The sequence below is a fragment of the Manduca sexta genome, chromosome 27, assembly GCF_014839805.1.
Source record: "Manduca sexta isolate Smith_Timp_Sample1 chromosome 27, JHU_Msex_v1.0, whole genome shotgun sequence".
NCBI lineage: Eukaryota > Metazoa > Arthropoda > Insecta > Lepidoptera > Sphingidae > Manduca > Manduca sexta.
Genome location: NC_051141.1, coordinates 2,596,376 through 2,721,870, shown reverse-complemented (window position 1 = coordinate 2,721,870; position 125,495 = coordinate 2,596,376). Strand labels below are relative to the sequence as shown.

General features: G+C 35.3%; 6 protein-coding genes across 9 annotated transcripts in view; 2 read left to right on the top strand and 4 right to left on the bottom strand.

Annotated features, from left to right (window-relative positions):
• Positions 1-525: 525 nt before the first annotated feature.
• On the top strand, positions 526-22,100 carry LOC115455123 (protein grindelwald; the record flags this gene model as incomplete). The annotated part of the gene is given in 4 exon segments (XM_030183814.2): positions 526-731; positions 14,320-14,385; positions 15,671-15,804; positions 17,291-22,100. Coding segments are annotated over 4 exon segments (714 nt in total). The 3' UTR covers positions 17,606-22,100.
• Positions 22,101-28,347: 6,247 nt separating this feature from the next.
• Positions 28,348-30,205, bottom strand: LOC119190879. Its single transcript, XM_037444123.1, has 2 exons — positions 30,074-30,205; positions 28,348-28,704 (listed from the first exon to the last, which is right to left on the bottom strand). Exons 1-2 carry the CDS (start codon positions 30,077-30,079, stop codon positions 28,348-28,350), a joined length of 363 nt encoding a protein of 120 aa, XP_037300020.1. The 5' UTR covers positions 30,080-30,205.
• Positions 30,206-33,226: 3,021 nt separating this feature from the next.
• LOC115448531 lies at positions 33,227-41,542 on the bottom strand. Of its 2 annotated transcripts, XM_030175982.2 has the most exons (4): positions 41,299-41,542; positions 41,148-41,213; positions 37,343-37,508; positions 33,227-34,056 (listed from the first exon to the last, which is right to left on the bottom strand). In XM_030175982.2, exons 1-4 carry the CDS (start codon positions 41,320-41,322, stop codon positions 33,773-33,775), a joined length of 540 nt encoding a protein of 179 aa, XP_030031842.1. In that variant the 5' UTR covers positions 41,323-41,542; the 3' UTR covers positions 33,227-33,772. The 2 variants fall into 2 exon arrangements, with proteins under 2 accessions (XP_030031842.1, XP_030031844.1); XM_030175984.2 differs by lacking the exon at positions 41,148-41,213 and having other exon boundaries at positions 33,231-34,056; positions 41,299-41,540.
• A 3,516-nt stretch (positions 41,543-45,058) lies between these two features.
• LOC115448529 (flightin) lies at positions 45,059-46,212 on the bottom strand. Of its 2 annotated transcripts, XM_030175980.2 has the most exons (4): positions 46,053-46,207; positions 45,762-45,983; positions 45,296-45,562; positions 45,059-45,173 (listed from the first exon to the last, which is right to left on the bottom strand). In XM_030175980.2, the coding sequence occupies exons 2-4, from the start codon at positions 45,965-45,967 to the stop codon at positions 45,158-45,160; spliced, it is 489 nt and encodes a 162-aa protein (XP_030031840.1). In that variant the 5' UTR covers positions 45,968-45,983; positions 46,053-46,207; the 3' UTR covers positions 45,059-45,157. The 2 variants fall into 2 exon arrangements, with proteins under 2 accessions (XP_030031840.1, XP_030031839.1); XM_030175979.2 differs by lacking the exon at positions 45,059-45,173 and having other exon boundaries at positions 45,206-45,562; positions 46,053-46,212.
• Positions 46,213-71,369: 25,157 nt separating this feature from the next.
• On the bottom strand, positions 71,370-107,725 carry LOC115448523. Of its 2 annotated transcripts, none has more exons than XM_030175973.2 (3): positions 107,570-107,725; positions 93,010-93,298; positions 71,370-72,047 (listed from the first exon to the last, which is right to left on the bottom strand). In XM_030175973.2, exons 2-3 carry the CDS (start codon positions 93,289-93,291, stop codon positions 71,565-71,567), a joined length of 765 nt encoding a protein of 254 aa, XP_030031833.1. In that variant the 5' UTR covers positions 93,292-93,298; positions 107,570-107,725; the 3' UTR covers positions 71,370-71,564. The 2 variants fall into 2 exon arrangements, with proteins under 2 accessions (XP_030031833.1, XP_030031834.1); XM_030175974.2 differs by lacking the exon at positions 107,570-107,725 and adding an exon at positions 93,655-93,758.
• An 11,528-nt stretch (positions 107,726-119,253) lies between these two features.
• The window catches only part of LOC115448524 (V-type proton ATPase 116 kDa subunit a1), a gene marked incomplete in the record, with an annotated part of 15,405 nt that continues 9,163 nt past the window's right edge, over positions 119,254-125,495 (top strand). Inside the window, 6 exon segments of the mRNA XM_037444035.1 lie at positions 119,254-119,348; positions 120,100-120,222; positions 120,523-120,699; positions 120,965-121,125; positions 122,447-122,615; positions 123,130-123,306. Of these exon segments, the coding sequence (XP_037299932.1) occupies positions 119,265-119,348; positions 120,100-120,222; positions 120,523-120,699; positions 120,965-121,125; positions 122,447-122,615; positions 123,130-123,306 (891 nt within the window).

The window sequence follows — 125,495 nt, the reverse complement described above, 5'->3', positions numbered from 1 at the left end:
ACACTCGACTAAACGATATTAAACTATACTAATGTATGTGTAAAGCTGAAGATTGTTTAAACGAACTAATCTTAGGAACTTCTATACCGATGTTGAAAGTGTTTTTACTAATGTTAAGCCATATTACTCGTGAATGCTACAAGCTGCTTTTTATCCTGCAAAAATATATAGTGCGATTTTTATGCCGGAAAAACGATTCCAAGCGGAGACACGAGTAAAAGCTATTATAATGTTATATTTTGATTCCTAAATACTATAATTTTTTTTTTGTAGTGGCTCCGGTGCCCATAACACAAGTTAATTCTTACCATGGGCACGGGGGGATATTAAATGCTTTGTCCTGTACACAGTTATGTCAATATGGTCTTTATAGTGCATAATTTTACATTTATTTTGTTTTTGTGGAAATAAACTTATTATTATTATTAATGTAAAAAAATAAATATATTCTATATCATTTGCCAACTACGTAAGTTTCGTGAAAATTATAAATTAGCTTTGGTTAATCAATAATTCGTCTCGCAGGCCAGAGATGTCGCGACTAGCGTACCTGCTGGCGGTCGCCAGTGCGTCTGCCCAGTTGACCCTGGACGGCATCAGGTGCGGGCAGCTCACCTGCCAGCTGGACGAATACTGCTCCTCGGAGACGAACAGATGCGCCCCCTGCACCACTGTCTGCAACAAGACCCATCATAACTACGACGCTGGGCTCTGTGTCAAGGAGTGTCAAGGTATGTTTGATTATGTAGTAACGCGTATTGGGGTAAATATAAGGGGACAGCGTTCATTGAATTAATTATAGGTAAACTTACTTAAGTAATTGATAATGTTTTTAATAGTGAAGCTCTTTAACCGACGTTACGGTTTGAAGGGTTGCTTTTGCAATATAAAATACAGTACAACACCCACAGTAAGTATCTGACCTATTAAATTTAATTGAAGATGTAATACGATTCCTTTGACAAATCCTACATTTTCTGGTTTGTTTTGCAATGTTCTAATTTTAATAGTATTTATAGTGCCCATGTCAGTTTCAATTTCAAACAGCATTTAAAAAAATGGAACTCGCCCGGTCATTTCTACTCATATTTATAACATTCGTTTATGTATTAAAAATCAACAGCCCTTAATATTAAAGTGACACAATCTGATACACTTATCTTAAGGCTAATAACGGATCATCAACTTAAAAATATCTGTGCACATTCGGTTTTAATGTGGCCGGCATAATTTTGGCGACTAGCGAGGGATTAACACTGATGATATCTCGGCAATCGACACTTTCTGGATACTCTGCTTATCATCAGGTTCGGCAGGACCAGTGGATAAATAATATTTCCAACTCCTCCCTATCTTTCTATTTGATTAATTTCGTTGAGCGATAAAGACAAGTTAGTGTTCAGTGAGAGTCAGCGAGCTTCACCGCTCGGTGTCATAAAATGCGTGCCACTGCTGCTGGCTTACAGGCGTTGTAGTGGTGGGTGTGAGAGTGGGAAAGTCTCTAAACATCAAGTTCAGAAGGGTCACATTGCTATACATTTATATAAAAGAAAAGCAAAAAAAAAATATTTGAATTAATTATTTTAAAAGTATGAACAATGAACATAATCATGTTGAGTTCTTATACAATTGCTATAAAGTTTATAGCTAGTCTATTCTAGATTCAGACATCTGGGCTTAGAGCTCTAAATGAGATCGTAAAGCACAGGTGATTTTAATTAAGATTGTAAACGTCCGGAGCAAAGGACGCCGCTGTTACTGGCCCATACAATTATGGACACAAATGTACAGACAACACCGTGTGTAGGGTTAACACATGATATGTATGATGTCCCCTGTACATACATACGTATGCACTCACGACTTTATCCCACAGGGATAGGAAGGACTATTGAGTGCCACATGCTGCGAATTTAACATCTTGTTTGTCTGTCGTAGGGTCTAAAAAAACCACAAAATGTGTGCTTCAGTGTTTTTATTTTTTTCTTATACGGGCACGATAAACTATCTCAACTGGGCCCTTATTCTGTATGATAGTGTAAACGCGTAACGCGGCCGTGTCATGTTATCTTCGAGAAATGTGCGTGGAATGGTATTCTGTAAGCCAAATTTCTATAGTCCTAAACATGACGCGTTGTGTTACGTGCTTGTTACACACTGTCAAAATAACGTTCGGGATAGAGAATAAGGCCCTTGCACCTGACGGTAAGTGGAATGGAGTCCAATAGAATGTTAAATGACGAGAGATAATTACTCCTCGCCAGTCAATACAATTATGCCGGCCTGTTGGAACCGGTTATACACAGGCTGATGCCGGAACGCGACACACTCTGGGTCACTACGGCGGGTTTTAATATCTTGTGTACGATGGTCGTTATCCGGGCGGACATAAAGTATATCCTACCACCAACAGACCATATAAACACAGTGTGAACATAAAATTAATACGCAGAACTGTTAAGGCATGCGGGGGCCTTATTCTCTATCCCGCACGTTATTTTAACAGTGCGTAACAAGCACGTAACACAACGCATCATGTTTAGGACTATAGAAATTTGGCTTACAGAATACCATTCCACACACATTTCTCGAAGATAACATGAAACGGCCGCGTTACGCGTTTACACTATCATACAGAATAAGGGCCCTGGTCATCAAAGTGAGTGATATTTATTGAGAATGAATACACTGCTCCGTGGCTATACAATTCACTATTCGTAGTTTACATGCGCGCAATGTTCGTGCTGCCGTATTTTAGTTCCAAATACGCTCACAGGGCGCTGTTAAAATGTCCATACAAAACTTACATGACACATACTCGTGTTAGGGGTGCTTGCCCTACGACCTCCGTCTCTAGGACTGGAGTCTTAATCGAAATTATTTTTATATGCTTAAGTGTTGCATTGACGTCACAGTGCAATGGGACAAAGACAGCTGATAAAAGACGTTTAGACTTAATCGATCCTCACTTTCCAAATTCCTCCAAAACATTACGTCATACGTATCTACCAACAATATTGGAGTATTGGTTCACACGTCGCGACGCTTCTCGTGGGAAACCGACGTAGCCAAGCATTGAATATCACTAATACAGCAAAGAACCGTGCGAAACAAGCTGACCACTATTGTGTCTCACGGTAACGCGATACTTTAAGATAACGTCCTCTTCACGAAACAGAGTTAATACTAGAACATAGAACAATTACAATTGGTTTGAGATAATGTGTTGTGAAGCTCTATTTGACTTTATTATTATTTACTTAACTAGTTTTGATAAAGTATGGAGTGAGATCAGTGGCGTCAGGCGTGCCTACTGCTTTGGGTATGGGCAAGCCAAAGTAGCACAAAAAAAAGATCGCGTCTTCGGTTCATATAAAATGTGCGTTAGAAAATAAAATAGGTATCGAATATAATTTTGCCTGTCTCGGAGAGTGGTAGTCGAGCCGCGCACGCAATAAGTACAACTATGCCACCGAGATAACTTATAATATGTTAGGCACTTTAATCTAAAGATGGTTTTGACCCATCGTGACGTCTGAACGAAATTTCATGTGGTTTAATAACAAATAAACTGTATAAATTATCCACTACTCTCATAGAAACACTACCATTACTCTGGTGTCGATGCGCACGATTTGTTTAAACTACTGTACCTACTCAATTGACGAGGTAAACTAGTTCAAATTCGCTGTTTACCAAAATTATAAAATAAAATGCATTCAAAATAAAACTGAATGTGATTTAGAATACATTCTGTTGATAGCACCGATTAATTGAAGAATCATTATTTTCAATACAATTAAATGATTATTCGCGTATGGGAGCATCCAAAACGACAATAGATTATGCCGTTGTAAATACCTTATAGTTTCTTGAAGTCAGGCGTACATTTCGCGCCACTCGCCAGCTAATATGAAGTTGTTGTTGTCCACCATAACCTCACAAAATTACCTATTCTCGCCGATAAAACTTTTCACACACTTTAAACCATCACAAAAAATCATTTCACTAATTTACTTTGTATTTAAATGTTTAAAATAACAAAAGAAACGTAATAAACACAAATACTTAAAAATGTATCACCGGCTTAATCAAAACAAACAACTGATGTTGCCAGTTCCGCAAAAAAAATCTATAAAATTACTGCTCAAAATGTGACAAAAACTTTTTGATACGTAAAATTATAGTGCAAATACATTACAATTATTATAATAATGCAATTTTAATTAAAGTTATACTAAAATTATCAGAAAATCATAATAATTTAAAAGATTAATAATTTAAATAAGGAATATTACGCGGAACAAATGCTACTATAATAAAAGTAAGTTTAACTTGGCAACCTCGAATTTTATACAATATCTATGCAGGCAATAGCCTGGGTTATTTTTCAGTACTGATTGATATAGTAACCTACTACAGCTATACATATGTGGTAGAATTTTAGCCATATTCTATCCATGAGTGTGAGAGAGAAGGAAATATTGATGCAAAAAGCCTCGTAAAACCCAACGAGAGTGAAAGTGATGAATATATTTTGTGTGCGAGTTTGGTATTATGATCAAAATGTGTGTATATTGATACGGTGTGGGTGTGGTAGTGTGTGTTAGGTGCTGTTGTGTGTTTGTAGGTGCGCTCGAGGCGAACCGATGCAGTGCAGCGAGACATAGCGCGGGAATGTTTTATAAAATTATGATTATGATTATTATGATATCTTTTATCCCACTTATCTTCGTCGTTTTTCAATTTGAAGTGAGTACAACACATTTAAAGTATTGCAGGAACTTGGCTTAGTTTTTACAACCGGGTTTTTGTCTGAACTCACCTTTGGAGTATTAAAGGCAAATCATGATAGAAATACCCACACAAAATGTTGGCCATGGATTCGATCGATTTGGATTCGATCCTAAGTGTTGTTACAGAACCATTGATGTCGACAAAATCACCTAATGCCTATTCAAATATGCGTTCTTCATCAGGCATTTAGTTACAGAAATAACCATACCATAAAAACACTGTATATATAGAATAATTATTTTGAAACAAATAAGGAATAAAAGACGCTCTGGTAAAAAGTGCGAAATGTCTTCAATGTTCTTCCTAAAATTCTCGAAATATATTAGACCAGATATCAATACCGACTTATCCATACAGCTTTACAAGTCATATTAATGTCAGAATTTTTACTTGTATTTCTGACGTGGTTATACCTCGAATGCTATCTAGCAATCGAGTATGACGCATATCGAATCCCCAGTTCCGGTGAATAAAAAAGTAATTGATATTTGGAAATTTCAATACGCTGGGTTTATTGCTTCTGTAGTATATCCGCTGAGTTTTATCTAACTGTTGCAGAGTATTGTTGTCTTATCCTCGGTGAAGTTTTAGGTCTAGCACATAATTTTTGAAGTAGTATTATTTTGTTAATTAGAATTACAACATTTTTAGTTTTGAAAGGGGATATTAAATAAGGTATTTACTGGTCGTTAATATTTTATACGTGAGAATTCGTTTGGGTTGGTGTTTGAATATGTATAACAGCCGCAACGTACTTTTAGGCGGTGACTCGTGACGAGACGTCTAATATAGATCTGTCATTATATATACGTATCAAAATATGTACAGACCGCCACAAAATTAACTGAACAAATTCAAAATGGTTCCGCACATTAATCGAAATATATTTTTTTATGTAAAACGTAGTAATCCCTCTGAAATTCCATTTTAGTGAGGAAAAAACATTTGTTGATATGCAGAAAATGTGTAAAGGCGATTTGAAATTTTGAATTTGTTCAGCTACTTTTTTGCCTGGCCGTAAATATTGCACAACTTAAATGTTGCCAAATTAATTTGACTTGAAAAAATTAAAGACATTTTTAGAGTGCTTGTTACGTTCGAAGAGAGACCCAGAAATTTTCCTTACATTTTAAACAAAGTTGAGGAAATTTCGAAATATGATTGTTTAAGAAACCTTAAGGTCTCAATTGTCGTGTAAATAAAATGTTTTTCTTTACCCACTTATTGTGAAAATTTCTTTAACTGCTTCCACGAAACGCCATAAAGGGTTCTTTTCATTATACTGTGTAGTTTATTATATGTGGTTAGGTGGTATAACCTGAGAAAAATTTATACACTGTTTCTTTTTTATTGCTTTGCACTGGATATAATGTCCTTCAAACCGGAACACAACAGTGACTACACACTTTTGCTTAGCGGCAGAAATAGACATTGCGGTAGCACCTATCCAGGCGGACTCTCACATATAAGAACCTACCACCAGTATACTTGTCGAATTCAAAACCTCCTCCGTTTTTAGTCAGTTAAAAATATTTTAGCTAATTCACAATATTGATGAACATGTTATCTCCGTAACGTCAACCGCCATTTTCAATAAACAATCCCAATCGCTTTTTTGACATATCTCAAAAATGAACCAATCAGAACAAAGTATTTTGTGATATACGTCCAAATGAATTATTTTGATTGGTTGATTCTCGGAATCGGATTGAAGATTGAGATTAAGTTTGATTATTGATAACGGTTGTTAGCTGAAATCACGACATGTGTAGTGATTTTTTTATATTAATTTATTTGTGAGTGAAGTTGATTTGTACCTGGACACTCTGCATTAGGCATTATTGGCGGAATAAGTACTTAGTAATAAACAATTTTATTTATAATCTAAAGTTAAAGGCATACAGGGCGGATGATATTTTAAGAATCCTTTCTTTTATTTCCATCCTAAATTAATTACCGATCTGGATTGGTATCTATTTTACCGTGAAAATAAAGTAATGCAAGTAACATGCGAGTGTTGTGGTAAAACTTCATTTTGATTGATACGCCTTTGAAGCTATTTCGACCGCATGTATAAATAGGCTCGCCCCCTATCAAATATGGCGCAAAAGTAGATGCTCTGTTTGCACCTCTGCCTACCACTCCGGGGTAAAAGGCGTGTGTGCCAATGGATATCCTAACCAGTGTTTTCTTCTTTTATGGGGTTGCAGACCTAAAACTAAGGTAATTTAGTTAAGCAGCTCGTGTAGGTGCCATATTTTGTTCATATTTGTGTTATGTGTAGGCCACAAACTATACAAACTAACCTATATACTGTAATCACTTTGAAATAAAAGCTTTAGTATCTAAGTAAGGCTGAAACTACTTTGAACCTTCGCAACGAAAAACGTTAAAATGAGAAAATTTTTAAAAATCACTCGTTTCTTAAGAATTTTGAGCGGTTTTGTACGCGAGAGGTTATCGATCTCCGTAGGTGATATAGTGGGGGCATCCCTTGCTTTGATGAAGATGACTCAACATCATAAAAAATAACTTCAACATTGTAATATTTTAGTTTGGATTCGAACCCGTAACTATCACGAAGTGCTGCAAGTTTATCGATATTAAAACATTGTTTCGATATTAATTCGATGCGAGAAGGGACTGGTCTCTGGAACCGGTTCCTGCCGGTAACCGGGGTCTACGTTCAGCGAAGCTATGATAAACGCCCGGCACAAACGTTAATACATTACTGACCTCCAATGAACTTTTCCGTACAGACTCTTAGTCTAAGCTGCATTCATAATAATAACCATGTATGAGTCACATTATCTGTTTTGGCGAAATTGTTTACGGTCAACCTGCAATGGTTTTTTAATTTTAAATTTTCTGCATTCCTACTCTATTTTTATTGTGCCACATCTCAAAAGCCTCAAAATGAGTACTTAAAATGGGCATAAAGTGTTTTCTTCAAGTATTAATATGTAGATACGGTTTCAAAAATATAAGGAATTCTAACTAGAGTTTTATATGAAAATTAAACTTCATATCATTAGACAATATTATGTAGAAAAGCAAAAATTACGTTAGTAAAATACAGATGTCACTACTAGCATCATAAATGGGATTGTTTTGGTATTTACCCCAGAACTTAAAGGTCTATTAATTTGTCAGTTAAAGTAATCTATATAAGTTACGTAAATTAGACTCGACAATGAAGACAATTCGTATTTCCTCTCCGAAAAAAACACACGTTTTTGGTACTCCGTATAACTAACTAAACTAATTTTCAGTATATCGTTGTATAAGCAATCCGTTTTTATATGACGAGTCGCATCCTTTTTGCAGACGGTGGTAAGAATAAATATCCGTCGCTATATCACAGTAGATCCACAAATATAACTTGTTAGTTACCTTTTAACTCGCGCAATCAGAGCCGGCCTTGCAGTCGCGCGTTATGTGATAGAATTTTTATCCAGAATGCTCCCTCGGGATAAGTATCACGCACGTAAATTCGTGGGTAAGTAGCAAATGTAATAAAATATACGCCGTAGCTTATTGTCAGTTTTGCTCATTTTAAAGTCCTTTTTCGAAGTAAAAAGTTCTGTGATGTATTAGTCAAGAATAATGTTTTGTATTAGTGAGAAATAATTTCAGCCGCGGACTCACGTTTTTTGAGAATATACCAAAACAAACTATGTATTATTTATTATTGAAAATATATAAAACTTACTCTATTGCTTGTGATTACAAGCAATGCAAACATTTAAATTAATTTTTAGAGTTTGTAACGGAGAACTACTAAACTTGAGGCAAAGGGATAGTTGTATCTAATATGGTTGCTTGATTAAGTCCTTTTTTGTCGGATGAACTTGATTCTAATCTACCTTTTATAGGCATTGTAGAACAGGTCCCATGTGCAGTAAGGCTAAATGTTTTAACATGACCGAACGTTGTTGATAATCCTAATTAGTTTTGTTATGCAACCGTCATGGAAAAAAAATTATGAGAAACACAAAATGCTAATTAATCATAATACTACCATCAATTAAAATGTAACGGTATTGTATTAAATGATAATGCTGACTTAAATTAATACTGTATAACAGAAAATGGTGCTCTACCTTCGCTGTTTTCGGTGAATCGCGTAGTCCGTGCTAAGAGAGATTAACGAAGTCTCAAAGTGGCTCTTTTACTACGATTGGCAAAATAGAGCGTATACTGGACTGCTTTTCTTAAATACACCGGTTGTCCCTTTTGGTCCTTGTCACTCTGACGGATTTTTAGCTTTGAGTACAACTTTACATATCCGACCAGATAATAACATGGTTTTGAATTTCCCTGCCCTCTTCTAAAAAATATATGCTCTTTTCTTGGTGCTTTTAATTAGGAGACGAGCTTGCCGTTCGCTTGATGGTAAGCGATATGACTGCCTATAAGCAGTAGAAACACCATGCAACACTTGAATTATACAATATTGTTTGGTATTTCACTACACTCGCCATTCTGAGACATGAAATGTTAAGTATCATGTCCAGTTACACTAGCTATGTATATATTATTTTTCAAAAAACAATTTTCATGTGATGTCAATATAACTCCAAATCTATGACTGTGTACTCGTATTATAGTTACACTACGGAATTACAAAATACATATCCATATCGCTAATCTCAGGAACAACTGGTTCGAATTGAAAATTCTTTTAGTGTTGGATAGCCTATTTATTGAGGAAGTCTATAGTCTATAGTCACGCTTACACCCACAGAAGTAGATCTAAAAAGGATATTTTAAAACAAAATCCCCGTCGCATTTGTCAGCCTATCTGAACGCTATAAACTGAAAATTACTCAACACATTTCGATGAAATTTGGTGTGGTGATAGTATGAGACCCTGGAAATGACATAAGCTACTTTCTATCCCGGGACGATATATAACGGGACTTTTTTCCCGGAAAACGCTTTCATACGAGCGAAGTTGGAAGCAAACGCTAGTTATAGGATAGATACCAGTCAGTGTTTGATAAAATGAACTGACATTGCAGTTATTATTTAGTTTTCTTTGAGATCGCATTTTGAATTCTATTTTACCGTTTATTAGTCTTGCAAAGAAGCCTTTGTTCAATTTATTGTGTGTTATACAAAGTACGCTTTAAGTAGTAATTTAATTTAATAAGATTATGTCGATGGGAACAGTTTTTTGATTCATTCGAAGAATATTTTTATTTTATTTGAATAATAACTATGCTCTTTTCTTGTGTGGGAAAGCCCGGTTAAATACTACGTAGTTCATAGCTTAATGGTGATAGGTCTCTCATATCTGAGAGTCCGCCTGGTTAGGTACCACCGCAATGTCTATTTCTGCCGCCAAGCAGCAGTGTATAGTTACTGTTGTGTTCCGGTTTGAAGGACATTGTAGCCAGTGTAATAACTGACATAATAAGATTTAACATCTCATGTCTTAAGATGGCGAGCGCAGTGGACTACTAATTTGTAATTCATGGTGTTCGATGGTGTTTCTACTGTTTATGGGCGGTCGTATTGTTTACCACCAAGAGAACGGCAAGCTCGTCTCGTATTACAAAAAAATAAAAAAAATGTGTATTTCTGCCATCAAGTAACATAATGCACTGTTATGTTCCGAATTTTTGATTGTTACTAGACATTATGGAACTTAACATGTGATATTTTAGGCTGATATTCTAATGCAGTCACTCATTTCTTGAAATACAAAGCTCAAGCCATATTGTTACTTTGTATAATCGTGTCTCTTAGTCATATAAAATATATAAACACATAATTTAGTAAATATTTAATATAATAACAAAACTTTCACACAATTAATCACGAATTAACATATCCGTACTACAATGCAATATATTTGACGAGCCGAGCAACTGGCATCACATGTTGAAAGACGATCTTTAATGGCCGCAACAATAACGTTACGCTCTGTTGACGACGACAGGTACTCACACACACACACGCACGGACGCACACAGGAGTTAGTGTGTGTGTGTGTGTTTGTGTACAGGTGGGGTTTTGTTTATGAATTGCATAAGTGTCATGGCGCACGTTATGTTGCAATTAAACTATGGCGAATAACTTCTCGCTCGTCTATATTAGCTGAAACAATAGCGTTAATGGTTTATGTTCATGGTTTATATTGACAATTTATTAAAGGGAAATCATTAGGAAATTATTAGAAGTAGTTTGTTTAACCCTACAGGTCTACGCGCAAAACCACGTCTCAAAAGTCATCTCGGAAACTATTATTCCAATATAATTAATACAATATACAACGATCTATTGTTCAGCTATCGGTTACTGAGAATTTACCCGAAGCTCCAACTTAGAAATTCGAAACTATGTTTACAGTTTGTCCCGTGAAAATGATGTCCAAAGGAAAAGTTTAAAAGCAAAAGACAAACCTTCTGTATACGGTTTTAAGTTCGTGAAATTGATTATTACCGACCAAATTCTTTTAACAAAGGGAAACTTCTGTGCTGGTTTACGGATTTCGGTCCTTTTACAACGAACCCACTTCTCTGGTGCTGCATAGTCTGTCAGCAACAGGATAAGTTTAACAACAGGATTTTGGAAGTCTGAAAATCTTTTCTTTTTCTGAGTTTCATTCATCAGTTCCTCATCCTCACTTGAAGTAAGGGATGGTCACTATCAGCTCAAATAGTTGAAAACTTATTCCCTTATTTATGCTTATAGATCTGTGTCCAATACCATGTTGGCATTACGCTGGTTTCGATACCAACAAGTTTACTGCAATATACGTTGAAAATGGAATTGTTACATTCGTTTTAACGCTGCGTTCCTGCACATAGCGTGTGTGAAGCGTGTGTGGGCATCACGCACACACACAAGCGGAGGGCAAGCACCTGTCTTTTTAAACACGTTTACTCTATTCAATAAGAGTTTACTTAAGACGCATTTACTGAATAAACACAAGAGATATTTTTGCCTTCATTTTGATATTATGAAATTTAAAAAGGTTTTAATAGGAAATATAGTGTCGTAGCGGTGGTTTTTTTGAGAGGTGTTAAGGCCTAAGAAGGCGTTTAAGGTAGCATAAGGAAGCATAAATTGAAATAGTCTTTGTGCTCGGTTTGGTAGTATGCTCGGAAACGATTAACCTCTTCATCTTTTATTTCATTCATAGTAGACTACTAGCTGTGGAAGTATATTTAAAGATTTTTGTTAATTACTTTGAATGACGAGACGAGCTTGCCGTTAGCCTGATGGTAAGTAATACGACCGCCCATAAACAGTAGAAACACCATCAGATACCTTTAATTACAAAGTATTGTTTGGTATTCCACCGCGCTCGCCATCCTGAGACATAAGATGTTAAGTCTCATTATGTCCAGTAGTTACACTGGCTACAATGTCCTTTAAACCGGAACACAACAGTGACTACACACTGCCACTTGGTGGCAATAATAGATATTGCGGTGGTACCTACTCAGGTGGACTCTCACATATAAGAGACCTACCACCAGTGCATACAAGATATCCCTTATTGTACAATATATTATAACTATAACACATGAGCTCATTATGTGTTTAGTGGTGTTTGACAATATAATTTTAATAACTACGAGTAATAGTGCAAATACAATCAGCTAGACCGACTAGAAACCAATTCCAATAAACTATCTCAACTGGGCCCTTATTCTGTATCATAGTGTAAGCGCGTAACACGGCCGTGTCATGTTATCTTCGAGAAATGTGCGTGGAATGGTTGGTATTCTGTAAGCCAAATTTCTATAGTCCTAAACATGATGCGTTGTGTTACGTATGCTTGTTACACACTGTCAAAATAACGTGCGGGATAGAGAATAAGGCCCCTGTTAATGACAAGTTAATGGTAAAAATGAACCAATCAAACAACTTATCTGCAAATATATCTTACTTTATCCTACCATATGTTGCACGGTGCACCTACCTACCGTGTCGTTCTAAATACTACCCTAAAGCCGATTAATAGAAAATACCTTTGGAATCAAGTTCCCCCATATACTTATCTGTATAAATACATTAATTAATATATAATTTATTCAGATGAGTCCATTTTCGCTATAGATCCTACGGTAGTGGTTAAAAACGTTTATAGGTAACGAAAAACTAAGGTAACAGTCGAACAGGTTTGATTCTCAGATCGGAAAACATTGGAATTTGTTGCATTAAAATCCTTTAGGGAACTCACGCTGCATTTACTCAACATCATAGGGAAGGGATAGAGGTCGATAGATAAGAAAATACTGTGTAATATTGGATAATGAACTACCTTTTGTTTTTTATATACTATTATTATCTATTACCTTTCCTATTTGAATCCGTAACAAGGGAATAAATTCATGTGGAAATATGTGTAACGCAAACATCGTGTCAATAATATGTCGCATTCCTGATATGGAACTATAATTAATTGTTTCGCTTTGAATTGATTTAATAACAATCCAATTTAACGCAAATTCGTAACTGTAAGGCTTTTACATGAATCATTTACTAATTAACCCACTTATCCGGTGACTGCGTGGGTAGCGTAGTTGTACTGGATACGCAGTGCGGCAGAGCTTAGGGGTCCTGCGTTCGAACCCGGGATGGGCAAAGTTATATTTGGGTTTTTCTGCTCAGTATCAATCCGGAGTCTGGAATTTGTGCCCGATATGGCGATAGGCTCGCCCCTGTCACCTCATGGGACGGAACACACGGCGAAAAGTGGGTGCCATGGTTTCGCCTCTGCATAGCCCTTGTTTGTTTTTTTTTATACGAAGGGTCGACCAGGGTAGTATTCAGGTATTTCACGGGAACTTATTACAGTCCTACAGAAACCTGACGTGTTGACGTGCCAATTGATTTTGCGTGCCTCATCCTTAGAATTCCCCGATATATATCTAAGGCCCGTAGTGTATACCCCATTCTTAATGTATTTTGGTTGGTCACGGCCTATGGATTGGTTATCACCAAGTGACCCACTTGCTTTTTTACCCGTCTATTCTATAAAAAAGAACTGCAAAGCTTGTTTAGGCTTACAGACATATGTTTTGAAATTAAACTAATTTTCCGGATTCTATCGCGGTTTTTTGTTTTTTATTTTTCTCCCGACGTTTCGAAGACTTTGCAGCCTTCATAATCACGGGGGGGACTGAGGTGTTGTTCATCCGCAAAGACAAAGTTACAATATCTACCTACATTTTACAATTATACAACTTTTTTAAAATTTTAGCTGTTGGTGGTCCGATCTACGCAGAATGAGCATATGTTTTCTTGATATTAAATAACCCTCGACACAAATTACCTCTATAAAGTAAAAAAATATATTTGTCGTTTAAGTTTAAGAAATACGTAGTAATTAATATTTTGAACCGACGGTTTTCGCGTTAGGGAACTGCTTAAGAAGCATATTCTTTTTCCATGTCTAGTTTGTTTTTGAAAGCTTATGTCTATTGGATGTAAAACAAAAAATCGAGCTATTCGCCATAAAACAAGATAAACAATACTTATAATATTTTTTATATGTTTCAGGCTATCTACTAGATTTGAGATATCTACGCAGATCCGAAACATCCCCACCACAGAATGATATGAGCAGTAAGTAAATAATATACTAGTAAAGATTATACTAATTTAAGAACATAATATTAAGAAAATGATATTTTGTATTGCAACGCGAATTGCTCTGCGAATGTTTGGGTATCACTTTTTTATTGGAATGCAGTGCATTTTCACGAGAAAGCGACTCGGGTAATATTAAATTAATAATTATTTTATTTGGAAGAAGAACAAGTTACATTTGTAATTGACTAATTGCAATACACCTGATGGTAAAGAAAGGTTGTAAAGCCTAGTACAGCTATAAGAACAAGCCTCGTGTGTGGTCATCACCATTCATTATTAGCCAAAAGTACACTGCTGAACATACGCCTCCTCCAAAGATTTCCGGATGGCCCTATCGAAAGCGGCCTGCATCCAGCGTGTTCCTGCGATCTTTATCAAGTCGTCTGTCCATCTTGCAGATGGACGTCCTGGAGTGTTACTAATATTTAAATCCGCATATTTTTATTACAAAAACTTATGAAAACAATCAACATTTTTGACGCGCGAGTAATTTAGCAAATCTACACTCGAGTATTCGGTGTATTTGGATTTACACCGGCCTTATTTCAAATACTATTTTATTTTCTAAAAAGGATTGTGAGTTATGACTCAGACAATTACAATTAAGACTAACAGTTAGAGGTTACTTATCGGTTAAAACGAAACGCGCTAACGGGGGCACGCTGATAAGAGTTAATACATTTTTATCTGACGTACGTGTGAATGTAGTCATCAAGGTTATTATACTAGTACGGTGCATTAATGCTATGTATACACGAGAGGATTAGATGCTAGACAGGTGGAGACTCAGCCTTAAGTTGAGGCGTGGCACGTCTTAAAACTTTGACATTATACAAAATATTCGTAGTGTGATTTTTTTATATAATTCTGATTTTGTGTTTTGTAATGCGTAAGCGAATTTTAAATAATGAATAACAGATATGGCTTAGCACTTAGACGCGAAATACATCATATTGTATATTCTAGTAAATGTTTTGTATTTTAATGTTGCTCTTTATTTCTATTAGTGGCTGCTCTGCGACTTCGCATGCATGGAATTTTATTTCAATTACTTACGCGCTTCGTATATTTTTATTTGTTATTACTTTAGTGTATTCTTGTACTCAAAAGAATTTCACTTAGCGATATAATGATAATGTTATATATCATAAATAAATAAAATGTGCATCTAAATTTATTCGTTAAGGGAGAGAAGGTAACTATCGGAGCAGATTGTTTCTTTGCTATACTGTCTACATGATATTTGTTTTTCATAAAGGCGTGCAACGTCAAGCTCAGACTGCCCTGATAGTGAGTGGAGTCGCGCTGGCCGTTCTGGTGCTCGTGCTCATCATCCTGTGCCGCGGGAAGGTCTCCTGGCAGTATTTGAAGCAGAAGTGCCAGCCGAGCAAGGTAAGGCATCAGTGGCGAAAAGCCAAATTGTTGGACAAGGAACCCGAGCCAACATAATGTAGGTACTAATATGTATAAATGCGTTTTGAAAATCGTTCTAATGATAATAAGATTTTGCATAAATTACGAAAGGGAAGCCGGTAAAAATCGAGTTATATAACCTCTTCGTATCAATGACAATTAGACGGCAACGACGAATTGTGGGGGAAGGTAGAAAGACAATTGCATTCAGTGAAAAAACAGTCGAACAAAATTTAAGTTAATCGGCCGCAATTTATATTGAAAGAGGTTTTTATGAACAAAGTTTATAGAACATGTTTGTTTTCGCAGCTACCTAACGGAGACGTTTTCAGAATGACAGTTAAGTGGAGTTTGTTATTGGTTTCGACATCGTGTGTCGTTATTGAAAAATATTTTATTAAACATTTATTATTAGTGTTTTATACCTCACATGTCGCAGTCTATTCGAGTGTGAGATGCTGTTTAGTTTCTGTTATGTGTTGTCACTTTGCCCTCGGTTTATCGCCATCTGCATTTATTGAAAACCTTAACTATGTTATTTATTTTCCATATAGGACAGCATCTCATTGCCATTTTCAATAAACGATCCCAATCGCTTTGTTCAATCTATTTAAAAAATGGACCAATCAGAACAAAGTATTTTTTGACATGCGTACAAATGAGTCATTTTGATTGGTTCATTCTCGGAGTTGGATTGATAATTGAGATTGGGATAGTTTGTTGAAATGGGTGTAAGGCGGTAAAACTGGAAATATTTAAATAAGCAGTAACGCCATTCAGAAGTATTTATTACAAAGTATTGTAAGACAATGTATAGAATACGTTGATATTAGGCGAAGTTCATTATGTTTCGTAATTACACTGGTTTTTATTTGCACTGTAATTTTAGTACGTATTTGTGATTGTCCAAGCATTGACTTAGTTGTGGCAGTGTTGCTAATCAGTTAAATTTTTTTTAGTCTTAAGAATTTTGTCACGAAATCTTACCTAGATTTTGTTTGGTACAGTGAGATTGCTGCCAGTCCGGACTCGCTTGAGATGTTACATCTTAATCACACGCAAATATGACTCAAACATATCACGTGTAGAGATGAAGTCATGATATTTACGATAACTTACTTACGATTACCAGTAAAACTGCGGAAGTGAGACAGAATGAGACATCGAAGTCATAAACGAATGCAGGGCGAACAATATTATTATATATTTTGCTATTGCTCTTATAGTTTAATCCCGAATGGGGTGCTTTTAGAAAGAAATGACGGGACGAGCAAGGCCCCTTGGTTCTGACAGCTCATAAATTCTAACAACACCACACGTACTGAAATACAGGACGTGAATGAATGATAAGACGTCATTAAAGACTGATAGTTACTACACTGCTTGAGCTCCAAGCGAGTCCAAGACTGATATAAATAAACGTACTCAGCAATTCAAAGGTTAATAGTTTAATTTTTATTTATAGAATCGGGTGAAGCAGTACCCAGCAGAGCTAACACACCACAATCCCCATGCCGAATCGAACTCGAAACGAGAGTTCAAATTGCAAATCCGCGACCCTGCACCGTCCCGAAGGACCAGCCAACCGCTGAATGTAAAGGATTTGGAAACGAGATCGTCGCAGACGGAAAAGAGTCAGGGAGCCCTCACTCCGAAGACTATAAGCACCGCCATCAGCAACCGACATCCAGCGGAAGATACCACGTTGGATTTCTCGTACGATAACATGGGAATGAACGTTACTCCTCCGGAACAGCCGGCCGCCAGCCACAAGTTCTGAGGGTGCGCCAACTTGAACGAGGCGTTTGTGAGAATAGTCACTCTCAATTCTATCGATGTGTATGATGATATACTTACTAACAAATGACTTATTTATATTCTTGATGTAAGTTTTTGCCAATGTTTTCTTAAATAACCCTTACATATTTGAGGTAAAGTATGAGTTGCGATGTAAAATGTTACTTGCATATTAAGGGTTCTCAAAGTATAGGCAATAGTGGCCAAAACGGACATAGTAATTGTAGGTGCGTTCAGTATTTTATAATTGATATTCAAATCAGTACTTAATTGGTGTGTACTTCATTATTAATAAAACAGTATATACGTACTACTTAAAATTATAGCGCGAAATGCGTCGCGCAACGTGTCGGCCGTGTCGTGTTGATTGTATCTTACGGGTACATCTCATCATATAACTCGGCTTTGAGATACGTTGCGCGTCATGTTGCGCGCCTGTTGTCTAGTTTACGAGGTTGTATTATAATCCCGTACAATAGAGAGCACACCTGTGGCTTATGACCACTTATTTATAGTAGAATGCACTTACGTTAAGTAACTGTAAAGGACTGATGCTCAGTGAAGACAATGGACAACAAAGCAGTTTTTATATAATGTAAATCTTATATTAATAACCTTAGCTTTCATATTACATTGACACCATATTCTAAGATAGCGTTATTAAAATACGAACGTTAACTTTATAAAAATAAGGTTTTAAATAGTTTAACGTAAATAGCTTTGTTGTGCTACGTCCTGATTGGTCTACAGCGTTGGTTTTATAGAGATTATTGTTTAAAATGAGAAGATCTAGAATCTAGATACACCTAGTCCGCTGGGACTTAGTGCTCAATATCTGGAGCGAGGAAATCTTTGTAAAAAATTGGGATGGAATTGCGAACGAAAGATCTTGTAAAAGCGATTATAAAACGATATTAACAGTATTGAAATAAATAGTTTGTAATAAGGAATATATATAGTATTATCACAAATTTCATCACAAGTACTTAAGCAGTAGTTCCGATCATTGTATTTAGATCTGCAAATGTAAAAAAATATATAAGCAAAATATTTTTAAAATACTTACTATACCCAATTTAACCTGCCTTAACGGAATTGTGTATTTTACGCGCCTGCCCTTTGTTTATTAGATTTATCAATTATGTACCTTATTAAATCTAACATAAAAACCATGACCTAAATCCGTTTAAGAAAAGAACAAGATATAAGCTCTTGAAATACGGTGGACGGATAGATGTCAAAAAACCGAATAACCTAATGATATCTAGTGACGTCATCAGGCATTAAGATGCGTGAAACAAAAGAGATAGCGTGCTATCTTCATTTTGTCACATTGTAATTAGTGAAATATTAATTCCTGACCCATTTCTTAACCAACTTTATTGTTGATTTCAGAAAAGAGCTTCTTCTTTGATATTATACAGAATAATTGTCAGAACGCAAATTGTCATCATGATAGAATGTTTATATGATATGTACTGCCTCACACATTCTACTTGATTTCTGGAATAGATGCTTTTGCTTTTTAGGAATTTAGCCTTTATAAATAAATTTTATGATCCAGTTTCAATTTATATTCCCACATACTACATTAAAACAATTTGATAGCCAATACGCCGAAGAGATTAAGTACTGTTGAAAAATTTCTATGTATCGTAAATAATTAGTGAGTAGGTCCCCGATAGGTAATGTAGGTTGAATTGGGTATTACACTTAAAAAGGTATTTTATTAGACTTAAGACTACGTATAAGATGGAACGTGTATTCATATAGCAATAATTAATAGAAATTAACATATCATAATGAAGTTTTATATAAATAAGTTGTATAATGTATATACGACTTTATGTCGTTATGCTGAACTTCAAAATTTATTGGCAGCTTTAAGCTTAGTTGTGCACACCTAGCGAGATTCTAGATATGATCCCAAAGTCGGACATTACATTTTTAAATTTGTCCGGTAGATATGACGTTAGTTTCGCTTTATTCGACGTTATATTGTGGATATACTGTACTTACCTTTTAGCGGGAATAAGCATAAGGTCATATTTTGCATAATAAGCATCAATAAACACTCGGCATACCCGCAGTGTCGTATTTTGTGATTAAAAATTCATTCTAAGAAGTTCAGTTTGCTCATATTTTATAATGCGTTATATTTATGTAAGTCGAGTTTGACTCGTTTTAAAAATAAATATATTATCAGCTTGGCTGAGGTAGTTTCTTTTTTTGTCAATGTATGTTGAGTGTCACGGCTGCCAAATGAAAAGACATTGCTGAACGAAAAATAGAAAGTTCATTCGGTATTGTCGTACATGGCAATACGTGTTTGTATTGAGGTTACGTACGTATGAGAATGGATGCTGGGGATCATTTTGAGAACTGTTCGATCTTTGGTTTCTTCTAATATGGGTTTAAACAATGTTTACAGTTTTGAACCGACACTGCATTGCAATATAAATTATCTTAGAATTATTTCTCGTACGTACATAAAATTTCAATTCTGTGTAATAGTTTTTGTTGTCTATCAACTAGCATTAGTTATAAGTGTGCAATGTGTTGTCCTTCGACGCATCTATTAGATTTGCAATTTAATTAACAATGTATATTGTAATTTTGAGAACAATTAACTAACGTGCTAACTATGTGTCAGTAATTTTGTCTACTTTGTCTACCTATTACTCAAGTAGCCTTTTAACGCTTGTAATCACATAATAACACGTTATTGTCTCTATTGCTTGGGGATAAGTGCTCAAAAATCAGTGTTCATTTTGGTACCGTTTTACCCTGTGTGCGTGTAGCAGTTGCAAAACCAGCCTAATATTATTGAAATAAAATAATAGATTAATACAAATTCTTAAAAACAGTATGAAACTTCAAGAACTCGTCGAAATATAATTGCCGATATATTTTTTACCTACATCAGCCAATTTTTTGTGCCTTTGGTGCGCCATTGTATGAATAAATTTCTAGATCTGCCTCCGAAAATATCCGGTTAATAATAATCCTCAGTTCTAGTGAACACTCGAAGCGAATTCGGTTTGTTTTTTTTTCATTATTTTCCGTGTTTCCGATGAAGGGCGCTGTGATTAAGTCGTATACTGATAATTATTTTCGACGTGTTCGCGAGAGTGCGACTGCATCCAAATAACGGTTGAATTGATTCGATTGCTGCTGAAGTGCTATCCGGTTTTTTGACTGGAGTTCATACTTACCAATGATTTTTAACTGGTGTTTTACTCTTTGTTTTGTTTTAAATAATTTGAGACGATAAATGGTTTAATATTTTGGTCACTTCATAACATTTCTTAGGATTATTTTAGTTGTACGTTTAAGGCTTACAACGTGCGAGTAAGTAGGGTAAATATTTTTTAAGACAATCTACTGATAATTAACCACCGCTTTTGACTAATAAATCCATCTTCACAATCGATTTCGAAAGCCAGGAAAATTACAGAAGGCAGGCCGAAATTGATCTCTAACTTATGCTACACTAAAAATTTCCAGGCCGCTTTGATGAAAAACAAAGAGTAGATTCAATCTTTATAACAAGTGTATTTATATATTGGATTGGGCAAGTTTTTTCACGTCTGCATTTTTTAAGTTTTAGTTACGATTCCCTCCTTCTACAAGGCCGCTCGCACGTCAGACAGACGTCACTCGGTTTAGTAAAGTGGCCAGTGACATGTATTCTTTTGTTACCGCTGTTACTATATATAGCAGCTCGCCAGTAGGCGTGAGGCGGAGGCGAGCTACTACTATGCGAGTGAATGGAACTGACAGCAGCTCGCACGATGTAAGCAAGCGATTATGTTAAATTTACAAGCAGATATAAGTCATATATTATTCGATTTCGCGGTAATATTTTAGTTAGTTATGATAATGCTATTTTTTAGTAAATAGAGGATGACCCATAAGTGCCTTTTGTTAGTAGTTTTAGCTCTCAAAGAGATATTATTTTATAAGGATCCCAAAATGGAGGATAAGACCGGATTCCAATAAAGACATCTACGTGCAACTTTTTATAAGTTATATTTTTTAATTAAAGATTCACACATAGCGGGGATCGAATAATAACTATTCCAACATCAGAGCGTACAATTTAATGAAAATGATTTTATTCCTAGAATTTATACAAGCTCCATATTTCACCATAAGCTTTCGTAGTATATCAATAATGGTTACACCTTTGTGAATTTTCGTACTTTATATTAAAATTCCAGGTAAATTACGCTTTTAGTCTTAAAATTCTGTTAAAAACGTACAGAAACTGCAACAGGCTTTATAATAGGACTTGTTATTACATTGTTTCCGCGAATTTTGGTCAATGAAAGAACGTTGATCAAATTTTAAAAATAGCCGCATATTTTGACGTTTTTCGTGATGACAAGATACGGCGATAAAAACGCTTGCAGGTACCGAGTATTCATTTCAAAAAAAGAAAATTAGATTGTTTAGTTTTTGCCGAAAATGGAAAATGTAACTTTTAGGGCGGGCGGTTCCGTTAAAAACAATAAGAGCAGATATTAACTAGTAGAAATTTTGCAGTAAACTTTCGCGCGTGAAATTTAGGCTTTGATAGTTTTTTTTAAATCTGTAGCCATCGGGCTCTGGGCAACCTTGGATAAAGGCAAAAATGGTTCAAAAAAGTTTGATCAAAAAATCGCCGCGCAGAGCCGAACTATGTTAATTTTTTCCGCTATTAACTGAAATAGATTAGGTTATAGATTTTCCTATGTAAACGATTTATTTGATTAGTTTGAGGCAGTTTGTAGAATACTAGCGAACCCCTCCGCCTTCGCTCGGTTAACACGAAGTATCTATGCCGAGATGCCGGTGATGGCATAAAAGTGTCAACAAGCATTAAAAACTATTGATTCTGATCCTTACTAAACTTCACAGGATCACCCTCTGGTCTAATCCGAAGATTTCCTAAAAAAGTAATTAAAATTTCTCCAGCCATACATGTTTTATCCAACAGGAATATACATACACATTTATTTTTATATGTATATAGTTAGACTACAGTTTTCTACCATTGAGAGTACTAAACTGTTTGTAAGAAGTCAATTATAGTTCTTATCAGCAATCAGATTTTTATTGACTTCATAGGAATCTCAATACCATTATTGTATGTTTTAATAAATAATAAATTAGTTGCTATACCTATATTATGTTTTAAAGTTGTGTAGGATACAAAGAATTCCCATCTATACAGAAGTAGAAATATTGTTTGTTTCCATCTGCTTTGAAACTTTATGGTGATATATTGAGTGAAATTACTTTCCATAATTAAAAAATATCGACGCATCAAGTTTCTATTATTTCTATTCTGCGTCTCATATAGCGCAACAAAACCAAAATAGGAATACGTATCGGACCTGATTAAAACCCGAAATATTTTACTTCCATCATTGGCTTATAACGTTCATATTCTAATACCGGTTAAGTCAAGTAAACTTATCGTCATTTTCACCCGTATCTGTTGAAATACAAGAACGCATGGGTGACGTTTGGAATTCAACACTGACGCCTTTCTAACGTCTAAAGTTGCACGTCTGGTAACGTTACTAACTTATGTGTGAAGTAATTTAAAATATTTTTTCTTAGTTAGTTTAAAGCTGGCTTGCACAAGAACTTACTAAACATGTTTAGCGCTAAACACATTTGAACATCGCTCTGTCATTGTCATACATTAAGAGGTAACGAAGACAGCATTATTAAAAATATATTTAATCATATTTAGTGAGAGGTTGTGCAAGCCACCCCAAAATGTTTAAATTAATATTTATATGTAAATATAGTCTCCATCCATACGAAACATTCCATAAGTTTAGATTTAGTAATGTGCAATTAGCTCGTTTATATATTTAGTAATGAATTTATCTGATTTTAACTCTCTTTATTGTAGGACACCTTGGGTAAGTTGTGGTGAAGGCGGACCAATATAAATGAATCCTTTTGGATTTTGTCATACGCTACTAACTTTGTATATTTAACATAACTCTTTTGAAAGAGGTTGTATTTTTTCTTACAACAATTATTATATAAAATAAAAGATTTTTGAAAGGCCTATTACTTTGGATGTAGAATTTTTCTTCTATAGTCCATCTCGTTGAATAATTGGCGAGAAAAGTTATTCTAACGTATTGAAATCTTAGATTTTTGCGAGTATTTGACGTTGGAACTTATACAAGGTAGCTTTAAATAGAGATCTGGTTGATTTTTCTTTGGGTAGTTATTTGATACCCATCGACATTAATAAAATAATTTTAGCGTAGAAAATTATACTATAAAATTTTATTGAATATTTCAAATAACCTATCTATGTTTACAGGTGATTAAAGATGCACATATCTTCTTTTATTCTGCATTAATTAGGTGCTTAGTTTTAAATATAGTTGTACGATATCTCTAGCGGCAAATGTACTTACTGTATAGTGTTAATTTAGAATAGTTGTATGTATATGTGGCCCTCAGGCATTCCGTCCATAATTAAGAGAAATGTACTTCGATGAAGTGTAGTTAATAGTTTAGAATTAAAGTGAAACATGTGTCCGTTTTCACTAACCATAGTAGATCGACTATTCTGGAAGATTTCTGCCTAAATTAAAACATGACAATTATACAGACAAAGAAATTAATCCACAATCCACTCAATAATATTTTAGCGTATCACGGAGACCTTAAATATTAAACTTACCTAAGGTTATCGAGTATATGGTTGCAAAAATAGTTTTCTATTGTTTACTACCGCTTTGTGGCTGGTGAAAGCGGGCATGTGATTTTATTGTTTTATTTGTCATAGGATAGATGTATCTTGAACACCAGAATATTAAGTAGTAAAAATATTGAATCGCGTTTCACAAGCATTATCCGAGCATAAGACGTCTCTCTCAATATGACAATCCCTTTATTAGGTCGTATCGTTAGGGGATATGCCCATACAGTGTTGATGACTATTACTTCTCCTGTTTGTTGGTATTATTTTTACTGTACTCAACAACATCAGATGCAGTTGGTTTACAGGATAAAAGGTCCTTTGATGCTTGATCTATTTGATTCAGTGTGTTACAAGTTGTTCGAGCGCCGCGCTGTTCTCAAAGTCCTGGTTTATTGTAATATCTATCCTGCGACATGTTTGTAGTAGTTATTAACACATGAAGATTAGTGATAATGTTTAGCACTTTTTGACATAAATATTTACCTTAAATAACTTTTAGATTCTATAAGACAATTTAATGGATCTGTATTTTATTTATATGTTATAGATGTTTCAATATTAAACGTTCGCACTTTGTGCGTGTGTATTAATCCGCACAGATGATGTGACATTTTCTAAGAATCTTAATAATATACATTTAGTACGAAATTTGGGAGAAGGGGTGTTGCTATGAATTCAGACATACCAAATATTTTACGAAACTTATTAAGCCCTATCGTTTGATCTTTACTCTTAATGTACGACTGGTCGCATTTTTCAAAGATGGAGGGAATTTAAAAAAAATAATTGAAAATAGAATTCTCGGTGCGCGAATTCGACGACTTATATTTTTTTTCGAGCTAATTTTGTGGTCTTAGTTCGCAATGTTCGATGGTGTGTACACAGCTTAAATATTGATGATTTACTTTATTGTAATCTAACAACAACCTAACGTTATTTGTTATTAGAATAGAATAATTTGTTTCATATTAGTGTTTGTGAATGAGATTTTAATTTAAGAACGTTTAAGTCGGCTTGGTTTTAAATAAAACAACTTGTATTCAACAATAGTTTTTTATTTATAAAACGTACAAATACTATATCATTGAATTATTATAAATTTAAATGGACATCACGAAAGAATTTGCACCGCTCTTCCTTTACCGCGGCACCTTTCTTCGTCCCTAATTATAATTACCTTCGTATACATTAATGCCAAAATATATAATTTTTAAGTAATAAGATCCCTCATTGACAATAAATGGTAGAAGATACATCTTATACCATAAGTATTAAGTTACTAAACTGTCTTGGCCTAGTACTTACATATTGAAATGTTAATAGTTAAGTATCACCCAAATAGTTTGTAAGTTTTTAAATAAAGTCGTTTCCAACTTTTTATTTCTTACTTACGCATCACTGTAAGAGGTACCAGCGCTGTAGTATTCCTCAGATGGTTTTTAAATTTTTGCTTCTGCGGGATTTCGCTGAATGAGAGACATATTGTTCGTACAATAATTGCTTTGGTTAAATACTATAAAACCTTTGTTGCCATTGCATTGTTGTTTCAGCAATATATCTATCTTTCGAAGGGAAATGCGAGCGCAACCACGTGCAAAACTTAGTATTAGACACAAGTGTATGACGTACAACTTCCCGATGTCCAATCATAAATACATTTAATGCTTACATTAAAATACCGTTTATAAATCAACGACTCCTAAGTAAACAGATTTTTTTTATCGTTCCGTTATCTAAGTTCTGTTCAGTTCCAAACCCATTAAAAAGAAAGTTAATAAATGAACATTTTGTTTACGTTTTCTCCCAAACACATTAAAACTTAATAAATTATATTTTTTTTGTGGGTTTGATAGTACTTAAACAGTGATTAGATAACCAAACATTAACATTACTACATTAAAATCACTATTTCTTAGATACGATAGTTTACTTAGGAACCATCGAAATACTAATATTAGCCGATGGTATCACAATGAATGAAATCACCATCTACCTTCGTATTCGGCAAGAATGCGCCGAAGTTTCTTATTCAAAGTCTTCCTTTTGCGTTTTTCTATGACGTCTGCATATACATCGGAGAAAGGCAAAATATTAATTCCACCGTCCGAGGAAACGATCCCCGGAATTCCGGGGACCATGCCTGCTTGTCTGTAAAAGGAATAGGAGGGAAAGGGGAAACCGGCAACAGGAACCATGGGATTCGTTGGAGCTAAGGGAACACCGAAAGGTAAAGGCTGATTCGGGATCGGAATCGGAATCGGGTGTGGTACGGGGATGGGAAGGGGCAACGGTTTCCCTTTAGACAATTTTGATTTTACAGTAGTTGTACCGTAGCAGAAGTCTGGAAGGTGTCTTGGGTACCAGTATAGGGGGTTACAGGGATTTTCCACGAAGCTGGGCGGATGAGGTCTAAAGTTATACATATCCATGTAGCTTAACCCGCCGATTGTGCAGTCGGCTAACCTCATTGTCATTAATATTGTTATCTAAAATTAAAATTAAATGTTAGGGTACAAGAACAAATATCTATATGTAAATAATAGCGTTTCATTGAATAAAATGCTTATAAGGTCACATGTTTGAACCCAGTCTCCAGGATGAAATAATAATTAGAACTATTCAAATTTACTAATTATTTTACAAACGCAATGATATTAATAAGTCTGCTGATGCTTTAGGACAATAGTCATATTTTTGCTGTTACAAGAGTGTTTTTCATAAAAACAATTAAAAATTAATATTTATATTGCGAATAAATAATTGAATAGTGCTTTCACAACTAGTTTGTTAATATATAGAAGGACCATAGAATTGGTTGTGAAACGGACTGCTGAGACAAATGTCCGCAGGTTCAAAACCCAAAGGGACATATCTGGCTTTTAAAAAAAAAAAATGTGTGTATTCTTTGAAAATTATCGCTTGCTTTAACGGTGAAGGAAAACATCGTCAGGAAAGCTGCATACCTGAGAAATGCTCTATAGGAGTTTTGAGGGTGTGTGAAGTCTACCAATCCGCACTAGACCAGCGTGGTGGACTAAAGCCTAATCCCTCTCAGTAGTAGAGGAGGCCCATGCTCAGCAATGGGACAGTATATAATACAGGGCTGATATTATTATATATAAAATAAATATTTTTACCTTGAACATAACAGGAATTATTTAACTCAAATGAAAAATAATGTTCGTAAAGAAGTATTTCTAGTATGGACTGCTTTATTGAGTCGCGTATAAAACAATGAGAAATTTCAACAATCAAGCCTTTTACCTTCAAATTCATTACGTCGTAAATGAAACAAAAGAATCAACGTCATCGCTGGTTGGTACTTAATAATTAACAATGTATGAATAAAAAGTTTTTTTTTATACAATTGAATACGGAGGTCGGGAAGTTTTGTTAGCAACAGTACCTTCGTTAGAAATAAACATTGGTTCCATAATGCTTACTAATTATACTTTTAATAATGTTTTACAATACGTGATAATTTTGTTGTTTAGTGGTAGATATGTATAAAAAACGTGGTATCAATTCCGATGGATTCCACGTTGGAGATTTTGTTTTACCGTCAGCACAATGACTACGATAGAAATTGTGAGAAAAAAACAAAACATGGTATAATAGATTGAATACAAAGACAACATCGGGAATACATTACCGCACAGGCCCTGAAACCTAGACATTATACATTTTTTACAAACAGTTATTAATTAATCTTTTTATTGTAACAATGTGACCATTTTTCAATTTCTTCGTTATTTTCATTGGTTTGTTTCTATTAGAATTTGTTGTTATTTCGTGTATAGTATCACTATTTAATTTGTTACCAGATTTAACATCAATATGACCGTAAAATCCATCAGATTCTGGACCAGGCTGTACATCAGCGTACGCCTGTGCTATCTTTTTGATCATAACTTCACTTTTCTTCGATATCGGTTGCCTGTAAACCGCAACAGGACCAAAATTGGGCATGACTTCTATCGTAGGCGCTTTGGGATGCTTCGTTATATCCCTTTTAGATACGCAAACATCTTTTCATACGGTGTAAGTTCAGAATACGTCAGAGCAGAATATTCTGGTATTATTTCAGCATTTATGAACGGATAATTTAGATTGTACACAACATCTCTTTCCTTGACGATCCTGACAGGTGCTCGCGATGCTATTTTGGTTCTTATTAATTTCTCGTACATTTCGGCGCAGTGATCGGGTAGATGCAGTGGATGCCAGTAAAACGGATCGCATTCGTAGACGTCACGATATCTCTCCTCGAAATCGAAATGATCCATGTATGTCACGCCAGCAATTGATTGTGTGGTTATTTTTATGAGTACCACTTGTACTAAGGCCAGTTGCCATCCCTGGAATATTTTTATTGCTTTTATTATTATCTGACACGTTTATGTGTTTTGCATTTGCCGATTAGTAATGTTTATATTTAATGTTGACCTACGTTAGACTCCCGTCCTGCAAAGGTCGTAAGTCTACGAACTTTTTGCTTCCGTCTCTACCGGAGAAATTAGTAATTAAATCAAACCAACAATTTGTCGATCAAACAAACGACACGAACGAGAATTGCTGCAACTCAATTCGTAAACTGATCAACACTTGATTAATCTCAGTTGCTTCAATTAAATTGATTAATAATTTTCCGGAGTCTGGCGCAAAGTTGACGTCTGCGCGTCGCCTCACGCGCTTCGTCGCGAACTCAATCAATCTAATAAGCGAAATTGATATTGCCACACGTATAATCCTTTAAAATAAAGCGCGCATAGATTTTAATCTCAGCCATATTCAAAGCTAGTACTTTAACGGCAAAGTTGTTGATGGACCTTAGAAATAAATTGTGTGACTGTTTGCACATGCATTAAATGGCTTTCGTTTCAATGGATAAGTCGGGAATACCTTTGGATGGATTACCTGAATGAGGTGTTAGGCTTGGGACACACACGCCTCTATTTTCGGGGTGGGAGAGAATTTTGTATATATTTATACTAGTGTACTACTAAAGACAGTCATGATGAATCGTGGTCCATCAGCGTGAATCTTATAGGACAGGTCGCCACAAATCTGCAGGATGGTTGATATAGTTCAAGTACGTCTGTCGTTGGTCGAATTTATTTAAACAATAAGAGTTTAGTCAATATTGTTTCAAAAAACTACATTGTCTCCACCATAATGAATTCTTTAAAAGCAGGTATTTGTTTTGTCAGTGTTTGGCGCGCAGGGTTGTGTATCACTGGCTTTAGAAATGTTTTCCTCGGTTCCAGCCGCGTATATTCCATCGAAAGCCTTTGCTCTTTCAAAATTCAAAGGATAGGAGCTATTTAATCTAGTACATACCTTTAGAAACTTTTGGCATCTCTTTGAATGTGACAGATGCATAATTTCTCATATTAAAACTAATGGCTTTTCAATTTATCATTTCATTTACTCTGTTTTATTTAAGACGAGATTGCAATAGATTTTTTTTTAATACCTTTTATAAGTGAATACGTTTTAAGTCTTTAAAATTGCTTATAAAATGTAAAGGATGTACGACTTGCATAATAACGTCACTACGTTAACAATGCTAGCGTGTGAGGGAAACAGCATGTTGTTCCAAGCGTATCCTTTTGTTTTTATATGGAACATTAATGAATCATCTCCTCATTACGTTTACAAGGTATTTAGCCACTTTTTGCATTAAATAATGTACAAAAATCTTATTTTACTTCATTGGTAACTCACCGTCATATTGCTTCGCTTTACAATTTTTCAATGTCAACATCTTTCATTCGTCTATTATTGGCACCTAATTATCGCATTGTTTATTTTTTATTGTTTCTTGTGACAAGGTTGATTAGCCTTTGTTCGCCACCTGTTCAGTTATGCAATTGGATCGAGAATCGTTTGCGAAGTTCATAAAAAGTAAATATTTTTGTCGTTTGTATCCGTCCGGTTTTTTTTTGGTTTTACAGCTAGTTTTATAATGATATATATTATTTTAACGTTGTTTCTTGCTGAGTTTCTTGCATAATAGTCTAATTGAGAATGGAACGGACTGCTGAGACGAAGACCTGTTCAAATATGGTGATTTGGTACTATTAATTTCTGATACTTATTCCTTTATTATTTATTCTAGATAAGGAACTGTGTTGTTGTAAGTTTTGAATCTTTCACATTTTTTAATCAGACAGCAATGAGCTCGGCGAGCTGTGGTGCTTAGCTATTCGCAAAACCAAGCATGAGTTTACTCTAGTGTAAGCACATACTTCTGACTTTTCAAACACGTATTGTTTATTCATTATTGTTTGATGTATCAGTGGAGGAAAACATTGCGGGGAGACCTACGTATCTGAGAATTTTCCTAAGTATTTCGATGGTATGTGAAGTCTGCCAACCCACACTCGGCCAGCTTAATGGATTAAGGTCTAACACTGTCGCATTATGAAGAAAACGCGCGATCAGGAGTGGTGATCTAGTAAACATTTATTAAATCTACAACATGTTTCATATTTGGTAGATTATTTTATTTTAAATACAAACCATGTATTATTATTGTTTTGGTTACTGGTAGAATAATGTTACTGTCGCCAAACACAGCATTAGCCAGTTTCAAGGACATCGAAGCTAATTCCTATGTTACGACACTTAGGGCCGGTTTCATAAGTTCCAAATAAATTCATTCGACGGTTCTCGTAGGTAGTACTTATTTTATTACCATTTATTTTGCGAGTATAGATTAGAACGTAACTTTTGCATTTGGGTTGCTTATAAATTTATGTAACTAGAATAATTTAGTCAGAAGTTGTGAAGCAGATCCTTAATATCAAATTCTTCAAGGTCATGATCGCTGCAAACATGCACTTTGTAACTAATGCATGTTTAATGTTTATACTATGTTTTAGGGGGAACAAGACAGGTGAGGTCCGTCATACTATTAAACAAAAAAAATAGACCTTTGACTTATCGAAAATAAATATACAACACGCATTGCAATTTAAGATACAGACTGCCTTGTTTTTTCATCTGTTCAAAAACAAGGCAGTCTGTCCGAGTTGAAAGATAATTGTCTCATTTAAAAAGTTTTATTTTTGAGTATCATATTTACTATTGTAATTGAATAAAACAATGTTATAACTATTTAATATCATGCATTTCTATATTCTCTGTTGTGAGCTTCGGATATCTTAATAATTTTATGATGACAGGTAAGATGATGAGTGGGCCGCGTTCGGCGCTGTCTGAAACAAATATGTGAGCTAAACTTGCATCTGGAACGTTTCAGAAATTCAAGTGAATTGTTTAGTCTGTTGTGTTTGGATTTATGTGTTAGGATTGCATAGCAGGCAAACTTTATAGAGTTACGAAAAGCAGTCAGGTGATGCGGGTTTAAAGTTTTTGTTTACAACCGTGACTTGCATTACCGAGTTACCATTTAAATAAATGGCTCAATACAAAAAAAATATGTAATTCAGATTCTTTTAAAAGATTAAATTTTTTGTTTTAGGCGTAATCTCTAAATTATTATCTCTAATTATCATCATTTATTTGAATGGTGGTGTAATGCAAATAATAGGTTTGCTTTTGTTTTCCGTCATCTAATTGTCATATTAATGTATCGGCAGGTACTGTTGTATATAGGGCTCCCCATTTTAGTTGACTCAGGAGTAAAACCCAGATACTTCCAAATTACCTTTTATTGTATATATCATTTTGCACAAACAATCGCCGTAGATGTTTATGTTATCAGAATTTCAATGTAAATCTATAAATTTTGCATATAAAATGTTTTACTATCACTTATATTATTTCGTGGACGCAAATACTTACACGGAAGCATTCGTAAACGGATTTATAGAAGCATCCCGGTTATAAGTATTTGATGAATAATTCCTTTTAGTGGAACTTATACTTTTCAAACTTGGTTCTCGAAGTCTGGTTTTAGAATGCAGGCGACATAACTACACGAAGTATTTAGGAAGGACTTCTCGACCGTATCGAGCTGTGAAGTAAGTAATGCTCGTAGTTGTTAGCGTGGTGTCTCTATTTCTTGCATATAAATAGTCGATAGTGTCGATAAAAGAAATTTGTTCACCCGATGCACGTTAATAGTTGACTACCTAGATCGTTGAAGTGTTGGAAAAAGCTCTAAAATCATCTTCATCATCATCATCAGCCGGGAATCGTCCACTGCTGGACATAGGCCTCCGCCATTGAGCGCTACAGGGACCGGTTCTGGGGCGCCCTCTCACCCATCGGACTCCTTGCATTATTTACTCAGAAATGGTAACTATAACTAATCTTTCTGTATTATATTCCATAATTACTAAAATTTGCAGTAATTTCTGTACACACGATCGCCGGCAATTCGTGAGCATTCTATAAGAATTTACTGTTTTGTCCTCTTTTAAAAACTCTCGAAATAATACCGAGATACTGTCACTGACCATGCCAACTTTAAATCCAATGCGTCAATGCGCTAAAATACAGAATCGCGTCATTGCTACGTTTAAAGAAACATTAACGCATTACTATCGCATAAAATAGTTTTAATGAATGACAACATTTATAATCATATATTTCATCTCACACTTACATGTACAACTTCCATTGATATTTGCTGGATTATAATTTTCGCAAGAAAAATATTGAAAACTTGCCAAAACGAGCAGAAAAGACAAATACATTCTCTGTTACGCGCTATATTTATTACCTTACAGTGAAATGTAATAAAAAACCGCAATTCACTCATTTTATTGCCACTGTTAAGCTAGGTTCAAAAATACATTTTATTTTACTTTGGGTTTGGTGTTACATTCTATATATAACCTTATCTGGGTTTGGATTTGTAGTTCCGGTCATTTGTGTTCGAATGTGGCTCAAACGAGGTGAGGTCACGGTGTTACATTAAACCGACGTTAATAAGAATGATATGGGACCCAAGAACATATTATTGATGTTCGATTATCATTTTTTGCATTTAAAGTGATAGTTTGTTAATAAGATTGTACGGCTAACTCTTTGTCCGGTTTGATGTAATTCATTTCTGCATGTTTTATGCTTAAGGGTCTGCATAAATGCTGTTAACTTATTGCGAATTATACAGCAACTGTTAATTATAATGCACTTTAATCATTATCGGCATCAAAATTAGATCGTCTGCACCTTAGACACCGAATATTAACTACTTCGTGGTTCTCTTCAAATCATCCAAAATTTTCCACAAACACACACACACATATATAGAGGGCGAGCTTATCGCTATATCGGGCACAAGTCCAGATTCTAGGCTGATAGTGAAAAAACCAATATCAATTTTCCTGACCTGGGATTCGAACCCAAGACCTCACAGTGCTGGTTGTACGAACCACGATGCAACTACGCTACCAAGGGCAGCAAAATTATTCCCTCAGGTAGTAAAAATATTATACGAATAAAAAATATTTATTTATCCGAAAGCAGTTTTTTCTTCAGCCGATCTGTTACTTCGTCAAATTTCTTATTAGTAATAAACGTAGGCATCAACATGCTTCTGGGAGGACAACAGCACTCCTGGTCATCATTCTGCCTCCTACTTCTTATGTTTCCTATCTTTGGTGCTTCTGTTGTACTTCTTTGCGCATCCTTAATATACTTCTTTAGTTCTTCAAGTTTGTCATCGTTTAATACACCTTGAATTTTTAGAAAATCTGGCATGTCCTCGTTGATTTTATATTCAACGACGCATTCTGGAAATATTAGAAATATGAAAGTTTCTGCAAATGTTTAAAAGTTTGTTAGAATTAAATGCCAAAATTAAATATACAGACTGTGTCCAGGATTTGGATATTCACTACTTATTATTCTAGAAAAATGAGCACTTAGTAAGTGTTTCGAAAAAAAATCACTCAGGCAAAACGAGCACACACTAGTAAATAATGAAAACAGACAAATAAAAGAAAGTTCTGTCATCACCTTGCAGTGATTCATCAATCGACATCGTTTATGAAATACATTCGAGTGCCAACGGCGCGGTAATATGCTGTTGAAATCATAATGTACATCTAAACATCTTTGGCAAACATCATGGGAATAAACATTTCTAAACGTCGATTAAGTTAATCAATGTTTTGCATCTTCAATGGGGCAAATCATTTTAATATTACTGTATGTTTTTTGGAATACCAAGTGGACCAAAAAGTTTTGTTATCTGTAATTTAATTCACGTGTCACTATTATTTAAAATGGAATATTTAATATTTTATTATAATATATATCTGACTGATAAACGAGGTCATTAATAAAAACTTGTGTGAATTGTCGATTCACTCCATAATGACACAACACTTTTTTCGCGGAGAATAACAATATAGCTACCACCACTGGGGTGGATTAGAATGCTGAAACCGGTTGCACTGGTATTACAGTCCAAGCGGCAAAACAATGGTATATGTATCAAACTAAAAATAAATTGATAAGTAAGTCCAAAATAGTTAAAAACTGCAAAGCGAACTAGTATCACGTAAAAGCATGACTAACATTCAGCCAATGAGAAACTCGACGCATAAAATACAAATAAGTGGAAGCAGGAATATTAATACATACCGTTTTAATGTTTGGTGCAGTTTACACCATTTGAAGGGAAGGTAGAAGTTTAAACAAAGCCGAACCGTACGTCTAGAATGTAGAATTAGAACGTTTCTGAATGATTAAAAATAGTTCATAGTTTCTAATACATGTAGATATCATGTTAAAGTTTTAGTTTGTTACTTTGGTATGAAACAATTTATATTAAATATGTCATTTGTTTATGTTTTGATCTGAGTTGGCTGCTCTGGATTGGAATAATGCCCGAATTATCGAATATGATACACTAAGATTACAAACAAATGTGTAAGTTTGTTAGGAATTGGCGACGCAACAGGCATTAACAACTCTCATAAAATTCTAGAAATCTATTCTTCCCCCGAATGATGTGGGCAATACTTTATTTTAATTTGATTTAAGGGCGCACAACTGGCACCAAATTATATATTAAAAAAAATGTAGCATTTAAATATGACTGCCTTTTACGAGCAGATTTAGGCTAATATCGGTGTTAAGTCGACATTAAATCAATCACCGACAAAAAACAGCCGTCTGCGTTCGCCTTTATTCGGTACAAAGGCTTTCAATATGGATGAAGTCTGCGGTTAGCATGAGCTTCACATATGAAGTATTAAATACTTGCAGCGCAAACTTTTTTAATGTTTAACAAATGGATGGACATGTACATTTGTGTGGAGCTGGAATTTCGAATTTAAATTAATTTCTGTTGCATTTGCGTTTAATGTTTTAGTTGTAGTTTTATATAAATGAGTAAGTATATAGTATTTCTAGGAACACTACTGACTGTTACTTGGAGTGCTTATTTATTCGCTCTCATACTATATATGTAATTGGTATAATAAAATAGTCTACCAATTCGAATTTCAGTGGCGTAGAGTATGTGTTTACCGACCGGAGTTGGCCGAAAATATGGTGCCCTTAGTAGCCTAGGGAGCGAAAAAATACGTTTTCTACAAAACTAACAACACTTTGGTTTAGCTACCAGTGGCGAAGACCAAATAATCCGATTCCTACCGCCTTCCCATTCATAATTAATGTGAATTACCGACGCTTTATTAAGTCTTCAGTTACCGAACCTTATGGAAAAAGCTTAAAACATAACTTAAATTATACAAGCTACAAATGATTCCCTATGCATATTGACCTTACCTTGAATGATTCGTGAGTTTTGTGGCTATTGAAATTTAAAAACATCCAAGTTTCATTGAGATTTATATTTACATTTTCATGAGAGAACCTGCTCAAAAGCTTGTACAAGCTCGTTAAACAGTTAATTAGAACCCAAAAGACCAATTGCTATTCCCTAGGACACACAGAGCGTATTGATTTTAACAATAACTTCGAATTAAAAGTAATGTATAACGGAACGTGTTGGAATCCAACAAACAGCGTCTTACGGCGTCACATCTGTTATGACAATTTATTTAAGCAAACAGAATTATAATATATGTGTATATTATAAATCTGTTAAATTAACAAAAAGTAAACTGTTTAATTACGAAAACTATATGAATTTATCGAACAAAAATGGAAGTTGGTTTCATAAAAGCAGAATCCCGAACTCTAAGAAGTTAGTGTTGAAATGGTTGTATTTTTTTGTTCAGAACATTGGTGGCATTGTTAGGACTATTTGATGTTGATGTATTGTTTTAATTCAAAAAATATTTCAGAAATAAAACTTATGCATCTATGAAGGCCAGTGGCAAACAAATATGGACAGTGACATATATGATGTCACTGGGCATGTCCTACATCTCGGAACAATAACTAAAGCTTCTACATCCACTGGTGGTAGGTCTCTCATATGTGAGAGTCCGCCTGGGTAGGTACCACCGCAATTATTGTTTTTGCCGCCAGGCAGCAGTGTGTAGTCATTGTGTTCCGCTTTGAAGGACATTGTAGCCCGTGTAACTACTGGACATAATGAGACTTAACATCTCATGTCTCAGGATGGCGAGCGCAGTGGAATACCAAACAATACTTTGTAATTCAAGGTATTGGATGGTGTTTCTATTGTTTATGGGTGTTCGTGTCGCTCACCATCAGGCCAACGGCAAGCTAGTCTCGTCACTAAAAGAAATAAAAAATCCTCAGACTACACTCATTTTTGTATCAAAGTTTAGGCTGTCAGTTTTAAACCCTCTTTATTTTTTTATATAATTCCTTTTGACCAATGTTACATTAAATTTATTAAAAATAAAAGCAAACAATAAAAATATTGCAGCACTCTTTTTACAATAAAATATTTAAATTAGTTTTAATTAGAGTTTTAACATTTCAAAAAGACAAGAATTTGTTAGTACAGTTCAGTGTCGTACCAAAGAATACTATCAAATCTGCAATATGTTGATGATAATATTATAATGCTATGGCCTAATAGACCATGAGACCATCTCAAAAATACCCTACCAAGTCCAGATACTTTACCTTTGCTAGGCGGACATTGGCATTGCAGATCGGGCGACTTCACCAGCATGTCTTGATGTCTTCTGAAGAAGTACTCGATCGGCGCCTGAGGTACGGCCCAGGACCAACCGTCCCATGGCATGCTGGCCAGGACAGCCTGAAGGAGTGCCAACAATACCGAAAGCATCTGCCAAAAAGGTCTTCTATGTCATATTAATAATTTATTAGCGGGAAGTGCTCGCTTTGTTTCTAAGACAGCTATTGTTTGCGCGGCTTATTATTATAAATGTAACATATTGCGACGCCAAATGTTTCGGCATTGATTAATTTTGTTTTTCTTACTCCAAAGTCAAGGCGGAGGTTAGAGATGGGAGGGAAAATATAGAAAATAAAATGTATTGTAGTGCCCGACCTGTGAAGCGAATTTAGAAACGACTTATATCAGATATTATGTAACATTGGACCAGTTTGGGGATGAGGTGGGACTGTGGATAAGAAGCCCAGATCGTAAAGAAAAAAAAATGTTCCGCTCGATATCGCGAAACAGGGTCTTAACAACCTATATTTATATCTTCTGCTGGTGCTATATAACCGTTTAATGTCGTTAATTGTCGCATTAATCAGTACGTTGGACGTGTAGCCACAATTTAACGAAATAATTTGATTATTACATTAACTGTTTGGTATTAAAGTTAATATAACATAACATTAATGCTACTGGTGGTATGTCTCTCATATACGAAAGTCCGCCTGGGTAGGTACCACCACAATGTCTATTTCTGGCGCCGTGTGTAGTCACTGTTGTGTTCTGGTTTGAAGGAAATTGTAGCCAGTGTAACTTTACATACTGGACATAGCTTTAACATGTCATATTTCAGGATGGCGAGTGCAGTGGAATACAAAACAATACTTTGTAATTAAAGGTGTTGGATGGTGTTTCTATTGTTTATGGGCGTTCGTATCGCTTATCATCTGGTGTACGGCAAGCTCGTCTCATAATTCAAAGCAATAAAAAAATATATAACAGTGTTTTACACCTAAAATGTAGTTTAATTACTGACGTAACCTTAGTATCTCGACAACGTATATATTATATGTTATAATTTTATGTCATTTGAATTACTCATTCACTAATGACATATCATTTAGGGAGGTAACTGAGTTTAATTTGAAACAGGTGTACGACTCAGTAATATCTTTCTATATGACTATTAACATTGTAGTCATTATCAAATCAACAATACACATTAGGCCACGCAATGCTTTGTAATGCAAAGGGTATTCGTATTATAAATTGCCTTTTAGAATACGCTTAGAATCCTGTATAAAAAAAGCCGCGATAGCCTAGTTGGTTGGAACGGACTACCGAGACGAATGTCCGCAGGTTCAAATCCCAAGGGCACACACCTCTGACTTTTCTAAAAAAAATATGTGTATTCTTTGTGAATCATCGCTTGCTTTAACGGTAAAGGAAAACATCGTGAGGAAATCTGCATTCCTGAGAAATTCTCTGTTAAGATTCTTCGAGGGTGTGTGAAGTCTACCCACCCGCACTAGGCCAGTGTGGTGGACTAAGGTCTATTACCTCTCAGTAATCAGTAAGGCCCGTGCCCAACAGTGGGACAGTATGTAATACAGGGCTGATATTATTAGTATTCTGTGTATTCTGTGAGCCATCCTGATATTGGGACAGTAAACAAAACTAGTTACCGACCACAGTTAGCGTTATTAAATCCACGTAGGTAATATTTGGATATTTTCAATGTTTACTCTATCTGTCCCCATAGATTTCAGTTTAAGCCGGGAAATGCAATTAATATTTGCCTACGCGTCTACGTGCATCGATCTACACATCGGTGTGGTAGTCGGTTATAAACTATTCGTTGCAAAGCAGGATTTATTTTAATGAAACGAAAAATGAACGTAGCTTTTGGTTAAATGAATCTCTGGAACTGCTTCAATTTTGATTATTATTTCAATAAAAAGAAAATATTGAGTGTTACAGGCTTTTAATGAGATCAGAAGCATTTTAGATATAACATATTAAATGATTAAAATAATGGATTATGTTCAGGTTTTTATTGTAACATAAATATTAAGTTATATAAAATCACAATATAGATATTGTTAAAAAGCAATGACTAATATAGTTATGATTCCATTTTTCACGCCAGAATATAATATTTCTTTTATAAGGAAATATACCTTTGTATGACTTCGTTAAACTAAATCTAAAATTTTCTTAGTCTCGGGCCGGCGGTGTAACTTTCTTTCTACAGTTTCTAGGAACTACTTCAGGGCATCTAGTGCTTGTTGCATCTGTTTCTGACATAGATTTTTCTGTATCTTTGTTAGTCGCGCAAAGGGTGAAGGGATATTTCGTCGTCTTTCGTTTAAACGGTGCATTAGGTCTCATATAATGTACTTTGCTAAAGTCTCTAGGATACAAACTCTTGTAACTCTGCCTACCCTTCATGCCAATGTACAGAGGAAACGCCATAGCGAAGTTACTGTTATCTTTGCAACCACCTTCACATAATCTGTAAGGTGCCGTGAATATCAAGTACTTTGGCCTCGGGGTGACCTCTAAAACAAGTAATTGACCATTAAATTGTTTGGCTGTTGAGTTCCTCGTTCCTATAGGGTTGTCGAAGTGAAGAAGATGTTAGACAGGCCAGCATAATTATAGCTGCAGATTTAACGTTATTCTACAACTTTCTAGGGCTGCAATTTGGTAGAGCGATTGTTTCTGTCTGAGAAGTTCACCGAAAACTGATAAGCTATAATCAAATAGCTAAGGATCTGGACTTCCTTATCATTCTTCTCCCACCGTGTGTCACAGAACATTATTATTAATTTGTACATGACAGAGAAGTCACTTTGCTGTGGCAGGGTTGTTAGTAAGAAACTAGCAGCCCGCTCGATCGATGAAAAGTAATCCTTCAAAGCTCACACCACTCGAACTTTGCATTACGAAGTATCGCCTTGATCACACCAACAAACTTAAATGTTTTATGATTCTTACTGATAACTCTGTCAACAATATCCTTCCAATTAATAATTCCACAGCACTTGTGTGTTAAGAATAGATATTACGATGGTAGCTACCCAATCGTTATCTTATACACCGGAAACCGACCCACGACCATTTTCAATAAATGATCCCAATCTTAATCTTCCCATTGATTCTGAGAATGAACAAAATAAAATACTCATTTTAAAACGTTAAAAAACTTTGTTCTGATTGGTAAATTCTTACGATTTCTGGAAAAAGTAATTGGGATAATTTATTCAATATCGGTTAAAAAAATAAAATAAAGTTGATTGCCGCTAAACCACCTGCTTTTGAATAATTAATGTATTTAGGTTAAGATTGACAATAAAGTTTGTAAGAAGGGAGCGAGGGATAATTAATTATAAAGCATTAGATCGCGCGGTCTTCCATAGTTTATATTGATCAGATGTACTCGGTAAGGGTAAGCGCACACTACGTAATACGGCATTTGAAGACGGCAGAATCTTTTAGTAAAAAAAGTGTTTGCGTGAATAGTGGGTCACCTCCAAAAATTTTGTGTAATGAGCGTGAAGTCATAACTACAATAATGTATTTGGTAATGCCTGCGGTCGCTTCAATTTTAGTTCCCATATCTCCTCCTTAAAGGTTGGCAATGAACTCGCAGTTCTTCAGGAGTAACGCATGGAGTACCTGTCTAAAAAAATTTATTACCTTCCACTAAATATAATATTTATTTTTATTATTTATATATCGGAGCAAACGTCGATGTGCGCTGGCCCTTACAGACACGTTTGTTAATAATATACTCACTGTCTCCGCGAACGATTTTTTTAACAAATTCTTCTCCGTCGGTAAGTCCCAGATCGATATCCACAGCTGTTGAGTTATTTTGTTTAGTGTCCGCTAATATAAATGGAAATGAACTAAAAACAATGAATATATTTAAATGCACAAACTTTACCATTGTTCTGTGTTCCGTGAACATTTTTAATTCACTTTTAACATTAAACGAGGACTGGCTTGACCAAGTTTTTGATTTATACGTGCCGAGTAAATTTCACGCTTTGTTTACTTTATATGGTTTCGAAACAATTACTTTATGTGGAAAATGTGATAAAAAAGCCATTGGGAACTCGTTTTGATATGAGCGTGATATTCAATTCAATTCAATTTTTAGATTGTGGCTCCATCGATGGCATACGATGATTTTGCCAATGTCAAAGTTGAAAGTAGGAAAAGTTACGGTAAATTTTTATGGGTCTAATATTATCTATGACTGTTGAGCGGTAAATAAAGCAATGGCATTACAAAATAATCGAAAAACACATTATACATAAATTCAGTATAGAGCGTGATATAGATCCATCATGTCGGTGACGTTTGCCGTCAAATGCCTTGCGGACATCGTGGAATATTTATGCTCATCAATTTACAAAGGCCGAGACGAAACTATTTCCAATGAAAGAGTTCCGCAATTGTTTCACGATGTATAAATAGTGGTACTGGGCCCGAAGGTTAATAATATATCTTGGCTTGGGGCACTCGTGTTTTCTCCTTTGTACAAAAGATTGTGCAATTCCAAGAATCATTTCCTACTGTTTATTTGTACGAACTGGCAATGTTTCATACAGAATTCATCAGTTTATGTAATTAGTGTGTATTTTGATGTAGTGCAGATGCTGTTTAACAGATTATAGCTGGAGTCGTAACGCGCACTGTTTTTGGATGTTTTATAATGTGCTAAGAGCGTAATGGATTCAAGAATGCTTTTGTCGCCAATCTTCCTTTTTAACTATCGTAATGGAATAATTCATTATTGTATTTGGATTTAGGAAAAGTTGCTTTTCTGAACAATTACAGTTACTTCGACGCTGTTAAGTAAGAGATCATGATGGCTTTTCTTAACTAATGAGTTAATTTTTAAATATTTGATCGTGTTTGTTATTTATGTACAATTGGCTTTCTTTGGAGGACGAAATGAGAAGTCGTTATGATATTATATTTTACACACGCACAAACATATTCGCGCCTTTATTCACCGAAGGGGTAGGCAGAGCCGGTACTGGTGCACAACTTTCCTTCCGTCCTAAGTGTAATAGGGGGAAGCCTATCGCCATATCGAGGACAAATTCCAGAGTCCAATATCACTGCCCGACCGGGGGATCGAACGAGAGTCAGCACTGCAATCGTACCGTTATACAACTACGCTGCCCAGACAGTCATTATATTTTACTTTAAGGCATAATATTATATTTTAATCCTTCGCAATTTACAGAGCTTCTGTTAGATTTTGTAAAACTACACCTAGTTAGTTTGTGCGTGGTTTTGGCAAGTCGAACCGCGAGCAACAGCGTGTGATGAATGTCATGTACGTTTCAGAATTCTCTAATGCTATTAAATATTGACGAAATAAGCCGTATTAGTTGCATTACTCGGCTAATTATATAGGAATTCGCGACGATACTTTGTGGCAATATTAACGTTGATAATAATATTGTTTTTGAAATATCAATTAAGGATGGAGCGGAAAATAGTTTTAGAAATACCAATTAAGTGTTGACGGAAAAATATTTTGAATGATATTGATTTGCAATAGTTTTGTTGCCGTTTCCGCCCGAGTTTACTTTCGGAATCAAATCATACCCTGACGGAAGTTACTTGAGTGCGGAGGTTAGCGTGTACAAAAAAAAATAATTTTCATACTAAATCAAGTATACAATAAATTTCATTTCTGTTTTTTCTCATCGATTTTTCAAAATTATCCTGTGATACAAACCTTGTCCTGATAATTAGAGCGCAACATAGGAAATCATTCAGGCCGGTCGAGACATTCTCATGATGCTCTTGCATGGATCAGGTAACTCATTTTTATTCATAATATAAATTTACCTCAAAATCCACGTGCATTAAAACTGATACAATCCAAGCTCGCTGTGAAGTATGCTGTAAAATTGTTTACTTTCTATTAAAATTACCAGACATCCGCGAAGTTGAAGCCTTGATGTTTTGACGTGTATGCCAAAACTGAGACGTACCCAGATCAATCGAAGTGGGCAAATATTTCAATGGGGGATAGATTGAATATTTCAAATAGTCAGTCCCAAGAATGCAACACGAATATAAGCAAAATTATTTAATTGAATTTAGTGGGGGTCTGTTGCCCACCTCTACTCCCTCCTTAGGCGTTTTCCTGCTTTTTCGTGGTACGTCCCTGTTCACGCCTATCACACGTCACTCATGTCTACTGCGGGTTTGTGTAAAACTCTGAAATACCTGAGGCGTTGTTGTTAGTTAAGGACCATCCATGAAAGATGGCATACTTAGAGGTGGGTCTGGCATTCGTGTTACAATGCAGGGACATAAGTCAGAAGTCGTGATGAATATAAGTAATAAAACTGAATTTCGAAAGTAGTTAACATTAAAATTTTACCAAGTTTATCATTATTATAAGATGGTACTAAGTTGCAAAAATTTCCATAGTATATTTTAAAAAAGGTAAAAATATTTGCTTATCCAGGAAATTGTCTATATTTCTGTTCAATTTCATTCAAATTAGTTCAGAATTTTCAGTTCCATTTTATAAACATTTAAACGTGTTAACTTTCGCCTTCATTATATCCGTAAGATTAAATCTATCAATCTGACGTAATTTATGTACGGCCCCTTACGCATTCTGACCCGTTGCGACACCGGCACGGCGCACTCTATTCTTGTCAACGAATGCCTAATCGACGCTCGAGTTGTCTTGGTCATTGTAACATTTAATTATGTTCAATTTGGCCGATTGCCTGCCTTACCTGCTAGGTAGTCTAACGCTTGGCCACCGCCCAAGCGATTACATTCACTGAACTGTCAAAGATAAGTTATTTTAGATATCTCGACATTGAAACTTTGAGCCTCGACCACTGAGTGGATGTGTCATGCAAATGTGACATTGAGCGACTGATTTTTTGTCTTACATTGCATATTTAATTTTAACAGCTGTCAGAATGTAATATTTATCGGATCAAATTCTGCTATTTACTCCCAATTTGTCGTTTAAATTAATCTCCTTTTTCAATATCAGTTTGATAAAGTAACGAGCGATTAATCATTGTAGCTAATTGCCGCAATTTTCTATCAATTAGTCGGATAAACATTATTGTATAGAGTTATGAAGGACGACTGATAAATTTGAGCCGAATTGTTCGCCTTTTGAGTATTTATCGATAAAATGTACGTGTTTAATTATAGTCCAGTTTTAATTTCAGCAACGAAAACAAATTACACTCTAAGGTAAACGCTCTTAAAAGCTTTTTAATGTTTGTGTCACCGTGAATACTTTTAACGTCGTATTGTTTTCTCTTACACCAGAAGTAAATCTTTAAAATTTTTACGTTACTACATTTAGAGGCAAGGCCAATTTGTATAGTAAACTAATATTGGGAGTAATTTTAGTAAGTTATTCTAATTCTGACATTTTGATCTTGAAATTTAAAGCGATGTCATACATTTCCTCAGGTTATTATTAAATCTGTGTTCCTCTAATAGGATTATAGACATAATATTAATTCCTAGTTATTCGCATTGCTGTGTCTCTCGCATTGCATCAAATAGCATGCATCAAAGCTAATTTCTCGTTAGAGGAACGTCACATTCGATGTCTCACAGCCAAACCTACTTACACGAAGACTCCATTCAGACCGCATTAAGTCGCAAGAGCACAGAAATGAAACACATAGTAACTTAAATAGAATTTATTGTCTTACCCAAATAAGACATTAAAATAGGAATGCGGACGGCTTCCGATCTATGGTGAAATGTTCGAGCGGCGAGCACCATCACGCCAACGTAATCCTGTAACATTGACAAAAAGGTCACGCCCGAAGATCGGAGCGGGTTCCACAAAGCGATGGCAAGCGGTGGTGTTAGTGCGAAGCTATATGGAGACCGAGTTGAATCCTAAGCGGGAATACTTCCTCGAGATGCGAGACTTTGTGTGGTAGCGCTGGAACCTGGCGCCTATGGAGATGTGGCGGAGGAGGACTTTGTCCTTGTTGTTAGTCTTCGCGGTGTAGGTGGCGGGCGTGTTGGCGAGGTAGGTGCGCAGCGCACGCTCGGCCCAGGTCTGCGCGCGCGGAATCTCTACCGGCAAACCCTTGTTTCGCTTATCCAAGTAACTGATCTGGTCGTCATAGTAACTCTTCCGGTAGTCGTACAGATAGTTGTACTGCAGGAACTTTGGCCTGGAACGGGAACGCGATTCGTTGTTAATTTATGAACGCTAAAATAATGAGCTTGTTATTATTTGATATTGAAAGCGTGTCTGTTAACCTGTAATAGTTTGCAAACATTGTGCTTTTGTATTTTGATGCGTGCGCTAAAGTCACATATGTTTTGTATGATGTTTATGTTGAGGTGTGATTCATTGTGGCAATATTGTACCTGATCCAGTGTTTGAATACGAGCCTCCTTGGCTCGTTGGACGCGTTTTCTGGTGGTGGGGGCTCGGCTTCTTCTGGCTTGGCTTCTCCTTCAGCTGGCGCGCCTTCCGCGGGAGGAGCGGCCTCACCACCCTCAGCGGGCGCGGCGGCTTCCTCAGCCGGAGCCTGGGGCTGCTCGGGTGTTTCTTCCTCTACGTCATCCCACATCTCGCAAAGGGGTACTCTGCGATTAGAAACCACTGGTTACAAATGATCACTGAGCATGAGCACACGTTCACGTCACACCACAGACCTAACTAAGATTGGAGAAGCGTGCGGAGCGGATGATCGTTCGTCTGCGACTGGCAGGCAGGCACGTTCCCTGATCGCGGTAGCAGCCTCCCGATTTATCTCCCTTCGACCCCACCTGACACCAGACGCGTTGCCAATGATGTTCTGTCAATACGTTGACCGTGCATTGTATCGAAAAAATTCCTCGTCGTTTTTATTTGTGTGCCAAATTTTTCTTTTGATGTAAAACACTACGATGATTGAACCGACGTAAAGCGGATATAATCGTTTGTTGTTATGGTATTTGTGTAATCCAAGTATGTCCGGGGCGCGGCGTTGTGGATGTCATTGTGATTATGCACGCAATTCAATTCAAATCCATACGCACGCGTTTTTTACAGCTGTCAGATGTAAAGACAAAACAAATACATTTTCCTGCACACCGAGTGGAGACGAGCCAGATTGTCATTAACTCCCGTGAATTCTGTAATGCTGGTTTTGTTTTATTGATTTATTTTTGTGACATGTAATTGTGATTTACTGCGAACGTTTGTATTACATCAGAGGACGTTGTAAAATATTAACGTTGTTTTAAAATTGTGTACATTGTATACATTATTCATGGCCGCCCATCAGTTGAAACATCTGCAATCAACGATATTGTAAAGCAAGTAATGTAATATATAATGTATGATAATTAAAATTACATTCGTGCATCATAATTTCGCAGCAAGTCAATCAACTTAAATAACAGAATAAAATATGGAAATATGTTTCATAAACAAATGAGAATATTCTTTAATTGTTCGGTGATTGGTTTCAAATAAAGCACTTCTTTAAACTAATGTTTATCGCACGTCACCAAAATGTAACGTGAGATTTTCTTTGTCTATTTTTAATTCGAGCTTCAAATTAGCTGAAAGGATTTCCATTAACGGATTATACTTTAATTTATAAACAATTAATCAATAATTTAATTTTACTCTTTCAATCATAAATTTGTGATTACATTTGAAATATACTGTACATTTTGTTGCACGAAAGGAACGTTTTAGATTAAAGGGTCAATTAAAATGATGTTTATATGAACATGGGCTCTACCCAGGTTAGAAAACATATCCGGAACGACTATTGCACTATGTCTCTAATTATAAGCCCAAGGCATCCTTACATACAAGATTAATAGCCTAATAAATCGTATTATAATCATAATGCATGTGACTTCATCTCCTAGACGCGATATCAATGAAGTAGGAGTCGCCAAGTTTATCCGATGGGTGGTTATTCGGTATCACTAACGTAGATTCCCCGGGGTTATGAAATGAGAAATGTCTAAGCCTTGTGCACGATGTTTGTGAAGCTAAACGTAGTAACCTGCTTTTTCTACTTCTGTTTATATGTCCGAGTTTGAAGAAAAGTACTTTGAGTTTCATTGCCGAGACATTATTGATTTTATATCTTGTGTCTATGATAAGTATAATATAAAACATGGTACTAAAACTTTTATTGCTCCTTGTTTTTAGTAGTAGGCATTTGGTTTATTACAAACTGCAGAATTGCCTTTAAATTAAGATTTAGCTAAATATATTTGCGATTTCCGTTATGTCACACGTTATTTTGTAGGTTATGAAATTTCGCGAGAAATCTTCATGATATACAGAATAGAGACCCCGATATCGGTCACTACGATACGCGCCGTGTATAAATAAAACCAGCTCTTGGATGGCCACAAATTTACGCGCTAATTATAGTAAATGATATTGACAAGCAATTTAAAGACTTCTAATGTGACAGATCTATAAATAATCGTCATTTGTATGTATGAATCATTTGTTGCGATTGCTGGATTCACATTGAATATGGATCTTACATGCATTATTTAAATTAATAAAGAGGAAAGATTTGATTTGTATGTTTGTAATGCAATAACTCAAAAACTATTTGACCGATTTCGAAAATTCTTTCACTAGTAGAGAGCTTCGTTAACCTCTGTGCTAAAGGTTTCTTTTTATTCAGGGAATAGCGGTTAACACGAGCGGAGTCGCGAACAAAAGTGATAAAATATCAAACAATATTATAGGAAATTTGTACTAAAATAACTACAAGGTCTCTTTGTAAACGAGAATTTTAGTATATGTCTATATGTAAAATTATGAAACTATTCTATTAAATATTTTTTTACGAGTAAAGCATGACTTGTTAATTAAATGAATTACATTGATTTTTAATTATATAACTTAATTGAAATAAGTAATTGAGGTTTGTAGCCTGTGTAACTACTGGGCATTATAAGACTTAACATCTCATGTCTCAGGATGGCCAGCGCAGTGGAATACCAAACAATACTTTGTAATTCAAGGTGTTGGATGATGTTTCTACTGTTCCTGAGCGTTCGTATCGCTTACCATCAGACGAAAGGCAAGCTCGTCTCGTCATTCAGAGCAATAAAAAAAAGAAGGTTCTTTTATTATACTATCGGCACAGAGCCCTAAAACAGTTTAAAATACCAGCTAGGATAGTATGAGAAGTCCCTCATAAAGTGCAATAACTCCCTAAGTTTAATATAATGGTTTAACATCGTGATATTAGTTTTCGAATAACATTTTTATAACTAGATAAGGTTTATTGCTACTCTTAAAAACTTGAAGTATCTTGTGTGGGATTTTTAATATTCGTTTAAAATGTTTTATATTTACATTTAAGTTTCGAGGCGGGTCCCGCGACTCATGTTTTAAGGACCATTATTGCTTAAAACATCACCACGATGAATTCCTATGCGCTGCTTCGGTGGCGCATTATATTCGTTACGAGTGCAGTACTAAGGTCTCGGGTTCGATCCCCGAGTCTGGAAGAGATATATTAGATTTTTCGACTCAATATTAGCCCGGAGTGTGGAATTTCCGCCCGATATGGGAATAGGCTCCGAGTCTATTCCCATATCGGGCAGAAATTCCACACTAAGAGCCTAAGGGTCGCCCCTCTATCATATGGAACAGAATACGCACGACGGAAAGTGTGGACACCAGTTGCGCCTCTAACTACTCCTTCGATGATTTAAGGCGTGAGTGTGTGTGTGTGTATGTATCATTAAGCTATGCTCATAATCTTAAGGCATTTGGTCTCATTATTATATTTAAATTTCTTGTAACAGGATCGGAACAGTGCTTGTTAAGGTATTGTTTATTGTTGCTTGTTGGTGGAAATAGACTGCGATGAATTGTCAATTGAAGCTTTTATATACTTGCATAAATGTAGAGAATACATATCAACTTACGTACAGCAAAACGTATGGATTTGAATTTTTCAGATTAGATGGAATTGAAACGAGAGACTATATTGGGAAGGTACGGAATGCAATCCGAAACCGATTTTCCCATCCCAGGAAATTGTATCGTTAAACCGGTAAGTATTTTAAGACTATACTATTGAAACGAAAATTAAAATGTGGATTTGGTTTATTATAACATTTGATTTGAGTCTTGATTACAAATATATATATATATTTTTTTTTTGCTGTAAGTGTTTGAATGTTTCTACAAGAACACGCAGGGAGTCAAAGCATTTAGATAATGTTATACAGATAGACTTATTTTTATATTAATATTAAGTCTACTTTTATGCCGATAAAATTTACAATGCAATATATACCAGCAAGGAATTATCAAAACAAAAATTAGCATATAATATTAAGTATGACTTGCCAGTTCATTATTTTGGCTCCCGCATTGCTATGGAGGGAAGTGGACAATTAATATTTCCAACTCCTCCCTATCTTTCTATTTGATTAATTTCATTGCGGGATAATGACAAATTAGTTTTCCCGAGACTCGCCGTGCTTCACTGCTCGGTGTCATAAAATGCGTGCCACTGCTGATCCTGGCTTACAGGAGTTGTAGAGGTGGGTGTGACGGCGGGAAAGTCTCTTGTCAATTCCAGAAGCTTCTCCGAGATCCCGGTTCTTGTGGCCTCCGGGTGCGATGGTAATGCGACGGCAAGCGGATAGCAAATGTGCTAAAAGTTGAAAATGATAATCAAGTATAGTAAAATTATTTAGGGCCTTGCTATACTTCGAACTAGTGCCAGCGCTCGTTTCAACTCATTTCACTATTAGTTTACTGGTGGTAGGTCTAGATGTGAGAGTCCGCCTGGGTAGATACCACCGCAATGTTTATTTCTTCCGCCAAGCAGCAGTGTGTAGTTACTGTTGTGTTCCGGTTTGAAGGACATTGTAGACAGTATAACTACTGGATATAATAAAATTAAAATCTCATGTGTCGGAATAGCGAGCGCTGTGGAACACCAAACAATAATTAATAATTAAATAACGGCGTACAGCATACGTTCAAAGCAATAATAAAAAAAGTAGTCTAACTTTACATTTCCAGCTTAAGTGAATGGGGGTATTGAAAAGTTATGTTGTGTTGCTTAATACGCACCGTACATAATACCAATGTATTATAAAATACAAATCATATTGTAAATATATAAATTCCTATAATCGGCACACTACCTACAGTCCATTATAATGGACGGCTTACAATTTCGCAGAAATTTTGATTTTGAATTTCGCAACAATAACTATTTGGACAGGATGTATTGTTTGGGCTTCAAATATAGACCAATTTATTGATAAATTTCGAAACAGCGGTGTTCAACGCGCCGCTCAAACGCTGTCAATGGCTAATCAACAGTGTAGGTAATTAAAACAATTTAAAGTTATTTTGTATGAAAACAAAATAAGTATTTACCTATTGAAAACTTAACGCGCAGAAGCCACCAAACCATCGAGAACCATATTAAAAATCACAATTAAGCGACGCATAAAAAGCGCCTGAAACTCCACGTGAATTCAAAAGAAAATCGATACAGATTTCCATTGGAAACATACAAAAGATAACCGACTTTACAGTCTACTTACATTATTCCCCGCAACAATATTGTGATAGAATGCGCCGACATTCCATGTATTAGTACAGGATTGCGGGAACAAAGGGTCTTTTGAGCTATTTCCAGAGCATAACAATGGGTAAGATGCATCGGTTGTCGTGCGACGTCTATGATGTCTTAATATTAACTTGAGTTCTTTGTGATACCTGCTCGTTAAAATGTATGAAAATTCTTACCAGTTCGATAGGAAGATTATTATTTCGCCTTCGTAATTGCCTCTCCGCAACGTGCCACTTTATTGTTGAATTTGCGGAGGTTATTTGTAGCTCTTTCGACTGGGAGAGAAGCTGTTATGGGTATATTTTTCTTGGATTGTATTCTGTGAAAAAGAATTATGTATATATTACGTGAAGTAAAAACCTTTTTACCCCTTTTAAGGATATTGCGCGCACGATGGAGTTTGAGATTTGGCATGATTAAAATTCATGTTGAGAAGTACAAAAACAGTCGGATTTCGACCACTGGACAACGACTAGTAACAATTAAAATCCATATCAGGCTGCAGGCGTTGAATAAATTTAGGATCGGTTAAAATACTCAATAGTATAATTAAATCAAGCCCACATAATATAACTTTTGTAATATTAGTTTCGTTTAAAAGTTTAGTGGGAGCCAATATTGACCGTGTTTCGATGCGTGTCCACTAGGCCATAAGACCGATTAAACCAACAATCCACCACTATTCTACTCACTCAAATGGTGGTAGCAATAACATGAAAAATTGTTGTGATTTTTCTAACACGAATAGTCTGATATTATAATATCAGCCCTGTATTATATACTGTCCCACTGCTAGGCTCGGGCCTCCTTTACTACTAAACGGGGTTAGGCCTTAGTACACTACGCTGGCTTAGTGCGGATTGGTAGACTTCACACACCCTCAAAACTCCTATAGAGAACTTCTCAGGTATGCAGGTTTTCTCACGATATTTTCCTTCACCGTTAAATCAAGCTATACTTCACAAAGAATACACACATAACTTTAGAAAAGTCAGAGTGCCTTTGGAAATTGAACCTGCGGACATTTGTCTCGGCAGTCTGTTCCACAACTAACTAGGCTATCGCCGCTTTTTGTCTTATATTTATTTAGTCTGATATTGGTTTGATGTAATGGAGCTGCAAATAGGATACTGGAATTCCCCGATTTAGCCACTACAGGGTGAGTTCAGAAAGTTGGGAGGGGATATTCTGGGAAGAAGGTGTGGAATGTTCGGGAGTCCGCATAGGCCTTAAAAATTGCCTCTTGGGGTTAAATGGAGTTGACAGTTAATCTCAACCAAGCCACTAAGAATTCTGCAACTTTGAAGTGTGTAGCTGGAACCCTACTCTAGTAGGAGCGATGTGAAAGAAGAAATATGAAACTAAAAACTTGGTGTTGGAAGAGTTCTTACCCCTTTAGCAAATTTGAGAAATTCAAACTTCAATTAATTGTTTAAGTTTATTTGAAGCAATGCCTCTGTTAAGGCCTCTGAACAATGCGGTTTCACATTACAACTATCAAATGTAGAGAATATTTATATTAGTTTTGATCATTTCAACACAGTTTTAATAAATAACTAATTACCTCAAATTAAGGTTCATAATGTCCAGTAACATGGCTACAATACCCTTGAAAGCTGAATACATGAGCTTTCGTTGCTTGACGGCAAAAATCAACATTGTGGTGATACCTACCCAGACGGTACCTGATCTATCCAAAATGCCAGCCTTTTCACTATTAAGCCAAAAAGATATTCACAAATGTATTAATAAGGTCTAAAGTTGAGTGGAAGTTTTAATGTATTTGCATTCGCGGTTCACTCGCTTTGAGTCAAGTATTGACTGCACTTTAGGATTTTGGGGCTTTACGGCGGGCGTTCAGGAACTTTGAAATATTGTATGCCTTATTGTGGCTTGTATACAGGATTTATGGAGGCAAAGTACCGCAATTGCGAAACGGTGGATGTTTATCAAAATCTCTGTGTTTAAGAGATTTGGTAAAGGTAACTTGTTTCATTATTAATGATTTTGTATCGTATTACTCATACTTTGTGTTTGAATGGTTTTAAAGAGAATGTTTATTTTAATATTTGTATGACATAAAAGACTATCGTTCTGCGGTAGTTCAAAGATATTGTCGTCAGTCTCGATATTATAACCGTGCATATAGGTCTTCTCTGAGTTCCAGACTTGCCATTTTACAAACTTGTTGAAGTTCAAATAAATTATAATGGTGAAACACTTAAAATAAAAACTTTAAAGTTGTTTACTTATTCGAATCATTGTATAAAATATTTTAAAATAGACTACATTTTCTTCTAATAAAGTCGATGTTTCTTTGAACGCTTTTATTAATAGCACTACAGGTGTAACCAGCAAACGTACCCTTTACCTTATTCTGGTACTTCTGGAAAAAATCAAATGGGTCACGGTAATATTTCAGGAATCGAAAGCATGCGAGCAGAGCTATTAACAAAATGTCCATAATAAAAAATGCCATTTAAAATCGATATACTATAATATAATTACCTTTTTTACAATTTTATTATCCTATTAAACAGTTTGTAGACAGTACTCATTACCTTTTGGAAGTACACATTAGGTATAGTATAACTTTTATGTTTAGTCAATATATATGACGAGTAGATTGACTCAGTTGCAAAACAAGCACTAAGAATCTAACATCTTAAGTAAACATTAGTATTATAATTGAACTGGCTTAATTCTCAAACGCATTCTCATAATCAAGGAATGTTAATACTATGCACCATGACGTTTGAGCATTAATTAAATATTAACAATCAAAGCTAGCTACAACTGTCTAATAAGCTGAGGAAATACTACTGTTTGGGATGTATAGTTCAGTTTGGGGTAACCAGCTGTAGTTGGGTTTATGTGGAAATGTTTGTAGTCATTTTTATATTTGGTTATGAAAACAGCAACTCAGTTCCTTTGCGGAAATTGCTTTTGAACTTAGCAGACTAAAAGTATAATTTTGTTTTACTTGTAGATATAAACAGAATTAGGATTCAACGCGGGTTATGTGTGGACAATGTAAAAAAATGTTGGTATTCCGTATTATGTTTCATGCATTTTGTAGTTAGTACAAATAATTAAAATTGTTGCGTCAAAACTATCATTATAATTATCATACATTATCATCGTACATCTACTGATTATATTTACAATTAAATTTGTTATGTAAAACAATAGTTGATAAATAATAAGCATTCGAAATGCTAAATTTCGATTTTTTCCCATATTTTGATGACATTCTAGATAATACTAACGGTTTGTCAAGTTAATTTTGGCACAGTCAACCAATCAATGCAAAGTTACAAACAAATTTAACTGATAGGACAATGTTTGTAAACATAAATTTTTAATAACCTTAATCTAGGAGCTGCATACTTCGATTCTAAACTGTCAGATCCTGGATTCGATTCCCATGCATTAGGATGAAGACATTACTTAATTTCAGAATCATTACCATACATTGTTACAACGTGCCATGCAAATAATCCTCTATATCTTTCCTTAATCCCGGAATGCATAAGAAAGTACAAAAACTAAATAGCAGCATGTAATAGCTACTACTAGGTAAAGCTTACTGCCAGCTCGTATAAAAAGAGCTCCTTGCTAGCTACTGTAATATGATGCTCAAAGCATTTCAGATGAGCCAAAAACGACGCAGCGGTGGAATTGGGCCACCTCGTAATTAGTTCTATCTATCATTTAATGCTCATTAGAGACACTTGTCAAACACTACGACGCTTTGAATGTCGTTTTCTATGCAGCGCGGTTTTAAATTTAACATCAGCTCATCCAGAGGCGCAACTGGTGAGTCGTCGCCGACACGATTCCTTGATGAATAGCTTCGTGAAACACATACCCATGCTGTCGTTTTTGTAATCGAATAGCTCAGTTATATTGAACTTGTTCTAGGAATCGAATCTAGAATGGTCTAAAGCGCAAGTATGCTGACACTAGATCTTTGAAATTATAGATTTAAATTTAAGCTTTAGAAATAAAAGGACAAAGGGGTCGACTGATAACACTACAGTTTCAGCTCAAGTAACAAAATGTTCGTCCTTCGTTGATTTTAATTTTGTTATAAACCAATGTGAGTGAGGTGATCAGATTTTTCCGCATAAATATGAGGAATTGAATAGATCGGTTTTCATTAATTATGTTTTTAGAGTTCGTACCTCAAAAGGAACCCTTATAGGATCACTTTGTTTTCTGGCCATCTGTCTGTATATTTCGACACTTTCTGAGGTATAGTTATGTAGGTATGATATCAAGTTGAAATTTACCTAAACTACTCGGATCTAAGGTTACATTCAGCTGTGAAAAAAATAAAACTTGTAATTCAACGCGATGAAAAGATATGTCGCATATTTGAATATTATTTAGGATTTAACATGAATATTAAAATCTATAGCAAATAGCAATATATATATAGCACATGTAAAAAAAATTATACTTTATACTTAAAAATAATTTATAAACACAAATATAAAACATAAAATTTTTTTTTTTTTACTATTATAAACTTATTGTTGACTGTAATATGATGTATATAACCGTCTAGGAATCGAAAGGCAAAACAAAACTTGCCAAGTTTATACTTATATAGTTGGTTACTATACCTACGAATTTGTACGACCTATCGGTGCGCGAGTCCAATTGCACTTGTCCGGTTTTTTAATGACAGCGGAACTCCAGTCGAGAAGTTTATATAACTAAACAACGCCGTTCGTAGGAAACATCTCCGGTATTACCGTTTCTTCTTTAATTGGCTTAGACAATATATAAAGGACTTGGGTTGTATGATCTTTCTCTTTGTCAAACATATAAGTACTAGAATCTGCAACCAGTAAAATCAGTTTTTAAAAGTTTGTAAAGAATTAGACGTGTTCCATGACTCTTACTCGATCTTTAAACGCAAGATTTACGAATTACTTTCATAACCCTCACAATTACATGGTTTCTCTCACCTAATTTATTTTTTTGTTGTCCTAGAAGTAAATCTTTTCTTTTTTATATCGTATCTGTAGTTAAAAAAAATGTTCATTATTATTAATATTATGTTTACTTTCTTGAGGTCCCATAAAAATATGCTACTCGCTAAGTGTTGAGGCGAATGTTATGTACGCCGTACTTGTACATATCAGTCGACTATAATAATTGTTTAATACTAGTGAATATGAACTGTTATTATATGTACAATGTGGTAGTGCTAACAAATAAATAAAGATGAAATGATCATGCATATTGCATACGTTTAAAGAATCATATTAGTGTGCGTAAAACTGATATATTTATATGTGCAGTCTAGTAATAGTATAGATTTATATTTAGACGATATAAATCTATACTATTATATAAAGCTGAAGAGTTTGTTTGAACGCGCTTATTTCAGGAATTTCTGGTTTCAATTTAAAAATTCTTTAAGTGTTTGATAGCCCATTTATCGAGGAATCTTTCTAATATTATATAATTAACACACTCGTTCACACGCACACGCACTCGCACACACATACACTATTATAACAAATTCATATATTGTATGTGTGCGCTTCGTTTACAGAATTTCTAACCCTTTGTTAAAGTTCTTTTTTCTTATAATTCAGTAGAGTTAGCAATACTTACTAAATAAAATGATAGTCTAAGGCAACCTGTACAGAAGAGCGAAGTCTTCCTAATACAAGCTATTATTTTGCTTAAAACGAGACTTCATACCTTTATGTGAAATGTAACCTACACTTGCTAACGAATTTTTTTTATTATAATATCACGCTATTACCAAAAACATCGATGAAGAATGTTGAAAAAACGGAGAAAAATATTCCTTTTGAAAGCTATTGCGTGCGCTGCGTACATGGTTAAAATTACGTAATTATCACCTACGACGGAATTGTTCCTCTTGAAAAATTTTCAAGAGACTTTCATTTATAATATAAATAAAAGTCTCTCGTATCATCCCTACCTATCCTAACGCAATAAACTCAAAAACTACCGAACGTATTTAATTCTTTTTATTGCTTTGAATGACGAGACGAGCTTGCCGTTCGCCTGATGGTAAGCGAGACGACCGCCCATAAACAGTAGACACCACTTTGAATTACAAAATATTGTTTGGTATTCCATTGCGCTCGCCATCCTGAGATATAAGATTTAAGTCTTATTATGATTAAATTTAGTATGGAGATCATTTCAGATTCTGGTAGTGATAATTCAATTTGATTATGTGTATTATACTTTCAATATAATAGTGATACAAGAAGTTACATAATATTTAAACTTTTAACAGGTATAAGGCGCATCCTTTCTAGATAGTCTAAGATAGCCAGTTACAAGTATTACTTTTAATTGGCATCGAAGTGCATAAATCTGTTGAACCAATCAACTGTGAATTTTCCCTCGAAGTTTACAGTAACTAGTCTCTAAGAGATTTTGTTTACTTTACTTGCTTACATTTTGAAACGAAATGAACATAAATATGAAAATGAAAAAGTAAGTCATTTAATATTATGAAATTAATTGTTTGCAGATAAACATAAATCAGTATTAGTGTTTTATAACATTCTTATTTCGGTTACGGAGTAGATATAATTTGTCAACAAGGTTTTTATACCATCAAAAACTTTCATTCGTATTTTTTTTTATTTAAAATATTATATATATTATCTTTATCTATATATATAAAAATTAATCCCCATTTCCCTTGGTCACGCCATCACGCGTGAACGGCTGGACCGATTTCACGATTTTTTTTGTTATGTTTGTTATTATCAGGAGAAGGTTCTTATGAAAGAAAAAAAACAAAAAATTACGCGGAAAATTAGATAATTTAAGAAAACTTAACGAAAATATTAATTTTATACAACTGCCAATTGTTTGAAATAATTGTCAGCGATTGACAGAATGCGCTCTGCAAATTCATAGTTAAGACGGGACGATGTCTGTCGGGTCAGCTAGTGATTAAATAACAGTATTCAGTCTGTGAAAGCCCCTACGCCCAGATTCGTTCAAATCGTGAAATAAATTTGCATTTTTCAAAAAGTAATATTATTTTCACATTCAACTTCTAGTATCACATTATTGTCCTCTACATTCAAAAATATTTTTCTTCACTTAAAAATACTTAGTACTCTAGTAGACTGTCTCGGTGATGTAGTTGTGTTGCGCGAGCAATACAATATTACTCAGAGGTGTGGGTTCAAATCCGGTTCAGGTAACTGATATTGTTTTTTTGCCTGGAATCTGGAATTTTGGCCAGATACGGTAATAGGCTCCATATCACATTGTCGGACGGAGGCTAAAAACGGGTGCACCTCTGTCTACCCTTTTGGAGATAAAACGGTAAAATATTAACCATCTAAGATCACACGATCGATTCTCATATTATCTTCTCGTATCGGTAGTTAATACAAATAATCTGGCTTCAATCACTGAACTGTTTCGATACTTGCGATCATGCCAAACCACAGCATGTTCTATAAAGTAATGTTAATATTATTCATAAATTTCTTATGTTTACGCGAATGTTATTCATTGAAATTAAACTAATTTTCGGATTCTATCGCGGTTAGTATTTTATTTTTCTCCCGACGTTTCGGACAAAACATCCTAATTTCAATAGGGAAGGTGGTTGGAAGCTTGCACAAACCTGGGACCCAGTTCTACATTTAATAAAATCGGAACTAAAAGACCGGCTGTCAGAATTTAAGACACTGTGAGCTCATCCTGTGTAGATCGGACCACTAACAGCACATTTTTTTTAAAAAGTTGTATAATTGTAAAATGTAGGTAGATATTGTAACTTTGACTTTACGGATGAACAACACCTCAGTCCCCCCCGTGACCATGAAGGCTGCAAAGTCTTCGAAACGTCGGGAGAAAAATAAAATACTAACCGCGATAGAATCCGAAAATTAGTTTAATTTCAATTATTAATAAACTTAAAAATTTACATACACCGGTGGCGTATTTATATAGATTGGGTTCCACGTCTTAGGTGGTATGCGAGTGATGCTATGTGATGTTGCATCAGAAGTAACAGAAAAGACCTATGACCTATTTTCTATATGAGTTCTCGAACTGAAAAAAGTATGTCACTTTATCAGAAACATAAATATAATCGTATTTAGAATCTTGGTTTGTTTCCAATCAGACACTAATAGTGTTCATTTCGACAAAGTTTAGAATTGAAATTTGTACTCAAGATATAATATGGTGAAACGATAAATAATAAACTTTCAAACTCTCGAGAATAGCCTTCTGCTAGTATTTAGGGGTTGGACTTTCCATATATATTATAATTCTCTTTGGGTTGAACCTTTGAACACTACAACGACGCAGTCTTAGTTGTCATACATATAATTGTCATTCATATGACACATAAGTTAGAAATGTTTATATAATATTTCCTACTTTCAATTTTGACATTGGCATAATCATCGTCTGCCGACGATGGAGCCACAATCTAAAAATTGAATTGAATTATATAACATTATTTTATTTATGATTAACGCGAGTTATAAATGACAAAGAATACATACGTAACTTTAAAAAGTTAAAAATTTGTGCCTTGGTTTTTCAACCTACGGACCAAAAGATCCGGGACGTTCATCCATTCGGATATCCGTCCCGACAGTCTGCTATCGAACTATATGGTGTAAATTGTAATGTTCATCTTAAAACATCATCGGTAGGTGATTTGAAAATGTTCTTCTTCTCTGCCTACCCCCTAAATGCACTAAAACTTCCGTTCACATTTTCAAAATTCATTACTTTTTCCGTATATATATGTGTCGTTTGTTTTCCAATGGTATAACATTATCTATAATGTTTCTGATCGTTTGAAAAGATCTTATTTGCGATGTTTGTGTTTTCACTTCTTTATTTATAGTTACTTGCTTCTTAACAGAACTCTTCAGTTACAAAGCTAGCACAAAACTAATTGGATGGTTACAATTATAATCCATGTTTATGGAAATGCTACAATTTAAGGCCAGCAACATTCAGCCAGTGACTATCCGCTAGTAACTTTGATATACTGTGTACAAAGTGTTAATAAATAAATAAATATACAGAAACCATCAGCATCATAAAGATTATCAAATACGATAGTAACTTAATTCTATATAATATGTTAATGTTCGAGTATTTCTAAAGTCTATCCTGAATTTTGAAGGGGATCCATTAAAGGATTACCAGCTTTTACGCATCACTGCATAGCACTCACATTAATGTACTATTTGTAATATTCTGCTTTTAATTATGGTCAGACATAACAAAAGTCAGTTTATAACTAAATGAGTAATACATAAGCTTCTTTTGGGTACTAATTGGTGACACAAGGAGCATGTGTGGAGGTATGCATGTAGGTATGGAGGATGGATTCCACGTAGAGGAGTTAGCAGCGAGTGACGCTGCGTGACATCAAAGGGGAGCATTCAATCAGAATTCTCAACAAGTAGCAGTAAAGAGCTATAGCTTGTTTTCTATCTGAGTTATTGAACTGAAAAAAATGTTACGACCATCTCTGTCATATTAAATAAATGAAATTGCATAGAAGATAATGAATCAGGCGTAAACGTGTTGTGGCATCCAGTTTTAAAAAGTTTAGTAATCCACCATCATAATAACTCGTACTTTAGATTCTCAATAAGGCTGTCAAATTTTTTGGCAAATATAGCGATGTCAGTGTTAACCACATTGACATTTTCAATATTGAAGGGAATTTGTCCATATAATCAAATATCCACTCACTGAAGATAAACTTAATTATAGCAAATGCAAGTTACAAATTGTTTCTCAAGTAGACGATATTGATCTACCCAACGTACGAGTTCGTCTTTGCTTGAAGTTCTTGAGCTGTCCTTATTTATGTTACATGAATGTAACAGTTTCTATTTGAGTTATCGGTTTCTTAATTAGATGATTGACATAATTAAAGTGCTTTCTCACGTATTAAAAAAGGGGAGAATATTCTAGACCATCCTTCGTCGCACGACAATATAAAACTAATGGAACAAATTCTTTGCAAAAGTACAAATTAAAAAACTTTATTTCATTTACAAACTGGCCGTTCGTCCATCTTTAAATCAAATAAAAGGTTTGAAACACAAAAGAACATACCTTAAACTGCAAATGCATGTTTTTTTGAGGTCTTTTTGATACGAATAATTAAATGATGCATGGCATAAATAACTAAGCAATTAAAACTTTTGAGCAAAGCGTACAGAGTACAGATGGAGTGAATTAACGCACACTGAAAAACTAAAATCGTTTTCTCCGAAACTCACATAATTAAATGATAAGCTTCATACACGGAGTTGCAGACATCGTTTCGCAGAATATTTACTTTTGATGTTGCATTTTATTTCCATCTTATTTCTGTTGGATTAATTTTATTGCGAGTTAAGATTGATTAGTGCTCATAGACATTCGCTCAGCTTCACCGCTCAGTGTCATAAAATGGTACTGCCGATTCTGGTACAATGCGTGCCACTGCAGATACTGGCTTACAAGAGTTGCAGTGCTGGATGTGAGGGGAATATAGCCTTACGTTGGATTTACTAGCTTTAATGCTGTGTCCACGCTGATGTATATTATGACCACATCGAGACAATGGGTAGGTGTGGTTAAACGTTTTAAATCAGAATGTGGTCCGTAATAGCCTGACATACAGGTATAGTAACCGAGTTCATGAGGCTATACACTAACATTATATATTTATTTTATACGCGCTTTATTTTTAGCAGTATAAATTATGTAATAGTAGCGTCATGTGACATGATTTTTTGTGTGAATCTGAAATCAATCTAATCTATAAATGTAAGACTTTGTTGTTAAGTATGTAACGAGGTGATGATCTTTAAATACTTCGTAAGTTATAGCTAAGTACCATTTAATCACATCAACTTAAACAAATAATCCGCACGCAGTCCATTCGTATTTCCATCCATTTTGAATTCGCTTGCCACAGACAGAGAGGGAGACACCCCTATTTTTACGTCTGGGGTCTGAAATAAATGTTAAATTGTTTTGTAGCTGGCTCTCGAGCTAATATCGTGTTACTTCATTACGGATGCGATGCGCAACAATAATATTTTAATGGTGTAGTGATAGTTAAATTGACACTAGCTGTTGCCCGCCGCCGTGCCCGTGTGTATTTCCGATTAGAGGTATAATTTATAATGATAATTGAAGAAGTGTTTGAAAGACAGCATGAGGGACCTACTGAGATTTACACCCAAATTAATTAAATAAAATATATATTACTAAAATCGTAGATTTTCTGTGTCCGGTCATAAAATAACGCGATGAATGGTTAACGAAACGTAAAATAATAAGTGTTGAAATTTTTCTTTGTTTTTCTGTTTGTCTTCAATTGAGGAGGCCTATGTTCAGTAGTGAACGGCGCAGGCTGATTGATAGTCTATGTGCTGTTTGGCGAATCACATCAGTTGGCAGAGGCTTGTCTATGCACTGGTATTGCATGAGTCTATGGCGGCGTGTAGGTTGCCCCCACTGTAGAGGAGCAGATGGTTGCATTTCTTTATGGAGGCCACTTACATGTCTTTATAAGTCTATGGGCGGCAGTTGCCGCTTGCTCGTTTACCTAGTTATGCAATAAAAATAATTATAGATACAAAATCGAATAACTGAAAATATTAAATTTAATTTTGTGTACCATTTATTTAATAAATTGTTAAATGTCTGTCTAACATGCCTAAAATGATTTTCCAAATAAATGCTCGGCCAAGGTGCAAATTGAAAATGAATAGCAATATTAACAAGTACATATTTATTAATCACTAGCTGACCCGATAGACGTTGTCCCGTCTTAACTATGAATTTGCAGCGCGCATTCTGTCAATCGCTGAAATTAACTTTTCTTAAATTTTCTTACGTTCCGCTCAACTTCCTTAATTTTTTCTTTCATAAGATCTTTCTCCTGACAATAAAAAACCCAAAAAAAAAAATAGTGAAATCGGTCGAGCCGTTCACGCGTGATGGCGTGACCAAGGGAAATAGGGATTCATTTTTATATATATATTATATTTATTCAAGACGAAGACTGATAATATTTATTAATTTACATAATTTATAAATCTTTGTCTCAGAGTGATGTTGGCCACACACCTCTCTTATCTCAGCACAATAACAAGCATCTTATCCTTAAAATGCCTGTCAAATGCGGTAATCGGAAGCGCCACACGCTTCCACCACCACGTATTCCGGAGGCGTATAAGTTCACATAGACGACGTAGTGGGCACAGCAAATATAATAATTGTTAAAAAATCTTTTCCAAATCGGTTTTTTTACAAATAAATTATGTATTAAGGTTTTCATAATGTACTAATGAACGTGAGATTAGAAACAAAAACAAAGACGCGCTCTTATTCTCAGAGGTAGGCAGACGCACTACTACGGCACTCTGTTTTCGTCATATGTGTTCCGTCCCATGATGTGATGGGGGGCGACCCTATCGCTATATCACGTACAAATTCTAGACTTCGGGCTGATACTGAGTAGAAAAATGTAACATCAATTTGACCCGGGATTCGTACTCCGGACCTTAGTAGGGTATCATACCGCACTCGCAATACATGACGCCACCAATGCTGTCGTTCACGAAATATTTCACTAACGTGAATTCAGAGAGGTATTTTGAACTGACAGGTATATATTTTATTTGTGTGCGCAACATGGATAGAATACAAACGTCGCGGAATGTTATTCGATACATGCAGACACGGCATTTCAGTTAAAACAATGTTTGAATATTGTTTTACGCTCTAATTAAATTTTGTGTTCGGCATCAAAATAACATCAGGTTTATTACATGCTCTGGCTATGAAATAACTACCTTGCAATGTTGTTTAAATAAAGGTTTTTTTTATTGAAATCGATGAATATTATTATTATGATCGGTTATAAACGGGAGTAATTTATAGAAGATAGGTCTTTTATATGTGAAAGTTCGACTAGGTAAGGTACCACTGTAATGTCTATTTCTACCGCCAAGTAGTAATTTGTACTCACTGTTGTGTTCCGGTTTGAAGAACAGTGTAATTATTGGACATAATAATACGTAACATCTCATGTCTCAAGATGGCGAGTGAAGTGGAATTCCAAGCAATACTTAGTAATTAAATGCATTGGATGGTGTTTCTACTGTTTACGGGCGGTCGTATCGCTTACCATCAGGCGAACGGCAAGCTCGTCTCGTCATTCAAAGCAATATAAAATGTATATATATATATAACGGTGAAATTATTAAAGGGTGGATTTCTATTGGGCAGATACTTACTGTACATTTAAATTGTGCTATATTTTATTCTATGGATAAATTTTATTTGATATTGAAAAATCACATTAAATAATAACGATCATCCTGTGTATGTTTGCGCTCGTTTTCGTACCGGTTGCTCCATTTAGGTATGTTTCGACCTTGATGCGCCGACTCTAAATTGTTGCATGACTACGCAAGGAATTTTCATTATAATAAGCCGCAAATGCCAATTAACATTGAAATATGCTTGAAGGGTATTGCATTTACTGCCTGCGATTCAGGAATTAGCGATGCAGCGACAGCTATCGGTAAAGTTTGGTATTAGTGTGTTGATGTTATATTGTTTTAGTACCGTAGCGGCGGAGATGAATCGATTTTTGTTGTTCTTAATAATAGATGGCGCTTAATACAATATTAGGTAGTGTTATAATGTGTACTTGACAGTTTCTTCATGAATTAGGTAACAGTAATAGTCACTTTGTTACCTATTATCAAAGAGGAAACTACCGTAATTTATATTTGATAAACAGCAATTTTTATGGTTTTTGTATACTATCTATATGGACTGTCATATACTTATCTGTAAATGTATCAAAAAATACATTTTATACGTACACTTAGTTTTTGGCTCTACCAATGAATACAACGCGCAACTATACACTTAACATTAAAGAATAAAAATCACAAAGCATTTCCAAACATGCCAGTCGAAATAAAACATCAAGTTGACAATCCATAACGATTTCGCATACGAATACACAGACTGATGGACAGAATGAAAGGGGAGATCTCTTTACTAATTAGTATAATACGTACCTGTCCACAGCCTGCGGCGCCTTTGTCCGAGCTCCCTTCTGCCATTATTGATTTCGCGGACAGTCGCGAAGCAATATAGTTGTTGGGAATTTTATAGTTTTTAAATTTGATCACGCTACGTCCGTGGTTCTATCTATAATTTTGTTTGCTGATATTTTTATATACATTTTTTGGCGATCGGTTGAATTTTATAGAAGTTGTGATGCTATCTTTTTGTAGCTGAATTTTAGTCAAATTGATAGCGTAAAAAATAATTGTCATAAATAAAGCAATACTTATTAAAAAGTGCAGTCTAAACATTTTCGACCGCTTTAATTCTTTTACACTTTACCGTATTCACTTTAAAGCTATGAGGTCGTTTAATTTTTACAAAGAGTCCGCCTTAAGATGACACCTTAAAGATTCAATTTCCAATTCAATCGATCAAGCCATTAAGGACTTTATCCACTATAAATACATCAAAATGTCTATATAGATGAGAATATCAGATCAATTGAATTACCTATTACGCGGAAATTCTGCCAATGAACAATACAGATTTCGCGAAATAGGGGGAAGCTTGTGGGGATGGTTCTTAAACGTGACACTGGAGGGAGACAGTTCGATTACAATATTGGTCTGGATTGTGCATCATCTGCACGTTGTTTTCACCGAGAGGCTTCTATTATTTATATATACGCGTATGGTAAAGTGACTACTGTTGATGGTCAGTAAAGTGACTACTGTTGATGGTCAGTAAAGTGACTACTGTTGATGGTCAGTAAAGTGACTACTGTTGATGGTCAGTAAAGTGACTACTGTTGATGGTCAGTTAAGTGACTACTGTTGATGGTCAGTAAAGTGACTACTGTTGATGGTCAGTAAAGTGACTACTGTTGATGGTCAGTAAAGTTCCCCCATTAATAACACCCAGTTTTCCACACTAGACCCTTTCAGTATTAGTTTAGGTGACTAACCCTTTGTTAGTCACCTTTCAGTATAATCAAACACATATACATACACACACACACACACACACACACACACATCATAATCTCACAATAATAGATCTTTGTTCTTTTATTTATGTCTACTTTTGCAAACTAATTTATATAATAATGTGTACTTCGTAATTGGCGTACTGTATCATTTTTATATTTCATTATGTTTCAATTGTAAGCTGTGAAGGACCAAATAAATAAATAAATAAATAAATTAAAGTAAACAGAAATAATTATGCCGGCCTGTTTGAATTACCGCGTAGTGCTGAGATGGTTGGGAGTGGAGTGGATTGTCTAGAGATTGGTGGTCGGTTTGAAAGCCCCCAAGACACGCAATTGACTTTAAATTATGTGTATATTGTTCGTATAATTACTAATTGTTTTAACAGTGAAGGAAATCGTGAGAAATTCCGATTATGACTTTCGAACTTTTTGCCACTATCATGCTCAGTTATGAACGTAAGTCATGTCCATTATTAATATGCGAAATCTGGTGAGAATCAATCTTTTACTGACATGTTCAGGTAAAAATATATGAGTGCACTATAAATCAATGAATCCCTCTTAGCTGAATTTCGGCCAGGGTGGCCAATCTCAACGAATAAGCCAGATACGCAGGAGGATAGTGCACAAGTTTGCGCGCAATACACAAGAAAACTCTCAGTTCCTTCACCTTCTTCCTTCAGTCCGTAGAGACGACAATCTGACGTAACCGGAGAGAAATCAGGCGCAGTACCAAGGGCTAAACGTACTTACTGAAACACGAAGATATCTCACCGCCAACTTCCTGACTCCGAGCTGGGATCATATAATTTTTAGATGGTCTTGATTATTTTGGCCCGACCCGGGATTCGAACCATTCAGGGTTCGAATTCCGGTTCGGGAATCTCAGCGCGGTAGCCGCACTCGTACCGCGTACGAATTACAACTACGCCACCTATGCAGTCAAATAGTGCATACAGTACGTATGACTAAATGCCCACACGAATTTCGAATGTTGAACTATCGAATGTCATTCCTGATGAGGGTGAGTTAGGAAGAAACTAAGATTTCCCTCCTGCGGTCAGTACTCAGCTGTGTGCTAACCGAAAGTACCAAATAGAAAAGGGCAATGTTAATATAATGAGAGTTTGTGATTGGTTGTTAGCCACGTTTGATCTGTTGAATGAATGAGGAAAGGGACAGATCATATTTTAGTTTGTATCTTATATCCCTGATCCATAGGTAAGGGTTTTTGATAACTAACGTAATTGTTTTAAAATGGTTTATCAATTAATCGTTTTAATTTGAAACGACCTAAGCGTCAAATTATACCTCGATATCTGGAACACACTTGCACGGCTACGTTAGTGCACGTACGCGATTGTGTGAGAACGCTGTGTCACACCATGCCTCGATTGAAAAGCGATATATGTCTTTATTCAGTCCTGGCCTTAAAGGATGCGAGTCAAAAGAAAAAAAAGAGCGAGGCCCGGACTGGAGCAAAAATAAGTTCCCCGATTAACATTTTCGTCATTAAGATCGTAAAAATTGGTCCTCCAGGGCACCGCGCGAGGCCTCTGTAAGGCTCCGGGCGGTGTCCAGGTTCGCCTTCCCCTAAGGCTGCCTCTGCCTTTATTAGTTTCGCAGGTACGTTCACTTATTTGATACTTCTACTATCTAAAGTACGCAGCTGTTACATATCTAGACTAGTTGACCCGACAGATTATGAATTTGCAGCACGCATTCTGTCAATCGCTGACAGTTATTTCAAACAATTGACAGTTATATAAAATTAATATTGTCGTTAAGTTTTCTTCAATATTCTAATTTACCGCGCAATTTTTTGAATTTTTCTTTCATAAGAATCTTCTCCTGACAATAACAACAAAAATAATTGTGAAATCGGTCCAGCCGTTCACGCGTGATGGCGTGACCAAGGGAAATAGGGATTCATTTTTATATGTATAAGATAGATAGATAATAGATAGATCACATACTCGAGAACCTTCCAAATTCAAAATTTACAGTAATTTACGGAGTTTAATTTATATATTAAAAATTCTCGAGCTAGAATTCTGATTTCCAAAATAAGACAAAGACTAAACCTTCTTAATTACCTTTTGTAAATAAGAACGGACGAAACTACGAACAAAGGAGAGTTTTGATGAATAGGAATATGATATTTGATAATTGACGGCCGGCAGGTACGTTAGCGTTTGGTTACGAAGTTTGTGTATCTAGATTTATGGAATAGGTATTTGTTAGGTTTCGTATTCGCGTCCGTCTGGGCAGATACCAACCCAGTGAATCGCATTTAATATCGACCTTATGTGCTTTGTTATAACATTTTGTCGCAAGCTTGGTTCTGTAAAAATGTAATTGAATTCTCTCGTTATTCATTTTTGTCTCGTTAATGTATGCTCTAAATCTATACTATTATATAAACCTGAAGAGTTTGTTTGTTTGAACGCGCTAATCGCAGGAACTACCGGTCCAAACTGAAAAAATATTTTTGCGTTGGATAGCCCTTTGTTCGTGGAGTGCTATAGGCTATATATCATCACGCTATACCCAATAGGAGCGGAGCAGTAATGGCTAATCTCAGGAACTACCGGTCCAAACTGAAAAAATCTTTTTGTGTTGGATAGCCCTTTATTCGTGGAGTGTTATAGGCTATATATCATCACGCTATACTCAATAGGAGCGGAGTAGTAATGGATAATCTCAGGAACTACCGGTCCAAACTGAAAAATTCTTTTTGCGTTGGATAGCCCTTTATTCGTGGAGTGCTATAGGCTATATATCATCACGCTATACCTAATAGGAGCGGAGCAGTAATGGCTAATCTCAGGAACTATCAGTTTGAACTGAAAAATTATTTTTGTGTTGGATAGCCCTTTGTTTGTGGAGTGCTATAGGCTATGTATCATCACGCTATACCCAATTGGAGCGGAGCAGTAATTGCTAAACTCAGGAACTACCGATTCGAACTGAAAAAATATTTTTGTGTTGAATAGCCCTTTGTTTGTGGAGTGCTTTAAGTTATATATCATCACGCTATGACCAATAGGAGCGGAGCATTAATGGCTAATCTCAGGAACTATCAGTTTGAACTGAAAAATTCGTTTTGTGTTGGATAGCCATTTATTTGTGGAGTGCTATAGGCTATATATCATCACGCTATGACCAATAGGAGCGGAGCAGTAATGAAACATGTTGCAAAAACGGGGACAATTTATTAGTTTTGAGAGCTTCGGTTGCGTGCGCTGCGTAAACGGTTAAAGTTATGCAACAATGATGTACGACGGGATTGTTCCTCTTAGAAAGTTCTAAAAAATATATTATAAAACAAAGTCCCCCGCTGCATCTGTCTGCCTGAACGTGTTAAACTCAAAAACTACCCAACGTATTAAGATGAAATTTGTTATGGAGACAGTTTGAGACCCCGGGAAGAACATAGGCTCCCGGGAAACTACTACTTTTATAACGGAAAACTTTAGCCTGAAAATCTTTATAACGCGGGCGGAGCCGCGGGCAAAAGCTAGTAATTTTATAAAGGACATTTAATAGATTAAAGACTAGTATTTAATGACAGTAACAGTCAGTTTCTGTCATTTTAGTCTAAATAATGTGTTTTGATGTGACAGCTCTCCTGGTTTTTACTTTCACATTGTATGATAAAATTAGCTGCAAATAAAATTTTAGGCGCAAATAAATGTCTGACCTACAAAATAATAAAATTTGAATGAACGTCGATATCAAGACTAGACGAGCTTGCTGTTTATCTGATGGTAAGCGATACGACCGCCCATAAACAGTAGAAACACCATCCAACACCTTGAATCACAAAGTATTATTTGGCATTCCACTGGGCTCGCCATCCTGAGACATAAAATGTTTAGTTTTATTATGTCCAGTACTTACACTGGCTACAATGTTCTTCAAACCGGAACACAATAGTGACTATACACTATTGCTTGGCGGCAGAAATAGATATCGCGGTGGTACCGATCCAGGCGGGCTCTTACATACATAAACTCATCTTTAGATCTTAGGTGAATATTTTAGATATGGAATAATTTCATAAACAAACTGCATCTGTTATTTGAGCGCCTATTATAATCAGCTAAGACGGCGCCATTTAAATATATCAAACATAGCTCCCGATTTGACATGCCTCTATTGAGATCGATAACATTTGCGATATTGTTAATATGTGTTAATTAAACAGCTACGATTTAGGATGCTAATACTACAAAGTCTCGGCTGCTGTCGCATTTGAGATCAAAACTAAGCTGCATCTATTGATAATAGTATTACGTTGATTGAAATGGGGCGGTACAGTTAATGCATATACCACCATCTTGTCAACATCGCCGGAACTGCAAGAGGATCGATACAGTGACACGACTGTAGTGATATCACACAGCAATCACGATAGATGGCGACATCGATTCTGAATCACGCTTGCACAATTTGCGCGTCATGCAGCATATATACCATCTCCGAATAGGAATAGGGCCGCGGCCGGTCAGGCGCAACATCTGCCTGACTGGAAATACCCCCCTGCCATAGAGGAACGCAACCATCTGTTCCTCTACAGTGGCGTTAACCTTTACGCCGCTAAAGTGGCGGCAACCTATATGCCGCTAAAGAAATAATTAAATTTATTATAAATTTACCAGTTTGTTAAGTTTTGTTAAAGGGTAATACATGATATAATTGTTTTGTTTCTCAAAATGTTTTAACTAGAAGGAATTTATGTTATCTTTGAATGGTGTAAGCTCTTTCTTAAATCGGGTCGGGTACACAATAATCATACCTAGCTATAACACGTGGTATTTATCTTATACTAAGAAGACTTGTTCTCTAGTAGAGATCTATTATATTTGTATCTCAGATGTGAAAGGCGATCAGCCCTTAAGTATCTCAAAGATCAGTTATCTTAGTATAGGAATCGAAACCGCGGCCATTTGCGGACTACTTTTTACAATTCTGCATACGTAGCTCATTTTGTTTTATGTTATATGTACGTATGTGCGTACTTAGTATTCCATTTTAATACAATAGGAGACATCCTTTTGTGATAAATATAGGGGTCATCTCAGTGTAATTACTCTCACGGCAACTTACAACTTATAGTGCTGCGATATTAATAAAATATAATATATAACTTTGCCCCTAATTGTTCCAAAGAAAATAATCAATGTGCTACATAGCTTATTATTTTATGCAACTAATAATTTATTTAGAATAATATATGTAGAGAACGACAGTACTAATTATTTGTTATATTTTCATAACAAAAGAAATGAATACGAATTATTCGAAATAAACTATTTAATATTTTAATAAATAAAAACAGGGAAAGCGCTTTATTCTATACAAGTATAAAATAAATTCAACTCGATCATTGTACATTGGCAAATACAAGAGCACGCTGACGAGCAACTTTATCTATCGCAACAGAAACTCACTGTGCTCTTAAACGACTGAGAGCAGGGAGTGGGTACAGGCTTAGAAGGAGACTTGCTTCTTCTCCTTCTCGGACCGGATGGAGATTTTGGTGGAGGCGATGGTGGTGTCGGCGCTGTCGGCGTCGGCGACCAGTGCTCGGAGCCTGGCGGCGCGCTTCTCCCTCGCGGCGCTTCGTTCGTTCAGTTCAGTCATCTCGTCCTCAAGGTCGGACAGACGCGCCCTTGACGCCTTAGCTCGCTGGGCGGCCGCGCTCTCCTCCTCGCTCTTCAAAGCGGACCATTTAGTGAGCGAAGACTCTTCGTTGAGTCTGCGAGCGATGCGCTTCTCTGTGCGTTCCTCATTCTCCTGCAGAGCCCTCCTGGCGCCGCTGACCTCTGCCTGCCCGATACCGACGGTTTCTAAGATTTTGTCGGAGATCCTCATGCGGTTTTCCAGGTTAGCGACGCTGCTGTCGAAGTCAATATCTTCGGCGAAGCGGGAGGCCTTCTTGCTGGCGCGCAGGCGCTTTAGAGATTCTGCGATCTGGAATATTGAAAAAGAAAAAGTTAGTGTTTGTTTTTTTTATTTAAAAAAGTGGACTGCGATCTATGAGTAAAAGGACATACGATAATACGACACTCCAATAAATTGTTTTCCGTACTGATCCAATCTATCTGCTGCTGAATCGTTTGACTCAGTATCAATGTTTTTAATTTTCTCCGCACAAAGAGCTTTCATAATCTCTGTTTTCGCAAAACAGAAACTGAGCCGTGTATTGGAAATAAAAATTCTATTTGGTTTGGAGTAGTTCACGTCAGACGGATACTCGGACAGGGCCCTATCGTTTCTAGTGGTTTGCGGCTATTTCGGGCTGGATTCGTTCTGCTGACGCGTGGTTAGAGGTGTCTCGTGTTTCAGTTAATATAAATGGGATTTTCAAGAACCAGCGGCCGCTATTCTTTGTTTTCTTAATAATATTTCATTCTCATCGGCCGCTGGTGAATTTGATGGCGGTTTTCAATAGTTTTGCTTTGTAGGAAGGATTCTGTTACATTTATACTGTTAATCAAGTTTAGTACGAGGTTCTGTTCAGTGAAAATAATTTCGCAGAATAAAACTCTTATCGTGTACTTTCTTAAAAAATCAGTAAATCCATGACAAATTAAAAAAGTCTATGCGTTAAATACTAACAAAAACATGTGGACATGCATGAATATTAGTAGGTAGTATTTATTTCGAGTTAAGCTAGACTTTATTGTTACATTAGTTGCATTTGTCGAATTTATTTGAGTATAAATATTATAGACCAGAGATGATTATAATTTATTGCTCGATTCCCATAATTATTCTAGTAGGAGCATACATAACTGGAAACATGTCGCGAGTTTGGATTCCTGTCTATCTTTAAATAGTATAATAATATCAGCCTTGTATTAGGTACTGTCCCATTGCTGAGCACGGGCCACCTATACTAATTAGAGGGATTAGGTCTTAGTCCACCACGTTGTCTAGTGCGGATTGGTAGACTTCACACATCCCAAAAATTCCGATAGATCACTTCTCAAGTAACAAGCGGCGATAGCGATTATATGGCGATAGCGGCGATAGATAGTTATAATTTGTTAAACATAAGCACCAAAATACGCTTGTTCCGAATATACCACAACTGAACACTTGTAACTACCATTATTTTTATATAAAAGCATTGATTTTAAGTAATTATTTCACATACTATTTTTTTTCGAATAAAACAAGGAAAATAGCGACAGTAGCTTTAAAAAAACGACAATAGCCTAGTTGGGTGTGGAACGGACTGCCAAGACGAATGTTCGCAGGTTCAAATCCCATTTATTACTACTCAAGTATGTAGGTTTACATTCACGAAGAATATACACCCATCATTTTAGAAAATTCAGAAAGTTTGCCCTTGGGTTTGAACCTGCGGACTTCTTCGGGAGTCCGTTCCGCAACCAACTAGGCTATTGTCGTTTTTTTAAAGCTACTGTCGCTATTTTCCTTGTTTTATTCGAAAAAAAATAGTATGTGAAATAATTACTTAAAATCAATGCTTTTATATAAAAATAATGGTAGTTACAAGTGTTCAGTTGTGGTATATTCGGAACAAGCGTAATTTGGTGCTTATGTTTAACAAATTATAACTGAATGATGCGTACATATTAATTTGAAACAGTGCACTGAGTACAACGGTCGTGATGAAGTACACCGCAATTAAAATAACATTTTACACACACACACACACACACATCACGCTTTTATTCCCGAAGGGGTATGCGGAGGCGCAACCAGGACACCCACTTTTCGCTACGTGTGTTCCGTCCCATGATGTGATAGAGGGCGAGCCGAACCATATCGGGCACAAATAGATTCCGGATTGATACTGAGCAGTAAACCCAAGTATCGCTTTGAATAAATTAACATTTTCAATTGATAAAATATTTTTGACATTTGTACAACATTTAAACAAATTTTTTTTCGTGCATTTGTTAATCCCAATCTGGAAACCCTCCACAACTTCAAGTTAGTCAAAGTTGTTTCCGCCGCTAAATACACCATTCCTGTAGCCTTGTTAGTTACCAAGTAACTTCCATAATATTTGTTAATTAATTAATACTTAATGCAAATGGAATCTGGAAGCTGGAAATGTCAAAGTTGCTGGAGCTCGGAATAATATGTCTCGAGAAGTTTCTCTTAAGGTTTTAGAAATAGTTGTGTTGATAAAGACTGGTACGGTGGTATCGACATACTTTGAAAGGCTTTTCAGAGATCATAGACTAACTACAGTCAGTATCTATTGGCTATAATTACTTCAATAATATTATTTTTACTTGTAAGTACTTGCTATTACACACACGCCTTTATTATTTATTTATTTATGCCTTTGGGCAGAGGCGCAACTGGTGCAATCCCTTTCTGTCGTACGTATTCCGTCATATGTGATGGGGGCGAGGCTAGCACCATAGTAGGCAGAAATTACAGAATTTGGCCTGATACTCAGTAGAAAAACACACTTTGCCCGATCCGGCAATCGAACCCGGGACCTCAGTACTGCAGTCGTACCGTATTACAACTACGCTACTGAGACAGTCAATTTACATACATCGTGAGGAAACCTGCACATCTGAGAAGTTCTCTATAGGAATTTCGAAGGTGTGTGAAGTCTACCAATCCGCACTAGGCCAGCGTGGTAGACTAAGGCCTAATCCCTCTCAGTAGTAGAGGAGGCCCGTGCTCAGCAGTGGGCAAGTATATAATACAGGGCTGATATTATTATTATTATATTGTCTAAAATTAATATCCCTGATTTGAATAATCGGTAAATGGTCACAATCTCCTTATTACATTGGACGTGACATAACTTACTAATTGGGTACCTCTGTCTACCCCTTTTGAGAACAAGGCGTGATGCCATGTATAACCTAATGTGCATTATTTCGTTCCTAACATTTACGTCTCCAGACCCGGTGTTTGTGGCTAATCTGATATAATACATGAGGGAAAGGAAATTATTTCCGCTCACATATGAATAAGAAGCTTATGCGGCATGGTTAAAATAAGCAGATTATGAGTATTCTGGTATTATATTATGTTCCTGAATTCCTAGTTGTACTGATTTTTATATATTTTGAATTCCTGTTGTGGAATGCTTTACTATCTTTCCAATGTCTATCCTATTCCACAGCTGGACTATCATCTAGGACAGGAATATATTTGTCGCTCACAAATGTATTCTTTCCTATTCATACTGGTATATGCTGGTCTCTCATATGTAAGAGTCCGCCTGGGTAGGTACCACCGCAATGTCTATCTCTGCCGCCAAGATGCAGTGTGTAGTCACTGTTGTGTTCCGGTTCGGAGGACATTGTAGCCAGTGTAACTACTGGACATATTGAGCCTTAACATCACACGTCTCAGAATGGCGAGCGCAGTGGAAAACAAAAAATTGTACTTTGTAATTCAAGGTGTCGGATGGTGTTTCCACTTGTTATCCTCGTGTTATAGCTATTGCCGATGTCTGCATTTTTTGTACTTAACAGCTCTTGCCAGTTCCTATATCTAATATTTAATTGTAAGTTATAATTCTTTAATCTTTGGAATGAAACTAGTTTTCTGATTTTGTCGCGGTTTGTTATATTTTAATTTTCTCTTGACGTTTCGAAGACTTTTGTCTCCATGGCTGACCGAGGTGTGGTTCGCTCGAAATATCTACCTTCATTTACAATTATTATTTAATCTTCTATTGTGTTATCACCAGTTATGATTAAGTTTGATTATGTTTTTTAATTATAAATATTATCATTCTTTCGATGTTACTCAATATTGTACGATCATTTGTAACCCATAATTACCTTTTTTCACCTGCCATAAGTTATTTTACATGCTTTAATAAAATAACTTTATCAATCACGTGATAAGGTTCTTTTTCATTGACAGATTATATTTGTTGCGATGCCACTCCTTATGGTGCATCGGACATAGCATTATAAAGCAATATTCCATTTTAAAATTTTTGCTCGCAGATACGCGCCGTTCTGTGAGGAATGAACGGAATGAAGTGTATGAAATTATGCGAGCCATGTAGCGCGCCGCGCGATCATTCAAACGTATTTTATTTATAAGGGCGTTTTTTTATTGCTTTGAATGATGAAACGAGCTTGCCTGTCATCTGATGGGAAGCGATAGCGACCGCCCATAAATAATATTATATAAACACCATCCAACACCTTGAATTACAAAGTATTGTTTGGTATTCTACTTCTCTCGCCTGAGACATGAGATGGTCCAGTAGTTACACTGGCTACAATGTCCTTTAAACCAGAACGCAACAGTGACAACACACTTGGCGGTATAGAAATTGCGGCGGTACTTACCCAGGCGGACTTTTACATATGAGAGACCTACCTACTACTAGTAAATATATATTCTATACACGATTGTATGTAGCCTCTAGTGACCGGTGACATTCTTTAATACCTTGCGTTACTCATTAATAAATATAAATTGTGTTAAATGAAATATATACTCTGTAATATTATAATGTTTACCTGGTAGCCATAGGCTTCATTCAAGAGCGTCGCCAAGTGTGGGTGGAAGTTGATATGGATAATGAGAAAAGTATGAATTGTAGGTAAAGTCAAGAGCACATGTGCCCCTGCCTCTGCTCTTCTGGCGCTTTAACAATAACATAGAGCAGAGCGAAATTGAGTGTACGGAATATTAGGAATGTTATTGTTGAATTCATTCGAGTTTTAGAACCCCTAAGGGGAGGGAGGAGGCAGCTGCAATGGCGATGACCCTGGCTTCATTGACTGTTACGGCAATTTGAGCCTTATTCCACTGGTGCTGGTTCGATGAGTTTTTCGAAATTCAGATGGTAAATTCTCGGATATATAGGTTCCTTTGCTATTCTTCCTTCACCGTTAAATCAAGATACAAGTAACGTTCACTAATAAATACGTGTGAGGTACTTCATTGATTTTTTCGATGGTTTGTATTGCGTGCGCCGTACAATACCGCTCTGAGGTCTTGGGTGCAAATCCCGTGTCAGGCAGTGGTATTGGATTTCTTGCTTCGTATTAGCCCGGATTTTGGAATTTTTGTGTATCTGGAAGTATGTGTGATGAAGTTTAATTGAATTTAAGTATGGCCTTCTGTGAACCCCGTATTAATGTTAAATTATGACTACAATACCAAGCAACATCTGCCGGCAATATTTTGCCGTAAAAATGTGAACAACTTACCAAAGATTTAAGAAAATAAATCTACATATAGCACAAGATATCAATTTTATGTGTTTACCTACTTTAGTTTAAGAATAAGAAACAATCAGGTACAAAATCTGAATCGAATTCATGTCTTTTCGATTCATAGTTTACCTAGAGCACTAAGAGGCCCCGAAATATGTATTTTCATACATAGAAATATACATTATGTATACTATAGTATAATTAAGCATGTAAGAACTGCGTGAGTGGGTCAATTAGCAAACGTAATTCGCTCCCTAACGTACAGTTTTCACGAATGTTCTAGTTTCTCTAACTTCTTTATTGCTGATTTATGTTTCTCGCATTAATATAGTCTGCAAACTAGCTTAGAAATAAATCTATATATAAAAAGACTTATTGTGTACATCAAATACTTTTTAAAAAATCTACCTGGAAGAATATATGAAATATAAAAGAACTTATGAAATATTCGTGTTCGAACAAATGTGCGTTGTCGTATCACACAAGAACGTATAATTGAATTTCAAATTTATTAACTAAAGTATTAAGCTGTGTTTTGTATAACACAGGGTATGTCGGGGACAGATGGACACACGGGGGGAGATCGCCGCACATATCGCGCATGTTCTGTGTGACGTGGAGATGTTTCGGGAGGGGAATAACAGCCTGTAACAGGACAGAATAAGAGCTAGTATAAACTAAAATTTATTTTGCCGCATCCCTTTGACCGGCCTTGGGCTAGCAGCTATGTGAGCGTACAGTACGTCGTACAATGTAAACAAAGATTTGTTTTCAAGCCTCAGGGAGCCTGGACTGGACAAATTTAGGCAGATAAATACCTGTGTTTGTACGAAACGTTGGGGCTAAGGCACCTCTGTCTTACAATAATTTTACAAAAAGTAGCTCTTTATTAGGCAGCGCGACGGCTGCCTAGGGCTAAGTAGTTCAAGTTCTTATAAACTTTGCCTTATTCTTCGTCTTTAATCTCCAGTTGGACCTTAAATTAGTGCCGGACCCGTTTTCAAATTGAATAATGATTTGTGTAATTTTAAATTGAATTTTACTCTAACCCAAATGATACGAATGATTTTTTTCCATGAAACATGTAGAATTATAGCTTCGAATTACACGAGTTGGGCCTAATTCTTAATGATAAGTATTTGAGTTTAAGTCACACACATACAAATTCACGACTTTTATGCCCGAATGGGCTGGCAGAGGTGCAATTGGTGCACCAACTTTTCCGACGCGTGTATTTATTTATACAGAGAAGTATATAAGCGGTCTAAATACCAAAGGCATTTTCTACCAGTCGACCTATGTATTCTATACCATCATGTGATAGCGGGAAAGACTATCACCACATCAGGCACAAATAGACGTCGGGCTGATACTGAGTAGAAAAACCGAGTATCACTTTGCCCGGCCCAGGGATTGAACCCGAGACCGCAGTCGCATAGTAACGCAATTACACCACCGGCAGGCATCCTTTCAATTACATTTTATCCACAACTTTTTTTTATAAAAAATTTGTTTACCCTGCATACATACTCTAGGAATGATATAATATTTAATTTCCAATATGTAGGACGCTAATAATTCTGTGTTTATGCATATCGACAGACGTAATTATTTGTCTGCAAAGCTAAAAGACTCAAAGGGACTGAAAGTTTGCTTCTCATCTCATTGGCTTGTTAAAAACGCAGTTTCCAACTTTCATATAAAGAACGCCTTACATGTATTTCTATCGGATGGATTTTTAATCATGTTATTGGTTATTAGATGTTTTTAATTATTTGTAATGTTTGTGAGGACGGTTACTTCAACCCTCTTTTCATTTAATGTAGTTTGTGGTTGAATCAGTTTCGCTCGTAGGTATGTACCAAAGTCTGTGACGAAGGGTTTTTGGGTCAATATCTAAGGCTGATTATGTTTATATCTAATTAATAATATTTTAAAGGTTATATTCCAATTTTATTTTAGATTTTCTAGTGGACATTTAATCATAAATTAATTAAAATGAGCGTTCTTTTTTACTTATTACTGATTGTATGGTCTTCTGCACTAAGCCAGCGTGGTAGATTAAGGCCTAATCCCTCTCAGTAGTTAGAGGAGGCCCGTGCCCAGCAGTGGGACAGTATATAATACGGGGCTGATATTATTATTATATTATGGTCTTCTGCTACAATTTACGAATATTTTTTTAGCGCTGTAACCTATATAATCCTCCGTCTTATCATTTACGTCATGTTAAAAAATACTATATTCGCTTTAAGTGGTTTATTTTCACCTCACAATTATAGAGTAAGTAGAATCACGCACTTTATAAACATTCTGAATGCAAAGTACATCAAAAGCTCTCATAACAATCGGTGCAGCGTCCATGCTCAATAATAGCGCCCTCGCAGTGACGTCCCATGCCGTTTTCCCTTAAAATGGCCGCTCCACGTATTATAACGTTTTAATCCATGATTCAAGCAGATTGGTGTAAAGGCCAGAGTTAATTAAAAAGCAGCGCATTGTTTTTATCCGTAACGTCCTGTGACGTGCTCCGATTGTTTTCGCTAATTATTAACCGTCGGCCTCGTTGTTTGCACACTTGGCTCGGCTCTGTACGGTTTTTTTATATCCTTGGGGGTTAAATATTTACCGACGTGGTTTGGTTTGATTTTTATTTGTTTCCAGCATTTGCAATATTTTGTGAATTTGTGTAGCTTCTGTAATTTATTATTTTGACGGTAACATTATCTAGTGCCTCAGTGGTGGAGTTATATAGTGTTGGCGGTATGGCTACCGCTCTGAGGTCTTGGGTACAAATTCCGGGTCGAACAAAATTATATTAGTTTTTTTTTTAGTTTCATCCCGGATTCGTGAAATTTGTGACTGATTTGGACTTTGGTCTCTTTTGGTACCAGAATTACATGGAGCTTGATTTTATCAAATTATTATGATATCAACTAAAGTTTAAAGACAAATAATGCCCATGCTCATAACAAAGTGTTGCAACGTCAATACACGTCCAGTCCAATTCCAACACTATTAATATAAAAAAAATAATTAACCAGTTATTATTTTAGACTAATATGGAAATCTCATTGACGTATATTCTAACATATGCATCGATGGGAAATCTAGCCTAATTTGGTGGACTAAAAATTAACAACGTTTTAAAGCAACTGTTAGTACGATTTGGTATGTTCCTAAAATATATAATATCCGGCAGTCAGATGTAACGTAATGTAAGCAATTTAAAACCAGGTTATTGATAGCTGTTAAATAGCTTGCGATCGGCAAAGGGATGTTACCGATACTGCCTTTGTGAGCGAATGATGTAGACAATACGTCTGTCCAGGGCCTGATTACTTGTCTATGTTTGACGGGTCTAGGCTCGTTATTGTAACTTGTAATTACACAGGAGTATAGTGTTGAGCGGCACGCGAACAGGGTACTTTGAGCTGAAATAATTCTTGGTCTGATTTGTAAAACTATCGAAGTAAAGAAAATATTGTATCGCAAAAATATTTTCTATTCCTTTAACAGGTTGTTGGAAGAAGTAGCGGATGCGACAAGTCCGCAAATTGTACTATTGTATTAATTTTATTATTATCCCTACTTTATGTTTGTACTTACACCTTTGATGAGCAATAAAGTGTAATAAATAAAATAAAAAAATAATCAAAATGTTTTCTCGGTATTCATGTCATTTTAAGGTATTAATATATTTTTTAATGAAAACTTTACAAATATTGCGCAAAGCCGTATTAAATGATGCATTCACTCCAGTGTAGCGTTACGTACAAATATTATAAATACGGATGAACATTTGTCGTTCCATTCATATACGTCCTTAATTGAAAATTTTAATCAGTGTTTCGTGTATCAAAATTTTACACAAAGAAGAGACGAACTGTACATTAAATATTGATTAAAATAGGTATTTGATTCACATTAGGTACTTATTTGAAATAGGCGTTTATCATAATATCACATTGGGTTATTGTATTTGGATATTGTGTCCAAAACTTTGGACGCTATGTGCAAACGCTTTTGTTTTATGAAGGCCTTTATACTTGAACAATGTATATCAAAATGAAATTACCGAAAGCCTTGTGCATTTATTTTAGTTTATTGATATTGTATATACTAATTTCCAACGATTTTATGTAAAAGAGACATGAAAGGTATTAACTTTGATCTCGCGTTGTTCACGAAACAAATTATGATTTTACCGATTCATTTTGTGTACTTCAAACTTAACTCACTATGAAATTTGTAGTTCAATAACTGGGAATTTTTAAAATTAAGTAATGGGGCCCTTTTAAGAGAAACGTAATGTGTGGTACCTAATTCTAATACCACATATTATATAATAGGGTATTCATTATTTAAGATAAATTATTATATAATAGAATTTGTCATTGTTATTGTATTTGTTTATTTACGCACCATTTCTTTATTGTCATCATTTTATTTTAAGATTTGAATTTGGTACTTCAGATAGTTTATTGTATTTTATTCTAAATAGACTTATCATTAGTAATTTTGATATAAGATATTGTTAAATAGACTTATATGCATGTTGAGCATGTCTGTAACAAATATAAATACTAGCCAATAAGGGTATACAATTATTGTGTATTACAATGAAGTGTTTATATAATTGTTATATGCCTTACAGACAAATAAATACAAATACGTAGAAAGAGAGAGAGTCGTGAAAATTACCGTTATTTTCAATATCATGTTATTTTATACTGTATAGAGCCGAACTAGGAAAATTAGCTTAGAGCTCGTCACTTTTGCTTTGTCGTTTTAAAGTCAACGTTGTCAGTAGAGGAAATTAGTTCCATATTTCACCACAAGATGTCGATAGTTTTCATTTTCCTATTCAAGCTATATGTATTTCTAAAACAATGTATTAATGTTACCTTATATATAATCGGCCCTATCTGCCCCGACTGATACATATATCCGGCGCCTCCCGCACATGTTTGCTACAGTCACAGGTATTTGTAGAACAAACTTAGTCGTGATTCTCGGACTACGATTTGCGTAAGCTCAAGAGTTGGAGTCAGATTTGGTGTGTACACTAACTCTCCGGTTTCATAACTTGCTCAATATACGCGTAGTTAATATTACTTTGATAAAGTACAGTATTTTATATAGTACAGTACTATATGTTTATGTTTTCAAGTAATGCGCAGTGGTTTTGCGGTTACCGAAAGTGACCCCACCGTGTTTGGTAAGCGCAGTTGGGACTGATGGAGTGGCAACTGACCACAGAAAAATAACTCTCGCAAATTGCACATTTGCCTACCCTTTCAGGGATAGAGGCGTGATATTTGTTTATTTTATTTTTTGTAATAATCTCTGCCTCCTAATAATCGCAATTTTTTCAAACAACTCGGAATAACCGCTTTCGTACGCTGCCTTCAATGGCCCTCATTGACTCAATACTACTAAACACTGGTTCAGTTTTACATGAAAATATTGTGTAACAAAGAGCGGGTTAGTGAATGTGCCCTACCTTTGCAAAGACTGCACACTCGAGCCCCAAAATATCTCGTGTTTAGATATATAAACTAAACTCCGGACTGTATATAAATATAGCAATGTTAATGTTTTATAAGCATTTGTTTCGAATTGTAACGTTTTGTCGATGCACGAATTATATTATACCTATTTCGCAGGTGTGATGTTGATGTCTCATTATGTGTAAATGCTGTTCGATCGAGCTCATATTATTTGATGAAAGCAGTATTTATTTAATGAAAAAAAAAATGCTAATAAATTTAAGAATTTTATGTAAAAAATTTGCATTTACCGCTATGTTTTTGTTTAATACTACTTATGGAACAATTTTACCAATAATGTCTGTTTCGGTCATAATGTATTGCAAGGCAAATATTAAACTCGTGTGAAATGAATGGGGGAAACTTAAATAAACATTTCAGAGAGATCGCTTCGGTCCCTTTAACATTATTTTACACAATAGCGACAATTAAAAATGCCACACATTTCAATCACCGAACGCATTACACACTTACCGATACACAATGACCACTCAAATTAATATTTTCAACATACATTTACATTTGTAAAATAATTGACGAAACAATTTGCCGGCATGTTGCGGTTTTTGCTAATTAATATTAATTTAAAGGAACATGGTTCATTAGACCCATATTGTCCATTGAAACATGTTTGTAAACAAACAGTGCAAGGGTTGAAAACATGTGCTTTTATCATTTAATTGGACGCGATGTGAACGTGGTTACTTTATAAATTCATATGCCGTAAAATTTCAATTAACAATAGGTTGTACTGATCACGCGTGTTAAAAGCAAAACGAGCCAATCCATTTTGTGTTTGCTGCGCCTTTTTAAACGTGTCTAATGAAACAATTTCTTATAATAGATATTATCTTTTTAAAAACGACCGTTGATGATTCTTGAAATTATTAATTTTATTGTATTAAAGATATCATTGCGCACATCAAAATAGGTACTTAGACCAAATACTTTGTCTAGAAGACGGAATAAAATAAATAATAAATATACCTTACACGAGTTATTGTATATCTTCTTTATAAGAATTTATTTTTTCTTATTGCCTACGACATTACTATATCTATTGAACCTAACGTATTTACCCAAACAAACCTCTTTTAATAACAAAAAAATGAGTGGACGTGAGCACAAGCCACTCACAAAATATTACATTAATTACATTAAATATTGAAAAACAAGTAAAAACCATAATGTAACAGCCTTATTTAAGACTAAAATAGTTCAAAAATCCACTTTTACTATATAAGTTCAAGACTTGAATGAGTTAAAAATGATATTTTAGTTGAGCCGTCAAAATCGGTCGGCAGCTGCAAAACTGTATAAACTATCCATCAGATATGAGCTCACGAGAAAAAACGGCAAAGTGCGAACTTTGGTCCCTATTTGAGGGTTGCCTATTTTTTTAGAAATAATAATAATGCAAGGAACCAATATTTACCATTAAACGTAAATAATTGAATTAAATACTAAAGAAAAAATAATTAAATGCCAAGAAAATATAAATTGGAGGTGGTAGCATTATTCTAAAATCAGCCATTAGGTATATAATATGGTAGTATTTTCCTAAAATCAGCCTAAATAAAAATAATGTCAACATCAAAAATCAATACATAAAATTTTCAAATGTTTATGTAGGAAAAATGTATGTAGCTAGTACTCGTTCTTAGCGATATCTACTGCTTAAAATAAAATAAAAATTAATAAATAAATTATCAAAACTATTGTTGCTATATGGTTTGAGTGGTGGCTCAGTTACCGCCGAATTTAATCAAAGTTTCCATTTTTTCGATAGATCGCGAACACACCAATCAAAAGTTTTATTGTTATGCTCAAGTGACTTATTTTCATTGGTTTATTCTCGGTACCGGGTCGAAAATTAATGGCATCGTCTATTGAAATCAGCAGTTACTAGCACATGTAAGAATTTAAATATAGAATTGAAAATCGGACAGTCTGTTGATTTGGAGACCGTTGGGAACTTTGATATAGAGGCTTCAAAAGTGTCCATAAAACCGCAAACTTTTAACGAGCACGTATAGAATAAATAATACCTTTTTCTAACTAGATGACAAGGTCCAACGCCAGATAGTTTTATGCCTTCACAAATAGCATTATTTTAGAAAGTCCAGATAACGTTCCAGGCATCTATATATATGTACTACGTAGGAGATTTGGCGTTCCGAACTTTCACTGTGTTCAACTGAATTGAACTGCAATCCATTCAAACTGACTTTAGTATGATCAATAGTGACAACTTGTGGTTGTGTACGGAGTAGCGCTCATGATATAAGAACTCGATAAGTGTAATCCTATAAATTAAGTAAAATTATTATTAGTTCAGATTTTGAACAAATTGTTTATATTGACATTCGTGTTTATAGAGTATACGTCAATAGTTCCTGGCATTTGATTACGACGTGAAAGCATGAATGTTCGATTTCTATAAATGGTTTTAAAAAAAATGAAAATGAAAAATTGTTTATTACAGCAAAACACATAGAACATAACATATAAAAAGAGATTAAACTTAAAACAGTATAATAATGTTTTTGCTGATCACAATGTATCTGTGCCAATCATCCGATCCAGAGTGATAATGGACCAATCAGAACCAGGTTCGAGTTATATAATGAGTTATTTGGTTTCGTATCGCTCGGAACGATAGATCGTGATGTAAACATTTACTTGAATGGAAGCCATGGGTAAAAAAATCGCCCCCGAGGAAGACCACAAATGCGCTGGAAAGACGACGTGAAAAAAGTCACCGGATCGAACTGGATAAAGAGAGCTCAATGCCGCAGTGAATGGAAAATGTTAAAAGAAGCCTCCACCGATAAGGTTGAAAAAGGCTAACGAAGAAGAAGAAAGAAATTGGTTGGTTTGTTCCTACCATTAGCGCGTAGTAAGCGGTGTAATGCGCAAGAATTAAGAATGGAATCGTATAGGGCTTTATAAATACTAAAATGTTTTTAATTAGACATTACCAGTGTTTTTTTAATTTGATTCGCTTTGACTTGAACTTAGTACAGAGGTAAATCAACTTGAATTAATAACATAATTATACATAATATGTATGATATATTATATCAAGTCCAAGATAAATAGAGCAACTGATTACAGAAATACCATTTTAGATTTTTATATCGAAAAAAGAATTTTCGTGAACAGTAAATAAAACGACGTTAAAAGTAAATAAAATAAGATATTAATTATTTACTGAGTATATTATTATACTTGGATATCGTGCGAATACTTCTAAATATAGTACGGAGTTGGTGTAATAAAGGGATTAATAATGACTCAACGCGCTGGTATCGAATCTTCTAGAAATTACGTGACATTTATCATCACACCTACGATACGTAGGATGGAATTATACTGGATTAAAATTAGCTATATAAGAGCTATTCGATAGGATATTTCATAAAAAAAAATAACTGACATTGTAATAAAATAATTGATTTTCAAGACTCCACTTTAGAATTTACGAGGTAGTTTAATTGTAATGTGTTGAAGTACCTAATGATACGATATGGTCCATATTTTATTTTTACGTACATATAACACGTTACAGTACTAAAGTGATGTAAGATAATGAGTCCTAATTAGTAGGTGTTTTATAAAAAACGATAGGTAGAGAATGTCTGCCAGGTCTTAAACATGGCGTATTGTCTCAGAGCGAAGGTCGGCTTGGTCTGTCTAGAGCAATATGGAGAATCCAAATACTTGGGGTTGATATTAATGGGTACTGTATACCAATGATATTATATCTATAAAAATAAAAATTAGTTATCACTACTATGTTAGAGGATTACTTTAGAACGACTCAGTCATCTTTTGTCGTTTTCTTAATTATGAGAATGTTTGTATAAAGAATAATTTTGGAAAATCAAACGTTAGCAATTTAAGTGATATTTGTGTGAAAATATTTTGCCCTACCTCCCCTATCTCCGAAATCACCTATCCTTATTCAGTTAACATTTTTGTGAGAGTTTAATTAATTTCAGCTTGACTAACACGATAATGTTGGACAAGAGGTGGCGCTGTTGTCGAGACGTTGTTCTGTGGTAGGACACATGGTGTCGTGGCCTCCTTCTGTAAAACTATCATGATTACGAAGGAGGCCGCAGAGCGGGAACGGGAGAGGGCCGACCCCGTTCGAGGACGAAGACGCCAACGCGGTCGTATCCATCGCCCTGGTACATCTGCTTGACAGATTGCAGATAGATTGTATTTAGGGTGGAGGATGTTAGCACGAGCTCTCATTCCTCCACCGGGATAGTGCTTTCTGCGACGCACTGGTGGAGTTCTGGCGTGTTCATTTTGAGGTCCCAGAGCTTCACCAAGGTCCCGATGGAAACCAACATGGGATTTTTAGCCGGGAAAAGTCCGGCATACCATAGGTAGGTAGGTAAAAAAAAGGAGAAAATGTATGTCGGATCCACTAGTATTATTATAAATTATAATCAAAAGGTAAATTAGAATGCGCAATCTAAACACTTGAAATATTTCTTATTAGGACGATTGCATTTACTACGCGGCAATGGCATATACTAGAGATCTTATCGTTTATACTCGTTCAAATATGTCAACTCCTCTTGAGACGTAATGTCAATAAGTTGTATGTGTGCTTAGGTGCTGGTTATTCTTCTGAGTACTTGCGAAACACTATTTCTTTTGATTTGTTGGGGTATGTCTTTATTTTTTAATTAGTAATTGCGGTACAAGCCAATTTTCCTTACTATTGATGTGTTTTCATAGACGGTTTCGTAAAATTCATTCTATGTGGAGAGTCCAATGCAATGGATATTTATTTCAAAGGGCTGTCTTGTAAAGCTCATTTTATCAAAGCAAATCCTTTGAATTCTGTGTCTAAGAGCTATAAAAGTAAATTTTAATTACTTGCATAATATTTGACCGAATGTAATAAAGTATGAGACGGCATATCGTACAAGTTAATATTTACAATTATTTTCCAGACTGATGGCAATGAAATTGTCATCGTTCGGCTCGTTTCCAATATGTTAATGCTTACTATTATTAGTATGGTACAAATATGTATTCATTGACTATTTATAAAATTTGCGACACGTTTTGGCAGCGAAATTTTCATGGGTAGATGTGATTAACGGTTTTTGGACCCAGCTTTATCCTTGCTTTACAAAACATTGGTAGATTTATACATATCGATTTACGAGTATACATACGAATGGTGTGTTGTTAATTTTTCTTTGTAGGTTATTTGGCAAGATTTTCATTCTTTATAATATATTATTAGCATTTGATCAAGTTGTGGGAATCGGAATTACAAGTCTAAAACTCTACTATCATTTATAATTTCAAAAACGCAAAAATAAATATTGTTTCTATATCATTTTGTTAATTTGTTTTGGACAAAATAGTAATAGTGTATTGAACTGCCATGGTGGCGTAGTTATATGCGTACACGCTACGAGAATGAGTACCGCGCTAAGGTCCTGTGTTCGAATCCCGGGTCGAGCCAAAAATAATTGTGACTGCGTTTTTCCCCCCCGTACTTCGGAAAACACGTAAAGCCGTTGGTCCTGAGCTTGTTTATTCTCCGATTATTTTGCTGTCTCACTGCCGTCTCAACTATGAGAGTGAAGGAACAGAGAGTGCACCTGTGTACTGCGCACACACTTGTGCACTATAATATCTCCTGCGTGCCTGGGTGGTCTCAGCTCAGATTGGCGGATATTCCGCTAGGTGGATTCATTTCATTTTCAGTTAATGGTCATGTTTTGTCTTTTACAGCAATATAATAGACGGTTTAGACATTGAAATAAAAACTAAAAACTATTTAAACGGATTTTACTACTGACTAACATTCGCGTAAACATAAGAAATCATTAGACGGTTTAGAATTAAACCACAAGACTTCACTTTAAGTTTATAGTTTCTGTTAGTTGACCATATGTATTGTAATTGACCCGATTATAACGCACCGTTAAAACCTCTATCGAACATCCGAGAGCACTACAAAGAGTCTTTTTGCATTTTTTTTTGTATTGCCACAACGTAATATTGGTTTTACAATAGTTCCGCGGTTTATAAGCCTTTTTGACTAAAGGGGATTCGCCGTGAATGGAGTTTGTTAATTGATAGAACACAATTTTAAATAAATCGCCGCCACTTTTTTCGATTGGGTGTATCAGTTTGAAATTTTATTTTTAAAACTTTTATTCGTCGTTCTTTTATGTTCTTTTTGTTGACGGTCTATGATTCTGCATCAAATTATTGTTATCTGGTTAAGGTTTATCACACAATTTGCATGTAGACCGCTAACTGCGTGATTTTGTATATTTTTATTTTAATAAATCAATACATTTTTATTTAGTTTAGCAATTAAGTTATTTTTTCTTTGATTTCTGATTCTGTTTTGTGTATTCTTAACAATGTCGCATCTGCGCGGCGTCTAGTCTTTTGGTGTCCATTATTAAAATTGATTAACCAATTATTAAAGTATCCTAAATTCTTCTAACCGAAAATAACTTTCAAAAATACTAGATCGATTATGCTGTGTAATTTCTAGATTATTCGTCTTTATAGACGCAAAAGGACAATAGACAAAAACCACGATCACACCTTTATCCTGGAGGGGTAGGCAGAGGTGTCGTCTGGACACTAATTTTGCGTCAAGTTTTTTCCGTCCCGTGATGGGAGGCCAGCCTGTAGCTATATTGGGGACAAATTCCAGACTCTAAACTGATACTGAGTAGAAAAACCCAATAAAACTGTCCGACCCGTGATTCGAACCCAGGAACTAAGAGCGCTGTCGTACGCACGCAATGCAACTAAGCCAAGGAGGTAAACTATTAATATTTTATTGAATACAGATTTAGTTATTACCACCAACGCTGAGCTTTAGTGCTCTAATGCATGGCCTGGCTTAGAACGGCGCCAGGCTGAGGGCGGCTTAACTCTCACATTTATGATAGCTTTCACCACGGACTAACGCGTTTGATTCACATCGATGTACCTGTTAATAATGTAAGAGTTAGTTTGGGCTCTTGTGACTATAGATAGAAAATCAAAACATCATTCGAATTCGGTGAACGCAAAACACAGACGCCACGACACACTATGTTGCCATTACAAAATATTTTTAAATTTTTTACATAATTTTGTTATATTTATGAACTAGTTGTACGTAATAAAAATCTACATAATTTTACATTGCTAATAACAATGCTTAAACAATTAAGAACCACAAATGGGAACTAATGCTGTGGTCGTATCGTATGTATGGTGCTTCCTACGATGACAATGTCGAATTGCGAGTTTCACCGCGGATAAGAGGCGGCGCGGACTCGCAACGCGTTTGAACATCAGTAGATTGCTGTTAGCTATGTTAATTAGAAGATGTGGAAAACGTAGATTGTTAGAATTAAACGTAGAAATCGCTGAACGCATCGAGATATTGTTGGCAACACCGAAAAAAGGACACGGAACGGGTTGAAGTTAGCGCGATTGATGGCGTCTGACGGCCATAGAAGTTTATTATGAGAAAAATCGGACTTCTGTTTTTAAAAGGGGATACTTTCTACGCTAAGTTTCGCTTGAGAAATCTATGCCCTAATTATTGTAGTTACACGCGTAGCACCAACTCCTATCGTGTGTTTTGTTGATTTACAATATATGTACTAAGTACGAGATTTGGCGTTCTGAACATTCACTATGTTCAACTGAATTGAACTGCAATCCTTTCAAACAGACTTTAGTATGGTCAATATTGACAGCTTGTGGTTGTGTACGGAGTGGCGGGCGTGATATAAAAACTCGAGTCTAAGTGTACACTTGGATTTGAATTAAATATTAGTCAAATAAGTAAAATTATTTGTTATTTAAATGAAATAATAGGTTATAACAGAGATGTTTTGGTTTTCATTTTAGTTCAGATTTTGAACAAATAGTTTATATGGACGTTCGTATCTATCTTATGTCTATAGAATATAAGTCAATTGCTGAACGTATTTCAATGTTTGGCATATTGATATTTGTATACGAATTACCAAAAAAATTGATTACTCTTTATCCCGTTTGACTGCCTCGAGAAATTCATTGAGTGCTCCGGGATTCGAATCCCAAGTCCGGGAAAATTATATTGCATTTTTATGCTCAGTATCAGTCTGGAATCTGATTTTTGTGCGATTTGGCTAGTCTCGACCTATCATATCATGGGTCGGAACACTGATGGCGAAACTCTCCCCTCTATCGGGATGAAGTACTTTATTTTTAAATCCCGGAAAAATATAAAATAGCTCTTTTATATCACAAACCGGTTCGCACTAAGAGCAGCAAAATATCGCTTCACCAAAATCCATTTGCATTTCGTAGAGTGATAAATACGTTACTAATAATTACACGCAAGTATGTATGACTGCGATATTTGGTAAACTAATTAATTTATATTGGGAAAATAATTATACCAGGTTGTTATTAATTCCCATTACCGGCTTTGGGTTACAAGGACAGTTTTGTAATAATTTGTTATAATTGCATCATTAGGGAGAAATCATTAACACAAATATATTCATTGGCAGTTATTAAAGTTGTTAGCTCAATTGAAAGCTAATACTGAGGCGTCTTTTAATAATACGTTTTATTATTTTGTCGTAAAGGCACTAAGAAACTGATATTAAATATTTCTTTATTGTTCCGCTAAAATTATAATACTATTATAATTTTCAAAGTTATATTTATTGCACAAATTGAGTTATATATTGCATGATTTTAATTCCTTTTCAGTTACAATTTCCAATAATCCCGAAAGATGAGTTAGGAGAACAATTATTTATTGTCATTACGAATTTATATGAACATGTAATTATTTTATTACTTATAATAATGACCTTTACAGTCAGTACAACTAATTCGCTTTCTTAATAAAATGATGACCTATTGCAAAATTGATAATTTGTGGGAATGTGACTTAGCCATAGTTCAAACTCACTTTATGGTAATATTTTTACTTGCAAGTTGTTTTTGTTTATTTTGATGTAAACTATGCTCTGTTTGACTACACTCAGAGTAATACAAAGTTAAAATGAAGCCTCTGCTAGTCGAGTTTCACAAATTTTTTTTTAGGAATAAGTTTTTATTAAGTAATATTATAAGTTGGCTGTGTACCCATTTCTAGAGGTATACTCGACTAATAATAAAAAGGACGAGTGATTCCAAGAAACTATTATGATTTTCGGTTGATAAGCATACATACATACATACATAACATCACGCATTTTATCCCCGAAGGGGTATGCAGAGGCGCAACTAGGGCACCCACTTTTCGCCAAGTATGTTCCGTCCCATGATGTGATAGGGGGCGAGCCTATCGCCATATCGGGCACAAATTCCAGACTCCGGGCTAATACTGAGCAGAAAAACCCAAATATCACTTTGCCCGACCCGGGATTCGAACCCAGGACCTCAGAGCGCTATTGTACCGGACGTGCAATACAACTACGCCACCGAGGCAGTCATCGGTCATCGGTTGATAAGCACGTTGGAATTAAGTGTTCAAAGAGTTCGCGTTATGGCTAAAATTTGTGAAACGGACTTTTCGTCTTAGATAGATAAGATATATTCTGTTGTGACGATAATAAATTCTCAAAATCAAATAATAAAGGAATCGACAAATCTACGAATAAACGGTATAGATAAATAAAAAAACTTATAAACACACCTATTGAGAACCTCCTCTTTTGGAAGTCTGTTAATAAGTAGAATAGAACATACACACACGAACCTATACATTTAGGGAGTCTTGTCATCCAGTATTTTCATGTTTTGATTAAATTTTATGTCGAATAGAATATTATTATAATACAAATTTTACAGAATAAACTCAACACCAATAATAAGCGGATTGTACGCACCTACATTAAACAACTAAAAGTGACAGTGTCGTTAATTATCACGTCCCAGTGATTTTAGTTGAGCTAATTATTTAGTTAATTATATTATGTAATGCGTTTATATTCCAGGTTTAAATGTTGTTAATTGTACGAATAAAGTACTAGGTATAATTTTTAGACTGGCCTCAAAATTATTTCATTAGTTTGTTTGTATAATAGAGATGTAAAATATCCTTATTTTGCTAGCTTCAGACGGTACAATCATATTTCCGTACATTCCTTTGAATTTGTTAATACCTCCAACCTAAATACTCACGTCTTCAGAGAATTCATCGTTCTCCAAGGCGGAGGACAGCGGCCGGCCCCTCTGCGCGCGCGCACCTCTGAAGTCGAACAGGTCGTCGGCGGGCGCCTCGATCTCGTCGAGAGCACTCTTGATTCGGTTCTCGACGTCGCTGCGGATCCTCTCGCGCTCTGGTTCTACGGCGACGGGCACTTTACCGTCCAAACGGTCCAGCACGGGGCGATAGTAGCTCTCCCCTTTGTTGTAGTTGCAGTCGTAGACGCGCGTGCGCCGAGTTCGTCCTACGCGACTCATGATTGTCCTGTGAAGGAATAAATCGATTTGAAATTCGAACTGGTTTGGTCTTTATAAGTATTAGCATTAAAAATAGATTTTGGATAAATGCTGTCTGTAATTTTTTTTCAAAGTCCATATGTCCAAAAATTACGGAGTGCCTTAAAAAAATCTTATATATAGCGGTTAAGTTAGCTGCCCTTACTGCCCGGTCTCAAAAATCTGCTCTTTGTTTATTTCGTAGTGTCACGACACCTTTAACTTATAGGTAACATTTTATAAACTCAGCATTTAAAAAAATAAATACATAGAAAACAAAAAAGACAAATCACGGAGTTTCAATCAAAAACAAAAATTAATTCTAATTTCAAAAAAGTCTCTAACCTGTACTATAAAAATAAACACCACACGTAGAACACTTTCAACGTTGAAATTCTGTATTTGACTGCCAATTTTAGAACGCGAATGCCTTTATAAACCATCTGTTGTGATCACATTGTTTATTTATAATGCAATGCCTAACGCGGGGGTGACAATGACGTGTGCCGTAGATCATCCTACGGGATTCGAGAAAAATAATAAACAACGCTAAAAATATCTCCATTTCGACAGAGCAGTGATGCCCTACTGATGAAAATAGGACAAGAGTCACTGAATACGCGAATTACGTTAAGCTGTTTTGAGGTTGGAAAATGGTCCGTATTGTGCAGCCAACGCCGTCCTACTTCTTATTAAAAAAAAACAAACACACATCACGCCATTATCCTCGAAGAGGCAGGCAGACGTGCACAAAGATTTCGTCCAGAAATTCCGTTTCATAATGTGAAGAGGGGGTTTCTATAGCGACATCGGACATGAATTCTAGACTGCGAGTTGAAAAATCAATTTTTGTGACATAGGGAGAAAATATAAATATTTAAAACCGCGATAAAATCCGAAAACTAGTTTTATTTCGAAATCCAATGATATTTTGTCTGACTCGGAATATGAATCCCGGACTCCAAAGTAGTTTTGTACTGCAAACGTAATACAAGTACGTCAGCGCAATCTCAGACAACGCTTGGTCCTCTCAATTAAACAATTATATTTCTATACACATAAAAATAAAATATTTATATGTATTGATATGCTAATGTTATGTTATTTCTGATCTTTTCCATGAACTTCATTAGTGATCTACGATCCGTTCTGGAATAGATTTTCATGACAATGGCAATCACTTCAGAGTAATGCTGGCTCCTTTTTAGAACTAAGTACGATATTCCACGTACGTCGGGTATGGGCGAGGGAATATTGTAAATTTTAGGACGGAGTGATAAGCCTTGGATACACAAGCGTGCCGGATCCTGGCGGTGGCTGGACTGTGTTCTATGCATAGTCTATACATGAGTTACTCTGGTGGTCGTGTCATCACGTTCAGGCAATATGCAAACTTATTTGTTTCTCTAAATTTGTCTTTTAAGCATAGTAATATGACAGTTTAGCGTTTCAATGTCTTCAACAAAATACGTCTAACTTATACAGATGATCTGCCACTGTTGGAATAATTTAAAAAATGTTCCATTTTACTACATAAACTTGGTAAATCTTAATTTATTGCATGTAATTAGGGTTGATTTTCCGTTTCCCCTTACCCTTGCGTTTTAGTCTGTAGATCTTATATGTAATTAATAAGGTTGTAATTTGTCTAATTTTGTTTCTACTGTTCACACTGGTCTAATTTTATTACAGTATTGTAAGTTACCACAGTGTTAAGTATAATTTGTAAAAGGGTCGTATATTCAAACAGATTAAAAGAAGCAAAAGGTTTACATTTGAACTATGCTGATTGCAGAAAATATTGATTTGGAAGTGTTTCACATTAGCTGAAGTGAAGTCGTTTTGTCATAAGTGCCAGAGAATATGCCCCATGATTAGCTTGGGCCCGGGTGAGCAGACGAGCTATCGTCCAGGCTGACGCCATAATCTATAACAATTCCAGGGGGACGGCTTTGCCACTGGCTATTCTAAGTAGACCACTATGACAAAATAAATCATGAGGCTGATAACGAAATCACCTTCGTACTTTCGACTACTACAACACAAAAGGGCCTTCATTAAGGGACTTAAAACGGTAGCGAAATGAATCGATAAAATATTCCAATATTTTTCTTTTTCATTGTAAAATATATTTCATCTCGGCTTATGGTTTTATAGAAATTCGTTGGTAATCATTTGTTGGTGTGTTTAAGATAGTGTCACAGCAAAACAGCGCGCTAAACTAGAGGAACTGTACAAGTTATCTATTAGAAGTTTATAATACATATAGAAAACAATAAAACATCGTGTTTTTTATAAAATTTTGTCTTTATTTCGGTTGTTGAATTTTTATAATGAAGTTTTATTAATTTATGATTCTGTGCATTTCCTTCTTAAGAAACTATACATAGTTATAATCTGCAACCAACACTATTAAATAGGCATACAAATACCGAACAGTTTGGTAATAAAAACATTCAAAAACATCTTTAATATATTTTTTAAAGAAATTATTCGAAAACGTTTGCATATTCTTGTTAATTTATGCGCCGTATATAGATATATATAGTCTGAATCCTCAACGCCGTTTCCTCGGGCCTTAATGTTCCACTCATTTCACTTGGTGTACACAGAGTATTCCTAGAAATCATTTCCTTGATACTTTACTCTAATTGCCATATTTTTGAACCCGTTTTAACAAGCTGCTACTTACAAGAATTCTCTCAAAGGATCCTTTTGTAAAGGTTGAACCTTGCGTCATATAGAAATATTGCTACTATTTCTTGTAAGTTGAAAATGTTGCGATAACAAAATATACGCAGTTCCTAACTACGTTGAAATTAGGAAAACAAAATGTTTAATAGGTCACGGACATCGTTATTTGCAGAACACAAAGACAACATGACGTTTGAAATAGGAAATACTTTGATCACTTCTAGTACATTATAATTCTGGTCATAGGTGTTAATTTTGCAATGATTTCATTACGTCTACTTCGGTGGTGGATTTTACTCATCAAAACACTGAACAGCCCTGCCTGTCTCTGTGCAGGTTGCCTGAAGGTACCTGCGTAGTCCCTTAAGGTCTAGTAATCCTTGATTGCATATTATAAAGGCAAGAAGTCAGTGCGTGATTTAACGTCCAATGAAACGACTCTGCATTCAAATTCGAAATAACAATTTTAAACTTTAGTATTTGTTTCAACAGTTTTTCTTTAGCAAAATAAACTTCAAAGGGTGAATTAATTTTGCGCATAATACTCATATATACTAATAGTTTATTTATTTGTATATCTTTATTTTATATTTTAATATACGTAACATATGGAGCACTGTAGTGTAGTGTAGTTATTTTTGTAAGGATATGGCATATCTTTACTTTTGTAAATCATTCAGTATTATTATCAAAGTTATGTTATACTGGTAACAGTTATGCTATTTTAAATTCATTCGTACATATTCTGAATTTATATTCACAGGTAGACTTAACTACGTTAGTTAAATAATAAATATTAAAGTTATATGGGTTTATAGAAAATGGAGTCTTTAATACAATATACTTAGTCTGGCCATAAATACTGTTACACTTAATTATAAAAAAATATTACATTTGAATTTCGAATCTGTCATTTTTATACGATTGTTCATTGTGTTTTCTCATTTTGGCGCCAATACATTGTAAAATATTTTGCGATATTAAAATGGTGTGGGGTGATAAAGAGAACCGAATCGCTGTGATAGCATTACACAAAGTAGGTATGGAGCCAAATGCAATTTTTAAAACTCTCCATACACTTGGTATTAGTAAAATGTTTGTGTACCGGGCTATTAATAGGTACAATGAGACCTCCTCTGTTTGTGACAGAAAAGATCTGGCCGTCCACGTAGTGTTCGTACGAAAAAGGTGGTCAAAGCAGTAAGGGAAAGAATTCGAAGAAATCCTGTCCGAAAGCAAAAGATTTTATCTCGGGAAATGAAGATAGCACCTAGAACCATGTCGCGTATTTTAAAAGATGACTTAGGACTTGCAGCCTATAAGAGACGCACTGGCCATTTCTTAACTGATAATTTAAAGAAGAATAGGGTGGTAAAATCGAAACAACTACTGAAGCGGTACGCAAAGGGAGGTCACAGAAAAATTTTGTTTACGGATGAGAAAATTTTTACAATTGAGCAACATTTTAACAAACAAAATGACCGTATTTATGCTCAAAGCTCTAAGGAAGCTTCCCAATTAGTCGACAGAGTGCAACGTGGACATTATCCGACTTCAGTGATGGTTTGGTGGGGTGTTAGCTATGAAGGAGTGACTGAGCCATATTTTTGTGAAAAAGGTATCAAAACATCGGCACAAGTGTATCAAGATACCATTCTTGAGAAGGTAGTTAAGCCCCTTAACATCACCATGTTCAATAACCAAGTATGGTCCTTCCAGCAAGACTCGGCGCCGGGTCATAAAGCTCGGTCCACGCAGTCTTGGTTGGAATCGAACGTTTCGGACTTCATCAGAGCTGAAGACTGGCCGTCGTCTAGTCCCGATCTTAATCCGCTGGATTATGATTTGTGGTCAGTTTTAGAGAGTACAGCTTGCTCTAAACGCCATGATAATTTGAGTCCCTAAAACAATCTATACGATTGGCAGTGAAGAATTTTCCCATGGAAAGAGTGCGTGCTTCTATTGATAACTGGCCTCATCGTTTAAAGGACTGTATTGCAGCCAATGGAGACCACTTCGAATAAGCTTTTTATATTTTTAATTGTTTTATATTTATGTATTAAACTGACACACTGTAAAAGTAATAAATGTTATTTGCAGTTAACAATTTTCTTTTTTCTTTATTACAATATTTATGGCAAGACTAGGTATATTGAATTGATTCGTTATCAAATATGTAGTAAATTTAAGAGATACTTACATCTTTGTAGTTATTCCATTGACAAATTGAAATTGATGTAAGTTAGCAGAAAATTTATTTTAAGAAAAAATGCATTAAAATTTTATTTGTATATTATGGTTCTTATAAATTCTGTATCCAACTACAATATGACAAGTAAATCTATGTTTCAGATGACCCATGTCTTCGACTGCAATAACAAGACAAATAAATACTTGAGTTCAATAACTTAATGCGTAAATAAAACATCACAATGTCAAAATGGAAATTTCAATGTTTACAGTAGTATATTTAGGGATGACATTGAATTTTAAATCGGCGGTTACAAAGTGCACTAAGCCTGGACGGCTTGGTAGCCGTGAGTACTTGCCGGTACTTATCCGGTACTTGTTAGTTTTCGATGTTGTTTCGTCTACTTTCTTAATGATCAGGGTATTCAAAAAACATCTAGTGAAGACTACTTTTTCTAAGAATTTCCAATAATTATATTATTTACAGGCATTGATATATATGTACTACGTACTAAATTTGGCGTTCCGAACATTCACTATGTTTAACTGAATACTGCAATCCATTCAAACTGACTTTAGTATGGCCAATATTGACAGCTTGTGGCGCTCATTATATAAGAACTCGAGTCTAAGTGTAAAGCTGGATTTGAATAACAAATGTTAGTTAAATAAGTAAAATTATTTGATGTTCACGTAAAACAGGTTATAACAGTGACGTTTTGGTTGCCACTTAGTTCAGATTCTGAACAAATAGTTTATATGGACGATCGTGTCTGTAGAATATACGTCAATGTTTACAGGTCTTTAAAGAAGAGATTCGCACGACACTCCTAAAATGCCCTATAACCTTTATCATAGGTATATTTTCGACATGCAATGTCTGAGATGTTGGCCAATGTCTGGTATGCCTTTTCCTTGTTACAGCTTTAAGATTTGCAATATTTATATATTATCGATCAGCTTACATCGCCTTTAGCAAAAATGCGAGTAAATATTGTCATATTTGGATCTGGTAGGCGTTTCTAAACATCATTTTATTTATGATACGTACAGAAATAAAGTAATATTTTTGTGTCGGCATATTGCGCGGCATTTCTTTCCATAAATCCTTCTAATGAGCTAAAAAAGAACGCCTTTGATACGTACGGCGTTTAATCTGCATGTTTGAAGCGTGTCTTCAAGTTATTTAAAAAACGTCGCGTGTTCAGAGCCTTGTGTCTAGTGTACAGCTACATGCCTTTTTTATATGAGTATAACAAAGTGAGCCAACTGCATCTGGTGGTTAGTGGATTGGGGTCCAATAGAATGACGACTGATGAAACATGATTACCCCTCGGCAGCCGACAGAATTATGCCGGCCTGTTGGATATATACAGACTGGTCTTGGATAGAGACATACTTGCGTGGGTTACTATGACGGATTTTAACACCTGTACGGCGGTTGGTAAATACCTTGTACCTATTTATACATAAGTACTACAGAAAGCTTTATTAATCAAGTTTCTATAAATATATTGTTTACTTAAAAAAATCTTTACAAATCTTAAAGCAAAATCCCCCTTCGCGTCTGTCTGTCTGAACGCGATGCACTCAAAAACTACCGAACGAATTTCGATGAAATTTGGTATGGATGTAGTTTGAGAACATAGGAAGGTTACAGCCTACTTTTTATTCCGGGAATGTTTACAGCGGGATTTATATCCTACAAAAACTGTGTCACGTGAAAGAAACAAGCAAAAGCAACAGATAATTATAGAACTTATAATTCCAGATTATAATTTACATAGGTTCTTGAATGAAATACTCAGAACTGAAAAATAAATAAATTCACATATTCCATATATGATATTAACTTCAGTATTTTTAAATCACAACAGGCGCCCATCCGTCTATAGAAATGTTATGAGAAATTCGAATTATAAATGAATGTAAAATGAAATATAGCTTCCTGGAAAAGCAAATGAATTTATTTCCAATAATATTAAATTGATAACCGACATACCTGGTTCTGCGAAAAGTAAGGGAATGTGAATTTATAGTGTTTTTTTTTCTTTGCAAGCAAAGGCTTTTCATTCATTAAAGTTACAATATATAAAAATATGATATTGCGGTTAATGATATTCACTAATACTGGCACTTACTGTCAGGAGATCTATCTACTTACTTGCCACTCCTTGTAAAATAGAACGTATGTAAACGTGGCGTAGGGTGAAATTTTCCTAAAGAGAACCCAAGTCCCAACACTACATATAGTTACTGATGCATGAATGCGATCTTTAAATCGTTGTAATGATAATTAGATTCCACATAAATTCTACATTAAGGGAAGCCGGCAGGAATCCAATTATAGGTACCGTACGCCACTTATATATAACCTGTGCACGAAGGCCTAGTTGAGAATTGATCGGACTGCCGAGACAAAGGTCTCCAGGTTCAAATCCTGAACCTCACACCTTTGATTTTTTGAAATTACCTGTATATTATCTGGCCATTTATCGTGCGATTTAACGGTGAAAGAAAACATCGTGAATAAATCTAAACACAATAAAATTTTCGATAAGAATTTGGGAGTTATGTGAAGTCTGTCAACCAGCACTGGGTGTGTTTCTCAGGAGTAAAGTAGGATGCTATTATTATAGAAAACTGCCACAATTATCGGAAATAAACTAATAACTCACGTCAAGAATATCATCAGCTGCTTTGTATTCAAATCTATTTGTAATTACTGGTATTCCTTTGAAATGCAATACGTCAAAGGGTATACCTAGGTCCAAGTGCTTTATTAATCTCGGATTTAATCAAGGATCTAGATGCTCACATGAGTTGACACGCCTATCTATGATTTGTAATTATAGTAATGTGTAGGTTGTGGGGTAGCTTTGTTAGTATCGTGTCTATCGCATTTCTAGGGCTAAAAATAACGGCAAATCAGTATTGTGCTGTTATTGTCATAATTACTGTCGAGTATTAACAGCTTAGTCAGAGCACGTTTTAAGATGCAAAAATGTAATTCGTCACATCCAGTTCAACCTACGATACTAGTATTAAGTCGTGTATTTTCAGTTAGAATCTTATGAGATCCCTGTAATAATTATTGTCCGAAACGGAATCTGTGTCCTCTATGACAATATTCTGTTCGTTTAGTATTACGTGTTTCACCTAGGAACATTAAGGCGGTAAAATACATTAGAAACTTTCTATTTATAATAGTTCTACTATATATGATTAATTTGGTTGTTTGATTTTTTTAGACTGTGAATATTGTTTAATTAATTTCATAATGATATGCAACTACAATTATTGATTCCGAACATCTCCACCTAAAGTATACATCATTTTCTATCCACAATTGGTAGTTTAAAATTTTGAAAAAGAGCTAAAAATTTTTTTATGAAATTATTCGTAACTCTTCGAATATTCTCGCCTGTAACTTGTGCGCCGTAAATATATAAAACGCATGCTCAAGGCCATTTGCTTGAAGGAGGGCTTTAAACAGCGACCATATATCGTCGCTGGCTTTAAATAAGATTAGAGAAGAGAGTACCGTGTTGTACTTCTGTCTACAGACACAGAATAGACAATAGTAATAATAGGCAACACAGTGTATATGTACTGTAAGAAACCAAGTCGATAATCTCTAACTAAAATAATCTAAAAAATCAGGTTAGCATTTCGAGCTGACACCGAGCGGAACAGAGACAACTGACAACTCCCTGACAAGCGAGGCGATAGACATGATCTTGTATCCTCTAAAATATTATGCTGAGCGTCGACTAGGTTGCGCTAACTCTAGAACCGAATTAAAGGTATAAAACAACATTGTTCATTTATTTATACATATATTGTAAAACCATAACAGTTGAAACTAATGCGATGTTACGTTATGTATACAGATTTAATTTTAACAATTTATTTCAATACATTTATGAGCCCTTTCAGTGAATTCTGACAGGTTACATATAATATATCCAAGTTCTGAGATATAGTGTTAAGCAATCGTATGGCCCATGACAAGGGCGCAAACCTTAGAATATTTGTTCGCGGTGTTTGAAGGCACATAACATGAATCCACGTACGCCACCTATGCCACATTAACACTTGAATTTATATGAAAACGAAGGAAATAGGAATTTCATTATGCGCAATATTTTCACATATGTCCCAAGCATTGAAGGTCGAGGGAAGGGAAGTAAATGAAGGAAGTATCATTTGTACTTATATTTTGTGCGACCAGTGTAATAAATATTGTACACTAGTGCACCTCATAATTGATAAACGCGTCTGATGTCAATGTGCGAGGCATACGTGACACAAGGGAGCACACGAACTCTCCCACGTTGCAAACTAGTACGTGGACTTGTTTGTTTACCTCAATTCCCGTCAATTTACTAAGATATTGCGTTAGGAAAGCGCCGCGTCGCGCCAAAACTGCGCATAAAAAATACGCGATTTGACTAAGCTTTAATTGACGCTAAGCTTTAGACCGCATGAGAAGTTGTCTTAAGGCGATACCTCAAGGTCCATTTTCATACATTTTGTTTCACCTTTAATCTGGGTAACTAAACAAGTATTGGCAAGTAAAGAATTTAAATTTACGTCTAGTTAGTGATTAGTTCTCGCAGTTGAAAGAAAAACGTAAAAATAATTAATAATCATGGATATTTCTGCCTTTAAAATTTCGTCATATTAAATTTTAAAGGCCGAAATATCCATGATATATATATTGTAAGTATTATTATCTTTGAAAATTAATGTTTAATAAATTAAAAAATAAATGTTTGTATGTCCTCTATGGACTCCAAAATGGTTGGAGTGATTTTAATGATAGTTTTTGGGAAATTCACGTTAAGCCATCGAGTGATCTTGAGAAGTTTAGTGTTCGGGCCATCAGAAGTCATCTATAGATTATTATGACCCGCGCGAAGCCGGGGCGAGTCACTAGTATTCAATAAAAAGACATGCGGGAAAATTTACCACAAATTGCGTTCACATCTGAAATGGTCACTGAAATTGACGCACTGTTGAATTTTGCACCGATGTTATGCAGCAATATTTGTAATATCACCGGACCCCAGGCTGTTTGGTTTGCTTCTGCCGAAATTTTCATTTGCTACCGAATACAGTGAGTAAATATCAATGGGCGAGTTCCTCGTAATTTAAATCTAAAAAACAGCTAAAATAATACCAATATAGCGTTATATTCCGTGTAACCGGATTTTCGCATACGATATTTGTTATTTAAATATTAAAAATCCTGACAGTGCATCAATAGAGATTTTTCAATTGGTGCCGGACTATTAGTAACATTTTGTGGTCAAACAATAAATCTAGAGGAGTTTTGAAACATAAATCGTAACATCAGTATTGTTTATTTATTTGCACTTCATATACAATAAAATTTTGTACATAGGCTGACTTAATACCGTAGGCATTCTCTCCCTGGCAACTTTAGGGTGGATCAAAGATAAATAAGGTAGATATTGTTCCCAGAGACTAAATAATAACAATTGACCTGAACGTTCTATTTTTAAAACAAATATATCTCAAAGACGGGAAAATATGATTGTCTATGATAACGGATAAAAAGATTTTGTTACTCTTTATGTTGCCAGTTACAAATCTTTGAAGATAAATATTTCGTTAAACGTTATACATTTTGACAATAAGTATCTACTATAAAAAAAACCTTTGTGAACCTTTTTAAGCACATTATGTTTATTGAGGACTGAGATTTGGCATAACTATAATTCGTATACAGGAGTGTAAAATAAAATTTATGCATAATATGTGTTACAAATATATTAAACTCTACGTTTGAATTTCGAGTACTGGATGACCACTAGTTTAAATTATTCCATCGTAAAAATAAGCTTTAGTTTTCATATTGACTAAAAATGCTTTCAACATTTCTATATTTTTTATTTAGAGATCGTTGTTTGAAAAAGAAATAGAACTCTCTTGAATTTAGATATTTCCGATTGCTTTTAAATATTTCATTTTGAATATAAAATTATTGTTACTGGTTGGTTTCTGTTCGGTATTGATAATTGTCTGATATTGGAAACGCCAGACGCATATTCTAAATTTAAACAAGGTTTGTTTTTATTATTTATAGTTTCTGTTTTCAGTTTCATATCAAAGGCGAAATATATAATTATCTTTGGCAACTAATTTATATACTTTTCTACTTTCCTTCTTGCTTTTAAAAAAACACAATATCGAATTGTAATTTATGTAGGAAGCACATGTACTTGGTGGTAGAAATAGAAAGAGATAGGGTATCAAATGCTTTTACTCTATTTAACCTAACCTAACTTTGTCAGTCTACTAAACTTTCGCGGTTACACCATTGGACGGATTTTGATAAAATGTCATACAAAGTAACTTCAACCCAAATATATATACTATTTTAAAATTATGTCACAAATTGAAATATAAGCGGGAAAGCTCGCAATTAAGAGCCATTTCATATTTATAATATTACCTATGGCATTATATTAATACAACGATGAAGTAATGCAAAAAAACAAATTGATTTTCATGTAGCATTTCTATTCATAAGTCAAAATATGATTTTCAATGGGCTGACGGTTATATGGCCAGATTTTAATTACTCGTGTTTCATGAATAGGTGCTATGCTGATGAGAGTCAGACTTGTTTACCAAATTTTTGACTAAGCGTATTGTATATGCACAAATAGTCGTAGTTATTAAAATTGAATATTGTCCGGAACCACTAAACACATAATGACCTCGACTGTTTTAGTTATAATATATGTTAGAATAAAGAATATTGGAATATATTTTACGGTAGATATCTTGTGTGCACTGGTGCTAGGTGGTGCTGTTATATGTGAGAGTCCGCTTGGGTAGGTACCACCGCAATGTCTATTTCTGCCGTCAAGCAGCAGTGTGTAGTCACTGTTGTGTTCCATGACATAATAAGACTTAACTTCTCATATCTTAGGATGGCGAGCACAGTGGAATATACAAAAATACTTTGTGATTTAAAGTGTTAGATGGTGTTTCTATTGTTTATGGGCGGTCGTATCGCTTACCATCAGGCGAACGACACGCTCGTCTCGTAATTTAAAGTAATCATAAAATGCACTCGTCTGTGTATCTCTGTATTACGGTGCGGGTTTGTTTTAGTTTGGGCGTGGCAAAGCTTACCATCAAGCGAGCAAACTGCCCGTCTCGTTATTGGAGTGTTCAAAAACATTAAAAAAAATTATACACATTTTATACAAATCGAAAAGAATATATTTTATCTTTATTTTATCAAATCTTATATTTATCGCAAAAAAGACCTTTTTCACTTTTAATTAGCGACATATTGGAACGACGACATTGAAGTCATCTCCGTCTGCGAATCTTAAAACGTTTTGTACTCAATATTCTTTAATATATTTGTTTATTTTTTATCTTTCCACAAAACATTAACCGTATTTAATAAAATTAATTTCTAACGTATCAAATAATAAATATTTCCATTACCATTATTTCGTGCTCACATTATTCGAATTAAATGCTAAAGCTGCCAGTTATATTAATTAGTTGCGCTCTAGTTCCTTTATGTACTTTACTAATCAAATGATAAATACTAACTCTGATATAATGTATTTATTTTATCAATTTTAGTTAACATTAATTTTCGTTTATAATAAAATACTTTGTAAAATATAGGAAATACTTTATGTTAAATTATAGTTATGGAAAACAAAATGTAATTGAAATATGAGTATGTAATTTCCACTGAGCTAGTGTGGTATAGAAGAGGCCCGTGCCCAGCAGTGGGACAGTATATAACAGGACAGTGTATAAGTTAGTGTGGTGTTTGATAAGTCAATTTTAATTTTATGAACAATATTTCCTTTGCTATTTGTTTAATGAAAAAACTTATAATATATCTGTAAAATACTTTGTTCTCAGAAATTTATTAAAACGCCACGAACATCAATTTTCGCAAATACTATCAAAAACTACTTCAAATCAACCGATTTCTTAGTTTTGTTCCTTAGGTACCTTAGTTGATATAATTATTAAACAACTACACATTTATTCGACACAGATACGGCCACCGTAGACATGAATTTAATTGTCGCAACATAAAGAGTATTAAACGAAAAAGTAAATTCAAAAGAAATTCAGAACACTCCATATCAAAAACAAAAATTTAATTAAAATGTTTCTCACATCTGATTGAGTATAAAAGTACCAAATGTTTGTAATTATTTATCCGATGAAACCAGTTCAGGTAGGGAGGTGCGTTCGAATATCTCAACAGTATCAAATATGTCAAATATTTTGATCGAATCAAAGAATTTCATTCCATCGATCCTGCGATCGTGAATTATCATTTTGAAACACCCAATTACAACGAAAAATATTTTTTTTCCACAAAATAATTTGCGTTCCACTCAATTTTTTACAACTACTGATTAATTGTGGCAAATACCGAGTCTTCCATAGATAATTCTTTATTTCGATATTGGCTAAATATTGTTGATTCAGAACATTGACGGCATTCAATAGTATGTACTATATAGTATAATTCAATAAAAATTCAAAGTAGTTTTTATAATACAACGTCAGATTCATGAAATCACTCGTAAAAACAATATAATGAACATTAAAAACAGAGATAGCGCATGCGCATGAACAATACGTAATATCCTGTTAGCGAAACTAAACTGTTAATGTAAACTAATAACACCAGAAAATGTACGAAAATAGAGCCAGCGCATTTTTATTTGAGAAGACAAGTAGCCGGCCGTAAGACCTGACGTAATTTTATGTAATTAATCTGCACAAAAAAAAGTGATATCTTGGCACGCACCGGCAGGAAGATATTCAATGAGATTCCACGAACGTTTTTATAAACAGCTGGATGTTTACTAATGCGACGGCCGCAGCGACTTGTCTTGCACCAAATAAATTATATAATCCGGCGTCCACAATTCCCGCCACAACTAAAACGCTCGTCATTCAATACACTTTAATGGATTATATTTTTCAGTCTCGTACTCGCCGCTCACACTGGTACAAATTCGAAATAGAATTCGCAAACATTCGATATGTGGATATTTTTAGTATCGAAAACCCGGTTTTTGTTCGCCTGACTTGGGGTATTGTAATGTGCACTGGCTGTATGTTGAACGGCAGAGCTAAAAATAATCGCACATTCGATATCCGAACGCACATTACCGGTAAAACATTCTAAAATTTAATTTCGAAAATGGAACGAGTTGACACAAATACCGTAAACAAAACACTGGTTGAATAAAAAAAGCGTCGCACAGCAATCAGTAGTGTAGAAGTGGAATTCGCTTAGGTAAAGTTCACAAAGAGTTACTAGTTTAAAATTTGGACTAACCTGGAGCGTGTATAGGCGTCGAGAAAGCAAATAGGACTGGGCAGTCGAGTGGCGGCGGTTCGGCGCGTGAGCAGCGTGGGCGAGACTATGTTTAAACGTGAGCTACACCGAAATATACTGACTTTTGTTCCGAATGATTTCCTTGTCTGAAAAATGAAGTACGGTATTTACAGGAAGTCGCGTCGCTTGCCGGTCACCTAGAACTGTCAAAGATCTCTGCCGATGTAATATAAATATTTACTGTTTACTAGAAAACTAAAAATTTGGCACACTTCTATGAACTGGACTTTATAAAAAAAATTGCATCTATATAGGCAAGTGCAGTCAACGTGCTTCATGTAGCAATTACATTAAGTCTCTACTCTCTGTATGGTACGAGCTTTCTAGTTCCGAACGGTTTTGGTTTATATTTTTTCCAAATTTTATATATTTTGTTTATGATAACCAAGGTAATTTTAGTAATAAACTCATCTTAAATCCCGATAAAAAGGAAGTGTTTAAAAAACTATGATGTTTTTAGAATAACAAATTAAATGTTTATGATACAATTCATTTGAGACATGTTCACAATTAATTTGAGACATGTTCACATTTAATATTTTGTGTCATCGTCAATAAATTGCCAACTTCTTAATTAACTGGTCATCAACTGTTATTTATATGTCATTACTCTACGATATGGAACGTAATCACAAATTACCGTGACGTTTTATAGATCTTAAATTCTATTTTGGTGAGTTCCATCGGAATCTGTATAGTTTGGGCACAAACGAACGATAGGTTTTCTAGTTGCCAGTTTTGTTATTTTGAATAAAGAATTTGTCAAATGAAAGGAAATCAAACAAAATATTGCAGTAAAATTTTAAATTTGAAATATAAAATATTTGCATTCTTTCTTTATTGAAAAACAGTCGTTTTTATGCGTCCGTAATTGAAAAATATTTTGTAACCGACCTTTTTTGTAAAATATTTGTATTTGATAGTGTTTTTTTTTTCAATTTTTTTACCATTTCTTGTTGCTAATGTAACCTATTTCAATATTAACGGTTGTGCCAATTAGAAATTATCTGTTAGTGTATTCCGGTCTGTTATTCTTCTACGTTTCGATATAATTGAATATTTTCCTTATATTTTTTATTTGCTAATAATATTAATGTTTTCTTTGAATCCATCTGTATTTTTATGTTTCACTGGTATACTTTTCTAATAGCTATTTTCAAACTACTTTCAATTCTACCTTTGATATAAGGCCATTTGAAATAAAAACTTATTGGTTACGAATAATCAGCGTCATGTTGAAAATAATTATCATCTGAATTAAGATGAAGTGATGACAGCGGAGTACCGAACTCTATTCCTTAAGTTTCATCTGACTATCTTTGTTAAGGGCTTTATTTTCTGATCCTAATATGTAATGATTGTGGTTTCGAGAGACTATTTCTTACTATCTACTGTTTCATCAAGCATATATGTAAAAGTTATATCGAATATTCGTTAGGCAACTCTGTTCCGACTCCGTTTTGCACTTAGAAGGTTTCACTCAAGCACAAAGAGTATTGAGCAAGTGTACCATAAACTCACCGTTTATTAGACTCCTCCCATCTCGATAAAAGAGCAGAGCAGAGCAACGGTATTACGATAGTAGCTAATACTATGCCCTTTATAAGACTCATAGCTAAATATATCAAATATTACTCATCAAAATACTTCAACATTGTATGTTTCTTGGCAAATTTCATCAATACTATAACGGGAATAGCATGACGTAGTGATACAAGTGTAGGGACAGGTGGGTTATGTTTTATCCTGGCACGTATGCGTTTACACTAGGAGGGGACGGCGAACCAATGGCAGTGGTGGTACGCGACAAAATAATTCGAGCACTGTATCTTTCTTTGAGCTTCACTTCGCTTAACATCAGGTGCAATGAAGCCACTATGCCGATCACCGATAAAAAAAAAGAAAAAAATGACGAAATATGAACGCAACCTCCTTGTTAATGTAATTTATTCAGACTGCATAGGTTTCTTCTAAAAACAAAACTGTACGCTCTGTCTTCCTTCACGCTTCAACTCGTGTAATTTCCTAATAAAAACTAACTCCGTTTATATACGATAATTTATTATTTTATCAAAAAAGACATAGATGGGTCATAAAAGGGGCACTCGCTTATATAAAACTGGTCCTAGATGGTTCGTTATAGGTTATATTTTTTTTTTATAAATAAAGGCCTGTTAACCGTTAAAGGTTCTCCATCCCAGCACTAGAGCGTCGATTACCTGATATTTTTTGTCCTTCTCGGCCTTGTCGCGTAATGTCTGTCCTTAATGAAATACCAGTATGTAAAGGGAACTATATACAAGTAAGATAAGTGAGCCTTTTTAATAACACCGTTTGTTTCTTAATCGAATCAATAAAACGCAGTATATAAAGCTGAAGAATTCGTTTAACGCGTTAATCTCAGCAATAAACCTTTAGAATAAAAATGACACACACACACACCATCACGCATTTATCCCCGAAGGGGTATACAGAGGTGCAACCAGGGCACCCGCTTTTCGCCAAGTGTGTTCCGTCTCAGGATGTGATAGGGGGCGTACCTATCGCCATATCGGGCACAAATTCCAGATTCCGGGCTGATATTGAGCAGAAAAACCCAAATATCACTTTGCCCGATCCGGTATTCGAACCCAGGACCTCAGAGCGCTGCCGTAACGCTCATGCAGTACAATTACGCCACCAAGGCAGTGAGTATAAAAATGACGCAAGTGCAAAAAACCGTTCAATTGACAAATTGACAAACAATGGAATACAACTTTGACTTTCGGTAATTACACGAAAGTTAATGTTGTAAATGATATGGATTATACAGGCAATTTAATGTATTTTTTGCACTAACGTCATTGTAATTCTAAAGGTGCGAATTTATAAATTGATTTTGATTTATTATTTTTCACTTATATGAATCTCTATTACTCTTGAGCGCTATAGGCTACTTTTATCCCGGGAAAATATTTATCCCGAAAAATCTTTATTACGGAGATGGAGCAGCAGGCATGAGCTAATAGATAAATAATTGGGGGACATAGATGTCGGAAAACCATTTTATTCCGATAATCGAACTGCATACTATTATGTATAATATATATGTCAGAGAAGCATTATTCCCGTCGACATCATCATTAGTGGTTGCGGACTTAGTGAGCGTCATCAGGGTAAAATGCAAGCACAAAACACAATGATCGCAGATATTTTTATATCTGAATTTAAATTAAACAATGTTTGTCACTGTACAATAATGACGATAGAAAAGTGGACAATTAAGACCGAGTACTTTAACCAACAAATATACTCAACGATCCAACTCGATCAGTCACTATCATGAATCCTCCAACGTGTGTCCAATGCACTCATGGCCTACCTGAATAGGAAAGATGGCGCCTCAACCCCGCTCGAGGCACGTGCCTTGCTCTGATTGGTCGTTTCGTAAATTATAATTTTAAAATAAACTTTTATTACATTATTGCTAACGCGTAAGGTTTTAAGTAAAAGAAAAATGTAGCAAATCAAATAAAATTAGATTAACAATTATTTCGCGTTATGCACGCAAACAATAATCAACCGGACACATAGCTTCCTCCGACATAAGTATATATCAATATACATATAATAGCCAGTCCCCCCCGTGACCATGAAGGCTGCAAAGTCTTCGAAATGGCGGGAGAAAACTGAAATATTAAAACCGCGGTTAAAGTCGAAAAATAGTTAAATTTTAATATACATTTATAATATGAATCTAGTTTATCTGAGCGTAAGTAGGAAATGAAATACAGATAGCTAGAGAAACAAAACATATTTTATCAATATGTTACGTGCAGAAGTTCTGTATTTTGGTATGCCCAAGCGACTGCTGTGGGTAAAGCGGTCGTCCGCTCTAATCTAGTAAATACAGTAAATCCAAATATAATATCGGCCAACGAGACATTTTGTATGAAAGTCGAACATTTTTCATTTGAAGTCTGTTTTTTCATATATAGCCAAATTGAACGGTAAAAGTTACAAATTGGATGTTATTTACAATATGGATTCGTAGTCTTAATAATAGTGAGACGGAAATAAATTCAATGGGACGTGGATGTCCGACTCTTTACTACACAGGTATGCATTTATTAAATTCACATACATACAATATTGCAAATACATATATACATATTTTAATGTTGAATCATTCTTTACCGCTCCATTCAGAATGCTACAAAAACACTGCGTGTTATTGATGTATTTTTAGTATCATCAGTATGATGCAGTGAAAATCACGCCAAAACAATGTTTCTAAATTGGATACAGAATTCACTTTTAGTTTCATGCACCTATTATAATTGATCTTTGCATTCTTCTCGAATATGATCATTGAAGAGTAATATTGTATTTTGAAATATTATGATTCTTTTAGAGCATTTAAAAATAGAATAACAGCCTTTTATTGATCTTTGCATTGTTCTCGAATATGATTATTGAATGAGTGATATTCTATTTTTTAATATGATTCTTTTAGCGTATTTAAAAATAGAATTACAACCTATTATTCCATTACTATTGCTTTGGTAGAGTAGTTATACTACAGTTCAACTGCAGGTCTCGAGTTCGATCCTAGGATCGGGCAAAACGATCGTGCGTTTTTCTACTTAGTATCTGCCTGAATTTTGAAAATTGTACCTAATATGAAATGCTTGCCCGGTATCACATTATGGGACGGAATACACACGGTGGAAAGTGGGTACACGACTTGCGCTTCTGCCTATTCCTTTGGAGATAAAAAGATGTGAGTGTGTATATTGCACTATCAAATCTGTCCTTCTACTTCTGCGTTTACTTTTAACAAACATCCAAACATTTTCAAAAATTGGCATTTATAATATTAATAATATTTATCACTAAACTGTGGGTAGCCACTGTGGGTTTATAAAAAGTAATAATGAAATGATTTTACTAATATAATTTTAATAACCACTGTAATACTGTATCAAGAAAGGCCCGAAATAACTTGGAAAATCTAAAAAAACATATTTTTCCTGCCCGATTATTTGAATATACAAATACCATCGAAGTTTTGTTCTTTGGTTTAAAATTAAACTGTCAGACGGTCCGTTTGTTGACTGTCAGAAATTGATTGTAAAACAGATTTTTTTCACAGTTCGTAAACCAGGTGTCTATCAAATGTACCAAAAACAAAATTGCAGAAAACCTTATAAAGGATTTTTGTAAATAGTTTGGCAACCGGTTTGCTACAGGCTCCCTTCCCTTTGACATTCAACGTGCGTTGCGAATTTACCCGCGAGCCAGGTATTCAAATAATAAAATTTCAACTTCGTAAAAAGCTGTTGTTCACAACACCCGCGGTTTGCTATAATTAGTATATGAAGGATTGGGTTCACTGGGAATATGAACTAATTCTTCTTCTCTGTGGGTGCATTGTTTTATACAAAGTATTGCTTTAGTTTCGCCTTTCGCGAGCATTGGCAAATATTTACAAAAATTGACAAAATTTCGCGCCGAAATTCTTAAAATTCGCATTATGCAGGTATTGTGCTAATACAGCTATAAAACATATAATATTACGGAGTGACATGGTCGTGAAATTAAGATGGAACCCCTTAGTAAAGAGTAAGACAATGTTATATAGTATCTCGGCGGAGGTGGGTTAGCATTGATTCCAAATAGTATTAGAAGTAGCTCTTCCAAAAGTCAAATCTAATTTAGCCGGGTAATTATCATAGCTTGCAGAAAAGTTATTAACCACTGTGAGGCTTTGTTTGGCAGACCTTTGCTAGGTTGTTTATCCGATTGCTAAAGGAGGGTCATTTTTCTTTGTACCCCTTGCATGCTCCAGGTCCTGAGCTGTTGCCCCGTTCGCAACCCCTCATACTCCCTTTGACCGCTTCCTGACTATATTACACTATTATAAACCGCCCAATGAGACCGCCATTCTGAGGGTTTTGCACACTGACTTTTACCTTGCATTTTAGTAGCAAGTCAACGGCTAATTTGCAATTGAAATTGATCCAGTCAGCGATATACGCGCTAACTGATTCCGATACACTCACAACCGCAAAATAATTTGCATTTATGTGGTTCGCCAGTTTGTTCGATTGCTAATTTGTTCAGTTGACTGGTCAATGATCGTGTTTTGTGATGGATAAAGGCCAGAGTTATTCAAATTTGCCCTTCGTCGAATTAAATAAGCAGAAACAACATCCTCATTTATAAAATGATACGAAAGAAAAATGTAAGTTACTTATATGTAATTCATTATTTTTCCATATTTTTCTTTTCCATTCGCGATCGGGTTCTGTATTAGTTTATTTACCCTCAAAGTATACTGACGTACTTTCAGTACGCGCGCCCATTTGGGAAGCCCTGGCATAGACCGAACGGTGCCTCCGGTTTTGCGGGTAGGGGAGCGTCGTCACTTTTGTACCTGTCAAGGGCGGCTTCATCGCATCGCGCTGCGCCCTGTCCCCTGTCTCCCCAATATAAATACATTTATACGATAGTCCTTTGATGGAAGTACGTACGGTCAGCCTTAATGAACGTCGATAGAAGACTTCGTATTACTTTGCATTACTAACTGTATTGTTTACTTTGTAATATCCTTGAGTCTTGATCTGCCAATAAATTTATTGGAAGCTGATTATACTTAATTATTTTATAAAGATTTTACAGGTTTGTATGACTTTGTGATTATACTTTTAGTATAAATTAATTTGTATACACACACACTATAATACGGTTTTATTTTTTTGACCGCGTGTCCAATGTCAATAACCTTTGTGAGAAATCGAGAAAAACATGTTATAAAAATTAACTAATCAAATTGTATATAACAAGGGCGCTGGGTGTATATTATAATCCGATTCCTGTCGGCTTCCCTTTCTGCAGAAATCATGTAGAATCTAATTATAATCAGAATGATTTGCCGACCGCATTTATGCATACAATTATTTATATTTTGTGTCGGGTTCAATTTCAGAAAATTTCGCCTTTCGCCGCTCTTATATAAATAAGACGTTTGACGACATATTCAGAACCTACAAACACCACAACAAGGTTTCCTTTCCAACTCCAAACTCAAATTGATGGATTTCGCACGTGACAGTGAAATACTGAATTAGCAGCCGCTGAAAGCCGATACCTGAGCGTGCGGAGGCTGGACACCGATACTCGATACGAGCCCGATGATTGATCATTGAAAGGCCTTCAGGCCGTCCAGTTGATGGATACATCACCGTCGAGAAGTGTTATTACCATATTGAATCGGCTTTATGCAGTTTTGATATGAGGTGTAATAAAGATTTTTTTATTGCAATTGAGTTTCGAGACGTGGGTACCGCTCGTCTGGTGGTATACCACCAGTTACCACGCAAAAGCTGTAGCAATACCATACAGGCTTTAGAATTACAATAGCGTGGCACTCCACTTCGCTCGCGCCCCTGAGACATAAGAAGTACGCGTAACACTTCATCCTGCTTGCACCCCTAAGATAATAAGATTTTAAGTCGCATAATGCCCAGTAATTACGTTGACTATCCTTAAAAACAGACCATAACAATACATCCATACTGCTGGGGCCTTATTCTCTATCCCGCACGTTATTTTGACAGTGCGTAACAAGCACATAACACAACGCATCATGTTTAGGACTATAGAAATTTGGCCTACAGAATACCATTCCACGCAAATTACTCGAAGATAACATGACACGGCCGCGTTACGCGTTTACACTATCATACAGAATAAGGGTCCTGTTGGACAGTAGACATAGAAAAACAAGACGTAACATAGACATAGACGTTATATTTACCCAGATAACTCCTCGCCTATGATAGCCCTACCTCGATGTATTTTTTGAGACTATCAATAACACCTCTATCTACTCCGCCATAAGAGTATTCCAACTGAACACCTCTAATAGAAATATGGAGAATATAAATTATTGACCCATCTAAGACAGAAATGTGATATATCAAACGATATAATTAACACATAGTATTCACATGTGAAATGCATCGCTCCCAAACGTAAATTGATTTAGCTTTGCTGCGGCACGAGGCCCATACAAAATTCAATTGAGTCGTCCAGTATTAGCGTGGTGCGTTTCGAAACTGGAAAATCACCTGAAATCCTTAATGTAATCAATGAGCTCAGTCCTGTCAGTCTTGATGTTGTCGTTTTAACTTTTCTAACGCATCCAACAAGTTCATATTGGATTGCTTTATTTGGCTTTTATTTAATTGATTATTTTAACGATTTAAAGACACTGTGAGCTCATTCTGCGTAGAACGGAGCGTTAATAGCTAAAACAATTATACATTTTGAATTATTGTCAAATGTAGGTAGAAATTGTAACGTTGATTTTTCGGACGGCCAACACCTCAGTACGTTTGTGACCATGAATACTGCAAAGTCTTTGAAACGTTAGGAGAAACTTATATAAAAGCGCGTTAAAATCCGGAAAATAGTATTATATCAACGCTTATTATAAATTAATTGCTTGTTTTTCGCCGTTTAACCATACAGAAGTAACTTCGAATAGAGGTGTGTGCTTTGGGTTTTGAACCTGCGTATGACCGTTCTATTCCCAACTTTTCTACAAATAGCCTGACCAGAAAAATATAAAACTTCGTCATATTAAACCACATTTTAAATATGGTATTAAGTTCTTGTACAGACAATGTTCACTTTAAAATAAAAAGCAAAAGTGCCGTCCTTTAAGTGGGTTTTTTACTTTCCTTGTCTGGCAATAAAAAAGTATAATAAATATATTATTTTAATTTTATCGGTTTGAATTAGTTAATTACGGATTTGTGAGACAAAGAGTGACATTGGCTACTTTTTGTTCTGGAAAATCTGCGGATTCCAGTGGCTTCTACGCTGAGAAAATGCTTTTATGCCAGAGCGGTGAGCACAAGCAAGCACATTGATCAGGGTTGTTACTCTGATTATTTAATAAATAAGGATTCATCTAAGGCAAAGTAAAGGCGCAGTTATAATGCAAAGAACTCACGTGTGGTTTTTTGCGAAAAATAACTACCGCTGGAAATATATTTTCTTAGAAATATGAGGAATCATGGACGTGTTTTTGGTATTTATTCATACGGGCTACAACTTACTTTACGTTAATTTTTCAACCGTCACATAGCAGAATGAAAAACATGTAAACAAATTAAAAATGGCAGTTACAATAATAAATTTGAAAATCGAATGCCATAGCTTTATATTCAGTCAGGTTTATTTGAATAATATCCATTAAAATCAACACAATAATTAATATAACGAGTGTAACTTCTAAAATGACAATTCTGGATACTGTCCACTCATTTCTATCAAAATATTTTCCTGTTCGTCCGTCGAATGGAAGTATGTTTTGATATCAAATCATCTAGAGAGGATATAGAAAATTCCCTTTGAAAGTAAACACTACATAGAACATACACACAATAATATTACCTATACACGTTCACATATTATGAATTCGATCTTATTCTTTGGTAGAAAGGAAATATCATTTCCTTTATATATTGTCTACGGATTTCAAGAGCCGTCTGCATCGCGGAAAAATACAGAAGCACTACCGTGGGAGGGTCCAGCTAAGCGCACCTCAAAGCTTATTGTTGATACAGAATAAATCGAAGCATCAAAGAAACACAATTGGTAACGCTTGATATAGTAGAATTCAAGATTTCTTAAAGTTTACATTGATTTGTGTTCTGGAATGAGCAAACTCCAGAACTGTTTCTAAAAGTGACAGAGTTCCGAATAGATTGAGTGCCTACGTAACGTTAATTGGCCCTTTAGTTATAAAACTTAAATATTATTATTCTAAAATTAAATGAATGTAGGCGGACATCATCTATTTGACTAATGCCAATTTTCCTTTGGTTGCTGCAAAGATGGTAGAACATAATTTTATTTGCGACTTACGTGGTTATATAATAAATAACGAATATAAAACTACCAACATTTATCATCATATTATTTTTTTTCTCAAGCGCTTGACTGCTATTTCAAATCAATCTCAATTTATCACATTATTCCTTATTTTTAGTCTTTATGTGAATACATTAAAACTCAAATTAACGGCATAAAATGTTGAACACCATGCAAGACCAATGAAACGTAAAAACCATTTTCCCTTACATTCAAAATAATGCTGGCAATTGACTATAATGTATATGGAGAAAATAGGCTCGCGGCCCCAAAGGAGCGGTGGGCCCACCTCAAAACTTAGTTGGAAAACAGTAAATTATTCCGCTGCCTCCATAACCCTGGGGACCCCAAGTATAACAGAAGAAGGTAACGGAAGGCACAGCGTAATCAATTGATTTTCCGTTGGTACATTTCGTATTTCAACTTGCATAGATGCATCAATCCGATTGCGTTACGTCAGTGCCGAAACTATTTAGGGTCGTAACTTGAATGGGGTATAAACCTATCGACAGGGAGCGTCTAGTCGGATTATTGTTACTTGTCTGGGTGTTTGATGCAGGTTACGTTTGAGCCTATCGGACTAACTGAGTCATATTACTCATTACGAGCATTTATTGCAAATGTTACACGACTTATTGAAGAGTTTTATGCGTAAAGCGTTTAGCTCCATGGAGCGTATCGTTACAAGTTTTATAACTTAATACGACATGATTTTTTTAAATAATATAAATCTATTTTTTAGCATAGGTTAAAAATAAAGTAAAGTACAGATACTATTAAAATTAAATGCACTTTCTCAGAACGATGTTCGATGACTAAACAAGATTCATTAATAGCATGATTTTAATTTCAAAGACAGTTTCGTCTGGTTAGTATTAATATATTTTTAAATTTAAATGTGTATTAAGGAATGACCATTTACCAATGAGTATTAAGGAAACGCTCACATCGTCGTTATTGTCTGCGCGAGCTCTTACATATTTAGGGGATAATATGCTAAAAGTTGAGTAGTTTCTTTTTTTTTATTACTTTGAATGTCGAGATGTGCTTGCTGTTCGCCTGATTCGATACGACCGCCCACAGACCGTAGAAACACCATCCAAAACCTTGAATTACAACGTATTCTTTGGTATTCCACTGCGCTCTCCATCCTGAGACATGAGATGTTAACTCGTAGTTACATTGGCTACAATGTCCTTCAAACCGGAGCACAACAATGACTACACGCTACTGCTTGGCGGCCGAAATAGTAATTCCGGTGGTACCTACCCAGGCGGATTCTCACATACGAGAGACCTACCACCAGTAAAGTAAGTAAATTTAAACGATTTATATGTTATTAAATACCGTAACATTTAACACATCCTGTCGTCCAGAAGGCATCTGTACGTTTACTATGTTTGCAGGAATTGCTGTCATTGTGTAGGTGTCCACTTTCGAAGGCATTATAGTCTATTACGTAGGATATAATTAAATGTGATTATCGTATTGTAAGGAGTATTATAGGATTTAATATAAAAGATCACAGAGGGGCGGTATAGCTTAGTCATTAGAAGTTTTGAATGATATTTCTACTCTTTATGGGCAGTGATATTCAGTTTGTCTTTCGTGTTGTATATCCAATGAATAAAATTTTATTTTGATTAAAATTACATATGTCCGTTATGGTTTATTTTTAGGTGCAAACTAAACTCTATGGTGGTGTTAAATGAAACTTGACAAATGCTCACATCCGACAACCAAACATTTGAAAGTGAAATTTGCTGTCAAGAATTTTAACAATGAAGCTAAAGTAAGTAAATATAATTACTATATAAATATTGTATTGTAAATGAGAGGTTTTTAACAAATTTAAACGAAAGGCTAAATACCTACAGTTAGCAAGTGCATGTTTGCAAATTGTCACGACAGAATACGTCGCTGTAAATTTACCTGCGAGCAACCATTCCTTAAAAGCTTTGTGATCGCCAAAATCTTGCTGGACACAATGATATACAAAGCAAGGACTGTGATGCCGAAAATGAATTGCTGTTGCCTGATCTAATTACCATATATGCTTCTAGGTAAAACGTCTATAAACAAACAAAAATCGCCCGTTTATCCCAGAGGGCGTATGCAGAGGTACAACTAGTGCACTCGGTTTTCGCCTATGGTTTCTATCCTATGATGTGATAGGGATTTGTCTATTGTGATATTGGTCACTTATCCAGTAGGTCAGACTCCGGATGATACTGAATAAAAAAAAAACAATATCACTTTGCCTGACTCAGGACTCTTATATTTTTTTTATAGTTCAAGACATTCTCGTAAATAAGATACATCTACCAACTTAAACTTTCAGCTTATGAAAGTTACAGATTTAGGTTATCATGCATACTTTAGGAAGCATTCGGCTTGGCTCTAAACGTCTCTTAGGAACCTAGCCCGGAAAAATCCAAATTCCGCCAAAATTTGCCGTACCTGACCATTAAATTCACAATAATAGGCCATTTGCTATTACGCAAGGAGGTGTTAATCTATTACTAGCAATAAATCAATTTCAGACTAACGTAGCTGCGATGCTCAGAAGCGATCGGATGACGTTCTGCGAGATGTATCTGCAACCGGAAGCTGCGTACGATATACTGTCACAACTCGGCGAGATGAGCTGCGTGGAGTTCTTGGATGTGAGTAATATGGATTACAGAAAACGGAGATGCTGTCCGAGTGAATAGATTGTGCCGTAAGCTGAGGGAACGGGACACTTTAGATATGGCATTAAGCTATAATTCCAACTGGTATAAACTTCCTAGGGATTCATTTGACATCAGGTACAGGGGAGTTTTGTGCTATTTAAATTTAAAAAGAACTTGTAAAATCATTATATTTACTCGCTTTCGTGTCTGTCTGTTCGGCAAAATAGATGTCAGTATTTATATGTATATAATATTTCCATATATCCGGCTGAGATTAATCACTACTTTCAGCTGAATACCGACATGCAACCTTTTCAAAGGCGATACGTCGCGGAAGTGTGCCGCTGCGCGGAGATGGAGCGCAAGCTGCGCTACATGGAATCTGAGATGACTAAAGATGGCATTGACGTAGCTGAGTACGCTGAGGAGCCGAGAGCCATGCAGCCAAACGAAATGATGACGTATGAGGTGAGGGAAGTAAATGAGACTCTTGGAGGGAGAGTAGGATTGGAATAAAGTTGAGTTTTATGGGTTAAATTTAGACTTTTCTATTTATTAATGATGGATAAAAAAAATAAAATTCATTAAGAATATTCAGAAACTTGAAAGCATGAAATTTTGTATGAAGGCAGCTACGTGGACGAAACAGCTCACGTTTCTTCCAAAAATAAAGAAGACTGCACCCAGCCATAGCATGACATTAGAAGACTAATATCTATAATGATCCTTTTAGAACTTGCTAGAAAAATGGGAGGAGGATGTGTCCGAAATGTCAACTAATATGACCAATTTGATGAAGAGTTTTCTAGAAATCACAGAGATGTACTACATGTTAAGTAGTGTGGGGCCTATGCTCGGGGATGCTGACATGAAAAAAGAATCTATGATATCCAGGTAATTGGTGCCATTAGCTTATGCTCACAGCACTGTGCGCATGATAACCCAAATTTTAAGTAATATAATTGGTATAAACTAAGTATTAACTATATTACCAAGAAACAATTTCGTTTTCTATTAGTTAAAGGATTATTAAAATCCTGTCAGTGAAAGAATTTTTAAAATCGGTTCAGTTTCCGATTTCAACCTCAATAAGTTACAACTTTTGCCCAATTAGTTAGAAGCAATCTATTAGTTTGTAAATTTAATTAACAGCATAAACAATTCTCGTATAATTCTAAGAAAGTATTCCAGTTGAATTAGTGCTATTTGATATCAATTTTGATCTGATGATAATTTGTCTGCAGGCACTGTAATCTCGTTTATTCATAGTACTTATTTTTTTTCCTGGAATATCACAATATTTCAATCGATGAAGGAATGCAACCTATGAGAAGTCTAATTAATGCTATTCTTAAACGTGTATAAATTCAGTCTTACACACAAACACACACACACAACATCGCGCATTTATACCCGAAGGGGTTTGCAGAGGTGCAACCAGAGCACCCACTTTTCGCCAAGTGTGTCCGTCCCATCATGTGATAGGGGTCGATTCTCATTACGGACACAAATTCCAGACTCCGGTCTCATACTGTGCAGAGAAACCCAAATATCACTTTACCCGACCCGGGATTCTAATCCAGGACCTCAGAGCGCTGCCGTACCGCGCATGCAGTACCAATTCACCACCGAGGCAGTCAACTATTTTCATAAATGCCACAAAATGTGAAGATTTTTGGATGTTTTTTAGATTTAAACGCAGAATCAGTTTAACAGATTTGGTTGAAATTTTGTACAGAGGTTGACCAAGACCTGCATCAACATATAGGATTATTTCGGTCTCGGTTATTTGCTTCCATGCAAAATAATGGCACTGGTGTCTTACTTGCCCTCTATGATTCGCTGCAGTGTGTTTGGGATCTTTGTAGCGGGAGTTTTTTCACGTGGGTGTAGTCGCGAGCAACACCTAATGTAGAATATTTGTTAGTGGGATGCTTTCTAAGAAATAATACAAATATTTTCGTTTTCTATTTCTTTAGATAACCTGGGGCCGCAAGTAAGAGGCCTTTTAACAATAGTGTATACTAATAGAAAACAAAAATAATCTGAGCGACAGACTTATCGCTAGGATATGTCATACATTATCTTGCTTTTTTATTAGCGTTAACGATTGTAGAAAGGTGTTTTTGGTACGGCCTTTGATTTAAAACTAAAATCCAATAATGAATTGGAAAGATGGAGGAAGTTTACTTACCTTTCCTTGACTTTCTTCTAGTAAAAGAGGTGCTGGCGACATAGGACCTGGTGGCCGACTGGCGGTCCTGACAGGAGTTGTGAAGAGGAAGAGATCTTTTCCACTTGAGATGATGTTATGGAGAATTTCCCGAGGAAATATTTACTATCGACAAGCCCCGAAAGATAAAATCCTACAGGATCCTTTCACAGTAATAAATTTATCCACTTTGTTTACTTAATGACAAAATAGGCGGTTTGGCTGATGTGATGTGTCGCTTTCGCCGTGCAAACTTTGAATGAAACTACATTGCACTGGTCAACTGAAACAATAGTAATATTTCGTCGAAAACGAAGACCGTAGTTTTAAAGAACTATATGATTTTTATTTTACCTAAATGACACATGATAGTCTTTTATTCCCAGCGGGGTAGGCAGAGGCCTAGCTGGTGCACCTATTTATCACTGTGTATATTGCGTCCCTTGGTATGATAGGGACTCTCATTGACCTAATAGGGATCGGAGACTCCACATACCTCAACATTAAGGTATGTACTATGTAGGTTACTTAAACATGTTTTCTTTCACCATTAAAGCGAGCGATAATTTAAAAACAGTACATATTTAACTTCCAAAAATCACAGCGTGCCTTGGATCTTGAACCTGATGTTCCCAACTAAGATATCGAGCACTTTCAATTTATCTTACGATTCTTAAAATTACTAGGGAAAGGAAATCAGAAAAGTGGCTTTCCTAGCAATTTGTCAAGGAGAACAGCTGGAGAATCGGATGTATAAGGTGTTTAATGGATTCCGAGTGAATACGTACCCATGTCCCAAGATGTCGAGCGAGAGGGACGACATGATGTACATTTTGGACACACGACTATCAGATTTGGAACAGGTATTGCTTTTTACAAGGACAGATGACTTAATATCACAAGAAGATTCTGGATACAGCCCGATTCTAACATGACAGCAGTTTTATTAGACTACGTGATAAATATCACTGCTTACGTAGGTAGTAACTACCATCTCTGAAGCATAATTTTCATAGGGTAGGATTTATGTCTAATACGACAATATATCGCTGGCTCATTATAACAAGATCCTATGTTAATTTTTATATATGTTGGGAAAACAAGTTATAAAATTATTATGTTGGTACAATTTTGACTAAACGATAATCGATAGTTCCTTTTTTATTTATTATTTGGACTTACTAATTTTTTTACCGATTACGATATCGTAATCATGAAATCTAGAATCAGGTGATATATAAAATTCATTTTTTGCAAAATATATAACATAGAGCTTTGTAATGATAAGTCAGCGATGTTTAGTACTAACATAGCAGCTGTTGAAAGTATTCAGAATTCCGAAATAAATTTGTTTATTGCGTGACGCACGAGGTTTCCTATTTAGATCACTTTAATACAGTTAGAATCACCTTATTTTGTTTAAAAGGCAATGTTTAATACTCTTAGTCGCTTCAGAGCCAATTATGATTCCAAACAGTTAGCTTTCACTCTGATCAAACATTTGTGGAACACCTTTCCTCCATGTTGGTGTCGTTTTGTTCTAGCCGATATATAATCTGAATAGCGACAATGTCGAGTCGGCCGGCAGCTAGATCGTATCAAAGGTTTGTCTAGGTGCACTTCCCTTGATTATGTTGCCAAATACTGATCTGCAGATTACAGGCTTTGTGTAAAATATCAATAGGAAATGCAGGTCCTAGGTGAGATTAGTGATAGATCTTCACTATGCTAAAGCAATAATTGAAACAAGTATGGATTAATTACCTTAATGAGTAATGGATTCTCTTGCATATATTTTACTTGATCTTGAGGCGGTTGAAAACACAAATAAAATTCAATTATGCTATATTTAATTTGTTAAACTGATATACTTCATTTCTTTGTACTACAAAATGATTTTCTTTGTACTACATTACTTTACGTGGCAATTTTTTTTTTTTTTTCTATTTAATACATCAATGAAATGGAACCGTTGGTATCCATGTCGAAGGTACAAATCTTTCATTTATCAATTGCTTTCTTCGAAATATGGCTGACATCTCAATGGCCTGGTCAAGAGTTTCCTTTGGAAAAAAGAAATAAAAAAAAGTGTTATAACATTTTTCATTTAATTAAAAATTTGTTTACATACGAATCATATTTCTATCAAACTTTATTCCAGTTCTAATTTGTTTGAAGGAATTTTATCGATTTTTATCTTACGCACTAGTGAACGAACTGCAAGTATGTCTGTTTGCCTTGTCAAAATATGATCTCCAACTTACAAGTAGGCTATTATAGGTTATAATAATAAACGAAACACGGATGCAATGTCTACCTTAAAAATAAATTAGGGAAGATAACGCGTATTAGGTTCGGATGTCTCACTAACCATAGATGCCAGCAATCTATCTTAATCTTAAGTTTCTGCAAGACAGTGCAACAACCAGCCTATTCGCTTGTCAGTAAGTAATAACGTTTATCGACCACTATAATTGATAAACCATCCTTCAACCCATCAATATAATCTGCCATTAATACAGTCACCCTATGTCTCTCATTTCGTTGTTTTGCACGACCACATAATTCGCACTGCGTCCTGTCCAGATTACGGGCGTAGGGGATTAAACATGAAACGGACCCGCTCTGAGTTTGCTTTTCAATGTACGTAGTGATTGTTCGAATAATTTGCGAGTGGAAAACGTCACGTTCCGTGTTGAGTAGTGTAATGTGTAAATTGTAGATGTGATCGCTAGTTCTCTTGCAGTTCATCAGTATTTGCTTTATCGTTTTGTGTTTGTTTGAATTTGGTTCAGTTTCGGAGGTTATGTTTGGTTTATTTGATGATATTCACATAATCACGCTTTTTTATACCCGAAGGGGTAAGCAGAGGCGAAACTGGTGTACTCACTTTTCGCCGTGCGTATTCCTACCGTATCTATCGCCATATCGGATACAAATTCCGGAGTCAGGGCTGATTTTGAGTAGAAAAATCCAATATCACTTTGCCCGACCCGGGGATCGATCCCGAGACCTCAGTGCATTCGTAGTGTAATACAACTACGTTACCGAG

Coding starts and splice junctions, on each gene's coding strand:
- LOC115448529 (XM_030175979.2), bottom strand. CDS start 45,967: ATGTGGGATGACGTAGAGGAAGAAACACCCGAGCAGCCCCAGGCTCCG. Junction 45,563..45,761: donor GTATTCAAACACTGGATCAG/GTACAATATTGC, acceptor TTCCCGTTCCAG/GCCAAAGTTCCTGCAGTACA.
- LOC115448531 (XM_030175982.2), bottom strand. CDS start 41,322: ATGTTCACGGAACACAGAACAATG. Junction 37,509..41,147: donor AAAAATCGTTCGCGGAGACA/GTGAGTATATTA, acceptor CCTTTTTGGCAG/ATGCTTTCGGTATTGTTGGC. Junction 34,057..37,342: donor CCAATGTCCGCCTAGCAAAG/GTAAAGTATCTG, acceptor TAATATTTCCAG/AATGCGTCGTTGAATATAAA.
- LOC115448523 (XM_030175973.2), bottom strand. CDS start 93,291: ATGAGTCGCGTAGGACGAACTCGGCGCACGCGCGTCTACGACTGCAAC. Junction 72,048..93,009: donor ACGATGAATTCTCTGAAGAC/GTGAGTATTTAG, acceptor TCAATATTCCAG/ATCGCAGAATCTCTAAAGCG.